This window comes from Chanos chanos, chromosome 2 (genome assembly GCF_902362185.1).
Source record: "Chanos chanos chromosome 2, fChaCha1.1, whole genome shotgun sequence".
In the NCBI taxonomy this organism is placed as follows: domain Eukaryota; kingdom Metazoa; phylum Chordata; class Actinopteri; order Gonorynchiformes; family Chanidae; genus Chanos; species Chanos chanos.
The window spans coordinates 23529134-23673312 of NC_044496.1; the positions used below are offsets into that span (position 1 = coordinate 23529134).

At 40.0% G+C, this 144179-nt stretch overlaps 4 protein-coding genes across 5 annotated transcripts; 2 read left to right on the forward strand and 2 right to left on the reverse strand.

Moving 5' to 3' along the window:
- The first annotated feature begins 206 nt into the window (after positions 1–206).
- Positions 207–9769, forward strand: spi1b (Spi-1 proto-oncogene b). Its single transcript, XM_030765798.1, has 5 exons — positions 207–522; positions 1302–1383; positions 4375–4562; positions 8376–8532; positions 8856–9769. The coding sequence occupies exons 1-5, from the start codon at positions 481–483 to the stop codon at positions 9167–9169; spliced, it is 783 nt and encodes a 260-aa protein (XP_030621658.1). The 5' UTR covers positions 207–480; the 3' UTR covers positions 9170–9769.
- Positions 9770–13554: 3785 nt separating this feature from the next.
- Positions 13555–17006, reverse strand: LOC115805944 (uncharacterized protein HI_0077). Its single transcript, XM_030766653.1, has 12 exons — positions 16889–17006; positions 16554–16642; positions 16305–16423; positions 16096–16198; positions 15897–15994; positions 15334–15483; positions 14917–15084; positions 14765–14834; positions 14599–14677; positions 14324–14477; positions 14055–14159; positions 13555–13743 (listed from the first exon to the last, which is right to left on the reverse strand). Exons 1-12 carry the CDS (start codon positions 16993–16995, stop codon positions 13711–13713), a joined length of 1275 nt encoding a protein of 424 aa, XP_030622513.1. The 5' UTR covers positions 16996–17006; the 3' UTR covers positions 13555–13710.
- Positions 17007–17878: 872 nt separating this feature from the next.
- prc1b (protein regulator of cytokinesis 1b) lies at positions 17879–23045 on the reverse strand. The gene is made up of 14 exons (XM_030766473.1): positions 23035–23045; positions 22519–22651; positions 22275–22397; positions 21951–22184; positions 21633–21803; positions 21379–21528; positions 21078–21225; positions 20857–20993; positions 20646–20741; positions 20416–20562; positions 19605–19715; positions 19261–19374; positions 18919–19095; positions 17879–17950 (listed from the first exon to the last, which is right to left on the reverse strand). The coding sequence occupies exons 1-14, from the start codon at positions 23043–23045 to the stop codon at positions 17879–17881; spliced, it is 1824 nt and encodes a 607-aa protein (XP_030622333.1).
- A 1796-nt stretch (positions 23046–24841) lies between these two features.
- On the forward strand, positions 24842–89945 carry cd276 (CD276 molecule). 2 transcript variants are annotated; one of them, XM_030765881.1, is made up of 8 exons: positions 24842–25030; positions 30937–31034; positions 40509–40859; positions 43284–43580; positions 63889–64023; positions 68811–68852; positions 75545–75582; positions 88932–89945. In XM_030765881.1, the coding sequence occupies exons 2-7, from the start codon at positions 30983–30985 to the stop codon at positions 75571–75573; spliced, it is 906 nt and encodes a 301-aa protein (XP_030621741.1). In that variant the 5' UTR covers positions 24842–25030; positions 30937–30982; the 3' UTR covers positions 75574–75582; positions 88932–89945. The 2 variants fall into 2 exon arrangements, with proteins under 2 accessions (XP_030621741.1, XP_030621740.1); XM_030765880.1 differs by having other exon boundaries at positions 30940–31034.
- Positions 89946–144179: the final 54234 nt, after the last annotated feature.

A 144179-nucleotide genomic window follows, 5' to 3' on the forward strand; every position in this document is an offset into this window, starting at 1 on the left:
ACCATGCTGTGTTAAAAAGGACAAGAAAGTAGGTGTGTAGCAGATTACTGTAGTGCAGAGTACTGTAGTGTGGCAGAGTGTGGAGCTGTGCTTTGATTGGCTGCTGTGGACTTAAAATCCCCATGTGACATCAGACTAAAATCAGGAACCATCAAGAGTCTCGCACAAGACAAAAAATAAAGAAGTCAGAGGTACAGAGGTTCACTTTTTGTCACGGCCAAACCAGGGCTAACCAGCCAGTACCATTGTATCAATGGTTCTCATTAGTTTGAGTCGCAGGCGATAGTTTTGTGGCCTATCATCGGATAAAGGTGTGCCTGTGTGCGTGTGTGTGTGTGAGTGTTAGTGTGTGTATTTGAGCAGGGTCCTTGCTTTCGTTTGGTGAGGAAATTTGGCAGAGTTGTGCAATGGTACATTTTGAGAGGCAGTGAGAAGGGTTAGTGTTCAGTGTTAGAGTGTGTTTTGAGTGGATAAGTCTCCATGTTACATCCGTACAGAATGGAGGGGTACCTCATTACACCTGTAAGTATATTCTGTGTCTGTATCTGTACTTCAATATGTGTTTGCGCGCGCGTGTGTGTGTGTGTGTGTGTGTGTGTGCGCGTGTGTGTTGTGCATGTGTGTGTATGCCCCTGTGTGAAAATGGTGGTCAAATTGAATTTAAAAAAAATTATACTTCATGGACCAGAGTGAAGAACATTTGTATAACTCTTATATGCTTTTTGTCTTTTGAGCCTTGATTTTGCAATAAACACAAACACACACACACACAGACACACACACACACATGCACGCACACACCCACACACACACGCACACGCACACACTCATTAAATATATATATATATATATATATATATATATATATATATAACAAGCTTTTTAAATTAACCAAGAATGTTATGGTAACATAATTTGATTTGAAGAGCAATTTGATATTTTTTTATATGATGTGTGTATAATAGACAACATTTCATGTTGCAATTTTGCTTTTTTATAGTAAAACCATCATTTGTGTTAAAATATCATATGACAATTGTAAAAACTTAATACCAACCACTTACAGTACTTTTCAAAAACATTGTTCTTTGAATCACAGTCTCTGAGGTTGCTGCTTTGAAATGTGTAACAATGTTAATATCTGACCGTATTAAAGCTAAGAGATGTAATAGTTTAACACACTCAGAAAAGGAGGCCTGAGCAATTCCTGTACTGCATACTGCATTTACTTCTCTGCTCTTTACTTTGTACTTCTTTACTGTAATTTGATCAGGATCTGTTTGTGTTTGATTCCCCCAAAGCCATCAGAAGAGATGATTTATGAGCCTGAAATGTATCGACCACAGATGGAATATCAATACATCATAGAGGGAGATGGTCAAGGTAGTGAGACAACCTTTTTTTTTTCTTTTCCTCATACACTGACTACACTGACAAAAGAGTAGATGTTGTTGATGGTGTTACACGTGAACTATAATTAACTAGAAAAGGAATTTCATTTAGTATGCTCCTTTCAATATTCTAACCAGAACAAGACTTAAAAAGGTGAAGAAAAACCTTATTATAGGTACAACTGTATGTTCCAATTCAGAAAAGAAAAAAACAAAAACAAAAAGAAAACACAACCGTTTTGTTCTGTGAGCAATATTTGGTGGCAGAGAGAAGAGTCCGTTTGAAGTCACACTCAGTGCAGGTGGAGATGTACACTAGGGGGGCGTAGAGGGAGCGTGTGAGTGGAACCGGCCTACTGACCCAATGCAGGGCAGGAAACAGATGCCACATTCTGACAGGCATAAAAACTACAGACGTAGAACGACAAATATCCCCATGGGTCCATCACCAAAGAGAATCGGCGTAACCCACAAGTCTAATCGACTCTGCCTGTGCTTAAAAAAAGAAAGCATAGCAACACCAAAACTACAACTGTTAACACAGGTCGTCTTGATACGGCCTCAGCGGATCATTAAATAGGTGGTGAATAACAATTCGATATATTTAAAGTTTGTCTTGGTGTTGGTTGACTCTTGAGACTTAGAGGCCTGTAATGTCTATTAAGACCAAAAAAGATTAATAAAAAGATTAAACATAAAAAGGAATAAGGACTGATTTACAGACCTCAGCTTAAGTGACATTATACTATGATTTCCAGATCATTCTATTCAATTTGGTACGTATGTAAGAGTAATTTAAATTACAGATATTAAATTTCAGAAACTGAAACAAAGCCAAAGCCATTAAAAAAAAAAATGTTGGTTTTAGGTTTAAGGGTTTTTATTTGATCTCATGCAGTCTTTATGTCTATATAAATCTATAGTATTGTCAGAATCGGTTAAGCACTGCTCACATAGGGAGAGAATATTCTAAATATAGAGGGGAAGACAGATGGAGTAAAAAGACAAAAGGAGAAGGTGAGGTGTGTCTAATGGGAGGGACGGTATCAAAAGCATTACTATGTTGCAAATTACATTTTTTTCTGATCGTGGATAACATAGCTGTTGCATTCATTTCCAACTTTTACAACTATATGTGATAAAACGCTTTTAAAAGATATTTCTACATGTTTTAATTAAGTCTTTATTTCTTCATGTCTTGATTTACACATTGTTTTTTAATTATTTATCTTATTTAAATATATGTATTGTCAGCATGCCATAGATATACATTTCCCTGAAATTCAGTTCAGATTATCCTATTCTTAGTGTAGCTATAAAAACATAAAAAGTATTATTCATATAGCATATTTGAAGGGGAAAAATGATACTTCACTTGAGATGGAATTTAACCTGGAATTGGAAAAATCGCTAAGGAAATTTTCAGAAAATAATGGAACAGCCATAGATTCTGAAGTCTGAATGGTTTGTGGGTAGTTTGAATGCTTGAGTGAAAAAATTAGAAAAATCTATTACAAACTTCAAGAAAACAGCCTCTGAAAATCTGAGTAAATTATCAGTCACTATTGTCAGTCACAATTATAAAAATTGATAAATGAATGAAAAGGGCTTTTTCACATAATAGTAAATAATAGTGTGTAATAGATTAAAAACATATGTTTTATTTTATGTCAGTCTTTAAATAATAGTGTGTAATAGATTAAGGACATGTTTTATTTTATGTCAGTCGATGAAACTCCTAACTGGTAGAGGAGTTTCATCTAATTAATTTCTGTTTCCTGAAAATTCACATCAATTACAGTTCTCCACTCTCATGACTAGGGTCAGTTTCATCTCCAATTGAAAGTCCAAGAGTTCAATTGAAAAATCTTTCTTCATGCTGTCCACCGTGTTATATCCTGTCTTGACCAAAAGTACAAGCAGTTTAAATCTTTCATTCAGGGTTTTCTAACCCTCTACCTGTTAAGTCACTATGATACTGGATCATAACAATACATTTCTGTGGAAATAAATATTCATGATTGCTTGGTAATATTTAACTTTGGCTTCAGAAAGTATTATTGGTGGTAGATAAAAAACGATACATTTGTCTGTGAAGTGCCATGGTGAGTGTACTAAAAGAAAATGTTGTGTACAAACTTCTTTTGTACACAAAATTAACAATGGCGTCAAAGTTGTTGTTCCATGTGCATATGGCAGTTATTTATAGTTAATAAATAATAAAAATAAAAATACTGGCTTCATTACAAACAATATGTTTTTAAACTTTTTGGACATTTTTGGACATTTAGACATTAGTTACATGAAACATTAGTTATATTAGATATGAGTTAAATTAGTTATTGTATTACATTAGTTACGAGCCCTGTGGTTCATCTCCAAAAATGAAATGCCAGTGCATAATTCATTAATTACGCTTCTGTTTCCAGAGCTTTTATTTAAGTGATAATCTTAAACCAAAACATTTTTACACTGGATCACAGGTCATATTAATGAAAGAATTTAAGAGGTATCATTCCTCTCTGAAATGCTAACTTGTACATTTGGTCTAACGGAGAAATAGAGCAGTGGGGTGGGAGAGGGGGTAAGAGAGAATTTTTTTTGTGTGTGTGTGCAGATCTGAGGGACATTGAGTATGTAGTCAACAACACCAAAACTAAACATATTAACTTTTTTTTTTCGTTACTTTTGAGCTAAAAAAAAAAGAACTGTTAAAAGGAAATGGAGGCGTGAACAGGAAACTGTATAACTCATGTAGTGCTGTTACATTCAAGTCATTTGAGCGTCTATGATAACAAACCAAATCTCTGTCATAAAGATGTACTTTCCAGAGGTAATTACAAGTATGAATTTGCTCCTCCAAAACAGCTGCCTGTTATAATTAGCAAGTAGAGTTTTATCCACATTGAGCACTGACTAACAGACGCTGGATTGAATAGTGAGATGTATTCTGCTGAAGCCCCTTAAACATTTTGTTTTCTAGATCATGTATGGGACTACAACTCCCATCATGTCCATCCAAGTGACTTTGAGAACCTGACAGAGGGTCATTTCACAGAGCTCCAGAGTGTGCTTCCTTCACATGTGTCCGGACTCCGCATTGGAGAAGTGGAGCCCACTCACTTTCTGGACCCCAGTCTAGCAGGACATCCTCTGGCAATACCACAGCAGGTGAGACCTTTCAAACATCACACAAAGTTACTGCTGACAAGAACCTTCAGAACACAATCATCATCATCATCATCATCATCATCATCATCATCATCAACGACAACAACAACAATAACAATAACAACTCAACAACAAGATCAGCAACAATGAGATCCTGTGATTGCGTTTTTTCTTTTTGAACCTTTTACTCACATTTAGCAAAGCACACCACAGAGGTCGCACAGGTCACTTTGTTCAGCTTTCATGTCCTGCATCTGCACCACTGACAGAGTGCACAGTAAACAACCACTTACGCTAGTGTTTTCCCAAACTCGTTTTCTCATGGAGCAAAATTTGTCCATTTCCTTTCTTGTTTGTCTAAATGATGGGAGCTAAAGTTATAACACTGGAATAGATGAAGGCCTGAAAGAGCTTCAAACAAAATATCATTGGGTCAAAGCTATTTGATCCATTTCTACTAGCTACTTGGCTAAACATATACAAAATATTGTGTGCATTCGCTTTAGGACATTATTGGCTAAAAACTTAACACGGTGAGCTGCTGTTTAGAGCTAGGATCACTTTATTTATGTAGGCATGGAGTTTGAGTACATCTGCAACCAGACTGTTGCTCAACATGGTCTTATCCTGACCAAGACTCACTGTTGTCACCATAGTGGCAGTCTGCCGACTCACCAACTGCCATTGAATGGAACCTCCCCACTTACTCAAACACAACCGCTTCTTATGTTGAGACACACGTACACACAGACCAGTGTTTTTGTAAAAATGCAAGTTTATGCTTGCAAGTTCATGCTTCTGTGTAACCACAGTTATACTCTTGACACAAAGATGACTACAAAAAAAAAGAAAAAACACTGCAAAAATGCAAACACCTCTCCTCTGTGTTTGTCTCTCTGTCTCTGTCTCTGTCTCTCTGTCTTTGTCTCTCTGTCTCTGTCTCTGTCTTCCCCTCCTCTCTCTTTTCTTACACTTTTTTGCTGTGCTCCCTAGAAAATGCTCTTAATCTTAAACCCTCTTTCAAGCCTCCGTAAATGCACCCACACAATCCTAACCATTTATAGTGTTCTTATAATTGACCTTTCAGACACAATATCAGAAACATACTTTTCTTCAATCAATAAAGACAGATAAAAATGTACTGTTACATGCCGACACTGTTATTTTTCAAATGTCCCAAAATCCAGACAGAGGCATCGTTGGGTAATTTCAAACAAAAGAGATTCAGAAAGTCAGAAAGCATTCAAAGAAAAAAATTTCTTTTGCTTAGGTTTGGCTCTCTTGCTCAGAGAGACACATTAACCACAGTACAAGCTTTTCAGAAGTGATCTTTTCCTCTCTATGCCCACGTTATTCACAGGAGGAAGAAGACAATACATGATTTATGGACACGTTGAAAATACAAACTGTAGGCGACGTCTCCCGAGCACTTAGGAGTCTAATGGCAATCCCCAGCCCACAAGCATTTTTAGCAGCCTCACAAAATCTTTTTTTTTAAATCTGTGAAATTACTGAAACTACCCTTAGCTTAGTATCTCAGTAACATAAGGTATGGATCTAAAGGTATCACCAAATCAGTTATTTTTGTAAGACTTGGAGCCATTTCCTGTTGCCACGTATTGGGGTTCTCACAGCTCTGCGATGTAAAACCTATGCTATCAGTAGAACTGGGGAAGCTGATATGGATTATTGAGTAAGCCTGAACACAAAGCTTTTCTGACTGCTTAGTCTCAAATATCTCAAATCTCAATTGTCTTAAACCTCATCCCAAGTCCACTTCCTGTATTTTTGCAGACTCTCAAAAGAGATCCACCTCCGTGACTTAATCCTGTGTGAATAAGAGAGATCTGCCACATTTCAACAGTAAAAGAGCTTCTTGTTAAGACTGACCAGTTTAGGCTGAATTCAACCTATCTGTTATGTGGCTCAGAAACTCTTAGCCTGTGCATCCTTTTAGAGATGAAATTGGGGAAGCCAAAATTTCAAAAGTCCAGGAAAGGAACATGGTACCCTTGTACAAATGCTCCAGAAATCTTTCTAAAGTTCTAGAAGGCAGAGTAACAAATATTTTGCCCGACCCCATTCTGTTTCAGCTGCTTCCTGGACACCTGAATTTCCTTTGACCGGAAACATCACAAGATTAGCAAGGCATGAAAACCTCTACACTTAAAAGCCAGCTGAATACCAAAAAAGAAAATTAAATGTGGTGCAAATCTTTAGAGCAATGAAAATAAATATAGATGCTAATACTTTGCACTACATGAACAAATTTATGAATGTGCATCAACTGAAAACATGAAGCAGGCACTCATGCTCCATGTTAAGAATACACATTTGGCACCTCTCTGCTGCCTATGTCTGAATATAAATGTTTCTTGCTTGTAAAGACAGAAACAGTTTTCTGGCTTTTGTTAACTGAGAGATGATTATCACTCAATAACATGTCTGTGTGTGTGAACTATGGTAAACTTTAGAGCAGAATTCTGCTCTTCTAAGGAGGGATGAAAGTAAAACAAGTCGATTAACCACAGTCATGAGCAGAGTTCGGGAGGCCCTGCATGTAGGGTGCAATCTCTCACCTCAGTTACCAAAATTGTCTAGGAACTGAGAACTTTCAGTGGCGGTCACTGCTTTTCTGATTTTAAGGGAAATTACTATGCACAGTATTACACACAGACTGTAGTCTTGGGTGAATGTTCAATGTTAGCTGATCTTGAAATATGACTGTTAAATTCTATGGCCTAACTAGGGATTATCGTATTCCTAAAATCAGAAAGGCTAATTCATCTGACGGAAACATGTGACAAACAATATTTGTGTGAAAACATCACAGCCTTCCTTTGTGCTGTTTGATTCAGTAAGTCTGTGTCTTTCCAAGGACTGGTTGTAAAAAAAGACACAACAATAGCATTATGTTTGAACTTACATCATCCTACATTCTCTTTGTTTTGTACCACTTAAATCAGCCCTTTTCAAGTTCAGTACTGGGGACTCACTGGACTCCAATAACAAACATGCTTGACATGACTGGTGAGCTGCTAAACATCCCTATCATTTGTTAAATGAGGAGTGTTCGCACAGGGCTGCTCTGATGATGTCCCGTGTAGTGTGTCCCCAGGACCGGATTTAAAAATCTATTTTTCAAGCTACACTTTAAGTTGTACCTGAGGATGTGAATCTCTAGCATGGCAGAGTAGGCTTAAACAGAATTTGTGATGTGCAGACAACCTGTAATAACTTAATAACAACTAACTCCAAGTTCCGTGGTTGTGGAAGTGGTTAATCTATTCCGGAAAAGGTGAAGTTTTGTTTTTGATTTTTAGTCAGATGTCTGACATAACATGTAACATCTCACCTCATGCTCTGACCAAAGCAAAGGCTCCATCTCATATGATCAGTAATGGGGAAAATATTCCCAGACTCTACACTGTATCACTCCTCTGAGTGGTCTATGTGTTTTTGTCAACGGGGGAAACTTTTGGGAAATTTATACTATCTCATCTTTTCACCCAGTGGCTCAGGCTACTAAAACAAACACCATTGCTCTGTCAAGTCCAACATCAGGCAGTAGTTCATTACATGATAACATAATTTCGTCAAACTTTCAAAATTAATATTTTACATCTCTGGGTTGATAAAATAATACATTTCCCTGAAGTGTGGCCTTCTGTCCTGTACTGGTCTTAAATCCCTTTACAATGTCTTATTTCAAACTCAGTTTTCAAATACAAGTCACTCTCAATTTAAATGCATTTTTGAATTTGTCTCTGCTGTGGACATCTGGTTCTAAAACATGTTTCTGGTGCCTTCCAGGTGCCATATTACCCACGGCCAATGTGCTACCCACAGTCCTCTCCTGTCCAGCCCAGTTCAGATGGCGATGATCCAGGAAGTCGAAGTCCTCCTTTAGAGGTCTCAGATGAGGAGGGAGTGAGGGATATCATCAGTTCTACGACAGGGGGAGAGCAAGGTGTGTGCAGATGATCACAACCCCATATGCAATACTCACGGAGAGAACAGCATACAATCATACATGAGCTTGTTTGTAAAGGTCTCCACAACTAAATTTTTTTCCTGTCAGCAAGGAAAAACGTTCACAAAATATAATATGTTGTTAATGGTCCATTTTCCGTTTTTCTTCTTTGTTTGGTTTTCTTCATCAGATCTTTATAAGGAACAAAGAATAGTCCAAACACGGTCAAATAACTCTACCGATGGCACTTAATTACTTGTGACATTCAGTTATGGTCATTTATGGTAATATCTATGTCTGAAATGCTGTCTGTCTCTCAGGTAACAAAAAGAAGATCCGTCTGTACCAGTTCCTGTTGGACCTTCTCAAAAATGGAGACATGAAAGACAGCATATGGTGGGTGGATCGCGAGAAGGGAACTTTCCAGTTCTCCTCCAAACACAAGGAAGCGCTGGCCCATCGCTGGGGTGTACAAAAGGGCAACCGTAAGAAGATGACATACCAGAAGATGGCCAGAGCACTGCGAAACTATGGCAAGACAGGCGAGGTCAAAAAGATCAAGAAGAAGCTCACCTATCAATTTAGTGGAGAAGTCCTTGGGAAAAGCCACCTAGAGAGAAAGCTGTACATGTAAAAAATGACAGACAGAAGTGAGAAAGAGTAACAGAGCTCAATCAAGAAAACAATATAAAGTAAGAGACACGAGGGGAGAGAAAGAGAGGAAGAGAGATAGGGAGAGAGAGAGATGAAAAATGAAAGAAGAATCTCTTACTGTGTGAGAGAGAGCTTTCTTGCTTGGACTTGAAGCATTAGGGATAAAAGTCTGTCATGGGGTTACCTGTTTTTTTTTCTCTACCTTTTGGCTTCCTTTTAATATTATTGCTCACTCCTGCATTAATGCAACGAACTCTCTCTGTGAACTCTCTGAGTCCTGAGCTCCTGCTAAACTACCCCTTAAAGACAAATTGTCCCTTATTTAGCAAAAGGTACCTGCTGGTTGTTCCCATAAATTTTGTAGCAGTGATCAAAATAAAAATAGAAATGTTCATTATAAGCAGAGAGGGTGGGTTTGCTAAGCAAAAGCAACAGGGTTTTAAGTATGGACAGTTGTGAACTTCCACACCATTCACAGTGGAAAGAAAAAAAAAATCACCAAAATACAAAAGCAGAAGTGAAAACAAATGACACAGCCTCATGCAACACGGAAAATAAAACTGTCTGGCCAACACACACACACACACACTTGCGCGCACACACGCGCACACACACACACACACACACACGCACACACACGCACGCACACACACACACACACATACACACGCACACACACACGCACGCACGCACGCATGCACAAAAGCTTTATTTGCACAACATGGTTTTGACAGTACAAAACATAAAATGCTCATGGTTTATCAGCTAGTTTGAGGATGAATAACATTCATTTTTACTCAAGAATGAAAAAAGATAGTTGGCCTTATTAACTTTGTTACCAAACAAAGTTACTGTCAGAGTACATCACTGTAAATACGAATTTGTGTGCCTTTCAAACTTTTGATTTTATTGCAAAATGTATGCACAATGGGTGTCAGAACTTGGCCAGACCGGAGAAACATTCAAGCCATAATACGAAAACATCAGACTGAAAGATGGGAGCTATGAGTGGGTCTATATCTGAAGCCCTTGACAAATTACAAATAAAGCTTTTTGAGAAAAAGAAATCAAAAGAAACAATGATTAGGCAAAACTGTGATTATATATGTGATTATGAAATGTTTAATATACATTTACATGTCTATATTATTCTGAAAACACCATATGATTAGTGTTTATCCTGAAGCTAAACTAGTTTCAACCTTTCTCATGTTAAAAATGTAGACTGTCTATCTTCACTTGTCAGAAATCCACAATCCATTCAGCAGCTAGTTATATAACTATCTGTTCAGTTTTCAACAAAGAGGTCGTTCATACTTGCAGACATGCCATCCTCAGATATAATTCATAGCTTGATGGGCACATTTGAAAATGTTTAAGTCACACATCTACAGTAAGAGTTATTCAGCTGAATGAACAAAATTACTCTTTTCTGTGATGGTATTTCCAATAAGTATCACAAATATTTTCCCCCTCTTTAGAACTCTGTGTACCTAAGTCAACCGCTCTCGTTTTGTTTAACCCTGACAAACGGATCTTTAATCATTCTTGCACCCAGATATTTCCAGAATTCTTCAGATCTTTTCCATCTTAATTTTTGAACTTGTATTTGATTAATCATGTTTTCAGTTGAGAAAAGGGCCATTGCAATTACCTTTAATCAATAATTCCTTAGTTTATTCTGAGCTAAGTGTGGGATAAGTATCTTTCTGAAAGAGACATACCTATAAAATTTAACATTCCTTGCAAATGGTACCAGGTTTCAGCCAAAATGACTTTTTATTTGCAGGAATTAAGATGCCAGTGATGTCATCTAGACCCTCAAGGGTCAGCAGATGCAAAAAAACTCCATAACACTGTTAGAACTTTTTTTTATACCTCAAAACCTGGATGGTGGAGTTAAACACTTCAGACCATTCTGACTAATTGAACACAATGGTGAAATGAGGAAGCGTAAGGAGACACAGAGGTTGTAAATGTGACAGTTAGAGGTATAGGTGCACACAATACAACAATAGAAAAGATAAGACAATACACAGCATTGTCTTGTCAATTCCCCTATTAAACAGCACATCAGCACAAGATACACAAACATTGAATAATATCATGCTTCTCTTCACGTATTAGACCATACCACCAGGAGAACTGAAATGGGCAGTATGTTGACAGTGTACAGTGAACAAAGTATAGAAATCAGAGAAACAATTATTTCACTATGCACATAAAAATAAAGTCCATGTTTCCTTTACATGAGGGTTTTTTTTAAAAACATGGGTATGATTTTCCTGTGAGTAAATGTATTAACATATACAATATGAATATGAACATAAAGCTATATTCAAACAAAACAAAAAATATCATAATAATATTCTGTGTCACATTCAAGTGTCAAGCACACACTGCCTGACCAGCAATGGTAAAAGTTTTATCATTTATTTATTTAGCTGTTGCCTTCCCTTTACAACAGTTCCCCTAATGTCACATGAAAACTACGTGGGGTCAAATTTAGGACTCTTTGTTGGAAAATTAACTGAGCAAAACATCTCTGTAAATTCCTGTCTTCCTTTATTATATGAAAACATGACCACATCAGAGATTAACTCTCTTGAAATAGATCATCAAAATGCCATAAAATATCATGTCTAAAAAAAAAGGAAAAAATACAAAATGACTAAATGTCACCACTGGCGAGACACCAGTCTGGATATAGACTCACAGAGAACAGACACGACATGCATCATCCTAAACACAGCACTTTTTTTTTTAAGGGATGCTTCTCAAATGCAGATGTAGATATTCCTTTGTATGTAGAAAATGAAATAAAATGAAATGAAATCCTTCATTGTCATCCCAGCCCTATACACAGTACACAGTGGGGCGAAATTCATCCTCTGCATTTGACCCATCCTACACACACACTAGGAGCAGTGAGCACACAGGTTAGGAGTAGTGGGCAGCCGTGTGTAGCGCGGCGCCTGGGGACCAACTCCACTTCTTTTGCCAGTGCCTTGGTCAAGGGCACTGATGGGAGTATTAACCCTGACATACTTGTCTTTGATGTGGGAGGAAACTGGAGCACCCGGAGGAAACCCACACAAACACGGGGAGAACATGCTAACTCCACACAGAAGGGACAATTGCAGGTTCTCCCTGTGTTTAAGTGGGGACATTCAAGAGTGAATCCCATATATTTAAATCCATTTTAAAATAACATATCGCATATCAAGATTTAATAGCAAGCTCCACAACATAATTCCAAAAGTGGGTTTATTCAGATATCATATTTGATGGGCCTCATGCTCAGCTTTTTGGCTCAACCTTACATGAAGGTGTGATTGATTACTGCCATCTGGAGGTCATCCATCTGAATTTCTTCAAGTACAACTGATTTTCAGATCCAGATGACTCACCTGTGATTTAGTCTTCATTTAATGGGAAGAAGGACCAATGAAGGCATGTTAACAAACCCAGCGGCAAAACTGTGTCCATATAATAATCTAACTACTGTTCTCTTCACTGTCAGATTGTAACAGATCACAAACTGATTTGAAATCAAACTTGCTTATTGACAAAAAACATTCTAGAAATTCGTTATTCAGTGATAGAATTAAATACAAACAGATGCACTCATATGCATAGGATTTAAACATGCTACAACACTAACCTGTTACACACACACACACAAAATCCCCAGAAAACAAACAGACAAAAAAAAACATCAATACATGCACTGAATGGAAATGTGAATTTTAATGTAAACCACTTATTACATGGTCACCATAACAGTATTATTAAATACCATGATTTCTCAATAAACTCTGAGAGAATGACACAAGCACTGTATCTTACACCTTGATGATGTTCACTTGTGTAAGTTACAGCAGTCATATTTGTGCATGACTTTGATTTTTCTAAATGAAACTGGACAATTTGAAGATCCTGATGAGAACACATTCTGCACTGTGATGATATGACGTGCTCTCACTAAGACGCTCATGTTTTCTGACCTGGCTATGATTGATAAAAGCTTGGAAAAAATGCTGATCAGGAACAAATTTCTGACAAAAGCTATCTTCATAATCATCTCATAAAATAACCCATATATCTTATGATGGCAGATCTGAGTGTACACTGTCATAATGAAACATGCATCCATAAACATAAGGCCCTTTTTTTAAGAAACTGAACATAACTATTATGTTGTCATGTCCACGTACCCTCATATGTACTAAATCATTCAGCACATGGAATAACAAAGTATGTTACAAATAACAGCTCCTGAATATACAGTGTGAAAGGCATAAAAACAGATTTAAAAAAAAATCTTATTATAAATAATCATCTGCCTGGGGGAGCCAGCAAAGAGCAGTGCCACACTTTCCAGTTTGAGAGTCAGAGAATGTGGTCATTGAAACATGTTACATTTACTACAACATGGTGTTTTTCAGCTGAATTTAGCCTGCGATTTCATGGGGGTGCAGTATTTTGGTTGTTATCCATGTTGTTATCCAGAATCTTCTGTCAGCTTGAAGGTTTCACTAAAGGAATATACCACTGAAAAAAGAGAGTGATTACACAGTCCAAGTGAAATTTGAGTAGTAACTGTGCTTTCTGCATTTCCAAAAAAAAAGTCCATCATTTAATATCTCTGTAAACTCAAGACAGTTCAAATGTTGAATCCATGTCTAATTTTATCTAATATACTGATCTTGATTATTACGGTTTTACATTTATGCATTTAGAGTTTTAGCAGTGACTGCTATAAAACAGTCAATAATCTTGATATAGGAGAAACTTCTTAAAAAAAAAACCCCAAAAAACTGTGAGTTCATTTATACTGACAGAATTCAGAATAAGAATGATACCTCTTCAGTCATTCCTGCTATCTTCCTCCCTTCTGTGTTAAATGGAGGCTTTAAATACCCTTTGAAATACAACTTCACCAACTCATGGAAGGTCGTCAAGCAATTCTAACAAAAAAGAAGAAGTGATTTTTTGAAAAAAAAAAATACTGCCTCTGAATGCTGATTACATGATAATGTCCAAAAGCTTGCAGGTGTTACATTACAGTTCTTATCTTCACATGTGCCCATGCGTCTATCACTTATGTAAGTCTGTCAGTATCGACTCTCACCCTTCCTTCCTCTGAGCAGATGTATGTAAACCATCTGAGTCCAGCGGCAACGTGTGTGATCTCGTCGGAATAGATCACCTCCAGAACTTCAACAGAGCGCTGGTCTCCCTGAGTAGCAAAGCGGGACAGAGTCTGTGGATGCACATCTAAACCCCTGTCAAGAGACACACACACACACACTCACACACACAGATATCAGGCCACACAACTAATTGTTGAATAATTTAGTGATTTAATAAGTGCAAGGAACTCTGATCAGAGTAATCTGCTAATACCTGGCCTCGTGGACCATATGAACTATGGCCAGTCTTGCTAGGAGGTCATGGGAGGTGTCTGATGCGGACTGCCACAATGCTGTGGGGAAAAATAGATGTTACCATAACTAGTATTAAAAACTCTTGACTGAATGCAAAAGGGGATTAACATATGTGTAACACCAACCATTATGTACTGGCAGGGCACCAAAATAGCTGCCAAGTTCTGTTATCCTCTCCTCAAGTAATTGATAATGCTGTTGAACAGAAAGGAGGCAGGTTAATTAAAAAACAAACAAACAAACAAACAAACAAACAAAAAATGACTAGAGAATAAACCTTAGCTTCATCCCCTGCCACTTTGACAAAGTCGCTAAAGAACTGGCGAGGCAATGAATTTCCACCGTTCAGTGTGAACTCAGAAAACCTGGCAATTACATCCCAGGAGAGGTCAATAGCCCATTGCTCTATGTTGGCCAGAGAATGAAGCAGTGCTATCCTGCTCGCCTGGAGATACAGAAACAGAGGAACACCATCATCTATGGAGTGAAACATCATCCACCAACTCAATATAATCTCTTATAATCAATTAATCTCTAATCAATTAAAGCTGTACATTGCTTTTTGCTTAAGAAGTCTGCACATAGCATCTCTGCAAAATGATGTGTGGGAGAGGAATCTCCAAAAATGAGTTCCTTCTCCTTTAGTTGACACCAGTCACTCCCACCCTGAGTGTGAATGAGAGGGATGCCTCACCTGAGTACCTCCTTTTCCACGTTTGATCTTGCCAGGTTCAAGCACGGTCAGGTTGTCTTTCCTGCTGGGCTGGGCTGGTGGAGTGGCCTCTCCCACTTCTGTTATTTTTCCACTGTTCCACCACTCCTGAATCTCTTTTGTCAGGGCAACCTTTGCATCGCAGGATATTCAAGTCGTTATAAGAAAACTTTACTGATGAGTTAGACTGTTTGATTACTGACCAACCTATAGCAGTTTTCTTTCAGCATTTCAACTGTTTAGAGGATTGTGCAAATAAACGTGTTGTTCATAAACAGATACGACCTTGCACTGAGTTGTCTTAACGCTTTTCATTGATAATGAATTGCCACTGCTTCATTCTAATCATGTGCAAGAACTTAAAAAACAAAACAGAAATGATCAAACTAAAATACTGTGGTATCATGTTTAATTTTCATATATATTAAACCATTTGGTTTGTATTGTGCGTATACAAATCTAATCTTTACACGTCAAACTAAACTGTAGCCTTTAAACCAGAATCAAACTACATGTCTGTACTTTCATTACTCTGTTTTCATTACCTTCTCCTTTGGGTCTGCCGTGCAGAGGACTTTTGTTGCCCAGAAACAAAGCGTATTTTCAGAGGGGTTAGATGCCACTTCCACTGGTAACAGGTTTTCTGAGGAAAATCACACAATGTTTGTAGGAATGAAAAACAAATAAATGAAAGGCATTTCTGGAGCGGTTATAGCATGAAGTCCTGTAATTCTAATCACTTACCCTGAGGGGCTGTGTTTGTAGATGGAATAGGACTGAGAGACAGACTACTCTGCGTGTTTATGTAAACCATGTCATCAACCACACGGACATCGTAGACTTGGTTCTGTACAGAATATTTTTAGGAATTAACTTCAAGCATAATTGAACGCTTTATAAGTGCACGATGTGGCACAACCACGCGCTGCCATCATCCTGGTTACTACGACTACCTGCAGTCCGGTGGAGGAGGCCCCCGTGTCAAGGCAGAAATCAAAGTGATGCCATGGACAAATCAAGGCCAATCTCCCATCACCAAGATCTTCAATGTCACCGAGATCGAGCGGGCCTCCTGTCAAATTCACATTATCGTTAAGAGACTGCTATTGAGACTTAAACTGTATGTTATTCGCTGTCTGAAGTTTTTATTTCAGGCAGAAAGGCACAAAGAAATTTGATACTGAAATTTGATAACAATCAACCTTCGTGGGGACAAGATGAGTCCATAGCCCAAAATCGATCATCTTCAGTATGAACAAGAACAATGTCTTCTCCGTCGTCTGAGTAGAGCCTTTGAGAAACAATGTACTGTTTGGGTGACCATTTTCACAGACCTGACGGAGGAAAGCAATCTGCGGCTTTCCCAGCATGCTAACATAGCAGGCCTACTCAGAAGTCTTGTCTTGAAAATTTAAAATCTAAGAACAAATTATAACTTACACTAAACTGTGCGATGAAAGTACGTGTCGATACAGCCGACACGTACCCTAGCTGTCAAACCTGGCTTTAAGCATGCTATTGATACACTGTAACTTACTTGGTGCATGGTGACTTGAATTTCGACTTGGACCCCACACATTGCCAGTTACCACTCCTGACAATTTCCTTCAGGGCTTCGACAAGATCTTCTTCAAAATGATCCATTTATCACAAATAAAATTCCATTCTTGACGTAACTAATAAAATTTTGACTGGTTAATACAACTTGATGCTAACACAACACACGTGACATATTTTCAGTACGTCCTGAAATGATCTCCACTGAACACGTCGATAACTCAAAGGTACCGCTTAGCACAGTCCTGCTTCAGTCGTAGTTTTTGCAGGGAGAGAAATTGCTGATATTTCGCTATATCATTTGCAAGAAAGATTTATGGTAAGCTGACATATTGGATAAGCATCCAATCCTTTATTTTATTTTTTAGAAGACTTTACAAAACTCTCCAAACACTCAGATGGTTATACAGATAGGCACCGTTCACCTCAGTAAACTTGCGAACTAATCAACATCCCGAACTACAACAATCATACAAAATACAGAAGTGCTAACAATTGTGTCAAATCTTTTGTAAAACATAGCATATATATTTTAAAATAAAGGAAATATCTGTACAATTGTAAAAATATACTGTGCAAAATATTCATGATACGCATAGTTAAGTGTAATACACAATACGCTACACTACCTGGATTAAACCAAACCACAAACCACATTATAGAAAGAAGGTCAAGGTAAGGTTCATAATCTGTTAAATCAGAAATTAAATATTCAGATAAAAAGTACAAGCTTAACACTGCTGTATTTTTAAAATCGAGAGATAGTGTTAATCATTAGAGTATGTAGGACCGTGCAGATTCATTGACATTCAAACATATATATTTATATATATTACCTTCATTTACACAGAGAACTCATAACATTCATGAGAAATATATAATACAGTGATAAAGTCCCATCAGTGGAGCTTTGATTAAATGGTGCAGCGTCTCACTGGTCCGTCCTCAGTGTGTGTGTGTGTGTATGCAGTCAGAGCTGAGTGATGGTTGAGTTCAGGACTTCTGGAATGCACTTGGACTTAGAAGCCTTTGAGAGGTCTCGCTGTGAATGAGAAAAACAGAATGAGCTATTAATCAGTCGTAAGCCAGCTATCACTGTTACTGGACATTTCCAATTTCTGGAAGATCTGGTCAATGTTTGACCAAACAATAATGAAGTCTCATCAGTTATTTAATTATAATAGCCCACATTCTATGTGGTTGCTTAATAATCAATAAACATGTGAGAAAAACCATTATCACAGACTGAGAGTCATTGAGGTACACATAAAAGTATGGATGGGGTGTAAATAGTTCAGCAAACTGAAAGTGGTTACTGTGTTATAAATTTGTTAGAAAATAGTTAGAGAAAATCAAAATAAACAAAAGGAAAACAGAGGAAAATGTAACACACAGCCTAATTAAAAGGAAGTTAAGAGATGAGCATATGATTGGGAAATGGGGGATAAGAAAGGGGAGCACTCGTACATCTTAACTGCTATTTTAAACATATTTAATCTATAATTCAGTTGAACAATATAACATCTGATTCTGGCCTCATCTGAACAGTTTGGTTCATGTACTGGCCTGTCAGTGCCCTAGCAGAGCCCTCTGGTGGTGAGAGATGACTTTGCACCTTGTCAAAACAAAAATCACATTTCATGCAGAAAAATCCCATTTTCACTGATGTATGTTTTTCACACAACTGTTTCCACTGAATTATAGTGTATTCCAAATAAAATAAGAATACATGATTAAAATCAAAGCCACTGTGTAGTTAATGTCAACATGCATTTAATTTATGCTCAGGTTGTCAGAAAATATGTTTACACAAACAAACCTTTATTTAATGGACTCAGCTTGGGCTAACTCCTTTTAAAACAAATTTGAGAATTAGAAAAAAAAGCTGATTGCACAACACCTTCCGATAACACTAAAATGCTTTCACTTCTTTAAATGTTCACTTTCTTTAACTAGACTGTGTGTTGAAAGTTAGATGAAGGGGAAAAAAAAAAAAAGATAGAAGTTTACCGCAAACTCTGAATATGTGCTGGCAACAGAGTTAATGCTGAAGTTGCGCTGTGGACTAGGTGTCACCTTCAATGCACTGCTGACAGCCCCTCCCAGCTGGCATATATTCTCCTTATTACGCTCCTGCAGGCCCTGATGAAGGGCTTTACCACGCCCTGGAGTTCGTGGAGCATTAGCCTTTTCAATAAAAAAAAAAAAAAAAAAAGAGAGAGCGAGAGAAAGAATACTTGACTTACTATAGAAAGAGGCTTTCATAACATTTAGGTTGTATGAATGTTGGGCAAAGTTAGTTAAGACAATGAGACCCTCTAAGTATTCCCAGAGGAAAAAGCCTGGACAAACCTTGCTTGCTGACGGCGGAGGTCGAGACACTGGGGAATGACAGACAGTCCCGCCAAAGACAGAGCGCATAGTGCTGTTAGAGGTGGCGGTGGAGGTACCTGAGGTAGCATTGAGCTGGGAAAAATGCAGGTCACTTACTACAGCTAACAGCCATGCTTTCATATTAAAGCCCGTGTGAATAAGAACCACCAACAGGAAAGTTAATAAAATTATTCTGAAGAAGAAATCTTAAAGATTAAAAAAAAAGGGGATTAAAATCAAACAACAATGCTGGTTAATAATTTGAAAGAGCTGCCCTCTCGTAAAGTTGAATTGTATGTGAGAAGAGGGCTCCCTCATGATACCTTTCGTGTCTTGCATGGTGTGGTGGTGCCAAGAAATCTGCGTTTGGTTGGTGTTCGAACCGCAGTGCCGTAAAGCATGTCCTCCTCCATCTGTTTGCTCTTTTTCAGGTGCTACAAAGAAAAACCACAGAAATAATCACAAACTTCCGTTTCTATCCATTGTTTTCAACCACTACCCTTAAGTGGTTAATCTGTGTCAACTGGCTCAGAGAGATACAAAAATGAATGTGTGTTTTTTTTCTTTTTGTAAGAAATTGAACGAATTGGATTTAAAAGTCATGAGTTCTGGTATCTTGGGTGCAGAAAAACAAACCCTGGCACACAGACAACACATCTGTGGATTGCACAGCACCTGTCTGCATTGCATCATGATGTTGGGTGAATTTCTGAACATGAGATTTTTCTAATGAACTGTAATGTATAATTAGAACCCTTCTACTGAACTAAAGTAGTTTAGATAAGATCAGTTGTATTCTTAAGCATTCACAAATTCTGTGCTGATAACTGCTTGCAGTGTTACAGACTGAACTGTGTAATTCTACTCGTCCTCTGCAGTGCAAAACACACAAGACATCAAGTACTGGATGATCTAGATTAGTCTGGCATAGATACTGTTACCAAATACTTAGCTGTATTGACTCTTCATCATTACAATCAATAAGGCATTGGCAGCAGAAAAAATAAACAGGATTTTAGCGATTCTATGCTCACACCAAATTGACAAATTCACATTTTCTTCTCTCCTGTGATTCAATTTTCCATGGTGGACTCTGAGTCAGGTAATCCTACACAGAAACAGAGAAATTCATACCCTTTCTTGTTTCTCCCGCTCTTTCTCCAAACGATGCAGGTCCCACTGCTCAGCAACAAACTGCATAAACTTCTGTCCTTTAACCAGGAACTCCCTGCCCTGCTCCTCTTCCCAAACATCAATCTGGGCTTTCAGCTTCTTCTCAAGCTAAACAAAAGGCGTCAAACTGGAGTCACTATACATTCTGGAACAGACAGCTACAAACACTCACAAAAGGTCTAGACATTTACCTTCGGGAGGTTTTTGTGCAGCTCAGCCCTTTGCTTCTCCTCCTTTAAGAGGTTACCTCCCCTGTTGGTAAATCTTGAGGGGTCTGTTGCTTTTTTCTAGAGATAAAGATCCAGAGAAAATATCTGCTGTATTCCAATCAACAATGTGAACTAGTCAAAAAGAAAGATAATCTCCAAAATTCAGTCTCTCTCTCTATATGGCATATCTTACCTCAAGCTCCAAATAAAGTCTCCAGCTCTCCTCCCATTTATAAACACCTTCAAAGAGTTCCTTATGATCCTCATAGTGCTGCTTAAGACGGAGGATCTCTGCATCATGCAGGCTCAGAAGGTCCTCGTTGAAATGATCTGAACAGAAAAAAACTTTTGAAGTTCCGCTAATGGACAAGCAAAATATAAGATACATCGCACAACACTGACGTTCTCCCTTACCATCATAATAAGGTGTGAAAGCCTGCCGTTGATCTGTGCTATAAAAGCATTTATCCCAGAAAACAGCTATCTCCTCACGGATGGCCTCAGTAACATTTTGGATATTTTTTAGCTTCAGCTCCTCAAGACGATTTAGCTCATTTTGTAACTGCCCAGGAAGACATTTTAAAGACAAATCATCCTTACATCTCTAGCACTTTTCTGTAGATCTTCTGAATGATTCAAATAAACGCTAACAGAACAATTTCGTAAATATAATTTCGTGTATATTAATTGTTTTCAGAATACAGTAGGAACTAACAGCTTCCATATTCTTCTTCTTAGACATGGTCATATGTTCTGACATGGCTTCTTGCTCCTCCTGTGAAGTCTGTAGTCTCTCCCACAACTCCTGGATCTTGCTGCGATAGGAGTCACAGACGCGTTCATTCTCTGCCCTACGACCTTCCAACTGGAATTATTGAATGAGGAATTAAATAAACATTTAGTAAATTACAAAGTACAGACCCTTTTTATATTGAAAACAAAACAGCAAATACAGTATAATGCACTTGCCTGGTTGAGGAGGTGTTTCAGTGAATCGATGTTTTCTCTGGAGAGACAAAAAGCCTCCTCATCCTCACACACAACATCCTTTTCAAAACTAGTCTCAGGCAACTGATCCAGGTCCTCCATGCACAGAATGATTTGCCTCTTCAGTTCAAGAAACTGCCTCTGCCTCCGTTCCTTAACAAAAAAAAAAAAAAAAAAAAAAAAAAAAACAGAAGAGATTTGAGCAAAATGATGAATCGGAAATAAATAAACCGTGTTATATTTGGCAGGGGAACCCCTATCAGAAGGTGCAATACAATAAAAGCAAGTAAAAGCATGTACCTTTTCTTCTGAGAGACTAGCAATGTGTTTTTGAAAGCTGTCCAACTGCTCAAGGGAAGGGACGGAGTTTGAAGAAATGGAGAAAGGCTTTGTGCAGAGAATGTCACAGAGATCTTGGTCTTGCACCGTCAGTGCTTTGAGCTGCTGCATTCTCTGACTCTTTTCTTTCAACATAACTTCAAGTCGTGTACGAATGTCTTTTTCCTGCTGAAGCATTGTATTACCTTCCTCCTCCTATAGAGAGAAAACATGACAAATATATATCTTCATCCATTTATCTTGATAATGATGCTTCAAAATAAAGTTGCTGAGGTGAATACTTGCTTCAAATTGTGGTAACTGGAGTTCCAGGCATAACTTCTCCAACTCTTTGCGACATGTCTCAATGCTATTTATAAGTCTCTTCCTCAGGTTCTCCTCCTCCGCAATCATCATGTCAAGCAAACTCTGCCAGAGAAAGAACACGTTGCTTTTTTTTTTTTTAACGTTAGAACACAAAAAGGTAATTTTATTGATTGCTTCATCCTCCTTCAGCCAATGATACACCAATATAAGTAAAGTTACACACCTTGATGTGATTTTTGACTACATTTGTTCTCTGCAGCCGCTGATCCTCTGGGATCCCAATTTCCTCCCAGATATCTTTCAAATGGCAGAGTGCTTTATTCAGGCAAGCCACTGATTCAGCAGCAATCACCTCACTAAAGGAGAAAAGGGTAACGTTAGCTTGCTGCTAGGTGACTGTGTAGATTATGTGAGCACAGCACAGAAGCACGACTACTTTTAAATTAGACGGAACTTAACCTTACTGTAACGTCAAAGCCAAATTAAACAACGCTCACGTGATATTTCAGTTGACTGGTCAGCTATCATTCTCAATAATTAGCAATCTAACGTTGTTAAACAGGCAACATTAAGCAAACGTTATTATTATTATTTTCATTATACCGAGTTCGGTAATTCCCAACGTTATCACCTGTCATTTTAGCTTAGTTAGTTTGCTAGCTCTCCCGCATTACAGTTAGTCAACGCAAAAGTAATTAAGCTTTCATAACACATAGTACTGTGAAATATGGTCATATACCTTTTCCTCATCGTGGATTTCCAATCAGTTTTTCCTTTGTGTTGTGTTGAGTCTCACAGGTTACGTTGTGCTCACACTTCACTGAGTTGCAGCTTATCGTTTCTGTCCGATTCAAAATATGCCTCAAAAATCCTGCCTCATTCTCATTGGCTGAGCAGAGGGCATGACATCTTAAGGTTGTTCACAGAGCGTGCGCAAAGGCGTTGCTGTTATACATCAGAAAAACGGTCAGAACGGAGTAATAAGCGTGAGTTTAGGGAGACAAACACGTACTGTCCACGCCTTCCAAATTGTGAAAAAACATAGGAAATCCTATTAGGTACTTTTTTCTCCCCTGAAACGTATATATGTAGACGCACGTATATCTGAAACTTCGCAGAGAGTACAACAGACTTGTAACAGGTTGTTGAAGCAGTCAAGTGAGCAATTTTTCATTACAGCGTCCCCCCACCTTGCACACTTCTCTTTTTGGCCCGCCCAAGCACATTTGAGGGATCAGCTAACAATCAAATATTGGATTTAAATAAAAGCATGTGCTAGTGGCCCTTAGGACTCTTATCAAGAGACACCACACTAAAGCCAATTTGGTGACCTCAGCATTAACCCTGTTAAATTAAACCTATGCTCTAATTGCAAGTACTCAGAAGTAAAATTTCTTATACTAATTAACTAAGTAACTAAATATTTGCCAACTATAAAGTTGTTTCTCAGTAATGTCTGTTCAAAGTATTCACAGCATTCCAAGTGGGCACTGAAGACATCATAATACCATAGCTTAACTTTCTTTAAGTGAAAAACTGCTAAAAGAAGACAGAAATATACTGATTGATGATAACTGGACATACAGGTTTCCTCACCACTCTTAGTTTTGACTTATTTTTCTTCTGCTTATCTAACCTTAACCTGAGGCCACTGGGACAGCTTCCATATCCAGACTTTCATAAACACAATAGCTGAGATAAGTTTTATCAGTAGTACAAGCAATACTGATTACTTTTCTAAAATTATCACAGGAAACTGGCAGCACACTTTCACAATTTAACTCAGTGCTATGCTCTGGATGGTAGAGGATTTTTGTAATCTTGCACTTCATCTCTGACTCAAACTCTGTTACTGATCGTGTTTTGAACATACCTCAGGCTCCCCCCCCCCCCCCACCCCACACACACACACACACACACACACACACACACACGATTTAGCCTCTATATAGCCTACAACCCCATCAAAAAATCTGCCATTTTGTGAAGTTATTACATAATCATAACGTTCCAAGATCCTCAGCATGGTCTGTGAAGAAGAACTGTGCATCAAAGTAGTTAAGCAGGGAGGAGTGGGAACTGAAGTCAGGAAATGATGGTGGAAAAAAAAGATTTGCTTTGTCTGCAGAATGCATTGGTAACGTGTTCTAACTGCGTCAGCGGTTAGAAAAAAGTTTGGAATCTCGCTCGTATCATATCTCAATTATTATTAGAAAACCGCGTTTGTCAGTTTAAAGAAATCGAAATATTACCATGTTGTTTAATCATTATTTAATTCAGACGTATGTTTTTGATGTAGGATCAAAGGCGTCCATGTAAATGTATTATTTTCGTGTACTTTGTTGTACAAACTTTTTCTTAGCCTTCTGATAATAGTTCATGTCTAGAACATGTCTAGCGGATTGACAACGGACTTGATTTGCTGCCCAAATTGAACACGGCGGTGGGGGTCGGGCGTTTTTTCCTTGCATGACATCACGCTGGACAAAGCAAATGAACTAGGAGTGGTTTAATTCCCCAGTACGAATGTAATATAACCCTGGATTTTGTTACCTTATGTGTTGACCGAGTTTTAAGCAAGTTTTGAGGGCCATATTTGTAATAGCTCGATAGATATAAAAGGAATGAACACTTAAAAATAAAGAGAAATCCTGCTGGACTGGGTGTTTCATCAAGTCACTACCGCTGGACGGTCTGAGATTTTAGCTTAGCTTAAGTTGTGTTACCCTTGTATGGTAAGTTTTTCATCATTTATTGTTGCGCTAGTTGGGTATAACTAGGGTAAATAGCTTTAAACGCTTTAAACATTAATCGATTTACTAAACCTTAATCTCTTTGATACGGCACGTTGTGGTCACAGCTGTCGGCAACAGCTGGAATGGAAAAGAAACAGAGCGCGTTCAATGAATCAAACAAACCAGTTTTGTTAGCATTTACACACAGGTTCTATATTTAATCTCACGAAGTTGTTTCTTCAATTTTTGAACAAGTCATGTAGGAATATGGAGCCTGTCTAATCTTTTGTTTGTAGAGGTCTCGGGTTTTGAAGTGGCAGTGTACCGTTATCGATAGTGGTATTATGGATTCGTGAATGGTCAGGCTGATTCTTTGCCATACCCTCAAGTACCTTTGAGATTTTTTCTTTACTTTCTGAATTATCTTTAAACATGGTGGCGGTACTTACCAGCCCCTACGTTTCATTAGTTTAATGGCTATATTCGTATACGCAAAGAGACCGTAAAAGAGGGTCGAAATGACTAGTACACAGATCTTGACGAATTTCAAATCAAGAGCTGGAACTTGCTTCAGTTGCTTTTTTGGACATAACAGTCTCCACTGAAATCCTTATACCCACGTGGGCCTCCTCAAGACGACCAGTTCTCCACGACAGGACAAACCTCAACATGGCACTGTTCATTTCATTAAACCATTTGTCACTAAGTTACCTTGCCTCACTTTCAAATCAGCTCCAGTACCTGAGCTTTACAACTTCTGTAAAGCAAGATCCTTGCCCTTGCTCCTATGTGATGTAGCCTACACTAAAGGCCTCACATTAACCTAAACCACAGTAGAGAGGTACTGGAACAGTATGACATTTCATTTGTCAGATGGAAGCCCATTTGAAGGTGTAACAGACACTGTGTCCTCATGTTTACTTTTGTTCTGCTTTTTGTTAACTTTACTGCTTTATTGTACATTCTCCTTCCATAACACGCACCTTAAAAGAATACCTTAGCTGATTGTTTCATCTGCATTAGGCTTCATTTGGCTTTTCTGGGATTTTTTATTTGCCAGACAGTGTCTAGACACCGTCTTAAAACTTTTGTGACTTTTCTCACTCTGTGACCCCTATCCTTTCCTTTAATCAGCTGTGTTATCTTAGTGGATGTTTATCTGTTACGTTTCATGGTTTCAGATATGAATTTGTCGTTCTGTTATCATCCAGTGGTTTATTATGCCATGTGTTTCAGACAGACATCTGATGATGATATTGATGTCAGGTGACACCATCGTCAGCTGTGATTTTTGGCAGACTCAGCTTCCTGGTTAGGGGTCGGTGATGTCGGCTATTGTGTCTAATCCTGTGACAGAAAGGAAATAGTACATTTCCCATGAATGAAAAGAACATTTTCATGTTGGAATGCTTACATTTACATTTGAATATATACAATATATTATATATACAATATATATTTTGATAATTGTGTCATTTGAATATGTTGAAAAGAGGAACTTAAACATAGCTAAGATATTACTTCATACTGCTTATACTCTAGACCTACTACATAGGTACTATAGACATTGATAGCTAAACACTGATTGTTTAGACTACACATCTGTAGGATTTGTCCTTAGTCAATGGGAGATTTGCTGGTTTTACACAGACAAAAATGGTTGTTGCTACCTGAGGTGTTTTGCAATCTCTGGATGAGATAAAATCTTTAAAAGACTACAGAGCAGGTTCATTTATTTGGAATAGCATTACTATTACTCTCTGACAACTCAAAATGGATCCATAAATGTGGGACAAAAGTGTTGTGGACATTCATACAAAAAACACAGAGTGAGTCTGTGGTGTCTTAGGGGAATGTGGTCATTGTTTAGCTGAAAATCTGTTTGTGTTACAATGAGATCATATGTCTTTTTGAGGAATCATGTGTCATTGCTCTTTTGAAATACTGGAACCTGTGACTAATATCTGTCCTCTCTCTCTCTTTTTTTAAAAAAATCTTTTTCTACTTTCAGTGGTTTATATGTTTTATCAGCTAGTATTTTTTTTAACCAAAAGTAACAAAGAAGCAAATAAGCACAATATTTGATCAAAGTCAGTTTAAAAATGAATTGTTTTTAATGCAGGTCACAGGTCTAATGCACAGTATTGTCATGATTCTCTCCGTCTGTAGCAAATGCCAAGATGTTTTATGCCCTGGTAGAACATAATCACAGCAAGTTAAACATTCAGTAGGTCTTGCCATGTGACAAAACCTAACTGTATATATCTTAAGCATTTGTTTTAATTCAAGCTTTTCCATGAAAAAGTTTCCGCTGTATCACCTCAGTCCATTTAAAAGGTACGTTTTGGCTGCCTTATCTGGCGCATGTAGTACATAGTCATATGTTTAACTTTGTGCCAACATGGGGAATTTTATACTATTCTCCTTTTTTCGGCAGTACTGGTTTTCTTAGAATAACTGGTATTGGGACAGATTGCCTTGCAATCCTTATTTAGAAATCAGGTCAGAAAAAATATCGCCTCCATACCTTCATCTTTCTTGTATGATCCTCATATGTACCATTTCCATAATGTATTATACTGTATTTTCCAGACTAATTCTTATAACAAACGATATTGATGAGAGAAAGCAAACGCAATACAGTATGATACTTGAGTGATCTGGTGTATTGTATTTGTAACTTAAGAGAAATAAGTTGATGGGACAAAAGGGCTAAAATCAGTCAATCCAGATGGTAGGCAGAGGCCTGTGGACTATGAAGATGAAGCCAGTTAAATGGGGTACAGCTTCTTGTGTGGAGCTTGCCAATAAAAAACAGGTCATTAAACTGTGCTAGAGGGGAGAATTTCAGAGATCTTACAGGGGGCATCGTAAATGACAGTTAAAGAGCCATTAAAGTACATTGGGATATTTAATGTCAAAGCAGAACCAAGTCTCTTAAAAGCATAAGTCTGAGATTGTACAGATCTGAAATCTGTTTATCTCAAAAATGATTTTATTCACCTCTGAATCAGTGAGCTACTTTTTCTGAAGTTTATCCACTGTGCTAATACAAACTGCCAGAATAAAGCAAAAACTTGAGTACCAAAGAAATAGAAAGTACATTGAAAACAGATGTTTTTATAAAGGCATGCTTCCCCTGTTAATTAGGCGTGAGCATCCTATCATGCTAAAGGTGAAGAATAAAACTTCTGGGCAGACCTAGCTGCCTGTTATTTTGGCTACCACGTCTAGAGGAAAAGTTCTCAATTACTTTAGAATAGGGGTCATGATTGGGGGAGGTTTTGCAGGAACTTTAATGAGGGGAACAGCTCGACTTGCTAATGTTTCATTAGGGACAGTGGCTAAATTGATGTTGGCATGGAAGTCTGAGGGAAACACGTCATCAGCTTGGTGAGCTGTGGTTTGCTGAAAGTGCATTGCTTTAGGTACAAGTCAAAACAGAAGAGCAAACCTGCAGGCTAAGTTCTTGTTTTCCTACATGAAAGGTTCTGGCTGTACGGATGTGGTGTTGGGTACATTTTCCTGGCGTGGCCTAGGTCGAGTCACCATCTTAGAAAGCAAAACACCAGAGAGTACAAAGTCTGTCTGAGAGATCGTCATGTGGTGAGACAATTCTGTCTTGATGGGATGACAGTGCATCTAATCAGAGTGCAACCAGTCGCTGAATGGTTAACGAAGATGCGGATGATCTAAACCATATGCCCGAGACAGTGTTTTCCACCATCGTCAACAAAACACTAACTGATGGAAGAATGATGTTGCATCCCTCCAGTACAGATCTCCACAGTCTCATAGTACCTATGCAGATACACATCAAACCCATTCTGGCTGCTTCATGTGGCCCAAAGCCCTGCGAAGACACTTAATGCTGGTGATTCCTTTATTTTGGCAGTTATGTGTAGTAGTGACACAAACGGATTATAAGCTCTCTAACAGACAGGATGCATAATTTGTAAATGCTTTATTACACATCAACCTGAAAAAGTATATGTACCACACATTTTGTTAACTTCAAGGAACTGAATAATTTGAGATGTTCACAGATGTAACTTGACGATATTGTGGCCACTAGCACTTAACCAATTGTTAATAGCCTAATATATAATTGAAAGTGAAATTATTTTAAGTCTCTTTCACTACCGTATCACTCAACATCACTTACCATGGAGGACAGAGAAATATTTCTCGCATTTCTTAACGTTAGAGAGTCAAATCAAGGTGTGTTGGAAATTTGATCATTTGAACATATACATCAGACAGCGCTTGTCTTTTGGTAGAAATCGTCTCATTCCCTCTTTAGACGCATTGTGTTTTGCTGGTCACTGCTTCCAGACTGAGGCTGGTCAACAATTCTGTATAGATATAGACAATGGTGAGACCTGCTGCTCACATTTGTTCTGATAACCAGAGTGGTCTACATAAGGAAGCAGAAAAACTGAAGTGAAATTACCAACTTTGTGTATAGTTATCGGCATTGTGTATTAGTGGAGCCATGGAAAGGCCTTGTAATGCCCCCACGTTAAATATACCGTGAATAATCTCTCTTGATCTTTTCTCTCATATGTAGTCTTATATTGGATTAAGATTCGTGAGTATTGTGCGGTGCCATGGCTTATGTGCTTGTTGATGTTGAAAACTGAAGAAATGAAAAAAGTTAGCGACAACTCAGGCATAATAGTAGACCGTGTGATTCTCCACTAGCCTGGTCATTTTACTTATCCTCTCAACAAATCTGTCAGACACACTTTCTTAGTCCACAGTATGTCTGTTAGTCATCAGCTCAATGCAGCTCCTCATGTGCAATATTTTTTTTTATGCAAATGGAAAGAAGAGACAGACATACTTTAGAGGGCTGTGAGAGATTGTGAGTACAGGATTGAACCAGGATAGACTAGTGAGATGTAACCCTAGGAAATATTGAAAAGTTTGGATGGAGATATGTCGATGACTGTAATGTGGAAAGTCCAGGATATATACACATCAAGTAAGTGACAGGTGTTAGGCAAACACAAGTGAATTTGTACACAGTGTACATTCATGAGATTTTTTCTACTCATTGTTAAACAAACTATGAACAAAAAGACAGAACTATCACTTAAAAGTTAATGTAGAATGCTCACTAAAACACTCTCTTTCAAAGTTAAGCAGAAAAGGTAATTGCTCTCTCAAAAGCATGCCTTAATTCTACAACCACACTTCACGAACTGAACTGGGTCAGCTCTCCCTAAAATGACTATTTTTCTCTGTACGCACTTCAATATCCTATTACATTTAAGTTTTCATGCAACTCAGATAGGCTACAGGGTACAGTATTTTAGCCAAATACTTCAAAATACATTTCATGCAGCCATTGTATATCTCTGCCCAGGAAGAGGTATTCAAGCTGTGCACACCAGAGCTGAAATTTACTGTGCAGGAGTTTGTTGGGCTTGAATATGTTTAAAAACTTGTAAAAATGTCCCTACAGGCCAGCACACTTTTACCCTGACCCGTCAGATCTGTGGAACTGCATGCAGAGATAGCGACGGGGGGCTTTAGAATGGTCTGTTTGGCTGAAGGCAAATGAATGTTCCCCATATACTCTTTTCTGTGCTGTTGATTTGCTTTGGCCTCTGATAAAAAAAAAAAGACGACCTCAGTGTTGCTTAGAAGTCCCATGTACCCTCCTTGGCCTGTGTTTGGAAACTGAAAATACTATGTTTCTCTCTCACACACATGCACATACGCTAACAACACATGTATACACATGCTGCATTATACACACACATGTACACACGAACTGCACTATTTATAAACTTATCTTGTTGAATTGTACCCACACCCAACTGACTGTTCTTCTCTTTCTGATACATTGATGTGAACTCATTAGTCTGTTATTGTGTTTGTGTGTGTGTTTACTCCAGCAGAGCTGCGTTTGACAAGACTGTTGTGTGGTTCACTGTCCCTTAGATGACCATGCTGGCCCTCCTGTTGCCCTCCCTGCTGGCTGTCCAAGCTCTCGGTAGGTGTTGTGTCCTACTATACCCTATCATTATCTAAAGACCAGACCCCCCGCAGGTCTAGAGCAGCACAATCAGCCAAACCAGGAACCTCTGCAGTAATCACCCAATCTTCCTTTTTCAAAGTCATGCCTAGTCTATAGCGTACATGTCTTTTTAATTCACATGAATGAATGCAATGAATGAATGTGTATCCGTTAGCATGTTCATTAATGGATACTGCTATTCCGTTTCTCACATTTTTCAGATAATGGTATTCGTGCTCCCATATTTTGGAAATAACCTAATCAAAATTAACCTAGGAAATTAATCTAATTAAAATTTATAGTTTTTGCTACATCCTCTTGAAGTATGATACATGTTCTGTAACTATGAATTGAGCACATTCACATTTGATAATCTTATACTTTCGGTAAATGGTGAAGTTTCACATTTCTAATCAGTATGTCCGCGTGCCCCTTTATAAAACTGCATGGGGTTAATTAAAATTTCACCATGTCTTTAAAATCTTGAAGCTCTAACAAAAATTCCAAGGTGAAAATTGTGGCAAACATTCAAAATGAGGTCATGCCTGAATTAATATGCACCGCTTCTCCATTTGGCCACTTAACAGCTCCACTAACGCCTAGTCAAAGTGTCCAGCCTTTATTCAAAGTGGCATGTGGAGCAGAGAAAAAATATGCCCTGATTAAACTCAGCATCAAGATTTTTTTTTTCTTCTTCCTCTTCTGACTGCTTCAGTTTTAAATTGAGCTTTTTACCCTTTTAAAATCCCACTCAATCTGCGTGTTTCTGAAACGACCGTAGTCAAATAGAGAAGGTCAGGAGTGGAAAGGGAGCTGTAAAGTTGGATGTGTGTTGTAAAAGCTGAATTGGTTTTTCCCTGAGGCAGAGGCTGGACATCCCTTGCCTGAGGCCTGGGTAAGGAGCTCAGACAGTTGGGGTGTGGTTTTCATTTTTGTCCTCTGACTCACATGTCCTCTAATGGCCGTTTCTGTTGGGTTTGGTGTGGGTTGAGGCTCTGGGCAAAGAATACGTCTCTGACCTAAGATTAGGCTCCACTCAAAATCCCTTACACATCTGATGGATAAGAAGGAAAAGACAAATCTTGTTTCAGACTTAAAAGTTACTGTGTGTTTCCCCATTTTTTCCCTTGAACGTATATTTCCTTCATTGAAATTGGACATTGTGATGTAAAGACAGAACACTCTTAATTTTTTGAATCTGTGCTTTTCAGAAAAGAAGAACAAATGACTTGCAGTAAGATGATGACACAGTCAGTTTTTTGGGACTTTCTCGTTTTTGTGAGCTTAAGTGGCTGTGGTTAAGTTCTTGATAATGTGATGTGAGTAGGTTGAAGAGTGACCTTGAGGGCTCTGCTGTGTTGTATTCTCTGGTGGGGATTATCAGTCCTAATCCCTCAGCTCCTCTATTTCCTCACGCCTCTGCTACTTGATTAATACCCATATCTTCAGATGGGATTACACACACTCAGCGCCTGAATACACCCCAAGCATGTCCACTGATGACAGAAGTAGTCAGACCGACTCTAAATCTCCTTTACAGTTGAGTCGGACTGGCTGTGACTTCACGTCTCATGATCAAAGATTGAAAATAAAGTTTGAAGTTAGATGTATTGCCCTCTGCTCTGAGGTGTTTGTATGTTTTTGTGTAGTTTTGTGGAGTTTTAGAAAGCGTACAGCACAAGTGTTCATAGATCACCTGTATTGCAATTACGTTTCCCTGTCTTGTCTGATTTTGAAACTGTTGACATCAGTTCATAAGAACAAAAAAATGTAGCATCCTCCTTGTCTGTCATGTTTCTTTTTGAACAAAATATTGTGATGTTTAGTTTTTGTTAAAAAAAAAAAAAATCAGACTGTACACATTGGTGGTGCAGTTCGATTTGTAATGATAAAGCACATTAACAATCACTGCGGTAATTGCAGATATGGTGGTGCAGGTGGTGATGGATGCAACTCTAAAATGCAAGTTTAGGAAATTTCACACCGGAAGACAATACTTTCAACTATGCTGTGCAAGCCCCTTTACTCAAATGAGGGAAGTCGTAACGTAGAACCGTCAGGCATGCACCATGTATTCCAGGAGTAGTATGTAGTATGTAGTATGGACTAATCATAGATGATGCTAAGTAGGGCTGAACGATTAATCGATTACAAGTCTAAAATCGCGATTTGAAACAATGCGAAGGCTGCGATATAGGATATAAGTTACGGAGCGCGTCTGACCCAAGGTTTAAACTGTCTTGGCTATGGTTTTACAAATTCATGCCGTCCTCCTTGTGTGACAATCATGCTTACAAATCAGAAGTGCCGTACTCCTCGCGTACCAGTAATGCTCACCAATCAGAGGTGACCCAAGGCGACGCCCACCAACAACAAACACGTGAAACCCAAGGAAAACGTTACCTTTTAAAAAATTATTATTACTTTGTTCATTTAATTTGACACATTCACAGCTTTTGTGATATTTGTTCTAAATTCGGTTGTTCTATGTTCTATGCTAATTAAGTAAGGGATAATGTCATTAATGCGAAATAGGCTAAAGCCCGACGCATAAGCCCGTCGGGGGTTTATTTCGCATAATGACCGGCTCGCTGTACATTATCCCGCTTTTTACACGGCTACTTACCAAAGAAATCAATAATTTCACACAAAATATTGATCCAAAGTGATTTTATTGCTTCCGCTGAAAAAAAAAATGATTAGAACTGCGTCCATAGCAGCGGTCTGCTATTCAGAAATAACAGATTGTAGAATGCTGTAATTGACCAATCGGAATCCAGTGCTCAACAAAGTCATGTAATAAATCTTTAAGTTCCCATCATTACATTGGAATATAGAGCAGGGAATATTTTGATGGTATGTCATGTGGCAAAGCTCCATCTCATGTTTTAAATCTATTACACAGTGAATATTGCACTGAAGCTTGACTTTAAAAAAGTATAGGCCTGTCGCAAATCAAATCGCAATCGCAATATCTGTCAGAAAAATCGCAATTAGATATTTTCCCCAAATCGTGCAGCCCTTATGCTAAGCCCGCCCCCCTCCTCGAATGAGAAAGAAATGAATCCGCAGGCAATCAGTAAAATGCCTAGCTGACCTGAATTTGGTTTAAATGACCTGAGCCCTACGGCCCTTACACAGTAAAACAACAATGATTGATTAAATTACACGTGGTGTGTCATATAGCGGCTTTCCTAGTGGCAGGAAAGCAAAGCATAAAAACACTTTTGTTTGCAGTTGTCTTTCCCTGGGGTAACCTTTGAGATGTACCAACCTCAAATGCCCTCACCATGCCCACTTTTCCTCCTTGTACCGATTGATTCTGGTAAGAGAGTACACTTTTCCTTCTCACTTACAAATTCAATTTGGTATTATTACCCCCGTAGATGCGATGTTCTTGCTAATTTGATCGTGACCGGTGAAGTATCCTTTTAAAAACAAGCGGGACGCAAGCTTAGCATAGATTGCTTCAGTCACACTACATGAATAATGCACAGGCGCCTCCGGTTTTTGGACTGCTCTCAAGCTCCTTCGTATCCACATATTCATTGAAACAGAGGGCATTACACACCAAGTACCTCATGATTATTCTCAAAGCACTGTCTGCTGGGACAGCTCTTACATCGATGCCGTTAACGTGCTGAGATTACGTTTTTTTGAGAGAAAATAGCCCAAGCCGTATTCAGGCTTAGGCTTTTCTCAAGGAGCATTTCTTAACAAAATGAATGACCGGCGGTCTGCTCCTGGAGAACATAGCAGGAGTCACATTCTCTCTAAGAAGCTCAGACACAGTTTAGCGCCAGATGTAACCATAAACCTCTCTGATTTTTAAAGTGGGAAGATATAAAAACATCTTGATAGATTCCAACACCAATCTAGGTCTCTAAAATGATCTCAAGGAGGCCCTGTCTCATAAAGGTTTGTACAAAAAGTCTATGCCTGTGTTGCTGTGTGATTTGTCGGAAGAAAAATAGCAGGAGAGATGTAAATAATAAGTTTCTTGATTAATTCTCCTCACTGAACGCAGCTAGACTTATCACTTCGGTTATGATTTTTTGAATCCTGGGGATGATACATATCAAATCCTTGGCGTTATGAGAAAACTTGTCCTTCATTACATTCTCCTTATCACCATCTATGCACATCTGAATGCAAACAGACTCTAGACTGGATAGAGAGGACCCTTGTCAAGCTGACCCTTGAATTTAAATCACCTTTCTCATTTTTTGCCGTGCATTCTGTTCCTGAAAGATTTAGAGCTGTGGAGGAACAGAAAAAGCACAGCTCGGAGACCTGGCTTCCGTGGCCTGTGTGCCTTATTACCAGAGTAGATGTCAAGACCTCGTTTACTCAGGGGGATTAAAACATTACCTTTACTCCTTTTCTGTAATGCAATGTGGCTTTCTGATCAGCCCTCTGCAGCTCTAATGTAATTGTATGCATAGTGTGTAAGCTCACCTTAACTCCCTTCATTTGGGATTTAGCAAGACAAACTCAAATCCCTGCCCTTCTCTCTCTCTCTCTCTCTCTCTCTCTCTCTCTCTCTCTCTCTCTCTCTCTCTCTCTCTCTCTCTCTCTCTCTCTCTCTCTCTTTCTTTCTTTCTTTCTTTCTGTGCTTTCCTCCTTGGGCATGCTCATCGCTGGTTGTCTTGCTGCCTGCAGAGTTCCAGATGTCCTTATCTCTCTAGGCTCCTGAGCAACTCCTCCCTATTATCTGCCAGCCTGAGCCTATTAACAGGTTATTGACGGGATATGAGACCAGCCTGCCTGATAAAACTGCTGTCTGTGGAGAGAGAGAGAGGAAGAGAAAAAAGAACAGAAAAGATGAAAGGAAGGAGGACAGAAAAGAAGAATGAAAAAGAGGGAGAGAGAGAGAGAAAGAGAGAGAGAGAGAAAGAGGGCTCATGAGTATTGATACTTTGAGTATTACCCTGATATGACAGGGCATATACATAGCACATCAATAAAGCTCATTATAGCTCATTAAAATGTAACTTAAAATCGACTGTGAAAATAAGATTGGAGAAAGAGGGATGATGTAAAGAAGGATGGGGAGATTTTTTTTTTATTTTTGTGGTGCACATATATTTATCAGAGAGAGAGAGAGAGAGAGAGAGACAGACAGACTGATTTGATTCTGTCTGCGACAGTGCTCTGAGGCCCAGATGTTGTTGATGCGTTGCTTTTTTAGAAACACAGTGACCCTCTAATAACATGCAGAGACACATCTGTAACACCTTTGCTCTGTTTCTCTGAGGTGACTGAAATGAGTGCTGTGCCAAATGGGTTCTTTCATGCTGCCGGCACCTCCCAGACACGAAAATAATTTTACACTTAGTGAGTTGTTCTTTCGGGAGCTGTGTGGATGCAGTATTTAGGCTTTCAAAGACTGTAAGCTTGTGATGGTGGATTGAGGTCAGAGATGTATATCATTTGTTTCTTTGCCATTTTGAGAGGTTTTGACAGAACTGTCTCTAGTACAGGTCAGACAGGCTGTGTTAACTCAGTCAACCGAATCATTGTTGATCCCGTACTAACAAAATGCACTGTTCAACTTGACCTGCAATGCCTTGTTTAAAGCAGCAGGGGGCATTATTGCAACACTGTCATGATTTGCTTTCACACATTCAGCCTCACAGAGCATCATCTTGTCTCTCTTATGTTTGTGCTCATTTTCTGCATTAAATCAAGGTTGCCTTCAAACAATTTTTTTTCTCCTCTCACATTTAATCTGATTGGGTTTTGTGGGGGTGTTTTTGTAGCCTATGTCTGTACATGTGTTTGGCTGTAATTAGTGTGACTGTTCTGTGAGACTGGGCTCCCTGTGCAACTGTGACATCTGTGTTTCTAAAATGAACATGTGGAGGGGTTGATTGTTACCCTGTCAATCGCTGCCGTGTCAATAAAGCCGTGTTTCAAGGGGAGCAGGTAGATATTGAACTGTGTTTGTTTTCCAATGTTATTGAGCGCCGTTATTTGAAGCTCTATCTGTGAACGTGTGTGTGTGTGTGTGTGTGTGTCCTCAGAGGGAGAGGTGAAGGAAATATTGAACAGTGTATGTTATTAGAGATAGAGGTACCAGTCTCTGTCCTTTAAGTAGAGAACATTAAACCTCTTTCCTGTGCTGCATGTATTAAAGATGGAGATATGGAGCGCTGGTATTGAACTGTGCAAGAGCCTGAACCAGGGATGGGGAGTGACGAAGGCGGATGGATTTATTGAGCCGGTATGATGCGAGCCTGTCTGTTAGAGAGTCGTGGCACACTGCGTGTATAGCAGCTCAGAGCTTGTACCGAACCCAAAGAAAAAAAAAAAAAACACCCTCTCACCATAGGTCAGGGCTCAGTTTATGTGTTATAAGGCGGAGATAAGGAAAAATGTTGAAATCACTGATCCCAGGTCTGTCCTTGCAGCTAGTTGGTAAACAAAACTCTCACCACACATTTCCCCTGAAGAGGGGTGAGCTAATGCACGTCTGTCCATTCGCTGATAACCACCCCTGTTATCCTGCTTTATCTCAATCTCTCACTGCCATACACCACATAAATAGTGTGTGTGTGCGTGTGTGTGTGCGTGTGCGTGTGCGTGTGTGTGCGTGTGTGTGTGTGTGTGAGCGCACATTTGAGTGTGTGTTAGTTGTGTGATAATGTTAATAATAATGAGATGGCACTGAGAGAAAGCCAATTACCAGTACAGTTTCACAGATTTCTTGACACCTACATAGACACCATGTAACAGCTTTCTGGATGAAACAATACACCAGACCGGTGGGTGCCTGGTGGGCATTTATCTGCCTATTCACAGTCTTAATGGGGTAAGATGAACTGTGTCTTTATTGCTTAGTTATCTAAGTCCTATTGTAGAGTCTTAGTGTAGCTGTAAACAAGCCCTGGTCAGGAGTGAAGGAGAAATTAGAAACGAGAGACTTGGAGAAGATCTGATACAGTACAGAGGAGGAGGAGGAGGAGGAGGCAGTGATAGAGACGTGGTGTATGTCCTGGTGTAATAGAGAAGAGGAAAAAAAGAGTGGGGTAGAGTGTTAACAGGGGTCAAGGGCAGGGGTTTAAAGGAAGAGAGAGACAGAGAGAGAGACGGGGGGGGGGGGGGGGGGTGTTGATCTGGGGTAGTCTTTTGGAAGGGCAGAGGGGGAGAGCCTGTTGGAGGGGAAAGGAGAGAATGAGGGATGAGGAAGAGGAGAGATGTAAATAAAGCACAGAAGGCAAACGCCAGGCCTCACAGGGCTTTAATGAGTTTATTTCATGTGGGTTGTGAAAGTGCCCGCGCTCTGTCTCACAGGCACTCAAACAGAGCCGACGCCCGTAAACACAAAGTGCTGAACGTAAATCCAAACAGTTCAGCCTAACGGCTCCGTCTAGCCACCGCTCTCTTTCTCCCTCCCTCTCACTCTATCCTTTTCTCTCTCTCTCTCTCTCTCTCTCTCTCTCTCTTTCTCTCTCTCTCCCTCTCTGTCTCTCTGTACAGCACACCTGCTCATTGCTATTGAGGGCCCTGATATTTAGAGTGGTCCAGTGCCCTTATATAACTCCACTCTCATCATGGCATCCAGATTTGGATCAGGTTTATACAGATTGTGTATCAGATTTATTAGCTTCAGCCTGAAACTCTTGAAAGGAGCCTGTTGTTTTTTTTAATCCTCTCCATCATAAATGTGCACTTGTCACTAATCACCAAGCCCTGTTTTACTTGAATTTGGTGCATTAGAAGTGGGCTACATTAAAAACATCTCGATGAATCCGCACTCGAAGGGTATCTTGAATTGAGAAGCGTTGTTGTAGAACATTGCTTTAATGTAATTCATTCAGGGAATCTGGAGATATCTTTGACAATTTTGGGGCTTCGCTCATGGAGTCTGTTTCTCTGCCAAGTGTCGTGTGTTGTGTGTGTGTTTGTGTGTGTGTGTGTGTGTGTGAGTGTGAGTGTGTGTGAGCGTGTGGTGCCGACTGTCCAACGACAGGGTGTGCATGAAAACAGAATCCCGTTGATTGAAGCTTTGCAATCAGTGTACGAGTGGTCCCCCACCAGGTTGTCGGCCTGAGAGGAATTGGACACTCCATGAGAGCAGCAGATTCCATGATGTTAGGAAGCCTATTCCCGCTGAGCTGTGCACCGCTATCCCACAGTGCTCTCCTCCTGGCATCCGACACTGTGCTAACACGCCACCTTAAAACAACGTACCGCTGTCTCCTAACCACAACGCTGGCTGGTTTTTACAGAGGAAAGGAAAAATAAAAGAAATATAGCTGTTCAGAATGCAATGAGAGAGATAAAGGGTAAGAAAACATTGATGAAAAAGGAACGAGTGACAGCAGGAGGAGAGGTGTCCTCCTTTCTGATGAGTGAAGGAGAGAGAGGCTCGGGAGACGAGAGAACGAGAAAAACAAAGAGAGAAAAACAGTAGGAGTGTTCTCTTTTCTGGTAAGGCCTAGTCTCTCACTCTTCTGGTATGTTTTTTGATGTATCGGAATGGAGGCGGGCTCAGATCTTTCCTCTCCTCTCTTCTCCTCTCTTCTCCTCTCCTCTCCCCTCTTTCTTTCCATGAGCTCATCCATGCAAGTCAGCCACGGGTGCGTAGGGACTGAGCTAATTGCTCTCTCTCCTCTTCTCCTCTCGTAGGCTCCTTTGTCTCCCTCTCCCTCTCTCTCTCCACTCCTCTCATATGTGACTTTCTTTCTCTCCTCTCCTCCTGTGCTTAGTGACTTTACACAGGCCCAGCACCCCTTACCTACATTATTAATGATGTCACCTCTGCATTCATGGGAAAGCATGTGGAAGTTGGCATAAAACCAGACTTATAACACAAATATTTACTTAATGTATTTCCATCTGTCAGTGTATATGAGGTCTTTTCTCTCAGTGGAGCTTAAGAGCTGTAGAGCATGAGAATAACAGAACATGGCATTTGAAACACAAGGCCTGTGATTTTCTGTGCTTCTCCAGTTGACTGACCTTGTGCCTACGTACAGAAAATGATTTTGGGTCTTAGATGATCTTTTTTTTTTTTTGACACCCAATAGATGGCAGTATGCCTGCAATTGAAAAATACAAATAAAGGAAACTGGAGAAGACCCTTGATGTTAAATGCTGGTAATTTAAGTTACGTATGTCTATATAGCTCATCTGCTTGGTCTGTTTTGGAAATAACAGTTTATTGTTCCATTTTGGGAAAACATTCATATGACAGCTCAAATTGGATAATTCAGATTTGTTTTTACTATGGTGCTGATTTTTTGTCAGTATAAGCAGTGACACTGATAAATTGCGGGGTTGATAATGCAGTGTATCTGTAAACAACGACTTCTTTGTGTTTAGCTTTGTGCTTGTGCTTCCAGGAACCGAGTCCTTGATCTCTGATGGTTATCAGCCTTGTTGAAAGATGTTCATCCATCTAACGTTCCTCTCTCTCTCTCTCTCTCTCTTTGTGATTTTCAGGTGCTTTGGAGGTGCAGGTTCCTGAAGTTCCTGTGGTGGCGCTCCACGGAATGGACACCACCCTCAACTGCACCTTTAGCGGCGTCACAACGTTTAACCTGTCGGACATTTCCGTATTCTGGCAGCTTTCTGACACTAAACGCAGTGTCCACAGTTACATGGGGGGTCAGGACCAACTGACTGAACAGGATGGAAGATTTGCCAACCGTACCAGTATGTTCCCAGACCAGCTGACCAGAGGCAATGCCTCCCTCCTGCTGAGAAAGGTTCGCGTGGTGGATGAAGGCAGCTACACCTGCTTCGTGCGGGTGGTGGACTACAGCAGCGCTGCTCTGATTTTGCAAGTTGCTGGTGAGTCTGGTCTTTTTTCTGTCAGGCCTGAATATGTACAAGGGCATTACATTTCCAACATGGAAGACCCTGGCTTACTTGAGTAGAATGATACATGAAGGATGATATAGATTCTACTACTGATAGACAGTATATATCTTCATTATAATTAACCTCAGCACGGTCCTGCAAGCTGGACTCACAGAGCAGCTGAGCTGAGTTGTTGTTGTTTTATACAGAGGTCAGCTCAATGGAAGGACAGAGAGGACAAAGAAGTTGTTGTTTGTTTTTTTTTAACTGTGTCTTCTGTAATGGGATTTTGCCTAATCATTTTGAGTGACCATATTTACAGCGTGATATCACAAGCTCTTATCAATAAAACAGGGTAGACCCCCCTCCCCCAGTATCCATAGCAATTAGTGAATAATTGTCCTGTCTGTCTATGAGTGATAGTCAACCCTACACAGAAATTGGTCCTAAACGTTTAGTGTCATCATAAGAGCTCAAATAATGGCCCTGGTCAATAATAGCTGATTACTATGACTGCCAGGATCAATACTGTGTCGGTTTGATTATTACTTGCTGATGTGATTGATTGAGCATTACAAACAGTGATGTGAAGTGGTTCCCTGATCAGGTGTGGCCAAATGGTCTCTCATCATTGCAGTGGAGTGCACTCCTGCCCACAAAGATATATTATCATTACTCTATTCTATCAATGGCATCTGACCATCCCCCCTGTGTCTTATGGAAGAGGCTAAAGTGCTCTTTTCATATCTGAAGATGCATCACAGTAAGCAATCTTAATGCATAGAAATGACCCCACCCCCTCAATATTTTTCTATACGGGCTGAGATGGCTGAATTGCCCAGGCTAATATTCATGATCAATAGATGGATTATTTTTATCAGCAGTTACGGTTATAGTTGGGTCGTCTGTTATTGTGGCACTTTGAGAAAACGAATTGGTTCTCTATGGAGGTCTTCCCACGACTCATAGGGACAGAAACCACTGTGTCTAATGTCCAACCTCTTTGAGGATGTTCAAAAGAATCGGTTGCGTTTCCTTGTATTACTCCTGTGCTCTTCCCTGTTGTTTGTTGAGCATTTGGGAATAGGTCTGTGAATAAGGCCCCCTTTTCTGTGCTACTCCCTGGCCCTGTTTACAGCTTGCAATATATCTGATTTTGGTGATCCGATCACAAGTGGACAGCTCTAAAGTACAGGTGTAAACGCACCCAATGCACATTGAATCCACATTGATATCCGATCGCTCAGACCACATTCAGAGGTGGTCTGGATCGCACATGACCACATTCTTATAGCAGTGTAAACATGAATGCGAACTTGTCCACATTGAATGATCGCCTACTCAACTGACATCCTCAGCTTACACAGAAGTACAAACTCATTTGTGTATGTACTCATTCGCGCATCAGTGGCGTCATATTAAAGTACGACAACAGGCAACAACAACAGGCAAAATGGATATTTCTTCTTCTTCTGCTTCTTCTGCTTCTTCTTCTTCTTCTTCTTCTTCTTCTTCTTCTTTTAATTTCTGACAGACTAGGCACAGAAAGTGCACTGATGCCCCCTGCCAGTTAAAAACAACAGCGTTTAATGTGAAAAAGCTTAACATGGCTTAATGTTCCAAAACTATGATCAATAATCACCAAATTTCTCTCGGACATCTCTTGTCAGAAACACCTCCTCCCATCAAAAAATCAAAACCAAAATCCCAGGAGTATGGTTGTTATCTCACGTTAAGTGTTTTCCTCTCTATCGACGCCCATTATAAGGAAACAGCTTAATGTGCCTTAATGTCCCAGAATAACGATCAATGATCACCAAATTTGTCTGACATCTCACATATCATAAGCACAATCAAAAAAGCAACACTGAAATCCAGTGAAATCCAATGAAAGGGGCAACATGTTTGAAATGATGTACGTGTTTATTTGCATATAGAGTGGGAAGTGAGATCCAATCGCAAGTAGTCACTCGAGACACACATTCTAAAGCCAGGTATGAACAGACGTACTTCAGAGCTGTCCACTTGTGATCGGATCACCAAAATCGGATATAATGGAAGGTGTAAACAGGGCCCCTGTGTTGGTGGGGGTGGGGTGTAACACGGACCCGAATTCTTCTGGAAGTAGTGGAATCATCTCTTTTTCTCTCTGCACCCATGCCGTCTCCACTGCTAAGCCTATTAGGGTCTTGGCCTAGTCCTCAGCAAGGATTGGGAGAATCTCTTCTTGGTTGAGGACACAGGCATGCATTAGGTTTCCTTGATTTCCACCCACTAGAACTGGAGGAGTGTGTTACCTTCTAGAGTACTTATTAAGAGTTTAATGACAATCATATGTGGTTTCCAGGGTGAGTCTTGCAGTTATGTTTTTCAGTTTAAATGTTGTCTCTGTCTTTCTCCTCATGTCTCAATCAGCGCGCTACACTGTGCCCGAGGTGATGTGGGACACAGGCTCCAATCCCCGCCCTGGCGACGAGGTGGCACTGACTTGCCTGGCGTACAGAGGCTACCCCGAGGCAGAGGTGTACTGGCAGGATGGCACGGGGCGCAACCTGACTGACAACGTGACAATTTCCCAGGTAGCCAATGATGAGGGGCTTTTCAACGTTCGTAGCGTCCTCACAGTCACTCTGGAACCAAATAGTACCTACACGTGCAGACTGACCAATCAGCTGATAGGACAGGAAAGTCACGCCTCAGTCATTATCTCAGGTAAGCTTGTTTCCTTTTCATCTCACACTTTTCTAGGCACACACAGCAGGCTATAAATGTGAACATCACTGTGTGGTTCTTGTGCTTCTATTTAAGACATAGCATCTGTAGAAGTTTCATACTTTTGTAAATTGATCAGTCAATCAATAGCAAAAGCTTAACTTCCCATCCCTTTATTCCCCCCTCATAGCTGCTCGTTGCAGAAGTTAATGGAAAGAAAATAATGAAATGTCCAATTATGGCCCAATAGGCATGACCATCAGATTTTTCACATTGTTAAATGGAATCAGTGGAGGATTATTTCACAGATTATCGCTATGAAATTAGAATGAGTAGTTTTCATTTGACATTTTTCGCTCACCAGAGCCGATAGTGTTTCTCACATTTGGGCGTTTGGGGAAAAGAACTGACACATAAAGCAGCTGTTGGCCAAGTTTTGTCTGTTTTTTTTTAGTGAGCAGACAGAGTCTACAAAGGAAGTCATTTGAGTCCAGGCGGTGTCTGTGGACACTGTCTGTAGACACTGTCTGGACTCAGAGGTTAGTTGAACAATCGGTACTGATGTCATGTTGGCTTGTTCATGGGTTTGTATTCATTAGTGGATGTATGTTAGGACAAGTAGAGTAATAGAAGTATGGCTATGTTATTCAGGCCCTCTGACAGTGGGCTGCAAGTAAGCCTTGCATGAAGCCAACCAAAGTGGGCTAATTACTGCCAAATATGGTCAAAACAAATGTATTCATTGATATTTTGAACAACTAAATCCTTTTTTATGTTATTTATTTATCATGATACTGCTTTTGTTGTCTTTATACATGTGCACACATGTTTATGTTTTCACATGGGTAAATCAAAAGAAAGCTAAAATCAAGAGAATCAAGGCATCAAAAATGCACTCTCAAATTAAAATGTCTCTGTGACTGTGACTAAGCACAGTGAAAACACGATGCACGGGAATGTGACACAGGCTAATGTAACCGTTGCCCCGGGAAACATTCTGCATTCATAAACGTAAGGCCAATCAGTAACCTTGCTTAAATGGAGCGTTTGATTACTCTCCATTTTTATGATAATATAGATTATTCATGCCTGTTTGCTGTTACTTGATCTCGTATGGTGCATTGTAAGCAGGAGCTCTGTGTTTGTGTGTGAGGTTGATGTGTGTGTGTCTGTGTGGTGATCAGTGCTATTCACTATGTGTGTGGTGTGGATGCTGGTAGACTGTGGTGGGCTGCAGTCACTGTAGGAATGGGAGCAGAGCAGCATGAAGCTGCTTTAAAATAACATGGGATGGCTTAGCTCCTCTCTCCAACATCTCTGTGACTCTGAAGTGTGTGTGTGTGCGCGCGCGCATGTGCGTGTGTGTCGGAGCTCGAATGGGCCGTGTCTGTCAGGGTCACCAGGTCCCGCTTCGGTGATGCGGGAAATGACAATGCTGTCTGGGACCAAGCAGGCAGACAAGCCAGTGTGCGTTGTCCGAGTGTGTGTGTGTGTGTGTGTGCGCGCGACACGTGTGCGTGGTGTGTGTGTCTGCATCCCTAGATCCTGATGGTCATCACCAGTCAGGCATAATTATCAGCATCCCTGCGGCCTGAGATTCATTTGCTGACATCACTCTGCTCATATCAGTTGTGCATTTCAAATCTATCTGGAGCATATTATTATCCGTTATTATTGTGGAAATTCCCCAAAATTCCAACATTTATCTGTAGACAGTTCTTTGTTTTAAGAATGTGCACAAATATATTTTCTTGGCATGTATTGAATACAGAAACATTGATTTAATGTTGTTCTCCTAAACTGCACTGCTCAGTGAACTTAATGCACACCATGAAACAGACGAGTGACTGCCATCAAATGTTGTCATGTTTGTCTGATGTACTTTTAATAAACAGAAAAAAAGCCTAAATAGATATACAGGTTATGAGAGAGTTGTCTGCTCAGGCCTGATGTAGAAAGGAAACCTTAAGCTTTCTAGACCGTTCTAAGAGTTCATAAGAGGGAAATGCCCAGGTGGCAAAAGGCAAGCAGTTTTTCTTTAGTTTGGCACTGACTCAGTCTGATTCAAATTTCTGGACTTTCTCATTCACTGTGATTTGGCATCATCCACCCACAGTCCCAGCATTACCTCAGAAGAAAAACCCCACAAAACATCTTTGTTCTTTACTTTGTTCTTACTTTACCAAAGCTGATACATTCAGGTTGGTGGAAATAACAGAATTACCCACGCTTTTGGGCTGCCTCCGTCAAAAAGAGGATTTGAATCAAACTCAGCAAACCTCACAATCAAGAGCAGCCAGCCAGAGATGGATGGGGGGGGGGGGGGGGGGGGGGGGGGGGTATGGTTCAAAGGTTGTCGTCAAACTGGTCGGGTGTCGGCTGAATCTGGAACGGTCCAGATCGTAATATTGGGGAGTAGTAGTCCAAGATTAATTCTCCCCTCTGCAGCCATCTTAGCCTGAAGATGGCTCATCTTGTTAGTAAACAAGCGGCGGATTTGGTTGTGAGCATTGGGATCACAGTGCCTTGTTTGATATGAAAATGTATTTGCATTTGTTTACAGCAGCTGCTGTCTGCTCAACAACTTCAGTAATTAATTTTGACCCAGCAGAACGACAAAAGTGTTTACTGTTCAGTTTCTATAGCAAGTATAATATTTATTCAGAGAATGTGACTTTTGAAGAGGTACACTTTGTCTGGAGGTTGATTTTTATACAATAAACGCACAATCCAACAGACTCAGTTTGTAACGGTAATAAGTTTATAACTGCGAGCTTTTAGTCTGTAACCATATCATAGTGAACATTACAGCCAGAAAGCGCCTGACATGGTACCTCAAAGCTCTAGCATATTATAAACACACACAGTGCAAAGGTCAAATAAACATGGTAGATTAGAGTTTTGTGGCAAACGTATGTTAAAATACGTGAATATTTTGTGTAGAGGGTTTCAGCTACATAGGCAAGAAATATGTTTCCAGAAGTGAGTGGTAGAAATATTATACAGCTTTCAGTTGCAAAAAACGCTATGTCAGTTTCTTTGATAAATATATTTTTTGTAATCAGAGTATAGACCATCTCTGACTGTGGAATCCTATTACAAGAGTGGAGAAAATCTGCTTATCATTCAAACCAGAGCATTATCCATCAAGAGACAGCGGTCCAGACATAGAACAAGCACATTAAAATGTCACACTCTTTCTCAAATTTTGATTGAAAAATTACAATAGTAATGCAACCATACCCAGGGACCAGAAAAAAAAAAAAAAAACAAGTGTGCAGTGTTATTCCTGAATGAAAAGGAGCTCTTCTGAGCAGCCTCTTTTTGGTTTGACACAGCTTCTCATGTTCTGTCCCTGAAAATATAATGTTATGTTCACAAAACACGATTAGCACTCACACCACACCATCAGTAACAAAACCGTGTTTAGGCAGATCATGTATAGCAAGTATATGCTCAAGGTGACAAAAATTGTAGCGTGAAAGGTATAAAATGATCAAATTGAATATATTCTAGGCTGTTCAATGCATGTGTTTACAACTGGCAGCACCACAGCTTTCATGGAGCACTCTGAACAGAATTCAACAGAAGTCTCAATGTGTCTCTCGTAAATTATGGTGAAATTTTTGTTGGATAAAATATTATCCTACCCATTCAATGCATGGTGGTGACTGAGGTTTATATGTGATAACATATGGGATCAAGTTGTTATTTATTTATTTTTTGATATGTTTTTCCTGTGTGTTTGACCGCGTGGCCGTCCCATGATTCCGTCCCGTGTTGGAGCCATTATCCTCTAGGTGTGTCTGATGTCCCTTCAGCCACATGGCTGCAGACTTAAGTAAGTGGCTCTGGAGGAAGCTGTCGTTATCGACCTCTGGATGCCTGATGCATGAGGGACAGATGTGAGAGAATGAGGAGAGAGAGAGAGAGAGAGAGAGAGAAAGGACTGGAGTGATAACAGAGGGATGCTGAGAGAAGGAGTGGAGAGTATTGACGGCGACCAGGGGCGGAAGCTGTTGCAGTCCTTGTATGAACCCAGTTCAGCTTTAGCCTGCTCAGTTTTCCACACCACTTCAAAAGCCTGCAATTGACGAGTAAACCAGATACAGACTTTCTCTCTGTGCTGCTTGTCTATGAAGCTCCACTGCTCCCCTCAGCGAGTATAATAACTTTTCAGTGCTATAGACTCTCACTCTATTGGGAAAAAGCATCATATCATCTTTTACTGTATTGCACTTTAGATGTCTCTGTCTCTCGTGTACTCTCTGTCTGTGTGTGTGTGCGTGTGTGTGTGTGTGTGCGTGTGTGTGTGTGCGTGTGTGTGTGTGAGTGTGTGTGAGTGCGTGTGTGTGAGTGCGTGTGTGTGCGTGTGTGTGTGTGTGCGTGTGTGTGTGCGTGTGTGTGTGTGAGTGTGTGTGAGTGCGTGTGTAATAAAAATGATAAGATATATGATCTGTGACTGTATGTCTACGTATACGCATGAGGCTGTGACTCTTCCTTCAGTGACTATAATAAATATCAGTGCCATAGATTCTCTCTGTTGAGGGAATGCATCATACCATCTTTCATTGTGTTTCACTGTGTGGGTGTGTGTGTGTGTTATATTGCCGGAATTATTGTCTGATATAGCTATTTCCCTGTAATGATTTTTTCTACATTAATTATTCTAAGATCATCATTGCTCTGTAATTATTTTATATTAGTTACTGGGAAAGGCTGTTAGCTGACGCATGCCCGTCATCTATTTATGTCTGCGCTTTATGCTTTCATGCGGAAAGAGAAGCGCGTCAGTCTATATCTGTGTGTGTGGGCGCTCGTGCGAATGTCTGGGACCTGGCATGCAAACCTCCTGCATGTTGCTCCTCTCTCTCTCTGTCTCTCTCTCTCTCTCTCTCTCTCTCTCTCTGGGCAGCATTGTCTCCATGTCTGCTCTGTTGGCAAGGTAGTACTATTCCCAGCATTGCATGGAGCTGCAGACAGAGAGAGAGAGAGAGAGAGAGAGAGAGAGCTGGGGCTGTTTGCTGAGCTGGTAGTCATGGAACCAGGCTTTGGCAGCCTGGAGATGGAGTGGCTGACAGAAAGGCAGATTGCCCAGGCGCGGCACAGCTCAGCTCAGCTTCGCCAATCTGCTTTACCCCCCTGATCTCCCGAGACTCTCAAGACTCCATCAACTACACGGGAGGCCCCGCTCAAATCCAGCCAGTCAAAGAGACGGACACAAAGTCTCTCTCTCTCTCTCTCTCTCTCTCTCTCTCTCTCTCTCGTTCTCTCTCTCTCTCTCTGTCTCTTTTGATTTCTCTCTCAGAATTCTCATTTCCTCTCCTCCTCTGTATTCATTTATCTACCTCTCCCCATTCCTCTATCTCTCTTTATCTCTTGCATTTTTTTTTGCCTTTCCATCAATCTATTGTTTCTTAGATGTTCTCTTTCCTCCCTAGAATGCGCGCGCACACGCACACACACACACACACACACACACACACACACACACACAGACGTTCCAAGACACGATTCCAATCCCATTTATCCTAACTTTAATAGCCCCACACAGAGAGTGAAGTGTCTCACTCAGGTGCAAATAGGCAGTGCTTGCACGACCACTCGTGGCAGAACATCGCTTTGCTGTGTTTTCCCTTCATTACGTTTTCTGCCAGCCTCTCTCCTTTTTTTTTTTCCCCTGTGTTATTATCTGTTCCACCGGTTGTCCTGACATATGTAGCCAACTAAATTGGTACCTGCCAGGACTGGCCAAGCTAGCAGAAGCCTAAAATAAGCAGATAGTGCTGAGAAAAAAAAAAAAAAATAAAATAAAAAAAACCCACAACACTGTATTTGTCCTCCTTCGACCCTCCACTTCTTTACAGGCCTAATTTAAATGCAATTAACAGTGCCTTTGGAGAAGCAGAAAAACAGCAGTATAAATGAATCTGTCGTCAGCAGAGCTGCAACCAGCAAGCTTCCCCAGTGGAGCACTGTATTCATTAGTGTCCACAGCATAAGCATCCCTCCTCTCACAGAATACATGGTCTGTCTTTAGCTCCGCTATACAATCCAGCGGATGGAGAGGAATTCAATGAAATAATGGGGTCATCTAAAATGCATTTAAGCAGTCACAGTCAGCTTGCTAAGCATATTATACCTTTGGCATTATTAGTCCACCATTCTTTTTGATAGTCCCTCTTGACCACCTTAATACATTGTGTTTTAACCCCCTTGCGTGATGGATTCAGCACTTTTCTGCTGAGAAGAAGTGTGCGGTAAAGTGAATAGGATGAAGGCCGGCATGTACTTTCTGTCTTTTGCACAGGCCCAACTGACATCCCACAGTCAGACTGAATGAAATGAACAACTTCATCACTGCACAGGATTTATTCCCCTCATCTCATTATCACTCGCACTCATAGACTCTGTTACATTGGCCAGAGGCGAGATCGAGGCTGAGAGCAAGGCTTTGGCATGCAACACAGAAATCCAAAAGGTACTCTTAGTAATATACCACTTCTCATAATTTGACCACATATGAATATATACAAGTATGATGACCAGGGGACTAATTGCATAAACTCTCTCAGTGCATAAAACACTTTCTACTTTACCATGACACACCATCTGATAAAAAAAAGGCTCCAAAATGAGACCCATAAGTGGGGCTAGGTATTGACAGACTGACTGGACTGTGGCTCACTGCTGGTAGGGAACACGTATAGTAATGGCTGCTTTGGGGCTGTTTGAAAACCTATCTCTCTCTCGCTTCTGTTGGGGCAGATGGTATTTATGGCAGCTGTAAAGGAGGGAAGGAAAAAAAAAATCTCTTTTGTCGTTGATCAGGTTCATTTTTATTCCTCCTCCTGGTGTGGACGATCAGAAGAGCGCAGAGGCCACGGGGCAGGGTGCACAGAGCTGCAGTTAAAGCTGGCCAGTAGAATCGGTTTCAGGAGGCCTGCCGTCAACCCAACTCAGCCACATAAAATCATATTAGCCGCAGCCGTAGAGACCTATTACAGAGAAGAGTCACCACCACCACCATCACCAGCAACAGCAATAACAACAACAAAATGCCTATACATTTAAAAATTCGCCGCATTAACTGTTAACGTCCGCTCATATTTTACTTTAAGCTAATGAAAGGTTAGCCAGCGAATTATTGTCGCACAAAGGCTTTTAGCAACCTTCGTAAATTGCTTCTTTTTCTAGGCTTTGCAACCGTTTAAATCAATGTCTGCCCGTACACAAAGACCATTGTCTCACAGTGGAATGTATTTTCAATTAGGAGCTGCCTGGAGATTCGGCCCGCCCCTGGTTTAGGTAGCTCTTTCTCTAGTTGACTCTAGAGGACAGTAATTGATTACAAAGTGTGAAATGAAAGTTAAGCGTGGACATAGTGCGCCTGCCTCCCAGTAGGCAAATGTTAGAGGGAACCATGGACTCTCCTGTTCTTACACTTCAGGCTCACACACTGGCCATCTGATGGTGTCATAGATATTTGTTGGCTTTTTCCATCGCATGTGTAACTTTTGCTTGGATTCAACAAAATTCATAGACAATCATGGTGAGACTATTGAGGAAAATCCTTAAAATGTGCTCAATGCTTGACTTGATGAGCCGGCGTTATTCTTTTCTTTTATTCATACACTCTTAAGACTCAGCTGTTTTGGAAGTATTATATCAATCTTGACTGGTATGCTAAGAAACAACCAAATATAGTCTCAGCAGCCCATTAGTCGCTGACAAATGCCTCCAGGGTCGTGTGATTTAATTGGCATGATTAGAAGAAACGGTTCCCTCGTCTTTCCAGTACTTTGATAATGTTGCTGTTTGAATCAAAGCTTGGCATTGTTATTTTTACTGATGGTAAGATGGCAATTTTATGTAATCTACTCATATATTCCTGGTTTGCCTTAATAATATTAAGGACACATTGGAAATCGTTGCCCTTAAAGAAGTTCAAGTTCAAGCTTTCTGATATATGAGACCTATTTACCAGTGGTGGTTGTTGTTTACATATTGGAATTCTGTAAATATGGTAATATGGATGTAGATATGAAAATAAAGACATCTTAAAAAAGGTTTTTTTGTTTATTATTTTTTTTTTTTTAAATTGCCGACAGCAGCCACCAGTGCTAATGGCATAGTAAATCAGTTTAGTACGAGTGTGTTTTAGGTCATTATGGAAATCGGCTGCGAGTCTCTCTCTCTCTCTCTCTCTCTCTCTCTCTCTTATCTGTCTGTTAGAGGATGTATGGAATTAGTAAGGACACGCTCCGTGCTCTGTATCCACCTGTGTCCCCTGCACTGCAGTTCATAACAGCCAAGTGTCCAGAAGGGACACGAGCTCCCTTTTGTCCGATTATTAATTTTGTCAACTGTGTTTAATTCCATTGTAGCGAGGATCAGTATAAATGCTGGCGTGTTATGCGTGACTCTCTGTCAACGACTTCCCACCGACACTCTTTTAAAGCACCTGTCATCTCTGTAATATATCTGCCTGACTGGTTTTCAGCCCTCCACTTCACTGAAGGAGAATGAGAAGACGCAGTCATGGAGGGTTTTTTTTTTTTTTTGTTGCCAGCGTTATCATAACAGCAGAGAGCATGGGAACCTTTTATTTACTGTCAAATCAATCATATCCCGATCCTTCCTTTGTGTTCAGCACATAATGTGACGTGTGAGCAGATGTAATACGATTCTTTTCTTTTATACAAACACAGCCATCAGGAATCATAATGTAGCAAGTTAAAGGATCTTTCAGAAAAGTGCAGTGCTCATTGCTGTCCTCTGTAGATAAATGTTGCAATATCCACTTTGTAAGCACAATAGAGTGAAACATCCCATTTCATTTAAACTACATTTTACAGCGCGATGCTTAAGCAGAAGAGGAAGATCTGGTTTAGACCTGAACCCAGTCATTGCTTACACGTGTATCCAGCTGCAAGCAGCAGGAGGACGCTCAGTGTGGCTCAGTATTTGGGCCCCATTTAAATTTCTCAGCAGCATCCGATTCCCTCGCAAATGGGGATAACTGATTTCACAGTCATGGAGTATTTAGCCCAAGGCTATGCCACCTGTTTGGCTCTGTGCAGCGGTGGCGAGAAGGATATAGGCGGATCTTGTGAGCGGAGCACTGGCTGGGGGTTTGGGACGGATTAGAGGCACCTGCAGGGGAACAGTTAAAGCGTGGATACAGAAAAGAACCATAGATTGAAAGTGGCTCACATTTTATCATTAGGAGAGAGAGAGAGAGAGAGAGAGATTTGGACTCTTGGGGCACAGTTTTAATTGTTGGAATACAGGATTGGCAAGTAGACTAACTTGAAAATTATTTAAGGAGGTCAAGCAAATAACGAGATTAAAAAAAATAAGTTAGGTGTTGTATGAAAATATGTCATGACTCTGTCCCACACATTCTGAGATGGGTCTGCTTATTTGTGGTCATAATGAAGGAGTCCTGACCTGGACTACAGTTGTCTTTGGAAAGATTCTTCTGTTAAAACTCTGAACGTTTCAGTGCAGCTCAAGAGAACCAAAAGTTTAGGTTACCTCACCTTAGAAAAAGAACATATTAGCCTATATGTTTGATGTAAATTGTGTTGTATTGGTTTTGTGTGGTATGTGCATATTTTGCTTACTAACATGTTCAGGAAAAAGGTTGATGAAAAATCGTTTGAGAGTTTCATGTAATCTGTGCAGAGTTGACATTGGGAACCATTAATAGAGCAAATATTTCATTGCAGATAGTGAACGCATTGAGAAACACTGACCTTTACTAGCATATTCCATGGTTAAAATCATTAATAGATCTCTCACAAATGTCATGTATTCACACAGCCATTCTAAAGATTATGTCAGTGGTGCTGGTTGCTTTGCCGACCAGAAATAAAATCTAATCTTGAGAAATGTAAAGACATCAAAGAAAATATTCAGGCTATTCTTCCAGACCATGAACTGAATTAGACAGTCTACCTGGGTCCTGACAACTCCTGGTTTTGTTTTGTATTAGAGTGATCTGTGTGCTCCATCATATTGTTTCCATGCTTGTTAGTAAGCCTACAGGTAAAGCCACACTCTTATGCAGCATCTGCATCACTCCAACTAGTTAAGTCACACACAAACTGGCACAGATACGTCAAAGCCGTACATGTTTGTTTTCTGCCCCGGTATAGATATCACTTCAACCTGCAGTGTATTTGTGACTCTGTATAGCTCAGAGTTATGCCTATGGGCCTCTGTTATGCTTCTGTTGATGCATAACACATTTTATTAGTGTATGGAGACCTCTCTTTGTTTTCAAACTCATATCACACACTTCTTACCCAAAGACGGCAATTGCATCAACCCCGTCTTCCAGAGGGAGGTGGCGAGGGAGCTTTATTTCACATGCACTGAATTGTCTCAAGTGTTATGTCGTGATTTATTAAAGATTCAGATCTGCCCTGACTATCAGCTCGTCTCAGGCACTTGTCTTTGCTGCGAGGAACTCTTAAGGAATTCAGACAACTGTACGGAGCGAGAGAGCAAAAGTGCCTCTCCAGCTGCTTTCAAAGGTCTGCTTCCTTAGTCCCACAGGCGGTCCAATCCAGATCAGACACTTTGTGTTAATGGTGCTGAAAAAAAACTTTATTCCGTTTCATGATTGGACCTTGACTGAAGTGTATGCGTTGACACTGCTAAGACCAATTACAAAGTGTAGAACCAAGAACAGATGGAGACCTTTTGATGTGTGTAGAGTCACTTCATCAGCATGCAGACTGAATCCCCACATCAGCAAGCAGAGTGTAAACAACATTCTGGTGTTAATCTTGTCCTGAACTTGTTTTCTGACCAAAAAAAAAAAAGTTCCCATCCATTGTGATCCACAAAGACCTCGTAATGACTTTAGTCTAGCTCTTGGTTTACTTAACAACACATTCATTTCCAAACATGCATTCTTTCACAGTTTGGAGGGTCACCACTGGTGAAATACCTCTTCACCGGACAGTCTTATGTTGTTAAATGTTAGCTGCAGAGAAGAGATGAAAATGAAACGAGAATATATTTGTAAGGCTTTAGTTTGGCTGAGATTACACAGCAAGGACCGGTGAGAGTCTTCTGGAGAGAGGTGAAAGTCTCATTGGGCAGAAGTTTGCGTCACACTCTCTAAAAGGGGAACTGCTGCGGAAGAACCTCCAAGATGTCCCCGATTTATTTGAGTTGTAAGAAGGACTCGTTTACATTTCCCAAGTGCAAGCAAATTGCCAAACAGTACGAGGGTCCCTGAAAATGTAGTGAAAATGGATTTTTCTCAAGGTGATTTCTCTCTCTCTTTTTCTCTCTTTCTCACTCTCTCTTCATCTCTCTCCCCCTTACTTTCTCACTCTCTCTCTCTCTCTTTCTCCCTCTCTCTCTCTGTCTTGCTTACTTGCTCTCCCTCTCTACCACCCCATATCTAAAATTCAAGGTTGTGCCTTACGAACGCGTGCCTGAATATTCTAGCGCACTGTAATTGTTTATGTATATGTTTATGAGGTATGTGGAGAATGTGTGTTGGCTGCAGCGTCGCGGTGGTGGATGCTGTTGGTGCCAGGCTCTTACTGTGCTGTGCTGGGCTATGTAACCTCTGTCGAGTGCTATGGGGGAAAATGTGCGTTGCTGTTTTATAATGAGAGCCAGAGGCAGCGCCACGCACAGGCATGTCTTTTGAAGAAATCCTGTCATTATATAATCTCCCCGCGCTGCCGAACTGGATAAGACACACTTGATTCGGAGCGTACTCTTTGAACTGGGGATTTTGGAGGGATATGTGCGATGGAATGTCTTTGCAAGGAGGATACATATGATTTTTATTTTTACGCACTGAGAGTCTGTGACAGGGCTCTGCCATAATCAATTAATTGAGTAATCTGTCTGTAGAGGGGAGAGAGAGATGTTGAGAGGAGTAGAAAAGTGTCAGTTTGTGCATTGGTATGCCAGTGAGTTTGAGTACTGCCCAGGGTGGCTGTTCTTTATGGGGATCATGGCTGAGATGTACACTCTGTTTAATGGCATTTACTGTAGTCCATATACCACAGTATTCTGATATAGTGTACACTACTCCACTTTTCAGTTTTCTGTAGTTTTTACTATATCTGGCCAAGTCCACAGTACAAAGTAGAGTTCAACAATGTGATGCAACTTTCTTTGGAACTTGTGCGCTTTGATTCACACTAAAATGTGAATGAGAAAAGATCGCACAAAATTAATTTGGACTGTGTGATTGAAGACCACCACATATGTCTTAAGACCAGCATATTGCAGGGCTTTTAAAAGTCAAGAAGGACTCTTTCTCAGAGAGGGTTTAAGGAGCGCCCCCCCCCGCCTCCTCCCACACCCCAAACCCCTGTCAAATAAACTAGACATAGTTCACACAATAACAGTCAGATTGGCAGCCATCCTGCTGATAGCTGCCACTAGCAATCACCGCCTACAAGTCTTCACCCCGGCGTAACTGGCTCCTGTTTTTAACTAATTAAAAATTTAGAGAACACGACATTTTAAACTGATTATTGCGCCCCAAAGTTTGCTTTGGCTGTTCCTGATGGCTGGGGGGGAGGGAAAGAAAAAAGAAAAACGCATTGAGACCAAATAGAGTAGCGGAAAAATCAATAGTCCAGTCTGCCTCCGACATCTTAATGTCAGTGACTGCAAAGAGGAGGTCTGGAAGTGATGGAGCCCTTGTCAGTCAGGGGCTGTCCGGCAGGCTCTTACCGAGCTCTCTGGAGGAGCTCCAGTAAGCCTCGCCGTTGAAAGGGGGCGAACTGACCACAAAAGGCTTTCCAAGCCCTCTTCATCAACTCTCAAAGGCTCTTCATCCACGGTCCATTTTCCCAGCTCATCTTCTCCTGCTAACGAGGCAGCTTCGATGTGTTTGCTTTGAACAGTACATACGCCTAATTAGCTGTCCTGCTGGGTTTAGTGTTTTATTTTTTTTTTTAATGCTGTTTTTCATACCTTGAAAACCGAAGAGAATCAGAGAATGGAGTCAACTCTTCTGGACAAGATGCAAGTCAGGTGGGGAAGTGAACTAAAAATCTACACAGAGTGGGCAATTTAATAGGTACACCACCCTGATTATAAAAAATAGACAGTTCCTTCAGACAGTGACTCATGATCTTGGCTTGCTTTTCAAAGCAGTATCCAGTTACTGTTCAGCTGAAGGTAAGAACTGGCAAGACAACAGACCAAAATGACTTATACACGCATAGTGCCAGTATGTGTGAAAAGGCCTCCCCCCTAGGGTTGCCATGTATGGCACTGTCTGGGCTTTCAGAGAAAGGTGTGAAACAACAAACACACATAAAACATTCAGTCAGTGCCTCGTTGTGTTGTGGAAAACCATCAGAGCCATTTTAGTGCCTTGACCTGATCTGAAACCGGCCTAACAGTTTTCAATAATGTTGTTTTAGTTTATGAAGTCATTCAGCTGTTTGAACTCTGCATGTCCTGAGTTTGTGCTCAGAAAGGGTCTAAAGGTACTTAAATTTGATTGTTTTTCATGAGTCATGGCTTGACAAGACCATTTTTAAGTGTATCCGGAAAATTATTGTTTCTGAAATGTGGTTTATTATGTCTAGCATGTCATAAATTAGCCTGTGAAAAATCGTTGTTGAAAAGCTTTTGGAACAGAGTCCAAGAGACAGGTGGGGGGCATTTTATGTTTGTTTTTTTTTTTTCCACTTAAAAACTTTTTGACTTTAATATTGATGTGTTGGTGAAAGTCCATTATTTTAGTTGCTGTTTTCTTGTTACCTTTTCAAAGGAGCATAGAAAAAACTGTGGCTTTTATTGCACTGTTGGTATATTTTGTTAGCAGATGTACTGCTGTGCAGCTAAATACATTGAGCATTTGTATGGATGTTTTAAAAGATGGCTTATTGATCCTGTGCAGGAAGTGTGACACATTCGCAGTGTATTTACATGGCAATGCTCCTACAGTTGAGTGCTTTCCCACTTAGACCTGAAGTTAGACCTTTCCGAATAAAGAGTGGAACTGGAATGCACTTTTTCTTTTTTGCCCAGTGCTACAATAACGTTTCATTAATACAAGGCTCATTTAGGGGAGTTAAGGGATCTTATGTTTATTACTGGTGGGATTTTGCTAGGCATTGCCAGCTGAGTCCAGACAGTCATTGGCAGCTCCGTGGTGTTTATCTGCATCATTGGATTCAATAGGGTTTGGATGTGCTGTTTTGAGCAGTTTTCATGGAATGCGCATGTGGTTCTTCATGTCAAAAGATAATAAAAAACCAGCTATGATTTTTCCAACTGAAGATGAATGAAATACAGACATAACAATATACCATTTTAGTTCCATGCAAGCTGCATAGAGGACTCTGTATGTGCACTTAAGGTTGATTTGTTTTGGAACATCAAGCAGCATTGCACATTATTTTTACCTAAAGCACATGTTGTCTTGGTCCAGCGCTGTACCATGTTGTGTACTCACCTCCTTTTTTCACAGAGTGCTTCATTAAGATTTAGCAATGTTGTCGTCTTAAAAGACACATTGTGTGAGGAAAAATATACTGAGGCATCGCAGAGAGAGAGAGAGAGAGACAATTCCCCTCTCCTGCATTCTAATGAGACAGCATTTCTGCTATTTCGTTTTAAAGCAATTCACTGAAATGCACAAAAAAAGGGAAGAGGCTGCTGGGAAAAGATGCTGACGGGACAAAAGGCATCGCCCATCCATCTCCGTTTGCCAAGTTTTCTTGCTCCCAGCATGCACCTTGTCCTGCGCCGGAGACATGAGCGCGCTGATAGGCCAGATCCTAGTGCTCTGTCAAGATCTGTCCTCCACCAAAGTTTGATCATCTTCTCCCTGCTGTGATGAAAAGCAAATGCTTTTAGTCCAAGACAAATCCAAAGTCATTTATTCAATCTAAATCCCTCTAAAGGAGAAAAAAAAAATCTAATCTTCTCCGTTCTTGTGTCTTCCCATTTAGCTAATCCGTGTCCTCTGACATTTTTTGCTTGCAGTCTCCGTGATTGCATTTATTGTTATTATTGCCAATCAGAATGTGCTGAGGTCCCCTGGTGGGTTAGTGGAGGAGACAAACGGAATAAATTGATAAATGAATAATAAACAAATTATCTCACAAATGTCAGTGAGTTCCAGGAGGAGTACTCTGTGATTTGCCTTACTCGTTTATGGTAGAAGCACAACGCAGCCTGACTGTGAGAATATGTATACATAGCCAGAGCAGGCTGAACACGGACAGCACTGGCTCATTGGCCATATCTCTGAGCACATATGGTACCTTTTTGTGCCTGGCATCACACAGGGTTATTGGAAAAGACATTAATTGGGCTGCACTTTGATTTGTAAGCTATACATAGCATCCAGAAATGCTCAGAGCAACGACTGTCTGTTTCACTTAAGTTACTTTGTACATAAAAAAAAGCAAAAAACAAAAACCTTTTTAATTGTATTGTGTGATTGTAGGTGACATGCAATAAGAGTACACTGGATCTGAATTATGTGTGGTTTACAGCAGCAATTTTGAAAGGCAAAAGAGAAAAACAAAAACCAACAACAACAAAAATAAAATAAAATTAAAAAAAAAAAAATATATATATATATGTGTGTGTGTGTGTGTGTGTGTGTGTATGTATGTATGTATGTTGTGGCGGTAGTGGGACTGTTTTAATGCTTTAACTGTTCAGGCGCCATGATATCCACCACCACTCAGACAGAGTAGTTAAAAATAAATTTATTATAATAATGAATATTAATGATGCTGGCTTTAGCTATAGTAAACCAAACACCACAAACACAGCTATTTATTTATTTATTTATTTATTTATCTAAAGAAACACATTCCAGACCACAAGCTTCAAAAGATGTGTTATATTCCATCATTCGGTGCGCGGTAACAAAGTCTCTTTTGGGTTAAACGAAGCGGTCTTCTGCTTCGTGAAAGGAAGATGGGGAGAGAGAGGACAAAACAACAACAAAAAAAAGAAAGGAAAAAAACCCCTTTTCTTCAAGGTCCGTTTCAACAGCCTGCTTTCAAAAGAAACAATTTCAAACAATTTTAAGATCAAAAATTATCATACGCAGGATTCCGACTTTTAGAATTTCCGTTACATAATTACATTAAATATACTTTCATCGCAACAGTAATAGGGCAACCCGGGCGCCATAGGAAAATAAAAAAGAAAATAAAACAAAATTTAAATAAACGAGAAACAAAACAGCTATCCCAAGGTAAAAACGCTCCCGGAAGAAAACCTCAGCTGTAACCCAAGGTCACGCTTCCTAAATGAACGGTCAACTATAGGACCGGACTCAAAAAAAAGATTTGCCACACCGCTGTCTTGTCACCTGCTAAATACGATAAACAATTCACAATAGAATCGTAAGCAGAAAACGATCACGGCTTACCGGTGCTAAAATGAAGAATTCAAAAGGCCGCAGAATGAAAAAGCCGCTCTCTCTACAACACTCAACCAGCTAAACGCGACCGGACAGCGCAGCAACCCAAAGTGCACCAGGGGCACACAGGTGCGACACACCAGGTAGAGGAAGTGAGGGAGAGAGCGCAATGTTACCTGGGCCGGTATTTATAACTAATGATCATGATCCGTATGCAGATGCCATTTTTTTTTTTTTATATATTTTATTATAAGGAGACATGGCTCTTATCGCCACAATGTATCAGGGTGCCACACTATCAGGGTGCCATAAACCTGTAATCTCAGACACGCTTAATTGGATGATGCCATTCCATTTCAGATCCATAGTGCCCCTAAGGCCTCCTTCAGGGTTTATTTCAATCCCTTTCAGACCGAACCATCTCCTCTGCGATGTGCCTTCATCCCTCTTCATCCTCTCTGATCATCGCTCACACGCCACGCTCCTGTTTCTACTCCTGCTTCTCAGCCCCGTGTCTGCTCAGGCTCCCATAAGACCAGGAGGAACAGTGAGCCTGCGGGAGCTAGACCCTTACTTCTCTCTATCGGTCTTCCCTGTCTCGACGCAAACAGGCCCCGCGGCTATGGTCCCGCTAACAGCCCTCTCCCTCTCTCCCCCCCTCTCTCTCTTCTCCTCTCTCTCTTCTCCTCTCAGTAACAGCTCTAGTGAAAAGGTGGCTACGGCTGCCGCAGCTTAAAAAGGAAAAGTCAGTAAGGCCACTTTGATCCTCTCACTTATCAGGAATAGCAAAGCCATGACGACAGTCTGGGAAGTCATCCGAGTACTTTATTCTTCCACGGACACAGACATGAAAGGGATCCGTCGGAGGTAAACGCCACCAGAGCACCCTCCGCTCTCACGTTCGGCTTGACCCATGTGAGAGAAGGAGCGTTAAAGACCTGCCTCGCTTGTTCTCCTGCAAGTCCTGTTCTTTTAAACTGAGAACAGACGAGGGGCTTGTCTTAGTGCCGGTGTGGGTCTGGGACAGACAGACTGCGTGTCATGGCGGTATTTCATCATGTTCTCATTTGTTGCTGCAGAAGGTGTTTTTTTTTATTATAATAGCCTTCTCTCCATGGTGTATCCAGAAAGCAGAAAAAGCCACGGAAGAGCCTTCCCCCAACTGCATCAGTGTCCCCAGTCAAAAGTTTTTGTAGTATAGTTATGGATTCATTACTGGAAACAGGCAAAAAACTTGAATTTGAATTTTTTAAAAAAAGATTACCAAACACTTGTAGTATGTAATCCCATTCCTGTAGGCCCTGTGTGTGTGCTAGTACTTTCTGGAATTTCATTGATAACTATAAGTTATTTAATGTCATCAAACTGCTCTTACCTGGCCCTCCAAATCTCAAACAGCTGCTAATGGATTTGAAATGAAATCTGCTTAAAGCTGGCTTGTATCTGCCTCCCTGCTATGGAGTCAGTCACCCAGCCATTAAACTCTGATCCCAAGAGAGGACATTAGGAGACTTAGTGATGTGATAGTGTAACTGAAGCATTCCATCTTAAGCTGACCGGGGAGAGAGAGAGATAGAGGGGGCACAGAGAGTGAGAGAGAGAGAGGGAGTGAGGAAGGAAGAAAGAAAGAGAGAGAAGGAACTGTGGAGGATGGGTAAACAAAGCCATTAGAGACAAATCTATTGTAGAGGAAAACAAAATCACATCATCAAACAGCAGAAAGAGAAAAATATGATCCCAAAGGCCTCTGGGGCATCAGTGCAGAAATGATAGCCAACGACAGCATTTGTCTTTATCAGCCTGGCCTAGGTGAAAGAGAGAGAGGAAAAGAGAGAGCAGTACTAAGGACAAGAATGAGAGAGAGAGAGAGAGAGAGAGAGAGAGAGAGAGAGAGAGAGAGTGAGTATGTGTGTGTTATCAGCCTGACTGAGGTGAATGAGATTTCTCCACTTAGCTATTCACAAACATGGACTCGTGGTCACCTTTTCTGAACCAGAGCAATGACTTCAGTCATGTGATATCTTTTCCTCTTTTCGAACTGACGTTGTCCAGTAACCCTTGAGTCAGTCATTGGAAACACATGGGGTTGTTTCTACTTGGTGAGATGTATTGTTGACTTTATGAGGTACTTTATGAGAACTGGTACGTAGACTAGTGTATTAGTACAGTTGCAGGTAGACCAATAGTGATTGGTCTAGTGGTTGGTTGATCATAGTCTATATACTTGTAAAAAGTACATCTCTCATCACCAGGTTGTTTACCTGACACTGTGGGGATACTTCAATTTGTTTGTGTGCGCGCTCGCGTGTGTTTGTGCACGTGTGTTTGGTGGTATGTGCACGTTTATATGTAGCCTGTGGTTCATCTTTTGCCTCTTTTGTTTTAAACAAAAACAACATAATAAGGGAAATGGAATGATATCATCAAATTCTGTAAAGAATGATGTTAGAGAAAGAGAGAGGCAAACAAAATTGAAGAGAGAGAAAGAAATGAACGTAGCTCTCCTATCCCGGCGGCATGTGTTCCATTTGAACACATTGACTGTGTTTGATTTTACTTATGATGCTTTGATTCCAAACAGGCACATCAGAAGCTGTCCCTGTGACATCCTTACCCTAACCTTTGATTGTTATGTGCAGCTTCATCAACCCAAAGTAGCACATTTGAACTGTTAAAGCTCATTCTGGGCCGTGGACATTCCCCATTGTTCTGTCCAATCCTCAGCTTGTTTTATCACCCACATTGCCACGTTTTTGCACTTCCTCAGCATATGTGGTGGGTAGCATTTCTTTTGTCTATTTTTTTTTTCCTGTTGTTGTTGTTGTTTTTTAGCCTCTTCTCTCTAAAAAAGAACAATGGATCTTGCTGCCCTCCTTTTGGCTCTGTAATATTCTCTCTTTCCTCACAGCCTGTGCCAAGTTGCTATAGAGATACTTTGTCATTTCCCCCTATTCGCGAGCTCATTTTTTGACTTTGTTTTTCAATTATCTTGCTGCGGTGGGCGAGAGGATGCTGGACTGTTTGTATTGTAGCCTAGCCTCACAGCTATTTAGGGAGACTGTTGTTCTTCCTTTCCCCTCCTCTTCCTCACTAATACCCTGGGGAAATTTGAGGGAGTCTGCAATATCTCTGTGTCTTACCAACCTTTTTGTTTTAGGCTGTATTTTTTTCACCCATTCCCTGTCACTCATAGTAAAGCTTAATTGTCTCTCTTGTGTGAGATATATATCCTATATCACTGGATAGGCAGTTGTCAGCTTCAGAGTTAAAATAACGAGTCTGAGATGTTCTGGTTTGAAAAGTGAAAGAGAGAAAGAGAGAGAAAAGCCGTGATGGCATAAAACAGACTTTAAGCGTTCTTTTGGGCATGTATCCTTTTCTTCTGTGCGGAAAGCAAAGACAGCACTGAATGAGTGTGGACTTTACACTACACCTGCCTGCATTAGCAGAGTCAAATGAAGTCTCAAAAGGGACAAACCGTGGTAGATTTGAGAGCCATGTCTTTTCACCTCTTCACTTCATCACATACATTAAGCAAAGTATTGTTACCAGTATTAAGCCTGACCAAACTGATAATGATTATAGTCATTTCATGTCATGAAAGCATTTTATGATAAGCCCATACACTTCTGCTTAAACTGATGATGATGATGATGATGATGATGAGTACGAGGAGGAGGAGGCTGATGATGATGATGATGACGATAATGAAGAGGCAGATGATGTTGATGAAGATGATGGAGACGATGATAACATGATGATAATGATAACATGATGATTGCAGTGATGCTGAATGTAATACTAATGATCTCTCTCCCTCTCCCCTCCTGTCTGTCCGTCTGTCTGTCTCTCTCTCTCTCTTTCATGCTTACATGTCTGTCCCTCTGTGTCTCTCTCTCTCTCTCTGATTCGTAGCCCAGAGTATGGTGTTTCCTCCGGTGGCACTATGGGTAACAGTGGGGCTGGCAGTGTGTCTGCTGGGCCTGCTTATTGCCCTGGCAGCCGTCTGTGGCAGGAAGATCAAGGAGAGCTGTGAGGAAATGAAAGCAGGTGGGCGTCTGTTTTACACTATGCCAGTCTTCCAAGCATACAAAGAGACACCACTATGGAGAACTATCATATTTTCAGTGTTTAATTTCATTTTGTTTAAATATCACCTTATAGTATGTGCTACAACCTTGTGTTTAAGAACAGATAGTTTTTATAGACTCTTACTGACTATAGACAGCTCAAGGCCATCATGAATCGATTATAGAAAAAAAAAAAAAAAAAAAAAAAAACGAAAAAAGGTTTTAGACTGCAAGGATTTTTATAAAATGTGATTTAAAACTTGTGCCTGTTAGTCATGTGTGACGCACTGGTGCGGCCTTCTATACCTCACACATGATCCACCTACTCACACCTTTCGTCAAATGAGTTTTCATACCTTGACCATCAAATTTACTGGACCATTACTGTGGTGTGTTATCACTGAATTTTCCAGAAACGTGTAAAACTGGAATCTCAAAAGTAAAATAAACAAGCGAATAAAGAGAAGTAAATAAAATAAAGCACTGTCTGTCGTAGGGTGTTTGGATCAGGGAATATTTAAGGTGCTTGAAATCACATTCTCAGTGATGCTATGCAGTGGGTAAGCTTACAGCAAACGTGGTCAGCACGATTGAAAACGCGATTTCACGGGTGAAATCTTGTAATTATCAAATAGGGATCAGAGGAAGGACATGCACATTTCTGTTACCACGGCGATGCATTGCTGACTGTAGAAGCATAAAGGTGTGAATGTGCTTTCTCAGAGACCTTGAAATAATCCCACTCAACAATTCAAACACAGCAAAAACATTCTAGCTTGGCCTATGCCCACACTTTTTCAGATGCATATTAAATCACTGATTGCTGGAGCCTACCTTGGAAGACTTGAAGTTTATTTTAACACCATGGTGTCAGAGGTCTAAACGTAGGTTGCAGAGGTCTACACATGCACTCTCCTAAAATTAGCACATTGCTTTGGAATCTCTGACAGAACAGAGCAGTAAAAACAGACCAGACTGAAATGAACTACCCTATCTTTGATTAGATGGTTCGCTCCCCATATAGTTTAGATTCAATGTGCATCTGGGTTAGTTTTCAACATTTATATTTTTGTTGTGAATTACAGTATTCAGCAGTGTTGATGTGAACTGGTTGGTGAATCTGCAAAAAGGAGAGAGCCATAGAATATATTTAATGTTGAAAATTAGTGTTTCCGTGTAATTTCGACCATACTGTAATTAAATTCAGCACTAAAAATATGTTAAACTCATTATGGAGGTTCAGAATACCACTTTCACCTCTTTCCTCTCACCCACTGCCACCCGCTGTAAACTCCGCAGGGTCAAAGCAAATATTTAAATGTTTAGCATAATTTTCCAGTTCACCTCACGCACGACTAAATCAGTTTAATACCAAATGATCAATATTAGACAGCAAATACATGCAACTATTAAAGGAGGGGAAAAAAAACACTATGTATGCATTTTTTTTCACCAATTTAATGAAAAGCAGTGATCCCAAGCCAGTTCTTTCACTTTTCATCATGTAAAGGAATGAATACAGCCGTCTGAGCCTAATGCTTAGTGAGAGTGTCTCCTGCTGTGTATTAATCTCAGGTATTGCATTTTTCACAACTATATTATCAAATTCCTAAAAATTATTTAAATTATAAACCGTTGCATGTAAACCTTTGAGTCCCAAGTAGAGGAGAGAGTGCTGTATCACCTTGTGCACTCCCAAAGGAGTATTTTTCTTTTCTGTTCTTTTCTTTTCCTTTCTTTTCTTTTCTTTTGGTGGATTAGTTCAGAGGAACAGTAAGATCTACCTTCACCACAGTGTGGTTTTAAGCCAAGATACAATGAGAGAAGGTTATAAAGATAGGAGGATGGCTCACTTGCTGGTAGTTTAAAGTCAGATTCCCTCCAATCTCCAAATGCCTCCCTGAATGAACACCAAATGAAATGTGTAATTGTCATGCACACATGGTGGAGTAGAGACGGCAGGAGCAACGCAAACGACAGCTTAGGGATGAGAATGCGTGGCGTGAGGGAGCGAGACATCTGAGCAGAATGCTAAAAGCCAGACACTGTTTATATGCAAGCCTTCCAGACACTTGTACCACTTTTTACTGCTTCTGGAACTTCATTAAGTTGTGGCCTAATTAGTCACACCAAGTAGCTTGGGACAGCAGAGACCATGTGGAAGCGGGAGAGAGAAAGACACAGAGATAGACAGAGACTGAAAAAGGAAAAAAAAGAGAAATTAAACTTTAGGCCTTTGCATTATGGGAGGCCACCGTCCCAACTGTACTGAGCTGTGCCCAGAGGGGAGGAGACATTTAAACTGCTTGAATAATTGAGTCGTTGAATGAGTCAGTCAACCTCTGTCTCTGCCTCTTGGGTTGGATGTGTGCATGTATTTTTTTTTCTTTTGTCATGTGCAGATGGAGTTATCTGAATAAGGATGTAGAAATTTTGAAAGTAGGAGTGCAACATACATCTGCCGTTGATAGAGGTGGAAGGAAGTAGAAAGGCGGAGCCTAATTGAGGCTGTCTTATCTTTTAATGGTGTTCTTCGCTATGGCCAGATTGGACTTGACTCTCTCTCTGCTCAGATTGCAGCTAGTGAGGCTAGCGGGGTCAGAAGTAGTCCAAAGCAAACTAAGTCATTTTTCTTTCCTGTCATAATATATACAGGAAGGTGGAAGTGTCTGCTAACAGGATTGAACAGGAGACCCAACTGGGCTGTGATTAGTTTGGCTGTGTTAGGTTCTCTGTCTGGCACAGTAGTTCTCTTTTCTTTCTTTTTTTATTTCATTCCTTCTTGTAATGAATGCACAGCAGACTTAACCCCTTCCTAATCCTTGTTTTACATTTGAATGAATGTCATTAGGTTATTATTTGTCATGACAGGGTTCTTTTGAGTACAGATAGGATGAAGGTCATTTTAATATGGAAGTGGAGTCATTTTAATATCTTAAATCAACCTCATAATCAGTTCATGTTAAGACTTATGTGTTTGTAATTCAGTTTCTGTTATTTTTTGCCATCAAATGTCTATTGGAAAGACCAAACAATATACGACAAAGACATCACTGGGTTTTAAACAACAAACTAAGTAGAGAAAGTAAAGTATATGTCAATACTAAAAAAAAGGAGCAAATCAAAAGGTACATGGTGATGCCAACTGAAACTAAAAAACAAAATCAAAACACGAGCAAAAACACCCACCCCATCCACCCCAAAAACACTAACAGACACAAACACATACACTGACACAAACAGACACAAACATATACACTCTCACACACACACACACACACACAGAGGGAAACTTAGGGTTCTCACTTTAAATGCCACCGGTGAAGGAGGGAATCGTCTAAGAAATTTTAAGAAGGTCTCTCAATGCATATCACCAGTAATTCAAATTGGTCTCATTAGCGCCTTAATTCTAGCAGTTGACAACTCCAGGAAAATTACATCCAGAAAGGAAATAAGCCATTGTCTTATGCTAAGAGAGTGAGGAGGTTTCCATCATATGTCAACAATTTTCTTGGCAGCTGTTTGGCTAGCCAAAACTATACGCTTTTTGCGGTGGGGGATACTTGAAAGATTTTTTAATATCAAGGCTGGTATGGTTATAGGCAGAGTTTCAGATATCAAATCTGATCACTTAGATGCCCCTTTAGTCCATTTAGATTCTGTTATGATAGGTCGTGAATGTATCTTAGATCACACATTGGCTTTACAAACTTTTGAACTAATTCACACAGCTGGCCTATTTTAAGAGAGCCCACTGAGCTCCATACATAGGAATAATTCACCATTAACAGGTCATTTGGATAAATGGCTAGGCAATAGTTAATGAATCATCTCTTAATGTAAATAGTAATGCAAAATTAATTTCCATGAAACTACACGTTGTTTTCAAGTACAATAGTGAATATATACATTTGTCATTTCATAAGCTTTGAGTCAGCACTGTGTATGCTCAAGTATTAGAAAGCTAATGGAAAGTGAGAGTGCTGTGTATTTTCAGCTACATTTTAATACATATCTGAAAATATCTACAAGCTGAAGCATTCGATGCTTGTGTCAACAAATCCTGCAAACAATCAGTAATCATTATTTCTGTGTTATTTGGTTAATTAGATTTTTGGAACATGGTTTTAGGATATTTTGTTGTTGGATGCTGTTGCCGTGTGATCAAAAGCATTGTGTTGCATGAACATCTAAAGGATTAGTTTAAAGCCTTTTAGACAATAGACTATATATGCCAGAAGTGATATTTTCAATGTACACTTGAAAATCCTTTTGTTGGTGTAGCTTTGTGTTGATTTCTTACAGTTTTTTTCACACAAGTCTTTTTTTAATTCTGAGTGGTAAAATCCTCAACTGTAAATTTAGAATATCTCGACTTTTTGGAGTCAGACATCGTTCTCTGGTTTTGATTTTTTTCAACAGACGGTGACAGCATACAAACCATGGGCTTGAATGTGTGAATGACAAAACTCCATTAGGGTGGCATGCTTGACAGTGTATTGCCTTAAAGGCAATGGCCACAGCATAATAGTGATGTGATTGTTGTCTGTAACTCTAACAGTGTTGGGCGGCAGGACACCCACACCACTGTCCTGCCTACCACTGATTAATGAAGGATGAGCACAATATAAACTATAGTGAGGATACTGATCAAAGACCAGCTTGTCTGATTTCCTGTTTGGTAAACCATTTAACGCATATACTGTGTTGTCCTGTTTCTCTCTCTCTTTCTCTCTCTCTCTCTCTCTCTCTCTCTCTGTCTTACAGCCAAGGAAGCCAAAGAACTTGAGGAAGATGAATCCAAGACAGGTCAGTAATGCCTATAAGCTTGTGAAATTATAAACCCATAAATTAAAAATGGAATAAATCTGAACAAGTGATATCCCAGCTAATTTTCAAAATAACTGCCCTCTTACCTTAGACATGGTCCATATGGGAATGAATATTGAAACCTATTATTATTTTCCTTGTTTGAGTCCAGAGCTATCCATTCAGGAATGAAAGAGTTGACATCTAACAGGTATCCTGAATATCTTAAAAGTGTTGAAGGTGATGGAACTGATATAACAAAAACAGTTTGTCTGGAATCACTTTCATTTCATGAAGAAATCTTTTAGCAGCTGCATCACTCAGTGACATATTTAGTTCTAATGAAGACTCTAGTACGTGCAATAATGCTAATGTGTAACATTTAACTTTCAATTTAAGAGACAGCATCTAAGAATTACAACAAATTTTTATTATTGATGTTTTTTTAGTATTTTATGCAGTAATTAGATCAGCTTTCTGTGTTTATTCCTTGTATATTTCAAGACATTTTGTTTCTTACTAATGATGGCAATGCTGGTAAGAACATGGGCTCTAGACAAACACAGACAATAAATAATGGTTCATAATTGTAAAATCCTTTTAATGCACAAACACTGTAATTTAGAGGAAATGTGTGGAATGATGTCCATTCAGGTTAAAATATGTCTTGTGTATCTCTGGTATTGTTTTTGATCTCATTTGTTTAGATTTCTTGCATTTTTCCAGTTAATTTTATGATGGCCCTGCATAAATTTTGTCATTTTCAAGAGGGATGAGACCCGTTTTAGGTCAAGACCAGGGCGAGCGGGGGCAGAATCCTGCCCAGCTTTCCCCTGTGGCATCGACTTCGTTAAACATATTCATTTGACTTCTTCTTTAGTCTGATTCAATTATTTAGTGCTGCCTCAAGTCGCAAAGTTAATACTATGTGATTTTAATAAGCAGAGAGGTGAAGGAGGGTCAGTGGCTGGAGACAGACAATGGCAGTTCCTCTCATAACACCAGCTTCATGAATGTTTCAATGTTTCAGACGTGTTCTTCTCAAACCTGCATGTGGCCTAGCACCCTTCTCTAGGGTAGAGTATTGTTTGAATTTTATCAATTCCGATTCCGGTTCTGCTTATCGATTCCCCGTTTCGATTCCAAAATCATCTCACTCACTCATTATCTAAGCCGCTTATCCTGATTAGGGTCGCAGGGGGTGCTGGAGCCTATCCCAGCGCTCATAGGGCGAAAGGCAGGGAAAAACCCTGGACAGGTCGCCAGTCCATTTCAGGGCAGACACACAGACAAAAACACTCACGCACACATTCATACCTAGGGGCAATTTAGCGTCTCCAATTCACCTAACCTGCATGTCTTTGGACTGTGGGAGGAAACTGGAGTTCCTGGAGGAAACCCACGCAGACACGGGGAGAACATGCAGAAAGGATCCTGGCCGCCCGGCCGGGAATCGAATCCGAGACCTTCTTGTTGTGAGGCGACAGCACTACCCACTGCGCCACCGTGCCACCCTCCGATTCCAAAATGGTAAAAAAAAAAAAAAAGAATGTTTAGATAACAAGCATACCTTTATTTTTTTAAGTGCTAACTGAACATTCACAAAGTAAATAGTATTTACTATCCACAGTATTTACTAAATACATACAGTAAAAACGTATGATCCACAGACATGTGCATTAAAAAAAAATCTTAAACAATAGATAAAGATCAATGTAGAGCACTTAATTAAACTAACTGCTAGTTGTTTTGGAGAGACTGTTCTAGTGTTCTGGTGACAAACAAATGCATCTTTATTTTTCCTATATTTTACTAGTCAAGGGCATCACACACTATCCCCACTATCAGCAAATAAACACCTCGTCCAGAGGTCATTTTAACCGATGTGCAACCTGACTTGCAGCCAGTTAGCTTCCCACATGCATTGCACTTTGCCTTGTCATCGTTTTCTTTTCTCAAGTGAAGCCACACTTTTGACCATTTACCACGGTCCATCTTTCACACTGTTGTGATGTTAGCCATGCATACTAGCTTGTATCTAAGCAAATGGAGGCACTGTTGCATTAATGTGTGACGTAGTCATGTAGACAGGTCTTGTCAGATAGCTACATACGTCCTTGCAGACATGTAGCCTTTGTTTGCAATAATAAAGGGTTATCGCGTTTAGGAACCGATAAGCAGAACCAAGATTGATTTGTTTTACGGGTACCCGGAAATACATTTCTCAAGTAGGATGAGAAATGTAAAACAGGAAACTATGTCCTACCTCTGCCTTTTTTTTCCATTTTTTTTAGCACTTCTTTATTTTTCCATCTGGCTCCAGTCATGCTGACAAAGGCTTTCAAATGAGGTCTGCATTAATAAGTCCAGGATGATGGGCTAACTGTTATCTTAATGAGGTGGCCAGAGTGAGGGACGCTTGCCTGCTTAAAGCCTGCCTGATTGGAACAATAAGCAGTGATGAGGGAACTAAGGATCTTATGGAGCTGTTTCAGTGAAGGTTGTTTAGACAATAAAAAGCCCTTAATGTTGAATGGGAGCATATCTATTTGCTAATGCGTCATTCATCAATGCATTTTGAAACGCAGTGGAGTTGCACCAAACGCCCGTTCTCATTGGGGAGAAAAAAAATTGTAAACGTGGATTGGGAATGCAGGAGGTGTCTGCCACTCGCTGTTGGAATCAGGGCTTCGGGCACTCTAGTGTCTGCATGCTCAATCCTGTTTTCGAGGTTTTTTTCCCCCAGCTCTGTCAACTAGTGCCCTAGCAGAGCAATCAGAGCAATCACAGTCCAGACATCTCTACTCACGTTTACTCTCAAAAAAAAAAAACAAAAAAAAACACTCTCTAAGAAAGACGGGTCAGAACACTTTAAGAGATGTAACAGTGATCTATCCCAACATGGTGGGGATTTTTAAAACCTCTCTTACACTCAACTCAATGGGAGGGCCTTCTGGGCAAAGTGCTGAGAGGTGAGACTCACAGTCCACTGTGCTGATAATGTTCAGTGAAGCCCTTCGTCCTCATCATCTTCCTCAAGGCCAAACCTAGAGGATGGATGCCTTTTATCAGAGAGGGTACTTAAGCTCCCGGTACAATAGCTTATCAGACTCAGAATCAGACTGCTGGTTCAAAAAAAAAAAAAAGAACCCCCTCTCACTGAAGGTGACTCCTTACAAGTTAGACAAAGAGAAGCAGTATTGGGGTGTGTGAATAGGTAGTTAATGGAGCATTGTGTCTGAATGGAACTGAGTCACAATTCACACAGCAGTCTTAATGAGGGTTCAAAAGCAAATCTACTCCACCTTGTCCTTGCGTGTAGATTACCCTTGAGTTTCTGGGATGTAGTTGTGACTGAATTAAAAAGGTATGGTGGCGTGGTCTCTCAGTGCCAGGTAAGCTAATTGAGCAGGCACCCAGTACATTGAGCAGGCAAAAAGACAGGGAGTATACTGGTCAGGTATCTGAGGTACTGAACAGATTTTGATTTACGTCTCTTTAGGGTGTATACATAGCAAAATCCTAGACCCATGATCTCTTTGACACTGACAGCTGGACTGACATCTTCACATCCTTCTCTTTATAATGATAATTTTAGTCATATTAAAACATTAGAAATTAGCTTTCTGAACAGCGTATATTTGTGTGTTACAATGCATTGGTATAAAATTAGAAAAAAAGAAAAAAAACTGTCATGCTTACTGGTGATGCTCAGTAAATATGCCCTTTGCACCCCTGTTGGTCTTTATGCACTGTGCACAGACAGAGGTAATTTCTAATTAGTCCAGCAGATTCTGAGTCTACTTCAGAAAAGTCTTCCAGTGAAACAATCAAAGGAGCACAGTTGGAAATTGTCCATGGGCTTTAACAGTCGGTTCTAACTCTGCGACTTCACAGCTTTCAGCCAGTACCCCACATGTGCGTGGCCTTTACACAGCTTCTATAATAGAGTCCAAAGACCTTCTGCTTTGTATTGTGTTCCCAAAGTGTTCGACCTTTTACTCCGGTTTTCATTTGGACACAACACTCACCGAGTCAAGTTATGACTGCAGCAGGGAGAAATGAACATGAAAGTGTTCTACCTGTAAGGGCTGTTGTCCTAGCACTGCTGCAAGTTTGTAAATGTCATATTTCAGAGTAAACTAGACAACATGTCTTTGTCTTTTGATGACTGTTTTTGTTTAATGAAATGAGTAGATAATACACTATTAGATTATATTGTCATAGCACCAAAAAGACATAGCAATAGAAAACGCATAAAATAGAACCAGTTATCCTAGTAGATATATATAAAGTGTGTGTATATATATATATATGTGTGTGTGTGTGTGTGTGTGTGATGTCCCGATCTGATCTCAAAAATCGGTATCGGGCCTATCAAGGCATTTTTTAACTGATCGGTATCGGGTATCGGCTTTATTGAGCAAGACCCTAAGCCCGATCCTTTGTTTTACGTCAGCTGTCGCACAGATGTCGTAAACGGAGAGCATAATTTGTGGCAGGATGCGGCTAAAATGTCTGCAGTGTGGATATATTTTAAATTGGGAAATGAAAGCAGTCCAGCAGCTACCTAATGTTTGTAATGCGAGCATTTCGCGAGGTGGTAGGAGCTACCTTCAATAGGCTACGACCGCTTTGATACGGCGCCTAAAAAATAAACACTCAATACAGTGAGTTCACTCAGGTAACTCAGGCAAAGGCTGCTCAGAAGCAACACACACTGGCGGATATACATTTAAAAGGAGAGAGAAATTTCCTCAAGACAGCGTCAAGGCCAAAAAGAGAGGGTAACTGAATTAATCGCTTTGGATGAACAGCCCATCGCTGTGGTAGTGAATACAGAGGTGCTTTCAAATTTGGCAAACTGGGGCGAACGTTCCGAGTGGGTTTTCTTTTAACTTTAAAATTTGAACGTTTTTATAGGTCAGCATTCTCCGCTGACTATCTCAAGGCTACTAACAACAACCAAGGTATCAAAAATGAAACACCTAACACTTTAGCTGTATGTGATGTATGCGAGTTAGCCTAAACTAACTACCACAGAGAGCAATGCAGTCGCTGGACTAACGCTAAGGATTGATAACAAAAGCATACTTTTTCTGAAAGCCTCTTTTTTGTATCAACGAAACTGACAGTTAGACAAGGTAACCACTTGAGTTATTGTAAGGAGATTAAATAAAATCGAATAGTTACTTATATTTCCTGGTATAACTCAGACATCTCCTTTAGTCCAGCGTCCATGTTTATTTGCCGAAAACTACCTCCTCAGGCCGTTTGTGTGTGTCCACAAACGTTCGCAGTGAACTCAAAGCAAACGAAAAACTGTTTGAAAATGTTCGCGAATATTTGCCTTTCTGTGGTAATTGAACGCACATCAGGTTTTCGCTGTCTTTTTCTGGAGCTTTTGGAGCCACGGTCCTACTCTCCCAACACTACATTTCAGACACTGCCTTACCAGAGCGCTACAACAAGGTTTACTTTGTTATTTTGTAAGAAAAAAAAAAAAAAAAAAAAAAAGATAAGTAAAAAAAGTATCAGATTGGGACTCGGTATCGGCAGATACTCAATATTACATGACTCGGATTGGGATCAGGGGCAAAAAAATTGATCGGGACATCCCTAATATATATATATATATATATATATATATTTTATGTGTTTTCTATTGCCATGCCTTTTTGGTGTATTATCGGAGTATCGGTACTGTCTTACTTCGTGCACACATAAGATGAAACACTTTCATTGTGAAGTGCCTGTTTAGTTTGAACTTTTCGGACAGGTAAGCGTTGGAGAAGAGACACATAGATGTGCACATGCAGCCATGAGGAACAGTGCATCAGTCTGGTGCAGACATCATTTGGAATTTCATTTCATTCATACCTGGTTTGTTTGTTGTTTTGCTGGCGTACACCCCCTCCCAAACACACACTCACAGCCCAAACACCCTTACAGACCTGGTGAGAACTACAGCCAATCTCACTCCCTCCTATCCATAACCTCCCTTCTCTGGCAGCCTTGGGCACGGTCTGGTTCCACATGAGCACTCGGCCACAGTGGCTAATTAAATAAAGCACTGTGCCCTCTGCCTCGCTTGAAACATGGCAAGGTTGGCACGGAGAGTACACAGAGAGGGAATGCCGGGGGAGGTGTGTGTGGTGTCTGTGTAGAATCATTAGAGGAAAAGCATCAACCACTTGAGTAAATAGATGTGGGTGGGGTTGGAAGGGGAATTGAAGGAGGTGTAATATGCCACACAAGTGCACCCTCTGAAGACAAGCTTGGTAATGGAGTATCTGGGGCCAGTTCTAATCATATTGCTAAGACTGTGTGTGTGTGTGTGTGTGTGTGTGTTGCTATTTGTAACTTTGGGCTCCAAGGCTGTTGGAGGAGGATGGTTGGTAAGGATGGTTAGTCAAGGCTGTTGGAGGAGGATGGTTGGTAAGGATGGTTAGTCATGTTAGCAGAGCACACAGTCCTCAACAGCAAATTTAAATTTGCTTCTTGACCTTGTTTTTATTTTCCTCCTTGGAGGCTATGATATGTTCTGCTCCCCGTTGATTGAACTGAATGTCTTTCTCTCTCTCTCTCTCTCTCTCTCTCTCTCTCTCTCTCTCTCTCTCTCTCTCTCTCCCCCCCTCCTCTATACCCCCCTTCTCTCTCTCTCTCTCTCTCTCTCTCTCTCTCTCTTTCAGCAATGACCCCACTGAAGAACCAAAGTTGAGGAGTGCAGGTAAGCTTTTGATGATGCTCCAAGTGTGAATTGGAAATGTGTGTGAGTCAGGTCATGATATTTTCGTTTTTGGATCCCATATGCCATAACTCCAGCAATAACTGCCTCACACATTTACAGTGCTAAGTGCTTTTGAGTAATGAGGTCAGTAGAGGCAATAAATATCATGAGGCAGACATCACATTAATTCCTTGAAGGAAGTTTTAGGAGCTTCAGGATTCTTGACATTCCAGTTCAGGGAATCGGCAGGTCAGTGCATGCCACGATGAATTCATTTGGTATATTACATCATTACCAATCCTCTGCGAGTAACCTGTTCCTCAAACCCCCATGTAAAGCCTGTTTAACGTTAATGGTTTGCGGTGTGAATCATTAAAATGCCGGGACCAGATGTATGTGGCTGAGATGGCAGGAGAATTCGGGAAAGAGAGACAAAGAGAGGTTCTTTTTTGCTGTTTGCTAAACTCAGTGGAATTCACCTCATCTCTGCTCTCCAGACACGTAGGAGTTTGATTGACTCTGTCGACATCAACAAGTCACTCTATTTTTAAACTGCATCTCTCACGTCTTAATTACAAAACGGAATAAACATCTCTCTCTCTCTCTCTCTCTCTCTCTCTCCCTCTCTCTCCCTCACTCTCTCTCTCCCTACTCTCTCTCTCCTCTCTGTCTCACTCTCTCTCTCTCTTTCTCTCTCTCCTCTCTGTCTCTCTGTCTCTCTCTCTCTCTCTCTCTCTCTCTCTTTCTCTCTCTCTCTCTCTGTCTCTCTCTCTCCCTCTCCTTTGTGGGAATTAGATTTTTTTTTTTTTTTTTGCTTGGAGTCCATGCCAGTCTTCTGTCCAGGGAAATTAGTTCACGTTCTGACAAAGAACAAGCTTGGTTTAGATCAAAGACAATGAATTAGACATCTTGTCTGGGGCCCATCATATTTAAGATGCCCTGCCTCTTCCTCATTCACACATGTACAACAATATCTCACCAGAGCTCTTTGTCAGGAAATTCAGTAAATCCTCATTTCAAAGCCTCACATGAGTAGCTTCACATTACTTTTAAATATACGCGCTATAACATCGCAATAGACATTTCAAAAACATTTAAGCGAACAACCAAAGTGTCTCACATTCAGCTCTTATTCAGAATATCCTTTGCCTGTGCGCAGACTAAATATTTGTTTCACATTAGTGCAGGTTTGTATCATTAGGAACTGCGAAACATCTGCGTTAGAGAATGCATTTTCTCAGTTATCATTAATCACAGTTTATTGTTGTGGTGCAGCTTTTGTATTACTGTTTTTCTTTTAAGCCAGACATCATTTGTAAGGCAAATCATGGAAACCATACAATAGCTAATAAACAAAATGGCCTTGGCCTAAGGTTGAGCATGGGAAGCATGGTCGACTTACAAGAATCAGCATAAGAGAGAGAGAGACATTACCCTGAAATGAACTTTAGCAGGTTGGAGTGTCAGCTCGTGTTAACAGACATGAGTGGGCATCTGGTGAAAGCTTGACATTTCATCATAATGCTCTCAGTGCTAACTCATCATTCTGTCCCAGCTGTCAACAGAGCTATTAATGAATGTTTATGCTGTGCCCGTGAAGAGCTTATGTAGATATCTTTGATGTTTTTTTTTCTTCTTTTTTTTTTTTTCATGCAAAAGCTGTTAACCTTAATGTCAGCCTTAGCATTCCTGACACAGGCAGGAGTCCCGTCACCTTAGGGTTATCTAAAGTATGGAGAGTTTATCTGCATGGTCATTCAGAGAAAGTGGCAGAGCTGGGTTTGAAGTGCAGTGTGATTTAAGATGGATCATTCAATGGTCCGTAGGTCTTCATTGGTCTGTGTGTGTGTGTGTGTGTGTGTGTGTGTGTGTGTGTGTGTGTGTGTGCGTGCGTGCGTGCGTGTGTGTGCGTGTGCATGTGCATGTGCGTATTTCTTGGGCTTGGAGCTCACATAACTATTCCCTCTCATATATGTCCTGCAAAGAAGGATAAGTTTCATGTTCTCTCCTCCCCCTTCAGGTTGAACATTGTGAAGCTGCTTTTACCGCCAGCCCTCCCGCTCTCTCTCTCTCTCTCTGCAGATCTCTGCTTGTTAGAAATGTTCACCTGTCCTTGAGAGAAAGTTATGAAGGTCACTACAACTTCATCTTTTTTTTCTCCTCCTCTTCTATTTCTTTTTCTTCTTCTTCTTCTTCTTCCTCTTCTTCTTTGAGAACTTAACAGGAATTACTATGTGATCTTACTTGAACGACATGAAGTGTGGTGAAATGATGACATTTTGAAAGTTACTGAAAAGAAAAGAAAGGGCAGCTATATTTTTAATGCACAAGATAGTTTTACTGGGGAGAGGAGTGAGAGAGAAGAGGGGAGGGAATGAATGAATGCCACAAACAAATGGGAAAAGAGAAAGGTAACTGCAGACGCAAAGACCTTTTTTTCCACGCCGAGCGAGCGGCCAAGAGACATGAACAGACTAAACAATTTTACAAGCTGCTGCTTTTTTTTTTTTTTTTTTTTGTCTCTGGCTTCCCATTCAGTGTAAACTCATCCACAAGACTAAATTGCCTTGTTGGCCGTGAAAGTGCATTACTTAATTTGTCAATCACCAACATAGTTAATTTCACCATCATTGAATCACGCCACATTTTTGTCCAAAAGAGAAGTTGGCCTAGAGTCCATCTCTAAAGGTACAATAATCATAATGTTCTTTTACAGTGCTTAGTCTGGGTGAGAGAAAATTGCACCTCTAGGGTGGGGCACTAAATCAGCTGTGAAGGTGAAATCGTCTCCTTCTCCATCCAAATTATGCAAAAGTCACTGTGTGTCTGCTTCCATCACGACCTTCACTTAAATTGCAAATGTAGGCAAATATCCTATAAACTCTACCCTTCTGCTGAATCACGACGGATCAATTCTTTAATATTTGTGTGGCAGTTTATGTATTGATTACTTAATTTATGCAGTGTACAGCATATCTTATTTAATAACAGAAGTCATTGCATCTAATTATCCTGTTTTAGTGTCATGGGACTTTTGGATTTAACCATAAACCCTGTAGAATATTGAACTATTGATGCTTATTTGTGGTTTATGCATTTTTTCAGCATTACTATTTGATTATGTTCTGGGAGCTGTAGGCTACACCAGCCGAGATTCATATTTTTATATATGTCTTTCCATCATATTATTTCACTGTTTTATGTGCTTGGGGAATTGTCATGTAAGACCGGAATGTTAAGTAATGCCTAAACTTTGTTTTGTTAGTTTGCACACTGCATGCATAATGAGATGTGTTTGTGAATGTGTGGGAGTGAATGTGTATGTGTGCATTTACATGTGTGTGTGTGTGTGTGCGCGCACGTGTGTGCGTGCGCGTGCGTGCATGCACACGTACGTGCTTTTGCAAGTGCACCTGTGTGCGTTTATGTATCTGTGTGAGCACATAAATGTTTGTGTGTGTATGAATATATGTGTCTCTGTGTACGGGTCTGTGTGTGTGGGTGTGTACATACATACATACACGCGCGTGTCCTCAAGAAACCCACAGGAGGTCCAGTACCAAAAACCCCTCATCTGCAGTATTTAGTGTGCAGCTGCTCTTTTAATACCTTTCCAAGTTTAAGTGAAAAGAGCAAAGAGCAGGGAGAGGAATGGTAATGGTCCAGTCCTCTGCTAGTGGACTGAAGATGAATTCTAATGCTGTAGGTATGAATGCGTCTCTTCAGACAGGCCTTATAGGGACAATTAGTGGCAGATAATGGCCTCCCCTTACCCTACAGCTTAAGCACAGCACTGAAATATTGATTTAATCCACTTCCTATATATCTACCTTAACTCTGAGCTGTCACTCTGCAAATATCTCCCATTGTCACATTTTGCTGGTGCTTTGTCCAAAGGGCTTTGGCTTGGCTGAGAGAAGCCGCAGAGCTGGGCATCAGGCCGCTTTGACAGTTGTAAGAATGGTGATGCAGCACAGATAGACAGAGGAGAGAAGAGGAGGAGAGCAGTGAAAAAAAGGAGCCATTATGGGAGCATTCGGTGGAGAGTCGGGTTGCTATTTCGAGCGCGATTGTGAAGATGATCTGTCTATATTGTGTTTGTGACCTTTTGTGGATTTGCTCAGGCAAGGGGAGGTGTGGTTCCTCATGGAACCATTTCACAGTCCCAAATCCAAAATACAGCCCTTTTCATCTCAATCTCTCTTCACTTCTCTACTAATGAAACTCATCATAATTTGTATGAAGATGTTTAAGAAAAATCATTTTAACAAGCTTTGTTGAACTGGAAATAACAGAGATGTAAATGATTTCACACGACTTGACAAGTCACGTTTTCTTACACCTGACGGATCAAGCTGCACATTCATCTGCAGCTACTCCATGCTGGTTTATGAATCTGAAATGACGATATTATTAAGTTTAAATTTTTGACTGATCATTCATTTTCTAGAATATTAGAACACAAACAGAACATTCTTTCACTTTTGTATCAATTAATCGTGTGTGCAATTTTGTTCAGACTTGTTCTTTCTCAACGTGTGCTGTCTATTCGGAGAGAGTAGAGCACATAGAGGCAGCTGATGAAGGACAGGAGTTTGTGTGTGACTCTCTGGGGACCAGCAAGTCCCCAGTAAGATAGAAAAATCAGACAAAAGTGCCTGGTGGGGACCAAAATGCTGGTCGACACTAAGAGAACAATGCTTTCTAAACTATATTGTTGTTATTTATAAAACTAAAAGTGTCAAAACATTTCTTTTGTTAATGTTAGGGTTAGGGTTAGGGTTAGCATTAGGGATAGGTTAGTATTCTTTAGTTACAGGATAATGGGAATCATTGGGAATTCCCCACTAGGATATGAGTACAAACTTGTGTGTGTGTGTGTGTGTGTGTGTGTGTATGGCAAGGAGGACTCTGGAGAGTGTGAAAAGGAGAGAGAATGAGCTTCTCAAGCACCACACTCTCACAGCTCTCAAACACAATTTCCAGCATATCTGCATAATTAATCATTTTATCATTAAAATCATATTCTTGCCTCTTCTGTTTGACATCTCTCTGTCTGGCAGAAACACAGGAGATTACTAATCAGAGCAAATGGTGACTGGCGCTGTGGTCACACTTTCCATCAAGTACCCTCCACATATTTATGACGGTATCATTTTTGCATAAGGAAACATGCAGAGTGTTACTTCAGTAAGCTGAATGCATTATCACAGAGTACAGGCTTTAGTACACTTTAGAACAGGCTGCATATTTCATTGCTAATGTAGTTTAATTGAAAAAAAAAAAGCTGAAAATGTGATAAAGAGTACTTTGGACTATTGCAGACTTCAGTTTGGGGTTGTATATAGATGCAGCACATAAGCAATCAGGGTCGTGTGACCAGAATCTGGGGTTGCGTGAATTACTGGTACTACTAATAATATGGTAGTATGAGTTAATATGATTCAACTTACGAAAATGATGATGCACAGATATGTTTAAAAGTGTATAGAAGAGAGAAATATAATTTTGGTCCAAATACTTGGTTGACGTTTTGTCTTTTCCTCATATAAATAAAATAAAACACATGATGCAGAGCTCATCTGAGACAAGAGAGAATTAGAGATCTGATGGAGGACAACTGAAAATGTACCAGGAGTTCCTGTTTGTTTGTCTCTCTGCTCCGCTCACTCTTCTCTAAGATCCTTCCTTGACCCGCCCCCCTCCGACACTGAGAGACAGTTAGAGTGGATGTTATAGAAAGAGCCACCCTCAGGCCTAAATTAACTGCCGTGGATTACTCACAATGCAGATGAGAGAGAGGACTGTGTCGGGGAAACAGAGCAAGCCTCAGAGCATAGCACTCCTCCCCCGAGCCTAAAGAGACCACGCATTACAGACTTTCTGGCAAAGGGAGACTCTGTATGTGTGCCTATGCATGTGCACGCGTGCGCCTGTGTGTGTGGGGGGGGGTGGGGGTGGTTTCTGAAGACTGTTTGTTGCTACATCATTCTGACATTAAACACAGTCACAAAGTGGTCAGCACAGACCCATGCTTCATGAGTCTCCTGTCAGCACTAGTGAATATCTCCCCTCATACCGTATTCACTGATGCCCTGTGTCAGCTGAAGCCCGCTTACATCACATGAAGAGAAACGCTCTTCTGGAACCCCCCTCTCTCAGCCCCTGTGGGAGTAAAGCCAGGACTTCTCACATGTCACATGATATCCCATGTGAAGCTTAACATGATCAGACTGTAGCATGCTCAAATGGCTATTTACTTTATGTGGGTACTCATGTGGAGGCCTAGTTAGGCATCTGTTCCTGTGGAGATATTGCCACAATCCATATGTTTGGTTAAATATTTGCAATATCTGCAACATTAAAAGTCCACAATTTTTATTTGGACAACACTGAACCACACACCACTGTTTTAATTTGGGGGGGGGCATTATAATAAGTGAGGTATAATAATAATAATAATAATAATAATAATAATAATAATAATAATAATAATAATAATCACAGTGCTGACAAATAGTGATGAAGATGGAGGATGAAACATTATATTTTATGGAAAATACACTGAATACAGATTCTTGGTAATGTTTCAGATGTTAACAATGACTGCAGTCAAAACACAATTAATCAAAACTACTCCCTCCAGTAAGTTTGTTGGGGCTTAAATGAAACTCCAGTCCTCGACAAAGTCCCCTTGGCAAATTGTCCAATATGATATGTAAATACATGTGAGGAATGATTGGCAATTCATCAGTATTCGTTCCGATCTCTGCTCTTCGAGGAGAAGCAAATTCAAGAATCTGGTCTCTAATATGAATGCTGAATGTGCCTCAGAAAAGAGCCTGGAGTGTGGAGTGAGAACGATATTTCAGAGAAGTCATCCAGGTAGTATGTGACATCCTTATTGCAGTCTTTTCTGATACCGGGAGAAAGATGAGAAGGCCAAGCAGACTACTTTGTCAGGACGTTCTATCGCTAGGCTACGTGATATTCAGCTAGACTACAGGGGAAATGTGCTTTAGGAACGATCGCTCTTTCAGGAATTTGTCCACTGCAGTTGTGTAATTATATCAGGATAATATATTTCAAATTATTTCAACAAGTTCCATTTGGCCCACACACTGTAAACAATGGAATTCGATCAAAAAATGATTTGAATAATATCCAATGCTTTATGAAACACTTATATTTTGGAAATGTACAATAACGGTAGCGTGTAGTACAGATGAATGTCTTTTTCCATGGCCTGTTCACATGCTTGTTTGTTTATGCCAGAGTCTATTGGGATAACCCTGAGCTATTTAATCTGTGCCATGCTCTGTTAACCAACTATGTAGAAGGGACTGTGATTTCAGAGCAAGATAAAACTGATGAAATGGGACCAAAAATCAGAGGTCTCTCGTCATCAGAGATATCAGTAGACAGACTGCTTACTGAAATTTCTTCAGATCTGGATCTTAAAATATTAAATTTATTGTCTGTCATGGAAGTCACACAATCGTAATGCTTGTTATTGAAGTCAGTTTTTTGAAATACATTTTTTTTCCTAGTCAACACAAGATCCACTGACTTGAGTCACTAATAATATATTTGTTATAGTCTAACATTTGGCAACAGTACCTTAAAACAGCAATCATTTATATCTTATCAATTGGTATTCCAGTGCTTCAGCAGCTGGCACAATACAACAGAAGTGTTGAGTGACGAGTGAAAACTGAGTGCGAGTTTTGGGTGAAGTAGATTGGGATGTCTGGCAGAAGCCCCCAGGCCTTTGCTCTATTGTGAATTGATGACATGGGCACATAGGAGACAGGATAAGATGACAGCACTGCTATAATTGCCCAGCATCCCTATAGAGAATGTCATGGACTCTGTGTGTATGTGTGTTTGTGTGTTTTTTCTTTTTGAGTCTGTGTTTTAAGAACATTGCATTTAGAGAAATGTATGCATTTCAAATTGCTTTTGTAATTAAGGCCAGAGGGCATGTAGCTGGTTAGGGAGCCCACTAAGGCAAGAATAGCTGCAAAGTAGCTGTGAAGTACTGAATTACCACTGTAAGCCATCAACCCATGGGAATGTTTTCCTATATAATTTGGAAGAATGTGTACATTTCGTCTTAATGAAAATGACATTTTTGCACCTACCACTAGACTGCGTATCTACCATGGGCCAAGAGAATATAGACCATGTCTCTAAAACTGGTTCTCAACACATGTCAGAGTTCATTAAGGTTCGTTGCAAGTTTGCACTTTACAGCCACCTCACACATTTTTCACATTTTCAGTAAAAAAAAGAAAATAAAAAGTATTTTTTTAAGACAAGGAGCCTGTGATAAAAGGGCTGCTGTAATAGGGGTCTGAAATCTTCAGTAGACTGCTCTAGGTGATGTGAGTCATGCTAAGTATGATAAAAATGCACAAAATGGCATTTTGTAAGCAAAAAGAAGTTCTCACGGAGGATCAGGCCCTTTTGCCTAAAAATGTCTTGAACACATTGTGAAATCAAAACCATACCCTCCAACCAACCAACTTACAAATCGTTAAATCAAAATTCAGTTAAAGTTCTTTTGAACTAACTTCTTATCCATAATGTGAATGTAGTAAAAACTCTGTTGCCACTCCGTCATCATCACTGACAGTAAAGTACGTCAGTCATCCAGCCACTTCTCACGGCTCACTGCAAAATTAACACAGATGCAGAACAGGCTGGTGGATTACATAGTTTATGACACTACCCAGGTCCTTGTGAGAACAACCTATGAACAGCGACTCTCTCTCTCTGTCTCTGTCTCTGTCTCTGTCTCTCTCTCTCTCTCTCTCTCTCTCTCTATGTCTGTCTCCCTCTCTCCCTATCGTTTTGCTTCTCTCTGGCGTCTGAATCATCCTGCCTTTGGGGCTTACCAAAGGAGTGTCTTCAAACAAGGCTTTGTACTGGAGTGGAGAATCAAGATTAATGCACTTGCACAGCTCGCTCTTGCTCCAGGGGAAAAGAACCGGTATAATTAACACCATGGGGCCTTGAAGGAGACTGGATAGAGAAAATCATACAAAATAATGGGAGAGAAAGAAGATTTTATAGGATATATTAAATATGGTCATGTGTGATCTGTGTCTAGATTTGAGTGGGTCATCTGGTGTGACATGTCAATAATGTCCACTGCTTTCTCAGCCTGTGCTCACAGATGTAGCTTCACAATATCCTATCAGATGATGAAATAAGACTATGGTCTCTAAATTGGTGGTAAACCTTATTTATAACAAAAAAGGGGTGTAGCAAGTTGAAATACACTCATTTCTTAAAAGGGTTATGGCAGCAGTGATGCTGAAATGGTTGGCTAACTGTGAAGTAATTCATTTTGGGTATAGTGATGGTGCAGAGTACAAACAGTGAACCGAACCTCCAGCAATGCAACTTCTGTATTTTGTTTCTGTATTTTCTCTACCATTAAGAGTGTCAAAAGTTAAGAATAGTTTAATGTGAAATATTTGAAATTTTGGCTGGGAGAGGCACTGGAGCACAGCTTATAAGTGTCATTTTTGGCTGCCAGTTGAATTGGGGGCTGGGGGGCAGAGGGGATGGCTTTACCACACTCATGCACCTGTGGGAGGAAATTGAGGCCAAAAGTTGAAATGATTTGGAGAGGTCAAAAGGAGATGTCACCGTGATTTGTAAAAGTTGCAATGATTGGGAAAGGTGCCAGGGGAGAAGTTTAAGTGAGAAAGGAGAAGTGGAGGTGATTTGGAAAGGTCAAGAAATCGAAGTGAGAAGGTCCAGGTCTAAGTTATGTTGATATGTATGCCAAGAGACCGCAGGAAGGCTGCAGAGATAGAAAGTGGGTTAATTTACTTTTCTGCTTATTGTAAAAGGTCCAGATCAAAAGAACTATCAATAACTGAATTTATGAGTGTATTTATTTCATATTCATATTTGTAACATTTGTTCACACTGGAGCAAAACGAAGTTGTGCGATTATTGCATTGTCCTGATGGACTGAATAAAGAGCCTTGTTATGTGATATCATCCCTATCTGTTTGAGGGGACTGGGTTTAGAGCCTTGTGATGTCCAGCCTTTGGTGGGAGATGGGGTTGGCTAAACTGCCAACAAATATCCATTGGATCAGTTTCTATTACCATGTTGGTCATGATGTCATGATCAGTGGTACTGTATCATATCACTGTGTCATTTTGTACAGGCAGGATTTCCAGATTTACTTATTAGTATGGAATTCTCAAAGCATAATGTAATTTAAAAACATGATCTCAACTTCATCACGGCTGTTCCAGCCTGCAGCCCTGTTAGTGGCCTGTTTAGACAAGGGGGCACATTAGATGAATGTTTCATTGTGTTATGATGGATGGCCTGTATCTTTGAAGAGTGGTAGCAGGTTGTATTTCACACTGATTTAGGTAATAAAATTTGTTAATATGCTTTAAAACTGTCTGTTTTTCATCACATATTTTTTTTTATTGATTATGTATTAATGTATCGTGAAACATGATTTATTTCATTCATAATTAATTAATACTGTTTATTTATTTTGGCATGATTTTCCCATTGTCATCAGAATCTCATTTTAGCTTCTTTTCAAAAGCAGTTGTGACTGTTTACTTGAACTCTTAATTATTGGACTTCTATACTACTTACTTTAATGTAGTACTGTACTTTCTACAATACGGTAGCTTACTGTAGTATAATGCAACCTCTGTGACGGCTGTCCCTAACAGAACTGTACCATTGTGGGGAAAAAGTTGCTAAATAAATAAACAAATAAATAAATAAACAAATGAGGAAGAAAGGAAAAAAAAAAAACAAATTCATTGAGGCCATGAAATGAGGTCTCACCTCTATAATTGTGTTTTGAAGGATGTGATTCTTAATCCCACTATCTCTGATGTCACAATGGAACATAATGAAATATTGCCAAGTTTGTCTGTGCTGTGACAATGGGGACGTACTAACCTGTACAATATGGAATGTCCCGCTGATCGCAGATTATTTCCCCTCGTTCTCATTTCAATTCCATTATTATTATTGCTATCATTTACATTAGTGTCAACAAAACAGCAGGATCATGGCTTCCTGTACAATGTACTGTAAATATATAAATAAATGGAAGGTTACCCTGGAAGAGAATGAAATATGGCACTTCCATTTCAATGCAAATGAGAAGCAGAATGAATGCAGTTTGGATTTACAGTACTTCATTACAATGAGTTCGCCATGCTGCTGTTGCTTTTAAGTGAACAATCTCCTATAGGCTTAGTAAATGAGTGCACAGTGCCCGGTGCTTGTTGCAAATGAAACTGTCTGTCAGCAGGACTCCCAACCTGCTTAAGAAATCGAATGGTGCTTCTCCTTTTTTGAATTTCTTCAGCAGGAGGAAAAAGTCACGTGTGAAAAAAACGTTTGTTTTCGGACCGCAGTTACACAGTTGTCATGTTACCGTAATTTTCTAGGAGTTTTGTATTGTCCTTGTACACAAACATGTTCTTTTAGAAACTCATATAGTCTCTGAACGTTAATGAATCATTTTTTTTAATGACTCTGTTTCGTGCGAGCCAGCCTGGACTTCTACCTGTTAGATTGATCTTCTCCTTTGCTATCCGCCTCATTCATTTCCAAGGGGAAGGCAGAGAGGATATTTCAGTCCTTGGAGAGCACGCAGGTGTGAAAATATTGTGTTCTGTTCATTTGTATGATGGATTACTGGAGGGCACAGCAGGCCTCTGAGAGCAAGCAGTCAGGAACAGCAGTGAGTTTTCATAGCTGCTGCTACTCCTTAACTCATATAGATATGCTGGAATGGAATCTAGCGGAATAGACTAGGGGACTTGTGACACTGCATCCGTTGATCATGGTCTGATGGTACAATTATGCTTTGTTCTTTCTTTCGTTTGCATCATGATGTGTATAGCTGGAAACACAGCGTTCGGAACGAGCTGCTTGCTCGATATTTGGTGCTCAGCAGATGTTAGGCTTGGCTTATGACTGACAGTCATGACACAAATGAGGAATAATCAGATGGAAACAGAGGTCTCACGTCATGGATGAGAGTTTTACACTTGCTTACCAACTGCAATTTCAAAACGAGCAGTACAGTTTAACTGGTTTTGAGGGATGCCATTCTGTCGTGCTCAGCCTAATACACTCTTGAGAATAGGCTTTTGTTCAACTTTCTCTCTCATCTGTGTTTCAGTATATATTTTTTGAAAGTTGCGTTCATGTTGAAAATGTTCTTTTTTTTTTTAATTTAGCAGTCCAGATGCCATACGCTTTCAGGTGTAGGTGATTGGCTCTAATTATGTGTCTAAACTAACCCATCTACGCTTGCAGCCTACAATATTACTTTTTAAATCTGAGAATTGGAGGGCCACATGTGTGACATAATTAAGTTCCGTCCAAGTTAATTCTCCAATGAGTTTAATGGTGCTTGGAGAGCTGTTTCTTTAGCTGGATTAGCAGCGGTATAAAGTGGTCTGTGGGGAACAGAGTGGGAGAGAACGCATTAAAAGTTTGGAGTTACCTGTTGTAATGGAGGGTGAGATTGGCTGAGATCGGAACATTGCTGCTTAATGAAAGCCATCTAAACAAAATGCGTATGACAGTTTGTTTGTTTTCTTTTTTAATGGTGACTCAATGAGCCCAAATGACAAATGCGTGCTATTGCAAAGCCATTCTTCTTAAAATCTTGCTTTAAGCTTTGTTTAATTTCGCAGATGGCTGGAACAGTATTTGCCGAGAGGCAGAGTGTTTCTGACCGCTGACTGCATCATTACCTGAGATACAGAAGTAAAAGTGATGTACCCTCAGGTTTACCAAACCATATGGCACCTGGTCAGTATACAAGTATGGATACACTTGTATTGTAGGTGGTACACTTATCTTATTAGAATAAGCATTGGGTTGCTTGGGCAGGAGGAAACACACATTCTCAGCCATGGAGCATGAATTTAAAAAGTCTGAGTCAAAAATTCACCGTTAGGACGGACGACAGGTCGAATAACTCCGTCAGTTTTATCAGCTATCATGCACTATACCTCAATTTGCAGATACTAGGATGAAAAGCATCTTTTCACTTTTTTGATTAGAAATGGTACCTTTTATTTCCTTTTTGCTGTAGAGTCAGCATATTTTTTGGACTATGTTAAAAGTGTATTTCTGTAAAATGTGTAAGCTGGCAGATTTCTGCTGTGTCCTTATCTTTCGCCGTAACGTTGTCATACAGACTTCTATTCAGCATAAACACAAAGTGGCCTAAAGTGCAACTGGAGTTCAGACTCAACATATTTTGCTTTAAAAGCTCTTCATCCACGTATAACCTGCTTTACCGTGTGCATTTGTTTTTCAGGGTGGTGGGCAGGCGGCAAACACCATGCAGGCAGAAACGATGGAGGCTGGCTTTAACCATCGCTGCAGCAAACCCAGCTGAAGCAGGACAGGACGAAACACAGACTGACAAAGAACTTTTCTGGGGCCGCTATGATATTTTCTTTTAAATGACCTAAGAGCCTTGTTTTTACATCTTATCTGCATGAGTAGTTAGAACACAATACATTGTCATGGTAAGTTCTCTCTGTAATAACTGAAGACAAACACTGCAAATGACAAATGCACAGGTTTTTCAAAATATGCCAAAAATAAATGAAAATGCAAAGTTCATGTGTAAATACACTGGCTTTAGGACCCTTAATGTGAGTGTGTGGGACCGATGCTGTGCTGAACTGATCATGAATCCAGCGCTCCTTTTCTTTTGGTTTTAAAGCACTGTCCCTCCGCTTTTTCTGACTGATATCAGCAGAGATATAATCCAAGCATTTCAGCAGCACCTCCTAGCCCAAGCTCCCCTTTACTGAAGGCGGGCCATGAAATGTATGAAATGTGGCTGTAATTGTATGCGGCGCACTAAAGAGAAAATCCATTTGAAGACCATTGGGTTTGACAAGCTCCCAACTCCGATGCTGATTGGAGGTCTGTGCGCTATGCATTCGGAGAGGAGCCCCGCACAGCTCCTCAAGCATAATGGGAAGTGAAGAGCTTAAGAGAGGAGCTGAAGAGAGGCGCCCATCAGTGTCTCTGACAGGAGGAGAACACTCTAGCTCCCGTCACTCGACTATGCACTAATTAAGGTCTGCCCGTGAAGTAACTTGTACCTGTCAGCGTCTGCAGCTCCCCACAATCCAATAATGTTCAGGGCGAATTCAAATTGAATGCCAGCTAGGCTTGAACAAACTGCAAATGGTGCATGGGACACACCCTGGCCTCTCAGTGGCCTGACAGCATTGTAGTTAGAAATAGTTTTAATCAACACACACACTCTCTCAACGGCAAGGTGAAACACATTACAAATTTGGAGGATGTACAATAAGGTTGAGCTTTTTTTTTTTTCTTTCTTCTTTTTTTTTTTTTTTAAAGTCTTCAAGTACTTGAACAAGTTGTCAAAATGTTATGCCAGTCATTTATTGTGTGCATGGATTAAAAAAATGAAATTTTCATTAATTTGTTGTTGATTTACTTTTTTCTCAGAACTTTCTTTGAATAAAGGTTCATTTCAGACGTGTCTCACCCTGGATCATTAATAGCGAAGAAATGCCAGGCTTGCACTTTTCCATATGATGGATCAGGTGAAGCTAATCAAAAATAGCAGAACTGATGACAGCATTATATGGGGAAACCCAGCAGCTCTAACCAATCAGACAGCAGAAAGGCGAAGTGCTGATTGGTTAGGAATTCCTCTCACTGAAGACTTGAAATATGGACAGTCCCACATTAGCATAGCTCTTTCAGAGAGCTATACTGTGAGGGGACCACAACTAGATTGTGAAGTGGAATCCAAGCTCTTAATCCAAAACGACAGACCACATAGACTCCCAGTATAAAAGAAAAACAAAAAACAATCCGGTATCCGATCCGCATTATCAAAGAGAAACAAAGGAAGAAATGTTCAACCCGTTCGGCTCTGCTATGTTTCATTTAAAACATATGAATCTGGCAGTGAAATCCACTCCACTGGCACTGCAACACAGATAAAAAAAAAAGCGCAAGCTAATTGTATATCTGAGGCAAAATTCTGATTGAATTTCATCTTGAACTTAGTCGGTGTAAAATGGCTGATCATTCATGTACAAACGATACTGGATGTCTCTGTCGAGTTAACATTCTCGCATCGCTGTGGAAACCGGTCCCCTGTCCTGGTCCTGGCTATTGTGATTCAGTGCTCTAAATGCACGCCTGTCTCTTTCCACACTCCCCCCTGACCCCTATGGCCTTCTCCACGGCTCAGACGCCCGCCTGAAATTAAATTACAGATTAGTGGCTGCAGCCTTGAAGATGGTTTTATTTGTTTGCCCCTCTGTGTTTCCCTCTCATTTCCTAGTCTCAGCACTGGGGTCAAATGTCATGGGATTAAAGCAAGAAAATGCCAAACCTTGAAACAGTTGTGTACTTCAAAGTCTGTGTCCAGTGTATGCTCTTCCAGTTGGTATTGGTGAGGAGGGTTTCTTAGTAAGATACTGGGGAATTTTTAGAAGACGTTCCTTGTAAGACTGTGACTGTCTCCCAAGAGGGAACCAAATATGGCAAGTGACTTTTCAATCAAGCAATGGTTAATTCATGTTCAGTGAAAGTAATGCATTTAGATATGAAGTTTTCAGTTTAATCACCATTTCATTAATTGCCAGAAAATCAAACTCTCTTTGGATTTTAAAAGTTTATTTCTGAAACCATGACGTGGTTTTGATCAGACCCACAAAATCAGCCCCAATTGAAACTTCTGATTAATCTCCTTATTTCCCTTGTATGTACATGCATATACCCACACCCACACACACAGAGCTGTGCACAGAGACACATATACGTATATACACACAAACATGTACGTGCTCACACAGATACATAAACACACACAGGCGCACTTGCAAAAGCTCATGCGCGCACACACACACACACGCACACACACACATATTACATTGGAAACAGTAGCATGAATAATTAAACTCTAAAGAAGCACTAATCTGTAGTAAGAAAGTCTTGCTGACAATATATGGATCTGAACTTCTTTTATTGTCTCATGTTTGCCTTCATTCCTCCAGCACTTGATATAGTACCATCAGTGAATACATTATACACCATATTCCATTAAAAAGAAAGTGCTTTTTGGGGTGTTAGCTAAGAGTAAGCAGTACAGAGGATTTCAACTGTAGCACGTAATGTTATTTTCCTTTAAATTAATAATTCTTTCACATGTCAAATGCTTGATCTACATCAAACCAGCAAAATATAAAGCGCAAAAATTATGTTTCTTCATTGCCCACCCTGGAGGTGGAGCTGTGTGTGTGTTGTCTGGAAATAGCAATTGATCAATAAAACAAGCTTTGGTAACTAAGGGACTGAATAAGTGTCTATGAAAATTTAGCACGTGGTTCATGAAGTGCTATATGTTCAATAATTAATGGTGAGCCCATATACTCTGGGGGTTTTGCTATACAGTCAGATCCAGACACTTGGGTAGGAAAATAGAAGGCTGAAATTCTTATGGAAATGTGTTTCCTCAGGCATACTTATTGTGGACAAGCTAAGCAAATATTCCCAGAGCAGCACAGTGGAATTGAAGTGCTGCATATGCAGTGTGGCCTTAGTCATGCATGTTTACATTATATTGAATTTGCTGGATGGATGAACCATCTCATGGACGTCACGTAATACTTTTTCTACTTTTTCAACTAAAGGAGCACACGAGAAATCTATTTTTTTTTTTTTTATCAGGTCATGACGCACAGACTCTTTTCGTCACTCAGCCTTCCTCAGTGTCCTGACATAGTTCTCTTTGCTTCATGGGCCTCGGAAATTGTGAACAATCCAATTAGAGGTGGTGACAGCGATAGACACCTCCTAGAAAGAGGTTTGATACGTTTATTTCTTAGGTCAGATTTCTCAGCATGGCATGAATGAAGAATTGGCCATAAGTTGTTCTGATGTAGCTCCTTTCTCTTCTATGTTCTTCTTCTTCTTCTTCTTCTTCTTCTTTTTTTCATCAGTGTGTAGGCCTATGTGTCTATATATGTCTATGTATGTGTTTAGGTAAATTATTGAGGTGAGTGAGCAGTGACTGATGAGATAATGGTTGTTGCTAGGACAGTTCTCATGGTTTATGCAAGTCTTGTTTTTTTTTTAATCTTTTTTTTTTCTGTAAATTTATACATTGCAGTATATGCTAGCATGCAGAGAAGGACCAAATGACTTTTGTATGACCCACTGAAAATGATCGGCTTGTTATGCATACTGCCATTTCAAAGGAAAATAGGTGTGCGCATTTCGGCTGGATTTCAGCAATTTCGTGTTCTTATAGACAAGACAAGTAACATGCAATACTCCAAATGTCCCTGTAAAGCTCACGTGAGTTTCCGGCATCTGTGGCTTTAATGGCTGATATAAATGTGCCTATCTCGGAGGACGTGTTATGGAGACTTTACTGGTATTTGCACGCCGCTAAAACGTTGCGGTTAAACATCGCAAAGACGAGACATGGTTTTGCGTGCGGGGATTTATCCATACTTTTTCCCCTGGGAGTTTGGACTTTTATACATCTCCCTCTCTATCAGTTGGACAGGGTGAAATATGTCAGTGTTCCACTGAATGAATCTGGCGTGTTATTAAATAAGAGCTTGTTCATGTATCTGCATAAAACATTCATTGCCACTTGCAAATGTAGCACTCAACAAAGAGCATGACATCACATATATCTGCTTTTACACTGTATAAGTGGCATATCATTATTATCGTATGAAATATGGCAGAGAGGATCTGCCAAATGAAACGTTATACACTGCAGGGGAGCTATCGCGTGAAGATGTATAAAATATAAACACACCACATCCGTTCGAAGGAATATGCACACTATTGTAGGCTAAGAGTGTGAGTAAATTTCCCTGGAATGGCAAAGTGTAAGCAGCCAATGAAAATGAACTGGGTTCAGTTTGGTTGACAGGGAAAAGGATGTCCTCGCTGGCAATAACAAAGGTTCTTCACTTTTATAACTTTGCTCCATCATTCTTTAAAATGAATAATGTTTCCTAGGCATCATGTTTGTCCTAATATATCACATCACAGGCCTGCACAGAGCATGTGAATTGGGTTATCTGCAGTGAAAAAGTATGTGTTTGTCAGTCTCATTCAGTATTGCTGGAGTTGTCTTGCTCACCTAATTAAAGCGTTCCACTCCACAGCATCTCAGACTGGTCCATAGCAACCAGAGGCCGTCTCATTTCCTTTCTCATACGGTCCTGTAATTACCTCTGTTTACAGTGGAAAACACAACACAAGTCTGATAGCTAATGCAGAGCAGTCCTGCTCACTCTCCCTTACAGTCACTTAGAAATGCAGATGAATCATATCCTGGACACTCAGTGTGTGCACATGGCACTGAGAGAAAACTTATGGAAAATGACACTGACAAATTGCCATAGGAGCATCAAACCTCAGATCCATTAGCTTCAAGCGCTGCCCAAATTTTGGCTGTTTGTTTCTAACTCTTGTCTGTCTGAGAGAAAGAAACCTTGACTATCTCTACCCACAAGGTGAAAAAGTTCAGGGAAGTTTCAAGCATAACCTTCATCGGTGCAGTGGAAGAGAAACTGCAGGGTTACAGTATTGCACAAGAATGATGAGTTTTGACTTGTGTGTTTAAAGATTCTTCTTTTCGGACTCCCAGATGGCGTTCATGTATAGATTTAGACTGACATTGTGCAGTGCGGAAATTGACAGGGCTTAATTCAATTTCCATTACCATTCATCATCTGAATTGGAATTCCGATGAGCTGACCTGAAAACTTTGGAGACAGAACATACCGGATCAGCTCTCAAGTTGCTCTGAGGAAAGAAGTTACTGCCTTTGAACTGAAGGTGCTCAGCAATGCTGTCTAATAAGTAATTCACTCTGTTACTTTACATTACAGTATGAGTAACCAGCCATTTGACAGACCTGCATTTTCCATCCCCTCCCAATGCTTTTGCAGCATGTAATTATACTTACATACCATACTGTAAAGTTATACCATGCGTCAAAATAAAATGGAATAAATATCAGTTGAACACTGGCCACCACATTTATGACATTTATCACAGTAAGTAAAGTGTGGCTTTTGAGTTATGCAGCAATGTGTGAGCAAAGCAGCCATACAGGTGCTGAAGGAGCACCAAGATTTTCAGGATCTTAATTAGGTCGTCTTACCATCCTTAAATACAACTCTGTCCTCTGAATCTCTGCTTCAGTGTCCGCTGAGATAAATATACTGTGGTCTTGGCTCTCAAACAATTATGATTTTTTTTTTTTTTCTGAACTAACCAGAAACTTTCTGACACAATATAGCCTACTCCATATTAACATTAACATAAGTGGGCCTGCATTATCTGCTTGCTAGCATTAACCCAATTTTAGTGGCTAAGTGGTTATGTCAAGAGTTGCTAACATTAGCCATATTCCCACTTGAGGAAAATGGGTGACATCTCTGTGTCATAGTCGCAAACCTAAATCCATCCAATGTGAATTCAACCGTTCTCTTGTTCACATTGCCAACAAGTTCTCCCTGCTGAGTGACTCACCCACTGAGAGACCTGTTGAAAAAAATGTAAATGTGCCCATCTTTTGATTGTGGAACACTCTGATCATGTACGAACTGTTAAAAGTGTTTTTTTGCAGTTTACAGTAGTAAAGATACTAATGAACTGAATAAGGAAGATTCTGCAAACATAGGCTCCATCGTAAATGAGCTGGCTGGTTCAATTAATTAACCATATCCTTGAGCGAAAATGCCCCAGGCAAAAAGAACAGTACTTCCCAGTCTCGCTGTCTATCTGTCTCAGCTGCAGTATCAAAACATGAATAGAGGAACCAGATAAAGAATAGCCAATTCACCTTGTAATTAAATCACTCAGCGTTGTCCCTTTATGGCCTTAGACAGCTCCATTAATTCATTATTCAGTGTTTGTTCATGTGCAAATAATGTAACTCAAAAGAGTTGCTATTAACTTGTTGTTTGCGCAAATTCCCCTCCCACTCTCAATCTCTTACTTTGCCATTATGCAAGATTAATTACCCGCCTATAATGGACCCCAATATTGGGTAGTGGTAATTAAGAGATAATGATTGGCCCCTTTGAGTTTTATAAATAAAGATGCAAGAACTTGTTGGTGATATTCAGCTTGCTCCATAAAAGATTAGCTCTACTGTGCTAAGGGGAGGACTTTTATGTGTATCCACAAGACATCACGTCTTTCTATGTCTTCTCTTTTCTCTCTCAGCCAATGTACTGCTGTTGTTCCCTACGGAGTACCTATGTTCACAACCCTCTCCATCAGACAAACATTACATTAGCACAATGGCAAAACTGATGAACGAACACAGCTGCTGATTGGTATTCCTTACTGAGATCTACCTTTCTGAAAATAACTTGGAGGAAAAAGAAAACTAAAGGACAGCTACAGATCATTTTGTTCCTCTGTATCACGGCCCATCTCTCAAACCTGTCGTAGCAGCCAAAGATGATAAAGAGAGTTCAGTGGTCATCTCATGAGTGTCAAATCTCCGACCTCCTGGGCTTCCTCTAAATATTGACCTGCAACAAGAAGAAAGGGCACAGAGAGAGGGGGAAATCAGTGCTGACGTCAGGAGGCTGTCAGCGTATGATTACTGTTAAATGGGGACCAGGAAGGAGTCATGTAGTGTTTTTACAATGGACAAATGAACCCTGACAGGCAATTGCATGGCCCTGGAACGTATTCGAGCGCAGGCGGATTAATGCCTCCGTTTGACCACAGATGATTGGTCCCATTACCAGACACAGAGTCACGACTTGAATGAAAAATGACTGCATATACATGCTATATATGTTTTAAAGGCTCCGCAGTCAGACTGAAAGTATGTGAAAACTAAAGCTGTTTGGAGAAGCAGCTTTGTGTGGAACTACTTTGAGAGGAGACACAATCTGTCAAGCTCCCAGGAGCCTGTCGGAATTCAGGGAGCATAGAGTACTTCCTCATCTCCCAGTTTGTCTAGTGTTCCCCAGGGTTTCTCTGTTTCAGTCTGTCGGTGTTTATTACAACAACACTATACATGCATTCAGAAAAGAGACACATTGCAAGAGATAGTGGATGCCAGTAGGAATCAGAGACTATCACAGACATAAGTGTTCTCAACCAGATGTAGACCGACTATCAACAAAAACTAATGAACTTCATGCCATATATACAAACTACAATGACACTACAGACAAAAAACTCCATGCAACTCTGCATAATCACATTATCTTTTGTAAAGCTCTGGTTAGATACAGATTGCATGCTTTCGTCGATAGTGATGTTATGGGGACAACATAAACATAGTGCAAAGTATTCAGCCCTTGAATGTAAGGTATGTATACATTATTAGAGGGTACACTTCTGAACCTGAAGATAGTTATTCTGGCACTTTGTCTATTTATTTTTTTAGGGACTGAATTAATTCAAAATTAACTCATAATTTTTGTTGTTTGATCCTTCTTTCTCACTCCATAGACTATGGATTGATTCCTCTCCGCAATCAATCGACTATTATCTCTGCTCTGGGCCATTTGTATTAATGATGATTATGGCCTCTATATTTAGCAGGGGGATATCTGTGTTTCTTTCTTTCTTTTTTTCCCTTTTTTTTGGCCCCAGTGATGCAGATTAAAACGTTAGATTCCAGGGAGGTGAATAATTTCTTTGTGGATGTCAGCACTGGTAAATAACTTACATTGCTCCACATGAAATGGAGGACAGAGGCATGTGTCAGGCCAGATAAGCATGATGGATGGCAGGGAAGCATAAGGAACTCAACAAACTCAGCCCAAAATGACAAGGAGAAAATTACTTTGAGGTAGCATAGCTTATCAAGAAGCAAGAAGGTACTGAACAGGTAGTGCCCTTCTATTTTACCACTTCCTGTATTACACACACACACTCACACACATACACACAAACACGAAAGATCTTTCATTTGGTTAACATACTGCACACCTAGTGCTAAAGCAGTTGACATACCAACTGAACTTCAGTAGTCATCTCTCCTCTTGTCAGCTACAAAATGTATTTAAAAGAGGAATGTTAAGTTCAACATGAACATGTTTGTGTTTTCTGTCATAAGACATTTTGTTTTGTCCTTGTTTTGGCATTTTGGCAACCGAATATAACAGGCTTTTTGAGGAGAGTGACCTCAGATTGTATAGACAGTGCTACTGAGTTACGTCTGCACTGTTGACTTGAATCAACTCCTTTGTCTCTCTCTAAAACCCAGTAAACGCTCGGAGCCATACTGCATGACTTGACTGTTCTCTGCTGTGCTCACTGGGAGCAGCTTCAAAATTTGCCCTATTAGATATATTCTACATTCTACATTTAGCAGTTAACCAAACATCAGAATTCCTAACAGTTTAGATTCAGATCATCAGCCAAGGACATAGTCTACTTCTCTCCATGCCCCTCTTCAGTTCTCCTCGAGACTTTAGCATGTGAGCCATGGGTCAGAAAGACTGTCTGCTCATACATTACTCATCACCAGTGACTGCCCCCCCCCCTCCCCCAACCCAATCCCATCCTCCTCAACAGGCTTGAATTGTGAAGCATCATCTCCCTAGCCTCTCTCCTGATAGCTAGCTAAGACAATGGTGTTTGCACTGCAAGAAAGCTGTGTAACTGTGTATGCTGGCAGTTAAAAAGGCTGAGGAAAAAAGAAGGCCCCCCTCCCCACCCCCTTCCGCCCCTGTCCCTTTAAGGGTTAGATGTATTACCAAAGGATCCATAGAGAGAGAAGAAGAATGTGCAAGAATGTGTTCCCAGCACTGACACCTAATTAACACATAGCACAAAATCCATCAGCACGATGGGTAATGCCTAGCGTGATACGTTAGCTTTCATTTCCATCTACAGTGATGTATCACCAGGGATGAGCCAGCCAGAGGTAACCTGCTCTGTCTCCTCGTGTCTGCTGGTTTCAATGTGACTTTACAGGGCCAGAGAGAGACACCTTGCTCACATGGATACTACAGTTAGATACACATTTATAGCTTGGGAATATGTAGCATATGTTTGAGTATTTGTAAGACTGATGTACCTGCTTCTCAGAAAAGACATGAAAGATTTGGTAGAAACTCCCACAGCTAAAATATGGAAGCTATGAATATTCATGAGCAACTCACATGCTGGTCCTTGGCCCTAGACAGTGGCCCAGATTATGTTGCATGTTGTTTGCCTAGATTCATTTATGATAAATGTACAATAACAAGAAAGCAGAAACAAAATGGTAGAACAGCAAAAAATAAAATGAAATAAAATAAAATACTGTGCTTTTTGGTAACTGAACCTAAATTAAGTAAACAACCCTCATCATGATAAATTACTGTCCAAAAGAAAAAAAAAACACCACTGCTTTTTTTTCTTATAATTAACAGGCCAGAGAATTGCCATATTTTGCAGTTCATAATGCATGTATCTGATTCTCGGTGCAACATCACCAAAGGTTTTCATGCTCTGCTTCTACAGATTCCATAGTGGCCCTAACTTGGCCCAAAATTGAAAAAGCTCAATGTGCAGTTTACCGTTTACTCTTCGGTGCTTAACTCATTCAAGCATAGTAGTTCCAAAATAAATAAATAAATAAATAAAATTAAATCTAGTGATAACTCCTGTTTCAATGCCTCTCAAGAAATAGCTTTTACCCTTTCTCTGGTTCCACAGCCGCTTTGAAATTGTTTCTATTAACAATCAGGCAGGCTAAGGAAGTAGTTTTGTCTGTTATCTGGAGGATACTTGTTCAAATCTATGTTGAGTACAATAAATTAATTCTGCTCGGGTCAAAGTGTCCAACGTCTGGGGGGCCAAGGTAAATGCTTTGAAAATATGCTGATTGTCTTACTTGAGCCCCTCTTCAAAATCACAATTTGATTGGTGGAGGAATGGTAAATGGTTGATAATGTACCCGGTGATAAACTGGTGTACGAAGGACTGCATTAAGCCCAATGGGCCGTGTTAATTAAGAGAAGCCTTAATGGAACTGGGTAAGATAATTCCCCACTGACGCATATGGAATAAATATTTAATCATTCATTAGAATCTAATGGAAATACAATATACCAACCACTAACATGACTTAACCCCAAACTGTCTTTCCTCTTGCCTTACAAGTATTACAAAAAGCAAGATTTCATTCAGAGATGATCTGTTTGAGAATTCAAATCGGACTGAATGTTGATGCCCTTGACTGAAGGCATCTCAAGGACATTCCTGAAATAAAACTGCGTTACTTAAATAGACAACACAATAGTCACCAGATCTACTCAAACCATATTAAACCAAATTAAGTTTGTTGACAATTATTTCTCTTTCCTTACAAAATGCCAGTAGATTGGTTTGAAGATGTTATTTTTTTCTACCCTGTGTTCTTAAATTTGTTCATGGTTGGATTGAAAACACAGTGTTACACATTGGAATGTGTTTTTCAGTGATGCTATATCGACCATTCTATTGGAGACATACCCAGATGGGCTTGAGTAGACAGCTTGAGAAAAATGACAAAGAGCAGTTCAGGGCTGTTATGTAAACACATTAGTCAAGTTATCTCAACCCACCCTACCCTGACCCACCAAACAGACGCTCTCAAACGCACGCGCGCACACACACACACACACACACACACACACACTTACAGAGCACTGCTCAGAAATCCCAGTTCAATTTCCTTGCTTACTGTTTTAGCCCACATAGACACCAGAGGGAGTGATGATCAATACATGGCTCTCCACCATCATTACCGTGACTTATGTCCTCCTCAGCTCAGGGGCCATTCAATCAGAGGGTTATGCCCTCACAGCCCTGTTTCTCACACAGTCCCCAGTCACATTACCACCTGATTTATGCATTTTTAACACTTTCTGCTCTTAATTAGCTGAAAATGCAAAAGCATGGCTTGATGCTGTTGCACATTGAAGAACCAAAAACTCACTTGCTTCGATACTTGTCTCACCGGGTCATTTGCATCAAGAGGTGAAGACGGTTTTCGCAAAGACAGTGTGCACTACAGGTTGTAAATCTGACACCGCTAGGGGCCAAAGGCAACAATGAGTTCAGCTAAATTGCTCATCGTTAAAACAATTCCAGCTACAAAAGAGTCAGATGAAGGAATCAGCCAACTCTGAGAACGTAGATGCTTGAGTGCAACTGTATCTGGAAAATTTTTTTATGATCTGCCTCATCATGAACAAAAACAAGCGTTCCTATCTTCATTTCAGGCACAGTTCGCTTCTCCTGGTTTCAAAGGTCTCTTGGCTCATTGAGAAATACTATATAGACTGTGTAATGAAGTGAGCAGAAGCCAAAAACTGCCGATGGTGACAGCGGAGGCCAGCATGGACGCGTTATCATGGCAGCCGATGTCAGCCGCTCTTTAGGCCGGGGCAGAGTTATAGTGCTGAGGCACACATGAAATCCGTATAATATCGGTGTGCAGCAGTTAAAGTGAGACGGCTGATAAATTGCATAATAACCAGATTAGCAATATGTCACACTAAGCCGTTGGCAAAAGGCAGGGGAATTGGGAAGATTCTCAGTTTCCTCGGAAATGAGGGAGCTATAAATAGAAGCCTCCGAGCGCAATTTGTCGAGTTTTAAGAGCAGGGTTGACTTGTGTGTTTCTTAAAGAGGGACTATCCGAGGCCTTCTGTCTTTCGCGACTATAATCTATATGCAGTCCTGTAAGTATGTGTTTTTCCTGTGCATTGTACAAGCTCTTTTTATCAGTCTCTTCACAGTAGAATACAAAAATGCAAATTAGTTTGTAACAGGATGAATCAGTCATTTTTTTGTATGGATATTTACAATAGTCGCACCTGCTCTCATCCTGTAACTAAAACTACTGAGCACTTTTATTGGTCCCTCATTTAATTAGTGTATTGCTTGGAACAGTTCAATTCTTGGAAAAAAGGACAAAACAAAACTGAGAGGATTTTGAATGATGATGCAAACAATCATTGGCTAACATGGAGGCTCTTTGGAGAGTAATTACCTTGATGGTTGTTGTAGGGATATTTGCCACATGGAAATTCTTGGCAACCATAAGCACAATCCCCACGGGGGCATAATCAGGGAATGCTACTGGCTTGCCAGGGCTTTAGACGAGGCCTCTTCATACTCTAAATAATTCTTATTACCTTCTCGTCAAAGCTTCAGTTATTTGTGTTTCAGACAGGATAAACCTAAGGACTTACACGGGCTAGGTACTATGCTTGGTTACATTCACAGTTTTCTGAAAGGCACTACTATAATAAATTGCAGCTGTGATACACACATCTGGATTTTTCATGCCCTCAAAAATGTGTGAGCTCCAGAGTCTTTTTCTATAATATCCAGAGAATGTCTGTACAACTATGCTATTTTTATTGATCTGTTTTGAAAAACAGCAGGGGCCAGGTTGCTGTATTCACCACACATATATACAGTATCAGTAGTTTAACCTATGTATCATTGCTTTGATCTATATGTCAGTATCTGGTAAATATTTATCAAGAACTGTTAAATATTTACTGCGATGGACTGGGGACCTGTCCAGGGTGTTTCCCTGCCTTTTGCGTTGGGATAGGCTCCAGTTCCCCCTGTGACCCTAATTAGGATAAGTGGCTTGGATGAATGAATGAATGTTAAATATTTAGAAATTCTCAAATGTATCAAGTGAGTATGGATTAAAGGTCATCACATTCAGCATATTTGATATGCCATTGTATAATATGATATAAATAACCAACTTTGATTTATATAATGTACAGTAGAAGATTTTATCCCCATATATACTGTGTATACCTCTATATGTAAACAGCATCTGTGTGTGTGTGTGTGTGTGTGTGCTCACGTGCGTGCATGCGCGCGTATGTGCATCTGCGTGTAAAAAGATAGATAGCTAGATAGATAGATAGATAGATAGATAGATAGATAGATAGATAGATAGATAGATAGATAGATAGATATTTCTAATTTCTGTTTCTAATTTCTAACTCCACAGTTATTCCACCAATTCTTGGGTCATGTGGTCCAAAGTAATGAATTACTGGCTGTTTTAACTTTACTTTCTTATTGTTATTGATTTGAACCACCTTAGGGGATTCCCATTTAAAGTAATAGATTTTTTTGCTGTTTTTTAATCTCACTCAATTATCAAATCAGCCCTCAGAGGTTATGCTGGCTACTGCAAAGCAATGATCAATGTATAGTGAAAATACATTTTAATATTGTTGTGTTAACATCCCGCAGTGGAAAGACACTCACTGGTGCATACGGCCACATGTTCATATGCAAATTAATGTGTCCAAACAGCCCATATCTATAGAATGAAGAGGCCCCCAGTCATACTAGACCAGATGTTTTCTCATGTTCAAAGGGGGGTGGGGGGGGGGGGGGGGGGGGGGGGCGTTGGTGATGGGAGAGTCTGATTCCTGAGAGCATACTGAAGAGAGATTCCTCAAGGACCCCCACTGTGCTCGCTGTAATTGTTGCACGTGTTTGAACGATGCTCCATGGAGGCCTTCCTCTCTTCGTTTATTTTCCATTGCTCCTCCCCTGCCCAGTCCTCCAGGGTTTTTATCCAAGCTGCTGCATTTTACAGATGTCTGGAACATGGTAAAACATAAAGCTCAATATGGTGAGTTAGAAAAAAAAAATCTGCTGCATTAGTTTTAGTTTTAAGTTTATGATGTTTTTGACTTGGGCATTGTTAACACAATGATATGTCATCAGATGAGCCATCATCTTCTATTAATGAATCACATAGATGTTGACAGGAAAACAAATGAATGTTTTTAAAACAAAAGGTGACACAACCAAAGATCATCATGGGAGTTATTGCTAGAGAGCATGAATTTATTTGACATTTTCTTACCAGGAGAGAATCCTTTAGAATATTTTCTGAGAAGATCCTTATATCATTAATGTCCAGGGCAGTATAAGACTTTGGTGACTCATGTCCCTGAGCCTTTGCCCCATTGGCTCCCTGAGAACAGTGCAGGTAATGAGCTCTGTTTGACTCTTTCACTCTGAAAGAAAAGTTCAAAGGTCAGAGTACATGCTATTGTAAACATGATTAAACCAATCTCATTATCATTCTGAGACAACCTGTGAAATCCTACCTAAAACATTATCATCCACCATACTGAAATTCAAAGGACAGTTGTGAAGGTAAGAGAGTGTGAGTAAGCCATGCAACTCCCTTTGAATCAATGATCAAAGGAGAGAAATAAATAAATAATAATTAAAGAAGAAAAAATAGGTTGAAATGAAGGTAAATTTGAGAGCAACATGAAAAGGTCAATCAACAATGAGAAATCAAATAGATGAGAATCTGAAGCAAGACAACTACTATGGCAACTATTTATAAACTGTATTTTTCCAGTTTCTAGTTTGGGAATAAAATTATGTTTATGATGGATAGTATGTAATATATTGTAAACTCACCTTAGAGAATGGAATGGTTACTTTTTTTTCTTCACATGTCAGTCTCCATTAAAACACTGAGTAAATTATTAAACAGAATCAAGTGCCTGTTGTAATTATTTATAGAATAAAGTTTACACACCGATAGAAATATCCATCATATTCCTCTGATTCCAACAACCTGTTAAAGAATTAGTAATTGAAACTGCCACTGCTTAAAATAAAGGACTACAATAAATGACTTTTCAAATAATGTGGTATCATGGAAAAATGGTGCTGGCACAACTTTTAATGTGATAACCTGCTGACCGGCTGGTGAATTAACTGACAGAGGCCCAATCACAAAATTACTGAATAACACAATACACTAAAAATTCCAGATTATTTCTAATGGGTTAACAAATTTACTGAATGATTGTCATTATGAGGCAATTAATAGTGAGGAGTGGTATACCAGTAACCCACAGTGATGTTCTACATTGACACCTCTCCACAACCACCACGGAGATGAATTTAACTGCTGATGACAGAGGATGTTTTCAGCAGAAAAGAAAGAGGACAAACAAAGAAATAATACAAGAATTTCAGCGTCTGTATCTTCAGTGCCTGGTCACTCTAATTGTCATGGAATTGTGTTTTTGACCAGTGGCTTTTGTTTTCTGGATGAAATGACAAATTCCTTGAAAAAACACAGTGGCAGTGGTGGTGGTGGTGGTGTGGGGGGCAGCCGGGGAGTGACAAAAGAAGTGATCAGAAAGATTTAAGATTGTTTCTAAATGCAGCTCTATTTATTGGTGCATTTGAATGTTTCTGTGATCATTCCACAAAGCTCTCAATACTTTTTTCCTCCAGAACTTTCAGTTTAAGACGGACAAATGAGAACCAAGTCAGTAACACTGATTCTAGTCCCAACTTCAAAGGCAAAGCAAAATTCCTTTCTGAGGAGGTCGGGACACGCAGGATGCAGTCAAAGTCACGCTTTTATATTTTTTCTTTTTGACTCTTCTTTTTTTTTTTCTTTCTTTCTTCTTCATCTTCCAACCGTCCAATCCCTTTCTCTCCCCAATCCATTCAGTGAGGAACTCATAGAGTGAAAAAGAGGAGATTGACCACAAGAAATCATCCCGCATATTAGATTACAGATTGAGGCTTTTCTGCTACATTACTAGCATCAAATTATCCTGTGGAAGATGACTCACACTGACAGACCAAATGAGATGTTTCACTCAACATTGTGGAGCTCAGATTAATGAAATCAATATACCCGCTCATTAAATTGAAAGAAATGCATACAAATATAGGAGGCATCTTTCTGACGAAGAGAAAGAGAGTCACAGTCAAAATGTCGGCATGCATGCATGAAGGAATAAGTTGTCCAGTGTTTAATTTTGTTTATCTAGAAAGCATGCAGTGAGGCAGTTTGTGGTTTGGTCACGTTGAAAGAAGGATGATTATTAATATTATTGAAAGAACTCTAATATGGAATGATGATATTAATGGGAAGCTAAAGCATGCAGCCAACAGACTGTTTAGAAGCCACACCAGACCCATTCACTGCCCTACAGATATGATAAACCAGTCAGTGTACTCGTATGAGTCATTGCTCTAATTATTACTGCTTCCTGCAGAGCTGTTTATGTTCAGTGAGATATGGCAGTTTGATATGAGAAAATACAAATAAGAGAGTAAATTTAAATTTTCGTATTTCCCATGAATGAGTTGTGAGCTATAGGTGATATGTATAGGTGTAATGTTAAATTAGTTAATAATTTGAACCTAGGCACGAATCCCGCACTGACAGTTTCATAGTGTTACACATGGAAACCAAAGTCATCTGCTGCAATCCAGTCATGGCTTTGAAAATTGACTGGGCAAATGGTGAAACTAGGTGTAAAAAATCAAACAGAATTTAGACTTTGGTTTTTATCATGTGGAGAGCTGACTGGTGACTGTGGTACCCTTGCAGTTGCTTTTAGAATGTGAGCATCTTGGTCTTGGGCTGGCTCTAGAGGGTTCAGGTTCAGGTTGCTAAGAAGAATTCCTCAGAGGGAGTAATCTCTTGAAACAATGTGCGCAAATTCCCATGGCTAGAGAATGAGGATAACAGCCATGGAAGATAAACAAAGTGATTAATTGCTTTGAAGTTTCGCTTGTAAAATGTTGATATAAAGAAAAAAAAAAGCTCATAGTCCATAGGTTATTAAATTTATATTATTAAAAGTGAAAGTTTTGTCAATCACGGCACTATTGTTGTTCTGTGCCAAGGTCGTTGTTGGCATCTATGGTATCAAACAAGTCGAGCCTGAACGCGATGTGGCTTTTGTTCTAGCTCTCACTTCCCCTGTCTTGTCACATGTATATATTATGCTCTCCTCTGCATTTCCAGGTCATACGAGCTGACTAGGACTTCACAGCACTCTCTTCGTTTTAGACAAGGTGTAGCTGGCTGTCATCTAAACCGATTCAAATGAAACAAATGTAGGCCATGCAGTATTCATTCAAAGAGCTGTCTCCCTGAAGTTAGTGCACTCAAAATGCCATTGTCACTGATCTCACTGCTCCGCTGCACCACTGCTTCCTTAATCATATGATGATGTGACTTCAGAAGTCAGCGTCCTCTGTGTCCGCAGAACAAACCTGAAAACAACACATTAAACACTGGGAGTGATACTCCAGATTACCCATGTGCCTTTTTAGGTACATAGCTAAAAGATAACATTGCAGCTGAATACATAGCACTGGGGCCTTTAAGACAGGTCTGGTTTCTGTAGCCATACCACAGACAGAAGATCTGTCTTTCTGAGGAGGGTGACATTTTGACCTTCATCTCTTGAAACTGATACAGTTGCATTATTCTTGTTGAGATATTGCCTAGCCCTGACAGTACCTCTCCAGTAACTGATTTTCAGAATGAGTATGTCACACACAATGTTTATAGACAACATTATGTTTTGGATGCTGCAACATTTCACTGACATACAGTTCACATTCAAAACAGTTCACATTTTTTCAAAAAAAAAAAAAAAAAAAAAAAAGAACGAATATACAAATAGAGAATAAAGGGATTTGGATTAAAGCGTCCATTTTCCAACTGTGTGCAACAAAATATCTTAAAGCTCTCCAGCAGGCAGCTACTGGCAAGTCATTATTTGTTTTGTAATTAATGCAGCATTTAATTACACTATTAAGCTCATAGCACTCTCTGTGGTATAAAAAAAAAAGACTTGATCCAGTAGATTGTGTTCTTGGTCAGATTCCCAGTAGCTTGAAACTTATCCAGAGAATTTCATTTTTCAGAAGTTTTTTTTTTGTTTTAAGATCTTTATGTCATCATTATACAACAACGTATATTTCAGAGACGTAAATCAAGTTCACTCTGAAGTTTATGTTTTATTTAAGAAATAATATGATCCATATAGTCTAATATCTTCACAAATGCACTGCACTTCACTGCACTGCTGACAGGGCTCACACATTCAAAAACATTCATGTCATCAACAATAAATATAAACATGTTCCTGCTCCACTGATATTATTACCACAGTGTAGCATGTTTAAGTCCATGGAGTGTGTATACATATGAAAATGACACTCTATGTGTTATTTTTGATGGAGGTATACTGTGTTTCTGAAATGCTTATATAACTCTGTTGTAAAGGCCTTCAAATGAATTGCTACAGTGAGCAGTGTGATTACTGTGTCTTCCCTATGTTATTAAGAGAAGAAAAGAACAGGTATAATAACAGGAGCAGAGTCTAAGAACTCAAAATAGATCCCCTCAATAATATTTAACACCCTCCTCTTCAGTCGAGATCAACTTAAGGCCCAGTTATGCTTCACCCTCATAAATATACACTCTGGTTTCATTCTCCATCTTCTGTCTGTGTACTCTTGTAATGTGAAGAGTATCTTATGGGAACTTGTCATGGGTTAACTGTTTCTCTCTAGGAGTGGGTAGAGGAGAGGCTGGTGGAATAATTGGCTTCATTGCAGTAAACTAACATCTTATACATCCGCTCTTTCAGTGATAAGAATTGGAATTCAGTATGATGTGATTAGCTTCACTCACAAGCCTTTATTCTTATTATAATGACTTAATCCAACGCGAGGATTTTAAGATGCTGAGGCAAATTGGAATATCTCATAAATAAACAAACAGCGATGTAAAAAAAACAAAAACCAAAAAAAACAAAAACAAATGGCCAGGATGCAATAATAGAGCAGCATCTCCAAAGAGAAGCACCCATGCATTATGGAAATTTGCTAATGAGATCGGTTCCAAAATGCTAACAGGACAGCTGTGCTTCTTCCTCTTTTTTTTTTTTCCCTAGTCATTGCCCTCACTCTTCATTCAGTTTATTTAAGCCCTTCACCTGGGAACATGCTGCACTAGCTCTCAGAGTGTTCAATGCCTGGCCGCTACCCTCTGATTCAGGTCACTGCAGAAGTAACAATGGCAAAATAGAACCGGGGAGGAAGAAGAAGAAGAAGAAAAAAACCCAAAAACATTGCAAGAATAAGCTTGAGAGAGGAGAGGGGGTTGCCATAGTGATATACAATACGCACCTGGAGAGAGCTGAATGTATCAAGCTGAGCTGGTTTCTGTGGGCTGTGGGGCTTGCGACTCAGGGCACAGTGTATATCCTGGTTAGAGGTATGCGCTGGGAGATGCAGCCTTGAAAAGCTGGAGTTGGCTATCGGCCCCCTGGGCACCAGTACGATTGGCATGAATCCTTAGCACAGGGTAGCTCTGGGGCTACAGAGGCAGTACTTATCCACCCCACATCCCAAACACGGTTATGTTCACACAGTCCAGATTATGCCACACTCCCCTTAATATGCAGATGCCAGTAGCTTAATTGTTATGGCGCTTAATTTCTAATGTATGAAGTAGGGGATAGGAAGTGTGCATCTGGGGATGTGTAGGACGATGAAATATTCAGGAATCCTAATGAAAAATTCTGTCAGTTTGGGGTTTCTGCAGGCCACTGGCATGAAATGAACAGCTTTTAAAAGGAGTGGCAAGCCTCCCTAACAAACCCTGGAGCTCCGTGCTTTTCAGGCATCTGTGTTTGTTCCCTGCACTCCTCTAGTGACTCCTGGAAGGGGGTCCTGTTCTAGAAGCTTTTTTTTTTTTTTTTTTTAAATGCTTGCTGACACTATATACCGCACCGCTCCTCTGTCTGCATAATGCATAGACCTGTGATTGTTTTTGTACTCTGTGTTCTCGGCATGGTCCGGGTGTCTGCAGCACACACTTTAAGAGAGAAACATGAAGTCCCATTGGATAAGCAACTTAGTGGAGAAAACATAGAAACCATGTATTTATTTATTTATTTATTAGTAAAAAAAAAACCATAACATGAAATTATGCATGTTGGGGATTTTTTTCCAGTTGTTGTGTTGCATTGACCTGACAAGATGTTTGGGTGCTGTCAGATCCTTGTGCTTTGTCTTCATTTGAAAAACCCATTAGGTCTCAGGTCTCTCTCTTTTTCTTAAAATCATGTATATTATTCTAAAAGATGTATAAATACACACTCTAAGACATTGTCCACACTGAAAATAGCATATGACTATTTTGATTATACATTTTATCAGAATTTCTTTCTCTCATACTAATACTAAATGTGGTGCTTGTTAGTTCAGATTACTATGTACTTATTTTACAAGACAATGACAACAAAAAGACTGTAGAAACCATGAAAACATTTGCATAGGTAGTGGATGGTTCTGGCAAAACTTAAAACTCGTGAAATAATTTCACTTGGTCATATTGAAGGTTCATTTCCTTTATTTTCTAGTTTATATTTACACAGATCTATGTAAATCTGTTTGGCACAAAAAAATAATTTTCACCGACAATTACAAAAACTTTTGAAATTGAGGGTATGTTTTATTGTGTTCGATATCAGTGAACAGTTAAAATAATTAATGGGGGAAATAAACAAAATGAGCGGTTTTAATGAATGTATTTCTATCCCTTTGCACTAGATATCAAATAATTTTGAATCATTAATTAATCTTACACATGCAGAAGCATTAGATGCACTGGCCATTTTCATCTGAAAACACAAATCTCTGAATTCAATCAAGCTAATGCAAACGAACAAACAAATGATGCAAAGACAAAATGGCTAATAAGATGGCTGAATCTCTGAAAATGTCTCTGCTGTCATTTTGATATGTCACATTGTTTATCTGTACAGTTCTGTGCCTGTTGTGGATAATTCTGTGCCTGGCTCGGCTAGCGCTGTGCCGCATATGTCGCAGTGTCAGGTTTTCATGACTTGCAATGTAATGGCATAGATTTTCCTCCCATCTGTCAATATTCACATCGTGGCTGATTTGGTGACCTAAATATAAAAGAGAATGGCAACAGCAGCAGATGGAATTCTCCGATGCAAGTGTGTATGTGTGAAATATTAAATCCCTGGAGGCATAATGTGTTGAGAGATGCTTTTATAAGTTGACACATTTTTAATGCGTCCCTCAGAGAGGGTAAATATATAAATTATGCATACATCACAATCGTTCTTTTGCTATGTTTGAATTGTTTAGATGAATGTTAACATAGCTATTAAATGCATCTCCAAAACCCTCAACACAGTTTACCCAACTGTGAATTTTAATGTAACAAACAGCTTTGTTTTGATTTAGAAACTTAAAAGATAACCAACTTTCACAAGATGACATTTGATGAGACGCAGTACTGCATTAGAACTGCTACTAGAGAGGGAGAGAGATGCTGCAATTTATCAAAAACACTACCGTTTTTCAAAGAACCTTTTAGAGTTTACAATGCACTTGACCACAGGAAAAAAAATAAAAACAAAAAAAATAAATAACTACCACTCTTTGTCTTTGAGCCAAGTAGCTCTAAGTGCTGTGTTTGAAAACTGGTCTGTCATCAAGTGTTTTGGCAGTCATGTCCGTCAGCTCCGAATAGATCAGATGTCTCTTCAGTAGCCATCTCTCTGTTTCTTCAATGGGAAATAGGAAAGACTGGGAGAGGCCAGTGGAGCAGCCCATAGATAGTGCTGGAGAACAGACTCCAGCTTGACATTGAGGTACCTTTGTCTTATCATATGTAAATGGAACAGGATGAAGACAGAGGCTGTTTGAAGTGCAAATTGTCGTTTTCGGCTACTGCTGGCATGTGCGCATCATTGCAACATTGCTAACTGCCATCAGTATGAAGGGGAGAAAGTTTTCAAAGTAGTAGGAAATGCCATCATCACATATACCATGGTCACATTTGTTCAACTGCTGATGGCAACTTTAAATTAAAAGGTGGTTGAAACTTAGAGACATTTCAGTTCCAATTCATTTTCTGGGACATGCCAATTCAGTGTGGCCTGATCCTTATGTTGAACTTTCATTTTGGCTTGGCTAGCAACTGGGGAATCTCAATACCTATACGTGTAATGTCAGCGAGCACTATGTTTGACTGCTCTATTTTCTGGGCTGATATTTATGAAACTGAAACATCAGTTGTATTACTGCCCATTTGGCCAAATATATAGATCTGAAAAATACTCACACGTAAGAGTAACATTCTTTTTCAATACTGATATTAAATATTCAATTTGTGTTTCAAAATTAAACTTGAGAGAGCGATTAAATATTTATCTAAATGTATAATCATTTGTTTTAAAAATATAATAAATATTGCATTGATATATACATATATATATTTAATTCATATTAATATTTAAAAGTTTAGATACATGGTATAGAAATGTATGTATATATATTTTTAAAATAGTAACAATACGAAAGCCAGTAAGGACATAAATATTAAATTAAAAGTGAATATAAATTTTAAAAATATAAAACCATAATGCAAAATCTAGGGCATCAAAGCATTGCCTTTTGCTATCAGCACCATTGTAATATGTCAACATATATGTGTGTGTGTGTGTATACTGTGTATATATATATATATATATATATATATATATATATATATATATATATATATATATATATATATATATATAGATAGATATATAGATATATAGATATACACACACACACATGCACACACATATATTTGTGTGTGTGTGTGTGTGTGTGTGTGTGTGTGTGTGTACATGTCCACATATACATATATGGACTGAATCAAAGTAAGTAAATGCAGCATCCACCATGGAAAGCAAGCATGTGTAGCATGTATGCAGCGTAAAATATTTACCAGAAGGAGCGGATGCAGATCAAATCATCTAATTTTGGAAGGTAGAGGGGATTACCATTCAGATTACCCTTCACAGGATGGAAGCACCATGAGGTAAGATAACCATGTTAATAAAAGCCATGCCCAGTGCCTTCAAAAAGTATTCAACCCCCAACACTTTTTGCTCACGAAAATGATTGTTACGGCCTGGGATTTAGTTTAATTTGACTGCAGTTTTTACACTGTGAATCACACATGTTCTATTGTCATAATGTAACCTTAAAAACAACAACAACAACAAAATATATATATATATATATATATATATATATACAGTGGTCCCTCGCTATAACGCGGTTCACCTTTCGCGGCCTCGCAGTTTCGCGGATTTTTTTTAGTGCAATTTTGCATGTTTTTTTTTTTTGTTTTTTTTTTTACAGCGCATTGTGTTCTGCGTTCTGATTAGCGCATTGTGTTCTGCGTCCTGATTGGCTGTAGACCATTGTCAATCAATCTCCTCCGTGCCGTGTCTCCTGTACAGTACAGAATGCGTTCAGCTTGCCAAATTTACCTAAATCTTCGATCGCTAGCAGTGTGACTCTGAAGTGATGTACTGTTTGTTTGCAAGTTTTCTCCCCAACAAACCCCACAATGTCGACAAAACGTTCTGCACCGTCAAAGGCACCTGCGGTAGCACCCAAAAGGCAGAGGAACTTCTGGACATGCTAAAGAAAGTTTTACAGCCTTAAAACATCTATAATAATTGTAAAAAGTAAAGCTGACTACTTCGCGGATTTCGCCTATTGCGGGTTATTTTTAGAACGTAACTCCCGCGATTAACGAGGGACCACTGTATATATATATATATATATATATATATATATATATACACACCAATAAAAAAATACTAAAAATTCAAAACCTGAAATGTCAACATTTTTGGAATATTCATCCACCTTGTTCAGTATTTCATGGAATCACCTCTTGCAGGTATTACAGCCAATGGTCTCTTTGGATAAGTCTGTATTAATTTTACACACTGTAATGTAATGGAGGAAGTTTTGTCCACTCTTCCAGATGGAATAGCTCAAGCCGTGCCGGCTTAGTTGGGGACCAGTGGTATACAAGAGTTCCTAAGTCCTGCCACAGATACTCGATCGGGTCAAGGTCAGGACTCTGTTCTTTTTTTGTTTTTTTTTTCAGTTTAAGCCACTCCAGTGTTGCCCTGGCATTGTTCTTTGGGTCATTGTCTTGCTTAAGACAAACTCCCTCCCCAGTTTAATCTTTCTAGTAGTCTACTATCTTTCTGTATTGTGTACCATTCATTGTCCCATCAGTCTTGACCAGACTACTGGTTCCTGCAGCTGAAAGCATCTCCAAAACATTATGCTGACACCACCAGATTACAGAGTGGGGACGTGCGGCTTTAGATCCAAACCACACATGTTGCTTAGTGTTAAAACTGAAAAGTTGCACTTTAGCCTCATCAGACCACAAGACTTTTTGCCTCATCTTTGCAGTTTCTTCCAAAGGACATATTGCAAAGTCTTAACAAGGGATTCTCTCTTACCATTCTTCCATAAAAGCCCTTTTGGATAATGCCTTGGAGATTGTTGAGTCATGAACATCACCTTCAGTTGCAGCCACTGACTTCTGCGACTCACAGTGACAGCTGGCATCATAGTAGCCTCTCTAACAAGTACCATTCTTGTTCAGCAACTAAGTTTATAGAGAAGCAGCCTGAATTAGACAGTGTGGCTGTAGTTTCATATTTTCCACTTCTTTATTATGGGGTGCACTGAGCTACAAGGTATGTTCAGTGCTTTTGAGATGGTCTTGTACCCTTTCTGGGCTCTGTGCCTCTCCATAATTTATCCCTGACTTGTTTTGAAAGCTCCTTTGCCTTCATCTTAATTTGTTTTGTGGAAAATCTCTTTGGTGTTGCTGGGCCTCATGGAGAGAGGGGCTATTTATCCTCATGAATTAGTTGAAAACAGTTTCCTACACAAGTGGAGATCAACAAATTGTTTGAGTTGATAAGTTAATATGTTGCACCTGAGCAAAGTTAGCCTTATAATCACAGAGGGGATGAATATTTCTTAAATCTCACAATTTTGTTTATTGATTTTTAGCAAATTGTAGAAAAGCTTTTCTTTTGATGTGACATCAGATACAAAGTTCTACAGATCAGCTGGGGGAGGGGGTGGGGGGTGTCTCACTTTACTTTATTTTAATTTAGAATATGAGATGATAAATGTGGAAATAGTCTTAGGGGTTGAACACTTTTCGAAGTCCTTGGGAGATAAAATGCAGAGAAAAAAATGTGTGGTTTATGCGATATCATGTGAAATTTTGCAAACGTTATATTTAGCCCAAAATCTTTAAAAGAACTTATTGCTCTGCTGCACAAAGCGAGCCAATACCATTTGTCACCTAAGTGACCTTTTCCTCTATCAGCACTAGACACTGAACTAAGTACTGTGTGTTTAAGCAAGATTTGCCCGATCTCCAACAGTGAAGAATAAGCAAACTCAAATGAAGTGAACCTAACCCAACTCAGAGCTCAATATTCTGAAGCAATTGTTGATATATTTACGAAAAACACATACCAAAACTCTTAGACACATGGGTAATCACTGTGAAAAGAGATGTCAACAAATTTCTAAGGAAAATGAGGGTCATACAGCCCTTAATGTGTTTTTAATTACATGAATGCCATCTCAGCATAGCAACATATGTTTCTCCCATGGCACTGTCTGGTACAAAACACGACTCGGAATGAGAAATCCAAAAATTCAGGGATTACCTTAACTTGCTGGCAAAAAGAAAAAAAAAGAAAAGAAAAGAAAAAAAAATCCTTTGTACAATGGGGAAATATATCTAAAATTGCTGAATGATCCAGGGGTAATATTTACTTTTTTTGACCAGCTCTTTCATTTTATCAATGTGAATAAATTCATTAGACTCTATGGTTAGTCATGAGCAAATCTGGCAAACAGCATGTCTCCTATGGATGTGTGACCAACTCTTTCGCATGCAACCCTCTGGGAAGAATAAACTAGAGGCAAGCTCTAATGAATGACTAATAGTTGAATGAACAAATAGTGGACAGAGGCCAAATCAATCTGCAGTCCTCTGGTGACTCTGCATAATGATACATGTCCCACTTCAGAGATTAAGTCATTTCTCAAAGGGAATCTATAGACGTCATTTAGAGGGTGGTTTGTTTACCCTCATCTGGGATCAATGTTTCCAGTCATTCATGGTCTGTTATTGTTCCATGTTTGCAGGAGCTGTTCATCGGTGTTTGTTAGTTAGTTTTTGTTATTGTGGGTTATTTGGTGATCTGTCACATTGTTCTCTACATTTTAAAGTGCTCAATAAAAGCAGAAGCACATTCAGATGTGAATATAAGGCAGAAATCTCTAAATGTCATGGTCTCTTTTGAGGCATTACTGGCATTTTAATTACTGTGCTGAAGCTGAGCAAACCCTTTTTTTTCTTTTTTTTTTTTTTAATGTGGCATTCATTTCAAACAAAAGGAGATCCCCCTGGTAGCACAGAGTAATTGAAATTTGGCTCTAAGTGGCATAATTTTCCATGTTAAATAAATTATCTGACAACACCTGAGCAATACAACAAACCCGTCGTAACATTGTTGCCAAGCACATACAAATGGCAGTTTTTCAACCCCTTACAAACACTGGAAGGTAGGATGAGCGCTGAGTACAGACTCCTCTGAGAAATGTATTTTTTAGAAATAGGGCTGCTGGTGTTACTATGAGATATCACTAAAATAGCATTCTGTTGGGTTTTTTTTTTTGTTTGTTTTGTTTTGTTTTTTATTTAGCCAAATTTCGATTTAGCAGACATGTGACTTGAATTGAAATGAAATTGACCCATACCTTGTACTGAAGTTCTACAGAGCGCCTTACTTCAGCATATACTAAGTGATGGCAGCATTATTTAAAATTCTTTGAGAGACCATCTTTAACATCATTGAAGATGTCACACTGAATGGCACACCAAAACCTTTTAAACTCTGAGTTACAACATTTGAATTCATGTGCTGCATGAAGCCCCTCTAGATTTTCATTCTAATTGTTCAGTGAGGATGTGGACATGCAGTGTAGTTAGTGAGATGGACAGAGAGCCCTCAGTGAACCTCCATTCCCTGCTCAGGCTAGTCCAGTGGTCTGAGATGGGAAACTTTAAATCCCTCTTCCCGCTCTACTGCCAGAGTGGCCCAGAGGGACACCAGAGATTAATGAATTCTCACTTGCTCGCAGCATTAGAACATAATTTTATGTTCAATCTTCATTTGAACTCTCTTGATTTTTCTCTCCTTCCTCTTTTTTGTGTGAGTGTGTTTGTGTGTGTGTGTGTGTGTGTGTGTGTGTTTGCTTGCACGCACGTTTGTGTGTATGTTGGTGTGTGTGTATGTTGGTTAGCATATGTGTGTGTGTGTGTATGTGTGTGTGTTTGTGTGTAAGTGTATGCTGGTGAGTGTATGTGGGTCTGTGTGTGTGTGTGTGTGTGTGTACGGCATGTGCCTTTGCCATCGCTGCAGGGGGCTTGTGTGTAATTCTGAGCTTCAGCAGAGTTTGATGTGAAAGCCCAAGCGACAGAGAGTTGCTCCTCATTTTCCAGCACCGTCACAAGCGTAGAGAGCTGCAGTGCATGGCTGGAGATCTGAAAGTGTGTTCTTTGTAGGCTCTCCCACTGTGAAACATTGTCAAAGTGCCTCAACAAAAACTGACACGCTCCTACCCTCACTTTCATGCTTCTAAGAAGATTATTTACATTTTAGTTTTATTCAGAATGAAAGGAAACAACAGAATTTCGCTTTCACTGTTGATGGTCAACGTTGTGACTAAATACAGTACACATGTTGTGGGGGGAAAAACAAACATAAAAAAGCATTTCATTAAATGGGCGTTTGTTTTTTTTTTTTCCCCCTGTCCTATTCAGCATCATTCTGCTAAAATAACATCATTTAATATTTCAGCTCTCTAATGATAAACAGTGTGTTGGAGGCACATTATACAAAGCTGGTTTGTTTTAGGTGTTTATGGGGAGTTAATGCTGAATGAAAATGAATGAAAGTGCTGAGGTTTGTTGAGGACAGATAAGAGTCGCAAACGTGTTCTGATTAAGGGAGCTGTACTGCTCAAGCTGCTCTTTATCTATTCCAATTTTGAAGCAAAAATGAGTCTTTGGGACAGGACCCGAAGGAATATGGCTACATCTCCTGCATGAAAGAGTGAGAGGGAGCAAAGGAAGGCGGGAAATAATAAATAAATATCAATTGTTAAATTATTCAAAGCTAATTCAAAGCGGAGGAGCAGTTTCAGAACTCTGCAGGGCTAATCTTACCACTAGCAGTCTGTGCGTCTGTATGACCCGAGCAATGCGAATGGCATTCAAATTTTTCATTAATCACAAGAACAGCCTGTGAGATGATCTCCATTTTTTATCGTGAGACTAATTGGATTTTACAGGAAGGAGGAAACATCTCCTCTATTCAAGGAGTGAATCTGATAACAATGCATAAAACGAAGATGCAAACCTTATTTATGCAGTTAAATTATCAACTGATCAACCAAACCAGCCAGCCAACCAACCAACCGACCGACTGACCAATCGACCAACAAACAAACAAGCAAAACAAACAGACAGACAGACAGATATGTGTCTCTGAGGACATGTGTGCTGCTCATATACTGGATGGTCTTATATTTTATGTAACATCTACCAAAAATGTTGTTTTTTAAATTTGTTCTCAGATGCTTTCTTTTCAAGATACAGTAATTTAGACCTGATGACACAAACAATTTAATAAATTTCATTCAACTTCCAGGAATTCAATGAGTATGACTGCAGCGTGTGAGCATTTTTTTTAAATTATTTATTATGTGTGTCTGAGAGAGAGAGACAGACAGACTAGACAGAGACAGAGAGGGGAGAGAGAGAGACAGAAAGAGAGAGAGAGGGAGAGCGCAAAGCACTTGTGTTAGTGTTGGCTGACAGAGCTGCCATTCCCAGTGAAGGGGGCGTCTGAGGCACATGGTGGTCTTGTTGATTAATGGAGGGCCTGTTCTGCAGGGCTGGAGTGTGATTAATTGGGCTCAGGACCTCATCTGCAATGTTTTGATGAAAATGAAGAGAGGAGGAAGGGTTGCACTGCAAGAGTGAAGGGGGTAGGTGGCAAAGCACCCTAATGAAGCTGGAGGACAAGTAACCGTGGGGTGTTGATTGTGTGTGCGTGTGTGTGTGTGTGTGTGTGTGTGTGGGGGGGGGGGGGGGGGGGGGGGGGGGGGGCTTCTCTCATAAATAACGGTACGGATGAAATATTAGGAATTCTCTCTCATTTTACCCTCTCTACATCTCTTACCCTGTGGTCCAAAAGGCATCTCATTAGAATTCCATCTCTGTAGACAAACCCAGGGAGACAATATAGAAGAAAATCTTTCACCTCTGCATCAGCATAGAAGTTATATTGTTAGAAACCATATATATCCATATTTCTGTCCTTTAATGTGCAGAAAAAAAGCTTAATTTACACTCCCCAGAGGGCACTAGCATTTTATTAAAATCAGTTCTCTTTATTTACTCTTCTGCTCTTGTTCAGGAGGTGAAAGTGGGAAAAAAAAAATATATATATATATATACACACACACATTAAAGAACACGGTGGAGACTTGTGAAGAGTTTTATTTATTGGAAATAAAGCCTTCATATCTGGAAAAACCAAACAAGAAAGCCCATCCTAATAAGCATCAGTTAACATCAAGCACAGACAAATTTAATCTTTAAATATGCCTTAGTACACATTTTGTATACTTGTGGAAGTGAACATGCATTGGATAAATTTGTTTAGCTTAATTTGAATGGTTAGGCCTTCAAAACAAGACTACATTATTTGCTCCACACTTAACCACTCGTACTTTCTTAAAGTGCCCTTAAAATAATTGTTGGTACGGTCCACTGCTCTCAATCTTGTGTCTTGCCCATTCTCAGTTGGCTGACATTAAAATCTGACGGAGATAATGGCTGAAAGTTAATGGACTTTTGATATACAATTCTGGACTCAGATCCTAAAAAGCCAAAAAGTATCAGAAAATTATTTAAATCAGAGTAATTCTGTGGCTCAATCTTCTGTTTAGCAGATCAAAATTACAGCACTTCCTGCTGTCTAAAATAATACTGTCAAATTCTGTGGGTTTCTTTGAAATAACTGTTGGTTAAAAAGACTCACTTTTAGGTGTACTTTGATTTGTACTCAAATCACAATTCCTTGAAAGAGGTTTGGGTTACCATCGGGAAACTCATTTAAACAGTAACCTTCACCTATAAGCAATTGCTTAGGCTCTCCATCATGTACACGGCAATAAACAATGAATACTTTATAAAAAGGCCTGATGTAATCTCAAATCATAAATGAATTTAAAAATAATATCAGTGTAGCCCCCCGCTGGTAGCGAAGGATCTGTTTTACTGACTTTATACCTTAGATTACGCCACCTTGGGCCCTTCACCCAAAGATATACTTTAACACAGCAAGTTTCTACACACTGGTGTTACAATGAAAAGGGCTCCCCTTTGGCTCTCTCAGTGACTGAATGCAGAGATGTGATTTTCAGAATCAAAAATGAAGCTTTTATTGAATCAGTAAAGAGTTGCAAGGGAAAATTCTAATTAAGTCATAGTTTATTTGCACACTAAAGTATTATAAAAGGAGGTAAGAGGAATCAAAACCGACAGTATGTAAAAACAGAAAGTATGGAGACTAATTATGGTTTACCAACAGTAGGCGCTGTGAGGGAGTGGGGGCGTTGGCTGCAGTAGCTAAGGGACTTACCTAAAGGGCCGTTATCTACCACCACGGGTCCCCTTGCAGATCACTCACACTGCAAAATAAAGTGCAAAACTGTTCAGTGAAAAGTAACGCAGCAAAAACAAGTGTGGACAAAAGTGTGGGTGCAGGGAACGTCCTATGCAACCGAAACCCCTCCGCTGGCCTAGAGCGAATTAAAAAAAAACAAAAAAAAAAAAAACAGTTGGCTTATCCGAACAGTTAATTTCTATAAATAGCTTGCTTAAAACACACCGATAAGAGCAGTCAGAAGGAACAAGTACCTGGCTACCTAGAGGCCAGGCAAAACCGGTAACGCAGGCAAACAGTAACTTCTGAACAGTTTGATAACTAGGCAAAACAATTGACAACTGAGCAAAACAACCCCCACCACCACCTACCACCAAAAAACAATAAACTAAACCAAGACAACGGGCCAAACGCTAATTAAAGAGCAGTAGTTTTGGACGGTTAATTCAACCCAGCAGCTGGCAACCAAAATAAAACAAAAACATGCAGTTTGCGAATATATACACAGTGTAATAAAATAAAACCGAAATGACCTTGGAGGCCATAGTGGGCCGTATTACGTTAGCATAACTGATCATATACATTCCCCAGTCAATGAATCAAGCTCACTCTTAACAGGCCACCCTTCGCATCACCGCACATACCAGCCTACAATGCCCTACGAGACACTTCAGCTTGTTAACGGCCATATCTGGATATGATAGATGCGGGAAGATCGGTTTAAACTACCTTCTTATGTGTGTATCTTGCAATTACCTCAGCTGGTTAATGCTCAGGCGTGAAAGGACTTGCACATTTGTGTGTGAACAACACAAACACATCGCAGGGGCACATGTGGCTTTAACATCTTGGCAAAATATAATCCATAGCACACCACCTCCACTGAACATACCTGAATCACACTGGAGCAACTTGCGAAAATGTAAGGGAATGAGCAGAGCAAAGCTGAGAGAGAGTGAGAGCGAGAGAGAGAGAGAGAGAGAGAGAGAGAGAGAGAGAGAGAGAATTGCTCAGGTAGACGCTCTTTTATCAATGCTGGTAACTGGCTAATGAGTCACGTAAAGATGAAACCACACCTTTCCAAACTAAGTTCGTGTGAGAGGACAAAGGGGAAGTAGCGGAGTAGTGAGTAGCCTACGTAGCACATCAGCACAGAAAGCGTTGATACAGGATGCTTATAGCAACAAGTAGCAGGCTGAAGACCAGCTAAGAGAGCAAAAGTTTGAAAAGGTCTTGTAATGTGGTCCTGTGCTCGGCTAACTAACTTTATGTGAACTGCTGACTGGCTGCCTTACCAAGCAAATATTTTGTTGTATGCAGCAACATTTAGAGTTGGCAGTTTTAAGACAGATACAGCGACAGTATAGAGACCATTTTATAGTAAGCATTGTAAAGTCCAGTAATTTAACTGCAATTTATTACTCTCCATAATGTTACAGTCACTTCATGTCGCATTAAGATCTCTTTCAACATACACTTGTACGTACTCTTCCTAAGTATGCTTTTCTCTGAAGTTGCTTTGCTTTTCTTTTCTCTTTTTTCTTTTCTTTTGCAATTTCTCAAACTCTGCTGAAAGGGACAAAATTGAGGCCAGTTGAGTCTGACAGGGCTTCAGTTATCCTTCTTAATTTTACACATTTCAATAGGCCTAACAGACTGAATTGCTTCACACTGTGGATGACCGTCCCTTTGGAATGCCCATCTGATTCTCTGATTTTCTCTCTCTTTCTCTCTCTCTTTCTCTGAACTGAGGAGGGTTGCTGCAGTCATTACAGCAGAAACTATGAAGGCTGTGTAGAACTTATCAATGTGAACATAATTCCTCCCAACTCAACACGCAGAGCATATTAAAATATTATCAGTCAGTCCTTGCAAAGTAAACCCTTAGACAGGCAATTGATTTTTTTGTTCTGTTCACATGGAGCTTTGTATATGTGTTAAGCAGGCTAATTCCATTCAGTCCTGTACACCTGCATGTCATCAGCTTTTTTGTGTGTGTGTGTTTAGCAATAGTTCATTAGCACATTGGCTATAGATCATTAGGGTGGTGATTTCTCTTTACTGCAGTGCTAGCCTATTCCTTATTTCATCAGATTAGCTCTCTGTCATGCTTGGGCTGTCATAGAGAGACAGGCTTTAATTCAGTCCTTTGACACAATCAGCCCTGTCCCATGAGAGATGGATCATCTCCGTGGTTACCCCCATAAACTGTCAGCTATAGGACAAAGGAGTAACGTTGACGTATATGAAGAAATTGAAGCATCATTCATTCAGAAAGTATTACCAGTTCAAATTATTTCTCTGTTACTTTCTTCTTTTTTTGTGTGTGTTTCCTTGTTTTATTCTCCGTGTTGTAGGGCGGCACATCAGGGTGAGTAACAGGGAGGTAGAGACTTTATCACATCAGAGACTGATTCCATGGTGAGTTGACCTCCAGTGCATTCAGACACTTTGTTTGCTGTAGATTATAGTACAGAGATCCCTGCGTTCATGGCCTCGCTTGTGTTTGTTATTATCTCACTTCTGGTTAAAATGATCCTTTCATCATTCACGCCAGAGTGACAAGGCAATAAAGTTTATAGTGTTCCATCCCTGCATCTTATTCTGCTCTGTTCTACAGTCTACTTTCCCTTCCATTTGACTGGTATTTCATCCTTGCACTAATCTCCTGGTTGTGCACTTGAAGTTTGGAAGAGAAAAAGGAAAAATTAATTATCATTTCATGAGATTACCATAACATGCTTCTCCCACATCTGACATTCATTCTACTTTGGTTGCCAGTAATGCATTTATTTTCTCTCTCTCTGTTTTCCACCTACTTTCCTCAGTAGGTGGATTTCCTATTGACCTAAATATGTGGGGGGAAAAGCTTTATTTTAGTTACAAACATTAATGTGAGTTTCAGAAGCCCTTAAGATTTATTTTCTGGTAATTTATAGATATAATCTAGTAGTTGGACATTTACTGCTTGTCCTGTGGCTTAGCAAATTAAAGCAAATTAGCAAATATCTGTTATTTGTGTGACAGAGGTTAATATTGAAGTGTGATATAAAGTGCAAAGTCTTATTTCATAGACAGTTGTGAATCAGAGATTTATGAAACTCTACACTTGCAATCAGTCAATGTATCTCATTTTTACAATAAATTACTATATGAATTGGAGTCAGATAATGTCACAAACGGCTAAAGTTGGAATGAGCTGATTTTTAAGCAGAGCTTACGATAACTTCACCTCTGCCCCCTCTTCGTAGTCTGAAGAGGATATCAAATGTCCTAAAATTGTGATGCACATACACTTGGTGTGTCCTATTGTGGTTCTGTAGTGGTCCCAAATGTGTATATCTCTAGTTTGTGTATCACTAAAATAGTTTAACAGCAAATCCTTACTACTTATTTACTGTGCCACTTTATTCAGAATAGGAGCATGACATGTTCACAGGGAGGGCAGAGCCGCCCTGTGTTTTGAGGGACGTGATGTCATTTTTGTTCAGCTCAGAGGCAATTGTATGTGACAGGCCTTTTAACACTGCTGCTGTTTTGTTGTTCTTCGTCCCAATGAAACTACTCCTTGGCGACAACGAGGGGGCAGGGGAGGGGAGGGGGGAAGCAGTGGAGGGGGGGTGGGGGTGGGGGGTTACAGAACCTACCCCACCGCCTCCGTATCTCAGGCAAGCAGTGCTTAAACCCCACCAAAATATAGCCAATTACGGAGAAGGGCTTTGGGTGGCCTGAGAGGAAGTCAGTGTATGATTGTGTAACTCTCATTTTCTCTGAGTGTGCGCTGGGGCTCTGATACACGCCTGTCTTCCTGTGTAAGCCTGCATCTCATAAGCACCATACCGAAATGAGATCGCCTCTCAGCTGCCCAAATGCTTAAAGTCAAATTACAATCACACACCCCAAGAACACAATCTGTGTCTTGGAGAAATTCCTTGGAGGGGAAAAAAAGGAGACAGAGACTCTGCCTCCACATCCTCACTGCCCATAGTGTAGTGACAAAGTCACAAGGAAAACTGGGGGAATTATCCTTTTTTTTGTGAACGTTCCTTCGAAAGTGTGCAGTGTAACTGCAAAACAATTCTTGGCTGGGCAAATCTTTACAACCTGATGTTACAGATCTCCAGATGCCATGATTATGTATGTATATGCTTGTTTGCCTATGTGTGTGTGTGTGTGTGTGTGTGTGTGTGTGTGTGCGTGTGCATTTGGGTGGGTTCAAATGATTAAAAATTAATGGAGGCATGGGTGCCATAGGACTCAGTATACGACTGCGTGAAGCACCTGTTATGAATCCTGGTTGAGACGGCAGCAGCCTGACCCTGGCATGTTGTTGTCCTCTGACACACGAGCCAAATGACTCATAAAAGCTTTATAGCTGTGCATGATAGTGCAATGACATCTGGCCAGTCTGTGTTTGCCTCTCAGATCGTCCGTCCCAAAAGAGGCTCTCACTGTGTGTCAAAATGCCAAATCACTCCGCCGTTGGCATGCTCTAAAGCTCTCTATTCAAGCTCTTGTCTTTCACTCAAACCACAAATGAAGTGAGACATCATATTACATATTATCTATATGCCTGTCAACAAAAATAAATGCCCAGGAAAAAGGTGTTCTGTGCTTACTAGGCTGAGGTTAAATGGCAAACACCTTCAGTATCTAAACATCCTCTGAGGATTGTGAGTTGACCAAGGTTAACTGAAAAGTAATCATTCCATATCTGACTTGCAAAACATTACTTACGCAGAGTACGAAATGATTAGAATGTGGTAACTGAAAGTTAACATCGTGTTAGTCATCAGTATATCATTTCTTTCTTCTGATATCCAAGACCATTCATGTAAGGAACAAAAAAAAAAAAAAAAAAGATATATATATATATATATATATATATATATATATATATATATATATATATATTAGAGAAAGGTGGTAGTGGTTGTGGGGTGGTTAGGGGATAGGAGTATGTGTGTGTGTGTGTGTGTGTGTGGAAGGGGGTGACTTTAAAAATTACTGCAGATAGTTGCAAATCTCCTGTCTTTGATCTTGGCAGTCATCAAAGAGATGCACTCTCCAAAACTGAGGCGCCTGGCTGCCAGTGTGCCACTTAATATTCCTCAAGAGAACATCAAATAACAGCCTCTCTCCCTCTCCTCTTTTTCCCAGCACTAATCCCTGTCCAAACTTTGTGGCGGTGTACGTTTCTGGGCCTGCAAACTGGCCCCTAACACTCACATATCATCTTTGATTTCACATAAACTTCACAGCATTGTTAGATTGTTAGGTTATCCTTTTTTATGGCATCTCTATCAAGCAGCAATGTTGTATTGCTTGTTATAAACTCCCAACTGCTTGATGTCAGCTATGAGTCTGATATATATTCCTCTGTGTGTGTGTGTGTGTGTGTGTGTGTGTGTGTGTGTGTGCTTGTGCGTGTGTGTGTTCGGTTGTGTGTGTGTGTGTTCGGTTGTGTGTGTGCGTGTGTGTGTGTGTGTACGTGTGCGTTTGCGTGTTTGGTTGTGTGTGTTTGTGTGTGTGTGTGTGTGTGTGTGTGTGTGTGTGTCTGTGCGTTTGTGTGCATGTGAGTGTGTGGATTGTTTTGGCAGTTTCCACACTTCAGCATCTTTCTGTGTTAATAAAACTGCAGATCTGCTGATGTGAATCAGCGAGTCCACAGATTACATTGTAAAGGATAGCTGCTGTGAAGAAGCGATTAGAGACACCCTTTTCAGTAAAAGACAAAGAGTAACTTCAGATTGTATCAGAGGATTTGAGCATCACCCAGGCAAACCTCAGTTCTGCATTAAATTATATTTGTTATAATAAACTCCTCAGAATTAATTCACCTCAACTTTAGCTGGAGATTTCCAGTTCATAAATATTAGGGTTTAGGGGGTGTACATGTTTAACTCATAAAGATGAGGTGTAAATCAGTGTGAAACACTGAGATAGGGCTGTGATTGACTGTGATGAAAGGGGATGATCAGGATAATTATTTCACTGATTACAGTTTCCACATAGTTATGCACTTATGAAAGGGGAAGCATATGGATAAGTAATGGGATGCATAAGGTCTCATTGAAGCTATAGAATAAAACATGTGAAAATATAATGCCTGAAATGTAAGGTTGCAATAAAACACTACTATAAGATCACTCAGTGGTGTGGTCATGGGCCAGTGTTGTGCAGTGGTCCAGTGCTGCAGAACAAATTAGCAAATTAATACACAAATACAAATACAAAAAAAGGGCAACAACCACAAGAAACACAAGAACAAAGGGAAAAACGTTTAGACCTTTTCTAGTTTCTCTTGCAATTCAAGGCCACTGTGGTGCTGGTTCCCTTGTATGGCATGCAGTTGATACTTATTCTCTTAATATTTTAGGAATATTCAGGGAGCCATGTAACATCATTCAGGTAAAATGCCACTGGTCTGGTCCTTACTATACAAAGTGAACCAAGCTCCTGAATGTGGCAACTCCAGCAAATGAAATAGGAGCAAGATCTGCAAAGACCTGGACTATTTGTTGAGTGGAATAAATTTCCTTTTGCCAAGTACAGTCTCTCCTGTCAATCTTAATAGAGGTGACTAGCACCCATCTCTGCCAATCAATGAAATTTTAATGAGAAAAAGAGTGACTGGCCAGGCCAGTGCGACAGCCTAAATTGTCGTTTACCACCGTGAAGTTCACCATCAACAACGTTGTTTCGGAGTGGCCACTCCCCTTGAATCGACCCAAAGCGTCTGTTTGCGAGATTTATTCAAATGGTCTCAGCGCTATCATTCCAGGAAATCAAGCCAAGCTTGTTGGTTATCATAAATGTAGACAGTAATTGCATGTTTATGCCTTAATGGTGGATGAGTCAAGTGAGTCAAGAGACTCTCTAAATTGATGTAGTTGCTGAGCAATGGAAACATGAGCCTCAGAAGTTTGCCGTAGCTGGACTGAGTTTGAGACTAATGATAGCTGAATCTAATTGTTGCTGGTTGGATCTCAATACTTCTCTCGCTCCATTAGTGCTGTGTTGGCCTGCTTTATGAAGATGAAGCACGATTGTTTTCATGTGCCCCCCACCCTCTCTCCATCCTTTACTTTACAGAGGCATGGATTGTTAGCTGTGTGAAATGCATATATTGCAATATGTATGGATGTGTGGTGTGGGAAGTCATGCTGTTTTATGTGCTTTCAGCAAGTAATTTGGTTACCGATGCAACATACTTATTAGTGAGGAGATCGATTGAATTTTCAACATGTATGTTCTATGCCTGATTAAAAATGTAACTTCATTTAACAATAGGCTGCATGTGCTAGTGGAACGCACAGTGAGTTGAAACATCCAAATAAGTGGTAACCTATATATGTGTTTACTGGTTTACTCATGTTCCTCTGTGTACAGATAATGATTACATTAGCTAATGATAACATTAGTTGATCTTGTCAAAACATGGCAGTCTCTGTATTTCTTGAAAACGACACAAAGTCACGTCTAGTCAAAGAAGGCTATATGTGGTGATAACCAGAACTCAAATTAATTCTTGCAAGCTTACGGATGTGCAATTAAATATGCATTTTTATTATCATACCGATGACGTTTCAGATAGCATATTTTCCTATTATGGTCTTCTTTACACCCCTTTTTGTGAGCGGTGAAACTATTACTTCAGTTTCTCTTGATGCATATCCCATTTAGACTATAGTTAATGTAGCTATTATTCGAAAGATTTGTTGCCTATCAAGTTGGGGTAATGGTCCTCCAGCAGCCTCTCTAATGGCTGTGCATTGTCATGAAATATGAAGTGAGAGTTTCATCATTAATGTATGACTGCCTGCGTTTTGGTCATAATGTTTTTTTTTTCCCCGCCCCCCAAGAAAGTAGTTGCAGTAAACGTGAAACACAGAACTTGTTATCACAGCTGCTTTATAGGAAAACTCTCTAATTTGAACTCTGAATTTTGCCAATTTTCAAGCCAGCAATAAAGTCAATGGGTGGTATTTAAATGCCTAAAATCTCTTGCAGTTTTACAGTTTTGAAGATGTACTGTCATAGTGTGCAAAGATCACAGGCTCTTCTGTAATTTTTAGCAGTCTTTGACAGTCATGAGCGGTGTACAGCTGGCCTAGTGGTGGTTAATTATCACCTGATGAAGAGGTGCCTTTTCTGTAGTGATGAGAGTCCTTTTAGCTGAATACCGCAGTGTTATATTCTTGTCAAATAAAAATCAGATGTCCATGCTGGTCCTTTCCATTGAAACCTGTCTACACTCATGCACATGTATCCCAGGTGGCCCTCTGTAACAGCTAAATAGCTTGCTAAAAGAAAATAAGTGGGTGAAAATTATTAAGCCCCTCCCTCAGCTTGATGTTGCGAACACAAGACGTAGGCTGAGCATACTAGTGAGGGAATACGCTGTGGCATTGATTAATTATGCCACACACAATTAGCCCATCAAATCGAGTGTGTCCTCCTCTCTTGTGACAAGGTGATGTCAGGATTTGACGAGTTTTTGGTGTGGTGCATTCATTGCTTTCCATAGAGATCACAGGAATGTCAAAATACTGTTGGACAGAGCATTTTTTCCAGTCAGTCGTCAGACCAACAGGGCTACAGCTCCTCAGGTCTTGTCAGAGGGTAAAGAGGAGGCTAACTGGACCTCTTAGGCTTTGTGTCAATACACATTGTCATCACTGCACTGCTGCCCTCCTAGGGCGCTCAGGCCTGCCTGTTCCATTCGCTACATCTCTGATTGAGAAAAGGGATGACGCCAGAAAAAGAAAGGGAGTGGGTTGAAATGAGGTGAGTGGGATGATGCCTAGAAATATCTAAAAATCAAATGCTCACTCTCTCTCTGTTCCTCACACACACACACACACACACACACAGACACACACACACTTCAAATCAAATGCCATGTTTACTTTGTGATTTATGAAAAAGATAAATCAAAAGTCAAATATTTAACTGTGAAGTTTAAAGCTTTGTGGTTGTTCCTCTGTTGGATTTGGGATCGGTGAAACCCAAACAGTGGCGCAGGGAAGATCTTGCGAGTGGATAAATACAATGATAAAGAGTTTATGGATGGTGAGAGAAGCCGATGCATGTCCATTAAAAATTCTTCCACGCTAGCTTTTCCTCCCTCTCCATGTCTGATCAGACTATAGCCATTTAGTCTCCTGCATTACGCTGTTAATTCCCTACTAAAAGAATAGAGACATGTTGCCACCTGTTTGTGCCTTATAAGAAAGCAATGAAATTGGATCGTAAAGTGTCAAATAAATCTTTCAATGTGCTAATATAGAGATCCCTACTGGCATTTAAAACAGTTGCCTTTGATTGTGCAATGCTAAGCATTAGTGTTTCCTGTCTCTCAGAGAAAGTGCTGTAAATATGTCACAGTCAGCTGCTCCACTGCTTAGCATCTCACTAATGATTATCTTGCCTACTACCAAGACATTAGCATGGTGGATTCCACCCTAGAGTGATTTTATGCTAATTTAGCATCACCAACACAACCATTCAAATGATTGCTTTTTTGAATACTCTCAATCCCAACCACACCCCCTTTTTTGCCTTTCCTTTTTCTTTCATGTGCTTGTAACAGCTGTAACAATCATTTGTGGAGGGGGTGGGGGGTGGCGTAGCCAGTCAGCAGAGGTCAGGGCCTGTGGAAGCATTTCCATGACAACGGTTTTACTGAGGGGTCTGATTCGGAGAGAGTGGAAGACTTGGGAACCTGCACCACTTGTTTCTGCATATGAGAAATATATGGCCTCAGGGTTATATGTATGATGGGCATCCAGATTTTTTTAGCTAAGTCTCTGTTTTAGAATGGGCGTACTAGTGGAGGTACAATAAAATGTATGGCTTCTTGCTATTCAGACAAAGAAATGAGTACAGAAGAGGGTAAAAAAAAAGAAATAAATGATTAGCAGGATAGGGAAGGAGGGAATGCAGTAAAGGCTTTGAGGGAATTTGAAATTCACCTTTTCATGCAGAAGAAGAAGTCTGATCTGAAGATCATATATATTCCTGATAAATATTGAAACATTCATATTAAAATTTATTTTCAATCTTTAAAAATGACCATTAAAGTAATATCAAAGCTAAGCAAAAGAGCACCAGCTAATACCAAGGGATAATCAGCATTTTGTTTTCAAAACTGAACTATTTTAAAAGCTGCAAAATAAACCAACTAGCAGAGTAGCTGCCCCTCCTCTGTTCTCCTGAGTGTAGCATGCAAATATGCTGCACTCACTACACCCTTGTTTCTTGTGCCTGTGAAATAAAATTGAAAAAAATAAAAAAAATCATCAAGGCAACTGTTCAAACAAAAACTACTGAGGGACATGTGAGTGACTACCATACTGACTTCTAGGTCCTGAGACAATTAGCTGAGAGGGAAGTCCTCCTTTGAAAAAATCCCTCATAAGCAAAACACAGAATATGATCCAGCTCTGAACAGCATGACAGAAGAGAACCAAACTCGTGAGAAGACTGAAAAGCTCTCAACACACAGCAGGCTCAGTTCAGTCTAGTTCTCAAGTTAGTCTACCCTCAACCCTTTGACTTTACCAAAAGACCACTTCACACACCCAGAAATACGGCCTGTGCAGTCTCAAAAAGTCACCCTTAAACAGCAGTCAAAGGAGACAGAGGGAAATCAGCATGACATATGAACCCATAACAGGACAGAGAGCAGCATAGGAGAGAGCTACCTGCATTGTCAGAATGGGACAGAGATAGATACATGAGGGAGCTGGCTGCACAAAGAGAGCAGGAAAGTGATGCAAAGCAACCAGAGAACGGGCCGCAGTGACAGATGACAGTGACAATGCTGTGGGGAGCCTAAAGGAGAGGCTGCATTCATTTACTGGTGGAAAAAGCCTCTGTCGTAATCTACAAACCCACAGACTAGTTTAGACTCAGCAGTACTCAGCAGACCCAGCTGGACTCAGCAGTATCCCCCCACCTCCTCTATGTCACAGAACAACTAACAGAACCAAGAAACACCAGCACAGCCCAAAGCTCAGAATGCAGAAGCTGGGAAGCCTTCAGGGAACAGACATTGTAATACTCACTGACTCCAATGGGAAGTTTCTCAATGAGATTTTCTGCCACTAAAAAAGTACAAATCAGTACAGCTACTCACAGAATCACTGGATGCTTAAGCAACTCAGTGGTTCAAACTGGATCTAATGACCTGCAGGCATAACAGGTATAGCAGTAAGAGAGAAAGCCAGCCACACATGTTTTCAGCTCCAATATTATCATCTTTTCTCTGCTACCAAAGAGTGACCTTCACGCCCACACAATTCATGAGACCAAGGCCAGCGTTTCAAGAAACTCTTCCCAGCATTCAAATGCTCCCCTGTTCCTCCTGCCCACCCTGCATTTATTTTGTTTGTCATTATGACTGCATGCATCTATACAAGGAGGTAGAGCATGTGTTGATAAGGATGCTAAAAAATGTTGCTCTAAGTTGAAGGATCAATGCCATGAACAAGGCCCTAGAACTCTAAGCCTGTCAGAACATATCCAGGTACTTTAAAGCCTTACCCAGATCTCTCAGCTGCTCTCCACACTTTTCACCTTCTGTACGTGAGCACGCAGGTAGGCAGAGGATTCCCCTTGTGAGACCTGAGCATTTAGCACCCTCAAGGTACACTGCAAACCTGTACCACCTACACTCCTCACACCCAAAAGTATCACTGCAGCAGATCCAGCCTGTTCAAGTGTATCCGGAATATCCTATAGTAATTTTCACATTTTAACCTCAGCTGTTTTTTTTTGTTTAACGAAAAAATTTGGAAATGCAGTATGTAACAAAGCCACAAAAAGACTCTTAAGCATAAATAAGTATTTGAAAGACTAAATAATGTTTAAGTATTCATTAAAGATTCAAAACCCTAATCATTTTTTTTATTGGGGAAGAGCCAAAAACAAAACAAAACAAAACAAAAACATAAGAAAAACATAAGGGTCTAGAACCCCCCCAAAAACCCAAAGAATAGATGACATTTTAAAAATTATGTTGAAACACACCAGTCACAAATTCAAACAGGCCATCCTACAATTGTTCGGTTTTGTCCTGACCGGAGGTTATTACCCTGAGATTTGGAACCAAAGACTCATAACTCCTGTTTTGAAATATGGTGACACATTTTACCCTAGGATCTCCTGAGTCATGTTGCTTCTGTGTAAGTGGTAATGTGAGGAAGCTTTCCTGCAACACAAAAATTTCTTACCAAACTCAGGGCCTTGAGTAAATGTCAGATGACAAGATTGAAGCTTTGTGGAACGAAGTGAGGGACAACCAGTGAAATGCTTAGAATAAATCATCAGTGTTGCTATACCTACTGAATGTGAGAGCACACTGTTTACCTAATTATTTAATTATCATTTACTTATTTATTTATTATAACTCTCTTCACATGAGGCTTTATCCATAAATGTTCCTTCAATTTTCTGGACAAGATCATGTGTGAATGTGAGCTGAAGTGGAAATTCTCAGTGAGATAAAGTGATCCAGCAATTCACTACAACAAAGGTTCCAGATAGACTCAAGTGTGAACAAAGCCATAAAATTGTTGGATAAGTTGATGATGTTTTTAAAAATGTATTTTCCCTTCGACCTACTTGTAGCAAGTTGAACTGGGAATGTTAAATCAGTTCGACAAAAGCTAGCGAACCAGTGATCCCAGTATCATGTGCAACAACATCAGTTGTTTGCAAAACGTGTTGTAAATTAATTACAATTTGCCAAACGCTCATGTGTAAACCCACTTGTCCCGGCAGTGTTCTGGGAATAGTGTACTAGTTTAAAAGGGGGTATCCGCCAGAATTTCTGGAAAAAAATATCAGGCAATGCTCCGGGTCTTATGTGAAAGGGGCATTATTTTTAAAATGTATTTATTTGTATGTCTGTTTGTTTGTTTATTTAGTTAGCTAATTACATGAAAGATTGCTGCTTTTATTTTGTGTTGCTGTTGTCATCTTTCATGTAATTTAACCAGCATGGCCTGGACTGTGTATCGTTTAAATTAATATGAGCTATTAAATTATTAGTAATTATTGCCTCCTGATCTTTTCAATCCATCTAAATTGTTCTTGTTGAACATGCGTTGGCAATAATGTACTGTAAATACTCACGCCAGTAAAGAGGTACTGAATTGAATTGAATGTGTGTGTGTGTGAGTGTATGTATGTGTATGTGAGAGAGAGAGAGAGAGGGAGAGAGGCAAAGGTCCTCAAGCACTCTTAACAATGACTTACAGTGTGTGCTCCAAATTTGCTGGCACACATGAAACACAATCATCAACCTATTTATAGTTGAGCCTCAGCGAGATGGCCTCTTCTGCGTGAAAAGGAGAACCCTCTACTTCCAAACAGCACAATCAACAGCTCCTCAGCACAGACACAGTGTTATTTTAGAGCATTTGAGGTTAATTCGCCGTTTTATCCATATCATTCTACTATTAAATGTCATGGTGCACATTGAAAAGAAAGCCTGAAAACATGTCAACTGCAGAAACCCCTACTGTTCACACAACTGAAGCCAAATGCAACTGAACAGCTTCACTCCTCATGAAGCTAATGATATAGAGGATCCACATCAGCCAGAGGACTGCAGGTCAAAGTCTGCCTAATGAGACACTGAACATCCTTGAACCTACAGATAATCAGTGAAATCACAACACAAATGTGAACCACAGGTGATTCATCAGTGCTACTGGAAACATTAACAGTAATCTAGTTGTTTCTCGGAATTATGTGATCAGATTTGCTAATAACACAGTAATATGACTTCAGCTGAATTGACGATGTAGTCACCGTACTTAAGGTGAAGTTAGGCAGAATGTCACATTAGAGGACAAGCCTCTGTCCAATTTCTCTTCATATGATTTTGTAGTCAGTGTATTTAGAAAAAAAACAAACTCTTTTTTTCCTGTTTCCTTGTGTCTCTTGTGGTTATTACACCTCACTCTGATTCTGAATTCTGATCGGTTGAAATGCAATTTGTGTTTTGTTCTGTAATACAGTCACACCTATAACACATGTATCTGTTTGCTTTAACTTGTTAAAATGTAAATTACAGACTGATTGGTTACCAAAGCTATCGTTATCTAAGGCAGCGCTTCCCACGACTCTGCACACTGTTGGCATTTCTCGGCTCTACCACACCTGTTTTGGCTGATCAAGGGCTTGACCATTAGCTGATAAGTTGAACCAAGTGTGTTAAACAGATAGAGATGGAAGATGTGCAGTGCTGTGGGTCTTTGGGAAACAGTGGTCAAAGGAGTTAGCTAACACAGCATATGTGAGTAGAGTGACCGCTGCAAACAAACTTTCAGTCGCCTAGCAACACCACAGATTTTGGACAGTGATGTTTCTGTGCCAGGGGCACTCTTTTGGTGCTGGTTTGAATTACATTTTATTTGCTTGCCAAAAGCTTTTAATGAAAAATCTAATCTTTACAGTTGCCTGTAGTATATTGTTTCATATGTAAATGCATATTCATATATAAGATAAATAACACTCTCAGTGCCGTGCTCTCCTGAAAAAGATGTGTCTGAACTACAATAATATGTGTGGATAGCATGATCTCACTCGATTATTGCTTCGTTGAGAATTATGATTCTGTGATGAGGGACTATATAATTAGAGCGGTTCTTCATATGAAATATGTACATGAGGTTAAAAGTGAAAAGGCACATATTTCAAAGTGCCTTTTCACTTTTAACCTTTGTGACACAAGGAAAACAAAAGCAAAACAATATTTCCCATCAACACCGAGAAGTATTAAGTATAGGTATTTGGTGACGACTTTGTGAAAAAGAGATACGTCAGTCATTCTAGCTCGAATGCAGCTGGCCCTCATGTGAATTGAACTAGTGAGTGTGGGTAATCTGCAAATGTAACGAGTATAATTCACCACATGCTCAAGTGCACACTGGATTTTCTGGTCAGGTTGGCTGTGGTACAGCGATGGAGGGGCATGCGTGTGTGTATGTGTGTGTGTGTGTGTGTGTGTGTCCGTGCGTGTGGGATGAGGGATGTCGCTCTGTGAGACAGGCTATAAAAATGTAGCCCCAACACTACGTGTTTGAGCACGGCTGATCCTGCAGCTGCAGCCCAATCACACGCCTCACATCCTCATCCTGCTGATTCTCAGGATAAAGACCAGCCCCTGCCCCTCCTCGCCTCACTTTAGCAGTAGGCTGAAGAGACACAAAGAGAGCTTTTCACTCTAGATTGGGGTGACTTTGGCATCTCACTTGAGCTTTTTGTTCTATGGCAAACTCTTATTCTGACCTCAGCTCGTCCCGAGAAACACCACAGGGATTTGGTGTTAATGTATATCATATGTACAACACACCAGGCTGAAATAACAGTTATTGAAATCCCTGTGCTTTAGCCAAGTTATTCTTGTGTTAGTAACTTATTCATGCGCTCTTCTCTGCTCTCCTGCTCGTGGATCTGTATGAAGAGAGATGATTTATGAACCTGTAATGTGATTATTTATTTAGCCAGCTACAGACCAATGAGCGGTGAGGGACACGCAGGCCGCTGACATAGCACCTAGCCCAACTAACCCTTGACATCAAACTAGCAGGTAACAGCTTCTTAACACAATATCTCCACCCCTGAGCCCTGGCAGATTACAGCGAGCAGCTACCTGGAGTCTATTATTTTTTAATGACCGCATTACTGCACTTACTAAGTCCAAGAGTGGAAGAAAAACTGCAAGTGCTGCATTTCAACTTTTACTCGAGACTTATTGAGAAAAGGTGCTTTGAAGGGTCAATGTGTTATTATATCAATTCATGCACTAAAAAAAGGATCAGTTTGTGGGGTTCTCTGGGCTTTGGAAGCATGTATGAAATACATTTACATGTATGAATGCACTGAATACTCAACCAGTCAGCATCCTCTTTTCATCATGTTCCTTCTGATTTTTGACTAATAAATGTGTCAAACTCTGGTCATTGTTGGAAGAACTCTATTGCCCACCAAGCTGTTCTACCCTCAAATGAGACTGTCTTCAAAGAAATCAGTAAACTGCATTTTAACCGAAGATTTAAACATATATTTTTGTGATGATTTACATGTAAGTTAAAGCCTATAAAATAGTTCATGGTATATGATTTAAAAGTTTAAAATGTTCAGGCTCTGAGCATTTGAACATTTTAAACGTTTAAACTTTATGAACTACCAAAAAACAAAGAAAAAAAGGAAAATTAATTAATATATAGCATTTATCTGGAATGCCAGTTGAATGCTTTACTGCAGAAATTTGTCACATCAATCATGATCATTAAAAATGTTTCCATTTAATAAATGTTATATTAGGTTTGTAGAGAAATAATCTGCATCTGATGTTTCTTCTTCCTCTTCTTCTTCTTCTTCAGTAGCTGATTAAATTTATTTGTAAATGGTGTCATATGGTGTAAATGGTGACATATGATTTTACCTAAGGAGCCACCTATTTTTTTTTCTTATTTTCTAATTAAACTATAATTAAATTTCCATTGTTGTCTGGGGATGATCTGAGAGGTCATGTTACTGACTAACTATCTAACAGGAGGCCTGCAGGTGTTAATGAGTATTGCAAAGAATGCAATACTTCCATTTATTGGAATACACTGTGTTTTTTGTGTCTTAACACAGCACAATTCACTTTATTTTAATTACAGAGTCCTTAACTCCCATTATGGGAGGTAATCCCTGCCAAAATTAAAACGAAAATGAAAATGATAAAATTAAAGCATAAACCTCATTTTGACATTTCTTTTTCAATACCTGTGCGCACATGTCCTGTCCTGTCAAAATGAAAAATGAAATTAAATAACTCGAATCTTTTCTGACAAAAATAAAAATGAAATTAAAATATCTTTTTGCCATTTCACTTCACTAGTTAGACTTTTCCTTTCAACAGATTTTGCGGCACAGATCAGACAAAATACAAACGAAAAGACAAAGTTGATAAACCTGTGGCAAAGTCCCGATTTGCGATTTAATTTTCGACATCAATGCGCTGCATCTGACAATATGAAAAGGCACATGTAAACGAGCATTACGTTACTGTTTCCCACTTTGCCTTTTCGTTTTTGAGTTTGCCTACATGCAAATATTTGTAAATACATGTTAATTAGAAATGGGCGTTGTCTAAAACACAGGTGATGGAAGTCTCGTGATCACAAAAGTGCGTAAAAGCCTAAAAAACACACCACACATCACACAGCTCAACTCGCGAATTTCGGCGACGCGTTCGCGAAAACAGCAAGCAAGTCACTTATTTCAAAAGTTTGAATGCTTAAATGAAAGTCCACAGTGGTCTATTTGCCCCGACCAGAGTCACTGAGGGAGATATTGTCTGCCGCTCTAGCTCCGACTAAGTTCATGTAACATATAAACAACAATTCGTGTTGATGTAAACAGTAAGGTCGCAGTATACTACCAGTATACAGCCGAAGCTCACTTCGTTGGGTACTGCATCCCATGAAGCAGCGCGGTGATTTCCAACTGTCAAAAAATTAAAAAAAAAACATGGCGGGTAGTGACAGAAGCGGCTTCAACTTCAACTCCAGCTGCAGTTCCGAATATAAATGTATCAGTGGCGTATTTTGGTGTAATAAGTCTTCATGCACTTTCTTATAGGGCTACTTTTGATAGATATTTGCTGTGGTGTGTTGTTTGTTTTCCACAAATGTGTAGTACACTACACAAAAGTTTTCATAATTGCGTACCATACTGTATACAAGGGTGGGGAGTAGTGTGCAGTACACACGGTATACTGGGCCAGTATGCCGTATGCAGTACACTAGAATACCATTTCAGACACAGCCTTTATTTGTTATTCCCGCCTCTCCAGAGAACGTCACGTACCAAACACATGCTGAACTGCTTGGTTCTCTCCATCACTAGCGCCTGTTTCTAATTAACATATATTTTACATATATTTGCATGTAGGCAAACTCGAAAAGGAAAAGGCATAGTGGGAAACAATAACGCAATGCTCGTTTGCACATGCCTTTTCATATTGTCAGATGTAGCACGTCGATGTCGAAAATTATATCACAAATCAGGACTTTGCCGCAGCTTATCAACTTTGTCTTTTCTAGGCATTTTGTCTGATTTCATTTTTCATTTTGGCAGGATATGTGCGCACAGGTATTGAAAAAGAAATGTCAAAATGAGGTTTGAACTTTCAATTTACCGTTTTCATTTTCATTTTAATTTTGGCAGGGATTACCTCCCATACTCCCCTATGCTCTAATATGTATACGTAGACTGTTCAGATCATACACAAGCTTCAGGGGTATTTAGTTTAGTGCATAGAAGGTCATTCAAGTTAAACTTCAGGGTGTTGACAGTGAAAAGTTTGAATAGAGCATGAACGCAACAAAGTAAATCTTGTTCTGGACAGAGGGGATTAAACATTTCAGGATCTTACTGAAAATGAGACAGAAAATGGTTCTGAGATATCTGTATTTAGCCCCTTTCACACATGCACTGCAACCTTAAAATAATCGGGATTCTAACCGGAGGGGCTGTGTGAACAAAAATGTCTGAATCAGTCGACAGACTTTATTCTACCAGCCCCCTAGTATAAACTCTGTTTTCTCTTCGTTTGGGTCCATGTGTGAATAGAGCCGATTATAGTCCGGAGTATGCATCGTGAGCAAGTGGGCGTGTTGATGCTGTTTCTAACATACGATTGGTGCCAAACCGGAAGAATACAAACATCCGAGGGTGAAGAGGAAGGGTCATTTACATGAAGACGCCAACGAAAATGTCTAACTGGAGAGACGACGACATCCGGGAACTGTCGGTCAGGGCCCACGCCAAAATTGTCAGACAAAATTCAGTAGCCTTGTCCGCTTTTTTCGATTTGTTGTAAACAAAACTCTGCGATATTCGAAGAGTACTTTTTGCATCATGTCCTGTCTCCTGCACGCTCTACCAAGGCACCACCTCCCGCGTAAACCAAACAGAATATTTCTATATGGAGCTATGTGCTGCATGTGTGAAAGGGCCACTTCGGACATAATGCGAACCTGATTTTGCGGTTATATTCCGTAGTGTATATGTGAAAACGGCTTTTGTTTGTGGACCACTTGCCATTGAAAATCATTCGTTAGAATCTTCTTTTGGGTTTCTGCAATTTTCAAATATTTCCAGGATAACTTACTGTCATACAGTATGTCAGTGATGCGATAATAGAATAATAGGTAAAAATGGCTTTATTTAACACAACCTGACACACAACCTATACCTGTGATAGCACCTGTGCCCAGGTGAACTCAGAGTAGATGTGTGTAAACTGACTGATGTCAAAGAATAGTTTAGATAGAGCTAACTTCCCTGACACCGTTATGTTGACTACTGGTGGCGCTTTGACCTATCAAAGTTTATCTCCTGCTTTGACCCATCACAGCACAGTGTGTCTGCACCAGCACAGTGGTTTAGACTACAGGAAGTTTGAAACTTGATTTGAGCTTCTGTCCTGGCCACTTAGCATTCTGTCCTAACCACTTAGCATCACACTCCACACCATGGTTGAGAAGTAATGATAGAGGAACTTTGAAGAGCACGAGAATTTTAGTGGTGAATGAAGAACTCTTGTATCCTTCAATGGTTAAAGTGCTTTTTTGTGGATAAAGGCCGGAACTGCCTGCTCGCTCTTTTTTAAGAGACTCTCTTTTAATTCTCTTCCCCAAAGGCATTGCATCAGACCCTTGTTTTGTAAAGTCAATTCAACAGAATTTCAGATCTTTGTTAGCCTGCTCAGTCTCACGACCGGCATTGATTTACAGATGATCAAATGCTCTTTTAAGATGCTGGCCACCGATGCCCCTTGTAAGGAACAATTACAATGACTCTATTGAAACGGCATCAAAGTGGAAGACAATCTCTTAATCAGTTCCACACACAAAAAAAAAAGTTCAGAAGGGTAAAAAATTATGATACTTCAACTCTTCACATCACTGTTAAATTAATGAAAAATAATTTTAATTGCTGCCTCTCATACTGTTTCAGTCACAGCTGGTAAATCTAAACGAATGTTATTGAACATGGTGTTAAACATTCCTTTTAAGCTGAGGGCTTCTTGGAAGGAGGCGTGAAGTGCGTGAAAAAGAGTAAATGGAATTTGCCATGTGTCAGGCCAGTACTATCACAGTTGTCACAATGTCAGAGAAGTGGGGACATGAGTCAAACACTGGTTGTCCTGGTGATTTAATGATTATACACCCTGCAGACTGTAAAGGGAGTATGGGGGCAATCAACAATCAACAGTGAACAAACAGCTTTCTTGGTGTTTCTCCATTCCCCCACAAGGGGCATGTAAACAACCCAAATACAGCTTTTCACTACTTTTACCCCAAAACTCTGTGAGACAAGGTGCTCATCACCATAATCGTCCATCAACTGCTGGCTTTTTTCTTTTTTTTGTTATGTGAGGTCCACTAAATCACAAAATCTCTGCCTCAGCAGACATTTTGACAGATGGCTTGTGAAAACAGCAATAACACAGCAGCTTATCCCTTGATTTAAAAAAAAGAAAAGAAAAAATAAACAAACAAACAACCCCCCCCCCTAAAAAAAAACCCCGAAAAAAACAAAAATAAAACGATGACAGCATCTGAGAGAGGGACTCATTTCTAAGCCTAGTGAATAGTGGATAGAGGGGAAACAAACAACTAATTTGGAGTTCTGAAGGGTATTATGACGAGGTGCCTCTGACAGGATTCATAAGGCCCATTGACTTCATGTGGTATATCTTTTCATTTAACCAATCTATCATCTCCTTTTTTGAGTGTGGCGCAAATGAATAGAGAAAAAGCTACGCCTCTGTGTTCACTACCTGGAGCGTGAAGTGCATATGATATGTCCGCTGGATGAGTGGGCCACTGATGATTTGGTGTGAAAGCCTTAAATGGAATTTGCACTAACCAGTTTCTCTCGGTGTAGCGCTCTCTCAGAGGAAGTGCCAGGAGCTGTTAGCGTTGTGCTGCCTCATGCTATGCCTGCCAGCATGTACGCTGCATGGGAGAGCAGGCAACGGGGTTGGAGGGGAAGGGTGTGTGTGTGTGTGTGTGTGTGTTTGTGTGTGTGTGTTTGTGAGGGGAGGGGGGGGTGATACAGAGTTAAATGCTCTGCTTTCAGTAGTGGTGCACCAGAAATAGACATCCTTTCAGTGATTTTACTGACCATACTTGAATGGACAAAATGATAGAGCATTGAGATATCCTTGTGTGTGGTGTGGCTTACTCCGCAAGCTTTCACAGGCTTTTATTCATTTATTTGTTTTAAAAGATGTGCACATTTAGGTTGCTCTAATTAGCAACATACAGTTGCTGATAATTTATCTTTGCCTTGACATCGTTTTTATAATTTACCTTCTCAGCTGTTATAAAAATGTCCTTTTTTACCCAGTTTTCCCTGAAATGTAAAAAAAAAAAGAAAAAAGAGAAATAAAAAAACAGAAATAAAAAGAAAAAGGAAAAAAACGATATGTTTGGTTGTTTGACAGTCTGCAGCTATATGGAGAATTTAATAATATTAAGACTTTAATGAAGCTGTTTAGATAAGCACATGTAAATGGTTAGGCTAGTTAGAGAAAACACACAATGCCCACGGGTGGGGTGACAGTGTGTGTGTGTGTGTGTGTGTGTGTGTGTGTGGGGGGGGGGGGGGGGGGGGGGGGTGTTGGAAAAGAGTCACAGAACGTGTGCGACAGAATTACCTGAATGCGTGTCACACAATGGCTTATATGGGCTGAATTTTGAATCTTTACTTTTCTGCTCCACTGGTTGTTATGGCTAATCCAGCCCACCCCTGATGCCTTACCATTGCCTGCATTCAGATCCAAGCCTCTAATCTATGAGTTTCCCTTTGGATGCTCTCATCATATCTGGCATAGTACACAATGCATTATATCGACTTTCCGTGCCGGAGCTCTCAGGGAAAATTGATCAGGCTGCTTTGGCTAAAAGCGAGCTAATTCCACACAATGTTGCATGAGTAAAAGTTTAATGAAGCCAATGAACCATACAATAAGGGAATAATGTAATGCTTGAGATAACAGCTCTATATTTCAATAGGCTGTGATTGTGAGTGTTTAATGTGGCAGCGTTTGCTCTGTGTGCAACGTTCTATCCACAGATGTGTTAGTGGTAGGTGAGGCAGTGGGGGGTGGATATACCCACTCAACACTAGAATTGGATGTACTGTTAAAGAGAGGGGCTCAGAGCAGACCTGTGTTTGCTAATGAATAAACCATAAAACCCAGTCATACATCATCTTGTACGACACGATCAATGCTGTCTTTTGCTAGGGTCTGGCTTTTGAATATTTTATACCCATCAAAGTAGCCTGGAAAAGAAAAGTGATGACAGAGAGAAAATCAAAGTATCTGACATCACAGTAATTTATTTTAAAAAATGAATACTTGGTGATCAGAATAGCAAGCAGGGGTCGAGTCAGGAGTGGCAGCGGTAAGCTACGTGGTATTTTGAGGCAAACCCCAACAATGGTATTGCGTTGTGCCAGGCACTGGTGAAGAGGAATTTCTGTATCATCTCTTGCTGCCCTTCTCAGGGTGATATTTTTCATACTTCAGTACCACTATCTGTTTTACCAGTGAACAAGTGGGAGATGAGGCAAATACAATTAATGACAGTTATCATCTTTCAGGATTATGGAACTGTGTGTATTACAAAGCGTCTTAAGTCCACTGAGATCCCTAACACAATTACAAGAAACCAAATACACATGTGGAAAGGGAAACAGTGTTTATGAGACTGAGACGAAAGTGATTGCTGCTAGTATTATATAAGCATCCATTATAATGCGATGCTTCGTCAAGGTCACCGGCTTGTACAATCCTGTCTGTCTCCGAATTGGAGAGAAACTGGAAGCATTATGAAACCTTTTTTTTTTTTTTTTAATTTTCTGTGAATGAAACAGGCTTAGGTTGTCTCCTGTCTTCGTGGGGCAGATCAGTGCCCTTTATTGACGTTAGTGTTTATTTCGGAATGGACGTATCCTGAGGTTATCATAAAGAATCCGTTTAATGCCTCCACAACCAATGGGAGCGCACGGCATTGGCACTCAGTCATGTTGATCCAGGATAGAAAGAGAATAGAGCAGCGAGAGCTCCCAATTCTACAGCTCAAAGCAGCAAGCAGCCTCATCAAATATCATTTATGCCATGAGTGTATCGTTATGGAAAGATATGTGTAAATCTCAAATCTCTCTATGTCCCTCCCTGCCTCTCTCTCGATATCCTTCTCTCTCCCTCCCTCCCTCCCTCCCTCCCTCCCTCCCTCCTTCCCTTTCTCTCTCTCTCTCTCTCTCTCTCTCTCTCTCTCTCCTCTCTCTCTCTCTCTCTCTCTCCCCCTCTCCCTCGCTCTCATTCTGCCTCCTTCTCTATCTGTTGCAGTCTCAATAATACACACAGATATAGATGTGTGCATGCACACGCACACTCACACGCTCGCACACACGCACACACACATCATTGCCCTTTCTTCTCATTGTCTTAAAGAGTTTCAGGACTTTCTGACTCTATTAAGAAGCACTCTCTTAGTAAATGAATTCCATTAGTATGCGCTAAGGAAGAAAACTACAAGGCAGCGTTTAATCAATTATAATCGCTTCATCGCTTCCAGCTTAACATTGGCCGCGGCTCCTGACTGTGTGTGTCATCAACACATTTGGCTTTTAACATACTCTCAGGCCATATGATTTAATGCTGCCTGCACCCTACGCTCATATTGAGATCCACAGCTTGCGTCACCAGCACTGATGAATAGATCCACTATGAAATTACAGCTGTGTGGCACAAAGCTTGATATAAACAATACATGTGCAGTGTGTGGAAAATGTGGGCTAGTTATTCACAGATACCTACTGCATTGTTGTTTGTTTTAGGCTTGCTTTTGTAAGTTCGCAAATCAACAACCTTTTTCAAAACAATTTTTTCTGGGAAAAAAAGAGATAACATCAATGTTAAACAGCTTTCTTTACAATGCCAAGTCTTGCTTGTTTGCCAT

What these genes read in the sequence shown, in the direction of transcription:
- spi1b (XM_030765798.1), top strand. Translation starts at nt 481, where the DNA reads ATGTTACATCCGTACAGAATGGAGGGGTACCTCATTACACCT. An exon ending in AGGGGTACCTCATTACACCT is followed by an intron (nt 523 to 1,301) that starts GTAAGTATATTC and finishes ATTCCCCCAAAG; the next exon opens with CCATCAGAAGAGATGATTTA. An exon ending in CATAGAGGGAGATGGTCAAG is followed by an intron (nt 1,384 to 4,374) that starts GTAGTGAGACAA and finishes TTTGTTTTCTAG; the next exon opens with ATCATGTATGGGACTACAAC.
- LOC115805944 (XM_030766653.1), bottom strand. Translation starts at nt 16,995, where the DNA reads ATGGATCATTTTGAAGAAGATCTTGTCGAAGCCCTGAAGGAAATTGTC. An exon ending in CGGCAGACCCAAAGGAGAAG is followed by an intron (nt 15,484 to 15,896) that starts GTAATGAAAACA and finishes TGCGATGCAAAG; the next exon opens with GTTGCCCTGACAAAAGAGAT. An exon ending in TGGCAGGGGATGAAGCTAAG is followed by an intron (nt 14,835 to 14,916) that starts GTTTATTCTCTA and finishes TCTGTTCAACAG; the next exon opens with CATTATCAATTACTTGAGGA.
- prc1b (XM_030766473.1), bottom strand. An exon ending in AGAAGAAGAATATGGAAGCT is followed by an intron (nt 21,226 to 21,378) that starts GTTAGTTCCTAC and finishes CTTCCTGGGCAG; the next exon opens with TTACAAAATGAGCTAAATCG. An exon ending in CTCCGCCGTCAGCAAGCAAG is followed by an intron (nt 19,096 to 19,260) that starts GTTTGTCCAGGC and finishes TTTATTGAAAAG; the next exon opens with GCTAATGCTCCACGAACTCC.
- cd276 (XM_030765881.1), top strand. Translation starts at nt 30,983, where the DNA reads ATGACCATGCTGGCCCTCCTGTTGCCCTCCCTGCTGGCTGTCCAAGCT. An exon ending in CTGTGAGGAAATGAAAGCAG is followed by an intron (nt 64,024 to 68,810) that starts GTGGGCGTCTGT and finishes TCTGTCTTACAG; the next exon opens with CCAAGGAAGCCAAAGAACTT. An exon ending in GGAAGATGAATCCAAGACAG is followed by an intron (nt 68,853 to 75,544) that starts GTCAGTAATGCC and finishes TCTCTCTTTCAG; the next exon opens with CAATGACCCCACTGAAGAAC.